The sequence below is a fragment of the Oncorhynchus keta genome, chromosome 34 (genome assembly GCF_023373465.1).
Source record: "Oncorhynchus keta strain PuntledgeMale-10-30-2019 chromosome 34, Oket_V2, whole genome shotgun sequence".
In the NCBI taxonomy this organism is placed as follows: Eukaryota; Metazoa; Chordata; class Actinopteri; order Salmoniformes; family Salmonidae; genus Oncorhynchus; species Oncorhynchus keta.
The window spans coordinates 63325830-63470008 of record NC_068454.1 but is presented as its reverse complement, the minus strand read 5'-3'; the positions used below and the strand labels follow the sequence as shown (position 1 = coordinate 63470008).

General features: G+C 44.1%; 2 protein-coding genes and 1 pseudogene across 6 annotated transcripts; 1 reads left to right on the top strand and 2 right to left on the bottom strand.

The window, feature by feature from the left end:
* Positions 1-61309: 61309 nt before the first annotated feature.
* Positions 61310-73787, top strand: LOC118367518 (probable C-mannosyltransferase DPY19L1). Its single transcript, XM_035751082.2, has 22 exons — positions 61310-61834; positions 62185-62209; positions 62346-62433; positions 62627-62764; positions 62861-62981; positions 64267-64360; positions 64492-64549; positions 64997-65088; positions 66009-66108; positions 66644-66721; positions 67934-68020; positions 68138-68197; positions 68489-68569; positions 68747-68848; positions 69020-69091; positions 69972-70051; positions 70204-70228; positions 70559-70678; positions 71063-71237; positions 71472-71571; positions 71664-71789; positions 72067-73787. Exons 1-22 carry the CDS (start codon positions 61591-61593, stop codon positions 72236-72238), a joined length of 2238 nt encoding a protein of 745 aa, XP_035606975.1. The 5' UTR covers positions 61310-61590; the 3' UTR covers positions 72239-73787.
* Positions 73788-73889: 102 nt separating this feature from the next.
* Positions 73890-77927, bottom strand: LOC118367606 (uncharacterized; annotated as a pseudogene).
* Positions 77928-79927: 2000 nt separating this feature from the next.
* Positions 79928-135624, bottom strand: LOC118367517 (fucolectin-6-like). 5 transcript variants are annotated; one of them, XM_052494396.1, is made up of 7 exons: positions 107326-107397; positions 103158-103344; positions 102515-102591; positions 91419-91713; positions 87472-87626; positions 84184-84466; positions 79928-83646 (listed from the first exon to the last, which is right to left on the bottom strand). In XM_052494396.1, exons 3-7 carry the CDS (start codon positions 102588-102590, stop codon positions 83475-83477), a joined length of 981 nt encoding a protein of 326 aa, XP_052350356.1. In that variant the 5' UTR covers position 102591; positions 103158-103344; positions 107326-107397; the 3' UTR covers positions 79928-83474. The 5 variants fall into 5 exon arrangements, with proteins under 5 accessions (XP_052350356.1, XP_052350359.1, XP_052350357.1 ...); XM_052494399.1 differs by having other exon boundaries at positions 103158-103280; positions 107326-107363; XM_052494397.1 differs by lacking the exons at positions 103158-103344; positions 107326-107397 and adding an exon at positions 135464-135624.
* Positions 135625-144179: the final 8555 nt, after the last annotated feature.

Sequence of the window (144179 nt, the reverse complement as noted above, 5' to 3'; positions counted from 1 at the left end):
AATAACCCTACAAAATAAGTCCATATATGAAGCAAACAATAGAACCCTTTTTGCTTTTATCTAGAACCTTTTTTCTACGAGTGCAGGCTTGGCTTAAGCTTTAAACCTACATTTAACATTGCGCTGAAGCCAAAAACATGTTTTTCTTAAGATAGGCAGGCTAGAACAAAAACATGGAACCCTTCCTCGCCTGCATCCCCTTCTCTGCCCCCCTCCCTGTCGTTGTTGGGATCCTAATTTCGCATATCCATTCTCCCACTTGTCGCACTCACTGACGCATGTCGACTGCGCGCCTATAAATATAGCCTATATTTCTAAAGCGCTGACTCCGGTGTTTTCCGGGGTGGAGGGATCACCTCTCATCCTCAATGTCACTCACTCTCCCGGAGAGCTGGGCCGACGCTTACATGAACACTGAGGTAGGAGATCCACAGGGCACTAAACACATTAAGGCGGCTCCCGGATGCAAATCCGATGCTGCAGATATTTAATAAGGGACCTGTGCTGGCAAATTTGATTACCTTGCAATTGCCAGCAGATAATGTGCTAAAAGCTTTCCCATTTAGCGTAACTCCTTACCGAATATTATTCACACTTTGGGGCGGGTGGACCGGTGGCTGGAGGCGACTCTTAAAGACACAGCAAACCTGAGAGCATATTCAAAAGCTGGTGGTCATTGGTTATTATGGTCATATTGGCTACCAGAAGAAACCAAGATGGACCTGTTGGACCTTTCTCCCATTTTGTAGGTTAGTTTATATGGCCCCCATAAGAATTGGAATATCAACACAATCGATGTGTTTGATTGATGATTGTAGAAGTATGTACTGTAGAGACTATGCATTCGTCCTTTCGACGTTTTGAATGGAAGAGGAATACAAACATAAGTAATATAATGTGTAAAATTCCCCAACAATATATGGAGGTCCGAAGGTGCGCACTTTCCCTCCCGTCCGTACGTCAGCTGTGATCCTCCTGCATGGTGGAAACATCAGCTGTGATCCTCCTGCATGGTGGAAACATCAGCTGTGATCCTCCTGCACCGTGGAAACATAAGCTGTGATCCTCCTGCACCGTGGAAACATCAGCTGTGATCCTCCTGCATGGTGGAAACATCAGCTGTGTTCCTCCTGTACGGTTGAAACATCCGCTGTGATCCTCCTGCACAATGGAAAGGGACATCCATTCGTAATTCAACGTTTAAATATTTATAATTTGCCATGATTGAGTAATATTTTATGCACGTAAAGTTGTCTACTCAGAATTGTGCATCAGTGATCACGAGGGAAGCATCTAACGGCATTTGTGAGGTACCTTTTCCTCATACTGTTTATATACTCAATATGATCAATATTTTCATCTAGCTCATTATTATTTGTGAATGCGTGTTTATCGCTCAACTAAGAAACAGAAACACTTGTGCTGCATTGTGTTAATGACGTTGACATTTCTCTCGCGGCTTCCACAGAGGGCTTCCATATCCGTGCCACTGGGTTTCTTGCATGCAACAGCCCACTGGGCAAAAACTGCTTGAATCAACGTCGTTTCCACGTCATTTCAACAACAAAATATATATGTGATGAAGTTGAATCAACATGGAAAACTGATTGGATTTGAAAAAAAGTAGACAATGGAAGGGATTATTATTATTATTTTAACCAAATTGTTTACCTAATCCAATGACATGTTTTGTTGATTTCCTGTTTGAATTCAGATGAGTTGAAATTTCAACCAAAAGTAAATCAAATGTAGACATTGAACTGACATTTGTGCACAGTGGTAAGGAACCAACTGGGTCGTTCCAGATAGCAATATACCAATGGATGATATCTACAGATACAACCCTGGCACTTAAGGGATATGACAATTACAAGATTTCAACAATTATTTCGGTGGAGAGCTGGGGGCACATGTAAGGGTCAGTGGCCACGGAATCATAGCATATCCCGGAGGAGTGGAATTGAGGAAAATAATCGCCAGTTGATTGAATTGAATCCCTCGATGTGTTAGAGCCACAGTAATGAAATGGGTTGTTGTGGCCAACACCCGAACGGACCCGTTCACCGCGCCCACGATTTTTACCAGATTACAGACCATTGCAACAGGGCGAATATTTGCCTCCAAACGGAATACATTTAAACAGTAGTTTTTTTAATCCACGCGCTTGCATGTCCATGCAAATCCATTTAATCACACACCAGGCCTTCAAATACATCACTACCCAAATATTCACCTACAGAGCTTGTAGGGTAAAAATGAACGCTTATTTATGAATACATTTGAAACAACGTGATAAGGACACAAAGGTAGCCTAATATTTAGCCAGACTGTATTTATTTTGGCCTATGTTCTCACAATGTCAATGACGTGAAAATAACAGCCCAATTATTTTGTGTGTGTTCAGCTTACTCAACTAAATCATAATGTGATTTAGTTGAGTTATTATTGGAATATCTGATGAATTAATGAATGAGCATTTTCATAACACTTTTCCAAATCAGTTTGATTGCTCTCTGTGCATGAGACTGGTGTTAAAAACAGAAACATTTATCCATCCTTAAACCAGAACAGAAACATGTTCGAAATAGTGTCCTCATATCTCGCATCCCAGCAAATCATTTATTTTCATTTGTGCATTTATCATGAAACATTTTGAACCTATCACAAATCGTAAACTGTTTTACAAAAGAAGTGACCAAAAGAATGAAACATAAAAAATGAGTGTCTTTAACACAGTGATTTGTGTCTGCTTGCACAGTGTCTGCTTGCACAGTGATTTGCAGTCTATCTGAGGAATCAATGGTCTCCTTAACAACTGTTTAAGTCCCATGTCAAGAACAGAATAGATGTAATGTCCTCCGTGAATGAAATAAATATAATTTTCCCTGACTGCAGCGAGAAGACTTTGGTTAGCCTCTCCCTCTTGTTTCAGCAGAAAGCTCCCTCCCTCCCTCCCTCCCTCCCTCCCTCCCTCCCTCCCTCCCTCCCTCCCTCCCTCCCTCCCTCCCTCCCTCCCTCCCTCCCTCCCCTCCCTCCCTCTAGGGCTGAGACTAAGGCATGCAGTGGCAGAGCGGTTGCCCCCCTCCCTCCCTCCCTCCCCCCCCTCCCTCCCTCCCTCCCTCCCTCCCTCCCTCCCTCCCTCCCTCCCTCCCTCCCTCCCTCCCTCCCTCTGAGGCTGAGACTGAGGCATGCAGTGGCAGAGCGGTTGCCTCCGTTCATATGACTAATTAGAAAAGCTTCACGCTGCGCTGTTCCTTTTGATGCTGATCCCTGGTGCTAATTGCCACGTCCGTCCCAGGGCATGGCGGGGTTAAGTTCAAATGCAGGGCCTTCTCAAACCCCCTCCCTTGAGTCTTCTCCCCACCCCTGTCTCCCCATTTTACCCCCCCATATAGACTCCTTCACCCCCCCTGCTCTTCCCACTTCTAATCCCAACCATTCCCCGACCCTTCGGGATAACAGGATGGAAGGGTGGATGAAGGGTGTGTCCGGGGAGGGCGTGATGGGGAATTAGAATATAACTGATCAAAAGTTTGATGAGGGGACAAGGTTTCCAAGGGAAGTGTGTCTGAGTAAGGGGGAGGGGTGGGAGAGGGCAAGGGGAGCAGTTGCCATTCAAGCAGAGTGAAGGAGGGGTGATTTAGTGAAAGGAAGCATGGCCTTGAGTGTGACTTTGATTCCTGCTCGTCCTGCATGGCTAGGTGGATGGGTCAGTCTGGAGCGTAGTCACTGTGGACTGGGGCCACAAGAAGCAATGATGGTTGACTGTGATGCAGACGAATGGTGGCCAAGGACAAAGCATGGAGAGGTCTCAATATAATTCCTAATCTCTCAGACTTCAGAGCAGATTTGTCCACATGTTCCTATAGGTGTCGCTCATGGTCACAATCAGCTTGGGAGTTTCTGGTGTTGGACACAGGGAAGTGGCATCATCTCGCTACTGTCAGGACAGTCAAGCTATAGACTGCGTGGTAAGCTTCAAAGCTGTCCTTCTCACTCCTCACTCCTCCCCTTTCTCAGTCTGAGTCTGAATAATTACTCCCTCTTTCTCTTTTCATTCTCTTCCTCATCCGCTCTCTTAGTCTCTCTTTCTTCCCTTCTTGCTTCATTTTTCTCTCTTTCGCCATTTCCCTCTCCATCTCCCTCCTTCTCTTGACTACCACTATGCTAAAGGACAACTCGTCCTCTCTCCCCCTCCCCTCTCTCATCCTTCCCCTCTGTCTGTACATGACTATCGGACAGTCTCCTGATCAAACAAGTGTAGCATCTTGAAATGGGAATGTTTGACTCTGCCATTCCCATGAATAATAAAGGAGCTCGATGTTAAAGAGGTGGATTAATGTGCTCCTACAGGGACTTGTGTGTGTGAGAGAGAGGGTGTGTGTTTTGAAGGAGGCTTGTGACAGACGTCCAGGAGGGACAAGGGCACTAGCGCTGCTACACCCTAATCCTTTTTGCAGCCTCACACACACCCTGTTTTTTTTTGCAGTAGGGTCATGGTGCTAAAAGCTGACAGTGGGGATGGTGTTTGCTTAGCCTGGAACACTAGCCTCTTGTGGATTGGCTGCAGTTTACATCTCTTTAAGGAGAGCTTTAATTGTGTTTTGGTCCTTGGAGCTGGATCGCCCTCCACTCCCCCCGGAGCCGGCCTGCGAGGAGACACATCTCTAAATATGGCCGAGGTGGGATGATTCCGGAACGCATGTTAGACTGTGGTGTTCACCACTGTGTCCTTCCATTGGTTTGACCTCTGCTTCAGAACTCACCACTTCACCTCCACAGATTTTCACTTTGACAAGGAGAGAAGTCTCTGCCTGGGAGAACTGCTGCTGGGCCTGCTCAATGACAAAGCTCATTCAAACACAAACTACAAACTTAAAGAGTTCTGGTCAAGGTCTGGTGTTGTGGCTTGGCTAGTGTTTAGAGTGAATTTGTATGAGAGTAGAAAAGTGTATCAACTTGTATATCTCAGTTCTTGTGCCTTTTTGTCTTTGTCAATGCAGCGAAATGGAATACAAGCACATATTTGGCAGTATGTATTACAGACAATTCGTGCAATTTTCCAAGCATACACATTTCAAGCAGACAACTTACCGGTTTCCAGAATAGTCTTTGAATATCATAGGACTGTTCTATAAAAAAAAATTGAACAACAAGATAACTACGCAAAATAAGCTTCTGACACTTTATCATAACATTTTACAGTCGTCTAACAATTAAAGACTAACAAGTAAGATATATTCCCTTTTACGTACATACGTGGTGCATGTTTGTGTGTGTAAAAGTAAGACACGATACACAGGGGGGTGTAGGTTCCATCAGATGCCGAGGGCTTGAGGTGTGTGTGTGACTGCGTGTGTGTAGGGGTTGTGGTGGGAGTTGAGTGTGTGGAAGTGCAGGCGAGCGGGGAGCCAGGGTGCTAACAGCCGGCCCAGCGAGAGGAGGCAAAGGCGCTGCATGTGCAAAGAGCCCCTATTAGCAGTGCTGACTTTAACCTTTATTCACTTAAAGCCCCCCTCCCTCCCTTACACTCGACCTCCCTTCCCCCTCCACACACCCTCCCCTCCCTTGGGCCTCTCTCCTCTCTCACCCCCAGGCTCTCTCAGCACAAGCCCTGGCTGTGTGTCCAGTGTGTGAAGGAACCGTGTCAGCGTAAAGCCCTGAATGACGAACAGAGCAGTCCAACGCTAGCCTGTTTACCTGGCTCTCCCAGCCACAGGTACAGAGTGAACATACACAGTCACAGAAGGCACTCTCTGTGTGTTATTAGAAGTGACTATTTTTGCTGTAATATCATTACCCAGACTCAGCATAAACCGATCTGGAGAATATTTCAGCACATTTGACTTTCTTAAGAAATGTTTAAAAAAACCTTGAAATTCAGATATTTGCTTCGTCCCCAAAAATGTCTGGTTTCACTGGATTACAAGGAAATGGCAACCATTAGTGTTAATGGTATTGGCATTAATCATATACAGTATATTCACTCAACCATGCACGCACACACACACACACACACACACACACACACACACACACACACACACACACACACACACACACACACACACACACACACACACACACACACACACACACACACACACACACACACACACACACACACACACACACACACATTTAGTTGGTGAGAAGAAGAGAATAGATCTATAAGCCCCGATCGCTCTCCTGGTTTTAGTCTCAAGGACAAATTATCCTCTGGCCAGTGTATTGTATGACTGCTGGTAAAAGTGAGATTAGTAATACCGCTAAAATAACAGTGAGGAAACTGGAACTGAGCCAAATGGCCACAAGAAAAGAGCTATTGTTGCCCTCATGTTGTTATTGCTAGGTCTTAGCTGCAACTGGTTACACCATACGTTTGTGAACACACACACACAAACACAAACACACCCACACACCCGCACACACACACACACAAACACACACGCACACACCCGCACACACACACACACACACAAACACACCCGCACACACACACACACACACACACACACACACACACACACACACACACACACACACACACACACACACACACACACACACACACACACACACACACACACACACACACACACACACACACACACACACACACACACACACACATTTCAAAACCCCTGTTGCTATTTTTGCGCAATTCACTTTCACTGTTAGACTGTGAGACCTTAATCTAGGCACAGAATGAGTTCTGCATTTGCTTCCCCATTATGAACCTGTGGACCCTTGGGATAGTGTGTCACACACTTAGCTCAGTCATCATGTATCCTGTTGTGTTCCCATCAATAATATTGATTCTCTGTGTTTAATCCGCATGTTTAACTACTGCAGGTACATCATTGTAGAGGTGTTATGGGACATTGTGTGTGTCTGCGCGTACGCACACCGAGTGTGTGACTGTGACAGGAATGTCGGAGCACGAAGATGTGTGAAATGCATAAAGCCTTCTTTCTCTCAAGTCCACATGCAGCTGAGGCAATGCTGTGGTCAGGAAATGACCCCTCGTTTCCATATTTACCCCCATTAAATGGCTGCTGCAGGTTAGGGTTCAAATGGGGGATTAAACCCCTCCCTCTCTCTCTGCCCATGACCCCAGCTGAACTGTAAAGGGTGCTCTATTAGTGATTAGTGAATATTGGGAGGAGGTGGTAGTGGGATAACCCTGCGTGTTCACTGCCGGGGGTTGAAGGTGTCGAAATACGGAGAGGAAGTTGTTTTCTATGGAGAAAGTGTGGTATGAAGTAAAATGAGAGATGGTGGTCGGCACAATGTTATAAATCTACGCCAAAGTCAACCTTATGCAGTCATTTTATTGACACATATGTTTGACATATTTGTATAAAGGCAATATACCAGGGCATTGTCATGACAACAATACTGGTAAAACCAAATGGCTGGACCTGTAGTTATAAAATGAGAGAGTGAACGGAGGCAAAGGGGAAGTGTGTGTGAGTGAAGGAGTGAGAGGAGAGAAGGGGGGGGTAGACGAAGGCTTCCTCGTGCCTCCAGCCGAGCAGAAAATCTCTGCAAATTAGTTACCGCGACGACGGCCGTCGGGAGCTTTCATCCAGTGTGGCAGGAGGCCGGCATGGGATCGGCACAGTGCCTCCCCCACACCCCCCCTTCCTCCCATTACCATTTGGCAAGAGGAGGGGAGAGGAGGACCGGGCTGCTTGTTGCAGGCGGCTCCCCTGGCGACCCTAGTGCCGGTCATTTAGCTGTTAAACGCTTCTGCAGCATTAGCACTCTGCCAGAGGTGCCAAATAAGCACCCAACGGGGACACTCCCACTTCTAACATTCACAAGGCTCCAGAGGGACACTCCCACTGCTAAGATCTATCTACGGACAGGACACACTCACATTGCCAAAACTGTCCAGTCTTTTAAGGGATACATACATGCGCACATGCACACACAACTGAGATCTATCAAACACCAGATACACACAGATAATATCCATTAAACACCTGACAGACACACATAAGATATGTTCAAGTTGTGAGCCAATATTCTATCATCTGCTAAATGTCTGCAAATGAAAATCAATGGGATGTACTAGCAGTGGTGTGTATTCATGGATGCCAGGCTTCCCAAAAAATTGACAAAAAAAAGAAAAAGACATAAAATGATTTATCTTTCGTCTCTCTGGGTTTCAGAATTGTTCTTACCTTCTGCCCCTAGTGAATTGATCTCACCGGAGAAAGCATCCGAGCGAGTGAACCAGCGCCTCTTTGTTTCTATATGTGTGGGACATCTATCTGATGCTGTCTGGTCAAAAAGAGTTTGACCGTGTTGCCGCCCGTAGCATTGAATGCAAGGGAAGCCAATGAGCATTTGGTCTCCTTTGATTAAAAAAGTACAAAATAATAGCCAATCAGTGTTGAGCTTAAGCTGAGTGAGCTCAACGGTGGATGGTCCTGGAGCACCCCAGAAAAGTGTCAATGGAAGCCAATTTGGATTTGGCTTCACTCCAATCACATCACATCTAGAGCCAAACGTCATTGACAGAAACAACTTGAATTGTTTCTTTTTGTTGTTGTCTTCCGGTTGCTAGCTAGCTAAAATGGCCCTTTCCAAAATTGGCCATGGATGGAGATAGGGATTGGAACTTGTCGTTTTACTTAATTCTCCATACTTGCCAATGATTATAACGTAGATTCTGGTCAAACCTTCAATTCATACATTGTGCCCCTGGCCCGAGAGGATGGAAGTTCAATATGTAGCTATAGAATGCTAATTTTGTCCCTCCCGTGGGACGGTTGAGCTAATGAAGGCTAATGCGATTAGCATGAGGTTGTAAGTAACAAGAATATTTTCCAGGACATAGACATATCTGATATTGGCAGAAAGCTTAAATTCTTGTTAATCTAACTGCACTGTCCAATTTACAGTAGCTGTTACAGTAAAATAATACCATGCTATTGTTTGAGGAGAGTGCACAGTTATGAAGTTGAAAAGTTATTAATAAACCAATCAGGAACATTAGGGCAGTCTTGCAACAATTTTTTAAAACAGAAAGGCAATGATTCATTGGTTCAGTCTAGAACTTTGCACAAACACTGCTGCCATCTAGTGCCTAACATCTAAATTGCGTCTGGGCTGGAATAATACATTATGGTCTTTCTATTGCATTTCAAAGATGATGGTACTAAATAATACAAAAAAACGCATGTTTTTTCTTTGCATTAACTTTTACCAGATCTAATGTGTTATATTCTCCTACATTCATTTCACATTTCCCCAAACTTCAAAGTGTATCCTTTCAAATTGTATGAATAATATGCATATCCTTGCTTCAGGCCCTGAGCTACAGGCAGTTAGATTTGGGTATGGCATTTTAAGCGAAAATTGAAAAAAAGGGGCGGAACCTTAAGAAGTTTCCAGCTGGCTCATCATTGCCCATGAAAGCAACTTAGGCTAGCGAGCAAGCATTTTAGCCAGGTAGCTTAGGACAACAAAACATATAAGCGTGTACTGTATGACAGGGTCATAGACCGTTTCCTCAACATGGAAAAGAGGAGGAAGGCATTGGCGTTTCTCTACAAGTAGGGTAAGTCAACATGTTTTTTCTACCTGCATGAACAGATCCACACACACACACACACATAAGGAGGTTAGTCAGAGGTTTTTCCCCTGACAAATCAATTGTACATTTCGGTGTTCCTCAAGGTTCCATTTTAGGACCACTTGTTTTCACTATATATTCTACCTCTTGGAGATGTAATTTGGAAACACAATGTCAACTTTCACTGCTATGCGGATGACACACAGCTGTACATTTCGATGAAGCATAGTGAATCCCCAAAATTGCCTACTCTCGAAGCCTGTGCTTCAGACATAAGGAAGTTGATGGCAGCAAATGTTTTACTTTTAAACTCGAACAAAACAGAGATACTCGTTATAGGTCTGAAGAAACAGAGAGACTGCTGTTTGATCTGACAATAAATCTTGATAGTTCGTTGTATAGTCATCTCAAATAAAACTGTGAAAGACCTCGCCGTTATTTTGGACTCTGATCTCTCTTTTGACGAACATATTAAGAACATTTCAAGGGCAGCTTTTTTTCCATGTTCGTAACATTGCAACAATTAGAAACTGTTTGTCCAAAAATGATGCAGAAAAAGCTAATCCATGCTTTGGTCACTTCTAGATTAGACTACTGCAATGCTCTTGTCACGATCGTCATCAGGGTGGAAATGACCGGACCAAGGTGCAGCATGGTGAGCGTACATTACTTTTTATTTATAAATGTCGCCAACAAAACAAAGAATGAGGAAACGACCGTGAAGCTTACTTCGGCTATACAGGCCACTAACAAAGACAACTACCCACAACTAAGGTGGCAAACCAGGCTACCTAAGTGTCATTCCCAATCAGAGACAACGATAGACAGCTGCCTCTTATTGGGAACCACACTCAGCCAAACACACAGAAATATAAAACATAGAATTCTCACCCCACATCACACCCTGACCTAACCAAATAGATAAATAAAATGTCTCTCTAAGGTCAGGGCGTGACAGCTCTACTCTCCGTCTACCTGGCTAAAGCACTAAATGAACTTCAGTTAAAGCTAAATATGGCTGCTAGAATCTTGACTAGAACCCCAAAATGTGATCATATTACTCCAGTGTTAGCATCTCTGCACTGGCTTCCTGTTAAGGCTAGGGCTGATTTCAAGGTTTTACCTATCTCTCCGATTCGGCCCTGCCGTACATACCTACACGTACGCTACGGTCACAAGATGCAGGCCTCGTTATTGAATTTCTAAGCAAACAGCTGGATTCAGGGCTTTCTCCTATAGAGCTCCATTTGTATGGATGAGTCTGCCTATCCATGTCAGAGACGCAGACTCTGTCTCAACCTTTAAGTCTTTACTGATGACTCATCTCTTCAGTAGGTCCTATGATTGAGTGTAGGGGTGTGAAGGTGAACGGCAAGGCACTGGATTTGACGAACCGCCCTTACTGTCTCTGCCTGGCTGGCTCCCCTCTCTCTACTGGGATGCTCTGCCTTTGATCCTATCACTGGATTACTAGTGCTATTCCATGCCGTCCCTAGGCTTTTTTCGCTATACTCTACTTGAGTTGGTTGAGTCACTGACATGATCTTCCTGTCCGTTCTTGCGCCCCCTCGGGCTTGTGTGGTGGAGAAGATTTTCATGGGCTATACTCAGCCTTGTCTTAGGGTAGTAAGTTGGTGGTCTCTCTATCCCTCTAGTGGTGTGGGGGCTGTGCTTTTGCAAAGCGGGTGGGGCTATATCCTGCCTGGTTGGTCCTGCCTGGGGTATCGTCAGACAGGGCCACAGTGTCCCTCAACTCTTCCCCTGTCTCAGCCTCCAGTATCTATGCTGCAATAGTATATGGTGCTAGGGTCAGTCTAACCCGTCTGGTGAAATTATCCTGTCTTATCTGGTGTCCTGTGTGAACTTCAGTATTCTCTCTCTCTCTCTCTCTCTCTCTCTCTCTCTCTCTCTCTCTCTCTCTCTCTCTCTCTCTCTCTCTCTCTCTCTCTCTCTCGGAGGAGGAGGAGGATCTGAGCCCTAGGATCATACCTCAGGACTACCTGGCCTGATGACTCCTGGCTATCCCCAGTGCACCTGGTCATGCTACTGCTCCTGTTTCAACTGTTCTGCCTGCGGCTATGGAACCCTGACCTGTTCACCAGATGTGCTACCTTGTACTGGACCTGTTGTTTTTTCAACCCTCTCTCTCTCTCTCTCTCTCTCTACCGCACCTGCTGTCTCGACCTCTGTGCTCGGCTATGAAAAGCCAACTGACATTTACTCCTGAGGTGCTGACCTGTTGCACCCTCTAACACCACTGTGATTATTATTTGACCCTGCTGGTCATCTATGAACATTTGAACATCTTGAAGAACGATCTGGCATTAATGGCCATGTACTCTTATAATCTCTACCCAGCACAGCCAGAAGAGGACTGGCCACCACTCCGAGCCTGGTTCTTCACTAGGTTTCTTCCTAGGTTCCTACCTTTCTAGGGAGTTTTTCCTAGCCACCGTGCCTCTGCATCTGCATTGCTTGCTGTTTTGGGGTTTTAGGCTGCGTTTCTGTATAAACAGTTTGTGACATCTGCTGATGTAAAAAGGACTTTATAAATAAACATTATTTGACACACACACACACACACACACACACACACACACACACACACACACACACACACACACACACACACACACACACACACACACACACACACACACACACACACACACACACACACACACACACACACACACACTTTTTAACCATAATGCCTGTAAAAAGTATTTTATACATGAGGAAACTGAGAAATACAAGTTGTCTATTGAGAAATAGTAGTACTGTATGTTGATTACCAGATTGTTGCTTTACTGATGATTCCTTCTGTCACTCCTTGGAAAATGGAGGTGTAGAATGATTGAGTGATGATGGATAGATGTGGCGCCTTATGTTTCAATGTGCCCTGTGCACTGTGTACCTCCTTCACAGAGTGCACACACACACACACACACACACACACACACACACACACACACACACACACACACACACACACACACACACACACACACACACACACACACACACACACACACACACACACACACACACACACACACACACACACACACACACACACACACACACACACACACACTTGTGCACACATTTGCACGCACACACACACACACACACACTTTTCTACTGCCCCTGTCTGCTCTAGCGAGGGAGGTCAGGGGTGCAGGATTATCCCCCAGACAGCCAGGCTGACCCCAGGTCTGGTCCTGACATCTCTCCCCCCTGACCCTAGCCTGAGACACACTCCTCTGGCCAGGACTGCAGAGCAGCAGGGAGAGGGGAGAGGGCTTAGAAGACTTATCATGTCTCAAACCAGACCCGTACATGAAGCATTCGGCAAACTAAGTTTAAGATGTACAATTCCAAAGGTCATGTTGTCTGTCAATGTACTTCTTATGTCATATTTCCTAGTGTTATTGGATTCTCTTACTCTGTGCATAAATGCTCCCGTATACAGTTACAAACTGTGTAACACCTTTGTTCATGTAACCTCTTCTACCAGGGCACCACTTATGTCATTCCACACAGTGTAAGGTCTGTGCACCCATGTCACCTAGATCCTATGTCATGTTGAGCCCCTCTGTCAGGCTTCCTCTTTCTGTCAGCTGCCAGACCCAGTCTCTCCATAGACACAGTCTCCCCCAGGCCCAGTCTCTCCATAGACACAGTCTCCCCCCAGGCCCAGTCTCTCCATAGACCCAGTCTCCCCCAGGCCCAGTCTCTCCATAGACCCAGTCTCCCCCCAGGCCCAGTCTCTCCATAGACCCAGTCTCCCCCAGGCCCAGTCTCTCCATAGACCCAGTCTCCCCCAGGCCCAGTCTCTCCCTAGACCCAGTCTCCCCCAGGCCCAGTCTCTCCATAGACCCAATCTCCCCCAGGCCCAGTCTCTCCCTAGACCCAGTCTCCCCAGGCCCAGTCTCTCCAGACCCAGTCTCCCCCAGGCCCAGTCTCTCCATAGACTCAGTTTCCCCCCAGGCCCAGTCTCTCCCTAGACCCAGTCTCCCCTCAGACCCAGTCACTCCATAGACCCAGTCTCCCCCCAGACCCAGTCTCCCCCCCAGGCCCAGTCTCTCCATAGACCCAGTCTCCCCCAGACCCAGTATCCCCACCAGGCCCAGTCTCTCACTACACCCAGACCCAGTTTCTCCCCCAGGCCCAGTCTCCCCCAGACCCAGTCCCCCCCCCAGACCCAGTTTCCCCCCCAGACCCAGTTTCCCCCCCAGGCCCAGTCTCTCCCCAGACCCAGTCTCCCCCAGACCCAGTCTCCCACTAGATCCAGCTGGTTAGGGCTGGGTGGGAGTAGGGGTGAGGGTGCTGCTTTCTGTTTATCTCCTCCATACTCTGAGTGGTATGTAATGTTGTCAGTGATGGGCCAGTGTCTTCTCACCCTTTCCCAGGGAGGGGGGTGAGGCAGAGGGCCATATCAGGATGCCAGGGATGGTGTTGACAATGCCTGGCTCTCCATATTTGTAGACAGTTAGCGTCTCAAGATGCCGCCGGGGCAAGGAGATAAGGATGGAGCTAGGCTACATGGTGAGGGCTCTGGTGGATGTGTGTGTTTGTGTGTTTGTGTGTTTGTGTGTGTGTGTGTGTTTCTTGCGTGTATCTGAAGGATGCTGTAATGGCCTGCTACCCCAGATTAGGGGTAGGAAGTAAGACTCCTGGTCTCTCCTCTCTTGTCAATACCCTCCCTAAATGATGAACTCTTCCCTCCGTATCGCTACGTCTCTTATCCGGACAGGTAATGAAATCAGCCATGACAGCACGCCATGACATTCTACAGCTCTGGCGCGTTATTGGCTAATTAACTCCCTCTTACAAGATGGACCGGAAACACATTACACAATGGGGTTTTATGAAATTGGTCTCCATAAAGTTAGGACTCTGATAGTGGGCTTGTGGGATGACCACACACACACACACACACACACACACACACACACACACACACACACACACACACACACACACACACACACACACACACACACACACACACACACACACACACACACACACACACACACTTATTAGTGGAGAAATACGGGAACCACTGTGTAATGGAGGATATGGCTTGGTTAACTTATTTACCCATCAGCCTCCGCTTCCTAAAGCTCAACTTTTTTTCTCGTTTAATAGCTCTTGAGTGATAAGCATAACGTTCTCCCCATGGGATGGATGCTGTCGTCATGGTTACTCACCGATTCCCAGCTCTGATGATGTCACTTGGAGATGGAGACAGTGAGGGGCCATACAGGAGGGAGTGTCCCCCCTCCCCCTCTGTTATCAGTGTTTTGGGGACGTGGACGGTGGGGTGCTCAGGCCTGGTGGGGAGACGCTGGAGCCAGGGGGGCTGATAAGAGGGTCCGCGGGACTGTGGGTCGGGGAGCCGGGGCTATCTAGCCTTACTGAGTGACTGGATGACACGTTCCACTGTGGCACAGGACAGATAGACCCCCCCCCTCCCTGGCAGGGGTGTGTGTGGGACGGGGTGGGGGGTTGGAGGAAGGAACCATGTGGGGAAACAAACAAATCAGCTGACTTGAGGGGAAATACTGGAAGAATTAGTGCAAAAGTGTCCCATAGAACTAGATAGATAGGAACAGACAGTGTGTGGGGGATGTCTGTAGTCTATTTGATAGGCCAGACTCCTGAACCACACAAAAAACAGAACAAGGTGATAGGCTGACGGAAGGCTTTCTCGCCTCAGTGACGAAGCACAGGAAGATTAGTGGCGGCATGACTCACGTCAGACAGTGTAAGTCTGTGGTAGGTCAGTGTGTGTGAGTGTGTGTGTGTGAGGGGGGGGGGTTCAAATTAAGTATTTAAAATGTGTGTGTGTGTGTGACGGGTTTGTGTGACGGTGTGTTTTCGACTGTGTGGAAAAACAGGTTTACACACTGTAGTGTAGTGTGAAAAGTAATTACATTTAAGCAGTGATTCTTTCTGTGGTTCCTGTTGAACACTAAAGATGATGACTGTATATCTGTAAAGAGGTGGCTGTACTTGGAAATATGTGCGTGTCTGTGTGTTCTCTCAGCACTGAGACATTGAGCAGAGCTGCACAGCTCCATCACACACTGATAGAGAGGAGCGCCAGACCAATCCCACGAGAGTCTGAGAGCCAGGGGGCGGGGCTACAACTTTGAGTCTGACGGAGAGGAGAGAGAGGAAAGAAGAGGAAGACCAACCATGCCAACCTGACTGGGAGGAAGAGAAGGACTGAGAGAAAAACAAGGCATCTAGAGAAAGAAAGGTAGAGAAAGTAGAGAGAGAAGCAAAGGGGAGCCAACGTTTTCAGACAGACTTGAGGAGAGAATGTCTCCAGTAGACTGTGGGAGAGATAGGCGTGAGGGGAGGACTGCAGTGATAACACAGGGAGACAGGCAGGCGACAGAGGCTACAATACACTACACAACCTTCCCTCTCCTCTCCCTGTGTTTGTGAAGCCACACACATTTAGGTTTTTTGTTTTGTAACTTTACACACTCTTGTGTTTAGTAATACTGCATTTAGTACCTGAATCTGTCCATAATGTTTTGCACTGTAGGGTAAGAAATAGTGGGAGAGTAACAAGAGCTCCGGTAAGCACCCCACTCTCCCTTGGCCTCCTCCCCCCCCAGACAGAATACTCTCCCTGGGCCACCTTATCTCCCTCCACCCCCCTCATGTTAGAGCAGGAAAGGGACCTCAAGTGCTCTCTCACTTTCCAAATTTGTCTTCATTATAGATAACTGATGTGTGTACGCTGAGTGTGTGTGTGTGTGTGTGTGTGTGTGTGTGTGTGTGTGTGTGTGTGTGTGTGTGTGTGTGTGTGTGTGTGTGTGTGTGTGTGTGTGTGTGTGTGTGTGAGAGAGATATTGTCATGTCGTCATGTCTGATGATGACATGAAGACAGATGGGATGGTCATCTCTACCAACATAACGACAGACCTCCAGAACAGACCCTCTCTGCTCACTGGGACTTCAAAGGGAAGACGTTAGACCTGAAGATGCACCACAAGCTCTACTTAGGCCTGCCATACGTTTAGCTCTCAGCATTCATATGGCTTGAATTCATATACAGTAACTGATTCACAACCTTAAAAATTGACTGAGTTTTTATGTAAGTTGGCAAATGAGTCCTACTGGTACAGTATACAGTCATACAGGAAGTATACTACTACACACAAACAGCCGGCGGCATTGGGCCTCTGGTTAGAAGAAAAAGAGAGGAGGAACATGACGAGATGACGTGAGAGAAGACGACAGGCCTGAGCCCTCAACAGACTGAGACTGAGAGTCCGAGATGGAGAGAGAGAAGACGACAGGCCTGAGCCCTCAACAGACTGAGACTGAGAGAGACCGAGATGGAGAGAGAGAGGGTGAGAGACTGCGAGAACACGACAGAAAGAGAGGGAGAAGTGGAAACAGGCTGTCTTCTTTCTTCCCAGACTGGTGATTGAGTTATCTGCCATGGGGCAGTCATGCTGGCAGTGGTCCGGCTTACGGGCTCTCCTTGGGTGGAGCCAGCCAATAAAAGATAAGTTCCAGAGAGGAGCCAGCCAATAAAAGATAAGCTCCACAGAGGAGTCAGCCAATAAAAGATAAGGCCCCGGTCCTGTCTGTGGCTTCCTCGCTGATCTTCCTTGTGGAGATAGGATGCTCTGCGTTGATATCCCTGGCGTCTCTCTGGCACTCACAGGGACCTCTCGGCCTGGTCACACACACACACACACATACACACACACAGCAGGTCATCAGGGGTCAATTTTGTTTTCATTAGCTACGACAGTGTAGATATCATCAATTCCGTAGGCTTCTATTGATTTAAAATGTCCTTCTATATCATCCACCCTTTCTCTCTTCCCTCCATCTCTCATATCCTGTCATTCTCATGGTTTACTCTGTCTCTCATTTCTCTGTCAGATCCCTGTAACTGTCACAGAGATGACCGTTGCTGAGGACAGAGTAGTGTCCATCCACTCCTATTCTTCCAGGACAGGTCAACCTCCCTGTTCCATCCTCCCTTCACATTGACAGTAAGGACTCTATCAGATTGTTAGATGGTCACTATTCGGACACAATTCATTTGGACATTGTCACTCTGAGGAAGAATGCATGGGTTCTGTGGTGTCTCTCTCCCTCCCTCTTTCTTGTTCACCTCAATTCATCTTAGATGTAATCCTAAACACACATGCACGCACGCAAGCACGCACGCACGCACACGCACACACACACACACACACAAACACTCAGACACAAACAAATGCACACTCTCACACACTCTCTCACACACAAACAAACACACGGTCCCTCCACCCTTCCCTGCTAACAGCACCCTGAGCTAGCCCCCTGTTCCCCAGCCGCTAATGACGGACAGCTGAAGGCACACTCCGGGTGCGCCAATCAAATTTGCAGCCCTGTAATTGGATTAATGCAGGCAGGGGGAGGGCTTTTATCTCTCCCTCTCTGTCTTTCTCCCTCTGTCTCTCTCTCCTCCCTTGTTTGTGCTCTCATCTGCGATTGAGTGATGGACAAAAGAGCGAGCTGTCAGCGTCAACTTTGGGCCGAGAATATGTGTGTGTGTGAGCCAGCTCTGAGGGCTGCTGAGTGTATTGAGAAGGAAGGGCGTGAGTGTGCGTGGGGGTTGGAGCAGGCAAAGAGTGAAATATCACTTAACTCATTCCCTCATCCCCAGTGCTTTTCACTAGGGTTCAACACCAGGCAGACACAAAGGACTGCATCTCTCTCTGTCACAGACTGACACAAACAGAGAAGCTGCTACAGGGAAGGCTGGTCATCCTTTGAAGGTGCATGGACAGTGTAGAGCTGGGACCATAAACCCAAAGTGATCGTGACGATCCAACAGACCACTTATCGAGGTGATTTTACTGATATTGATTATTATGATGAGGAGTCTATACTGCAGAAATGTGACGTTTGAAATAAGTCACTTATATTGGCAATTGCTAAAGGGACAATTGATAGGTGCAACATTCAAACTAGAAGTGGTAGTTTTAAGGGTGATATAAAAAGTAATTGAGGGTCACATTGATGTTATAAAATGATTGTTCTATTTATCGTGATCGTGATACACTGACTGCACACAATAAAAGTGCACTTAAACAAGGGTGTGCACACACACACGCACACGCTAACACATACATGTACACGCTAACACACACACACACACGCACACGCTAACACACACACAAGCACACGCTAACACACACACACGCACACACTAACACACGCACGCACACACTAACACACATACGCACACGCTAACACACACACAAGCACACGCTAACACACACACGCTAACACACGCACGCACACCCTAACACACACACGCACGCACACACCCTCATTTGAATTTTCACCAGCTAGTTATGGTAGACCAGGAGTATCCAATCAAAACAATGACTTGAGTGACCAGCCTTATAGTGGCTGAACAGACTCTGGAAAGGCCCTGCGGACCTGCAGGACCTGTGTCCTCTCACCACTACGTGTTCTGCTCTGCTCTGCTGTGGAGATGACACTAACTCTGACGTCCACACGACAACACACACACACACACACACACACACACACACACACACACACACACACACACACACACACACACACACACACACACACACACACACACACACACACACACACACACACACACACACTGTAACCTGCACTTCTGCCCTCTGTAATCTCTCTGAGAGGATGTGTGTGTGTGTGTGTGTACGTGCGTGTGTGTGTGTTTGCGTTTGAAAATGATCTGTTTTCACTGTGGCCAAGCTGGATACATTGACCCTCATGAGGACATTTGACATACTGAGGACAAGGTTTATGTCCTGGTAAGTTCTCTTACTGTAATGTAGACGTTGTGGGGGGCGTATATTCATCATTGTTCTGCTGTTTGTTGCTCTGCGTAGGTCCCGTGTTTCTCTCTGAGATCCTCACACAGCCCTGGTTGGGTGACAGCGGGCACACTTGTCACATGCCATGTTGTCAGCATCAGGGACAGCGTTCCCGGACAGACTGGCGTTCCTTGCTTCAGGGCCATCCGTGGGAACGTTCAGGAATAGCTCTCTGTATCGGCCTGTTCACACGGGAGCCTGTCACCTTCCTCAGCTCACACCTCACCACTGACACCAACAGACAGATGAAGTGAGGTACCCAGACTAGAGCGTGTGTTTTGGCGTCAAACATTTCCTGCTGACTCATGTTGCCTCAGTTGGCGGTAAACATTCTTACTAGCTGTTCATAGTAAGCGTACGTGTTGATAAATATTAGGTAACTCAACCTGTGTGTATGCACATGTATGTGTGTGTGTGTGTGTGTGTGTGTGTGTGTGTGTGTGTGTGTGTGTGTGTGTGTGTGTGTGGGTGTGTGTGTGTCTGTGTGTCTGTGTGTGTGCGCGAACAGGGCTGCAGACAGGCCGTCTGGCCGGTGGTGAGAAGTAACAGAACCTTGGAACAGAGTGCCTGTCCCTCAGCCATGCAGGCCATGAGACACACTCAAGACAAGTTAATCCCAGCACATCTTATCTGCATTCACCCAGCTAATTCATTCTTGCTCTCTCACATTTCTGTTTTTCTCTCACTTTCCCTCCATCTTCCTATCCCTGCATCTCCCTCATCCTTCACCCACCTCTACTTTCTCTCCCTCATCCCCTTCCTCACTCTTTCACTAACTCCATTTACAGTTGAAGTCGGAAGTTTACATACACTTAGGTTGGAGTCATTAAAACTTGTTTTTCAACTACTCCACAAATTTCTTGTTAATAGTTTTGGCAAGTCGGTTAGGACATCTACTTTGTGCATGACACAAGATTTTTTTCCAACAATTGTTTACAGACAGATTATTTAATTTATAATTCACTGTATCACCATTACATTGGAACAGAAGTGTACATACACTAATTTGACTGTGCCTTTAAGCAGCTTGGAAAATTCCAGTAAATTATGCCATGGCTTTAGAAGCTTCTGTTAGGCTAATTGACATAATTTGAGTCAATTGAAGGTGTACCTGTGGATGTATTTCAAGACCTACCTTCAAACTCAGTGCCTCATTGCTTGACATCATGGGGAAATCAAAAGAAATCAGCCAAGAAAAAGCCACCCAAAAATTGTAGACCTCCACAAGTCTGGTTCATCCTTGGGAGCAAATTCTAAATGCCTGAACAACAGCAAAGGACCTTGTGAAGATGCTGGAGGAAACAGGTACAAAAGCATCTATATCCACAGTAAAACGAGTCCTATATCGACATAACCTGAAAGGCCGCTCAGCAAGGAAGAAGCCACTGCTCCAAAACCGCCATAAAAAAGCCATACTATGGTCTGCAATTGCACATGGGGACAAAGATCTTGTCACAAATTCCACCGAAGTCAGCTCCTCTCCTTGTTCGGGCAGCTTTCTAGCCATCGCCGCTCCATTTCTCATTTATCCATTTGTTTTGTCTTGTTCCATTACACACCTGGTTTTCATTCCATAATTACTGCATGTATTTAGTCCTCTGTTCCCCACCATGTCTTTGTGTGTAATTGTTTATTGTTATGTGGATTCTGTCAGGCGCTATACTTTTGCTATGTTCCATGTTTTTGGCACGTTATTGTTCTTATGTGCTGTCGTTTTTGGTTAGAGCAATTAAAGTGCGCCTGTTTATTAAACTGCCTTCCTGCACCTGACTTCGCCTCTCGTACACACCCCTGACAGATCTTACTTTTTGGAGAAATGTCCTCTGGTCTGACGAAACAAAAATAGAACTGCTTGGCCATAATAACCATCGTTATGTTTGGAGGAAGAAGGGGGAGGCTTGCAAGCCGAAGAACACATTTACATTTACATTTAAGTCATTTAGCAGACGCTCTTATCCAGAGCGACTTACAAATTGGTGCATACACCTTATGACAACCAGTGGAACAGCCACTTGCATCTAAATCTTGTTGGGGGGTGAGAAGGGGGGTGAGAAGGATTACTTACCCTTACTTACCCTATCCTAGGTATTCCTTGAAGAGGTGGGGTTTCAGGTGTCTCCGGAAGGTGGTGATTGACTCCGCTGTCCTGGCGTCGTGAGGGAGTTTGTTCCACCATTGGGGGCCAGAGCAGCGAACAGTTTTGACTTGAGCGGGAACTGTACTTCCTCAGTGGTAGGGAGGCGTGCAGGCCAGAGGTGGATGAACGCAGTGCCCTTGTTTGGGTGTAGGGCCTGAAGCCTGGAGGTACTGAGGTGCCGTTCCCCTCACAGCTCCGTTGGTCTTGTAGCGGAAGCTTCAACTGTGGAGAGAGCGGAGGAGCGGGGTGACGTGAGAGAACTTGGGAAGGTTGAACACCAGACGGGCTGCGGCGTTCTGGATGAGTTGTAGGGGTTTAATGGCACAGGCAGGGAGCCCAGCCAACAGCGAGTTGCAGTAATCAAGACGGGAGATGACAAGTGCCTGGATTAGGACCTGCGCCGCTTCCTGTGTGAGGCAGGGTCGAAATGAACCTACAGGAACGGGACACCGCCTTGATGTTAGTTGAGAACGTCAGGGTGTTGTCCAGGATCACGCCAAGGTTCTTAGCGCTCTGGGAGGAGGACACAATGGAGTTGTCAACCGTGATGGAGATCATGGAACGGGCAGTCCTTCCCCGGGAGGAAGAGGAGCTCCGTCTTGCTGAGGTTCAGCTTGAGGTGGTGATCCGTCATCCACACTGATATGTCTGCAAGACATGCAGAGATGCGATTCGCCACCTGGTCATCAGAAGGGGGAAAGGAGAAGATTAATTGTGTGTCGTCTGCATAGCAGTGATAGGAGAGACCATGTGAGGTTATGACAGAGCCAAGTGACTTGGTGTATAGCGAGAATAAGAGAGGGCCTAGAACAGAGCCCTGGGGGACACCAGTGGTGAGAGCGCGTGGTGAGGAGACAGATTCTCGCCACGCCACCTGGTAGGAGCGACCGTGAAGCACGGGGATGGCAGCATAATTTTGTGGGGGTGCTTTGCTGCAGGAGGGACTGGTGCACTTCACAAAATAGATGGAATCATGAGGGGGGAAATTATGTGGATATATTGAAGCAACACCACAAGACATCAGTCAGGAAGTTAAAGCTTGGTCGCAAATGGGTCTTCCAAATGGACAATGACCCCAAGCATGCTTCCAAAGTTGTGGCAAAATGGCTTAAGGTCAACAAAGTCAAGGTATTGGAGTGGCCATCACAAAGCCCTGACCTCAATCCCATAGAACATTTGTGAGCAGATCTGAAAAAGTGTGTGCGAGCAAGGAGGCCTACAAACCTGACTCAGTTACACCAGCTCGGTCAGGAGGAATGGGCCAAAATTCACCCAACTTATTGTGGGAAGCTTGTGGAAGGCTACCCGAAACGTTTGACCCAAGTTAAACAATTGAAAGGCAATGCTACCAAATACTAATTGGGTGTATGTAAACTTCTGACCCACTGGAAATGTGATGAAAGAAATAAAAGCTGAAATAAATCATTCTCTCTACTATTATTCTGACATTTCACAATCTTAATATAAAGTTGTGATCCTAACTGACCTGAAACAGGGAAGTTTTACTCTGATTAAATGTCAGGAATTGTGAAAAACTGAGGTTAAATGTATTTGACTAAGGTGTATGTAAACTTCTGACTTCAACTATACCTATCTTTTCCTCACACCCATCTTCACTCGTCCTCACACCCATCTTCACCCATCCTCACACCCATCTTCACCCATCCTCACATCCATCTTCACCCGTCCTCACACCCATCTTCACCCATCCTCACACCCATCCTCACATCCATCTTCACCCGTCCTCACACCCATCTTCACCCGTCCTCACACCCATCTTCACCCATCCTCACACCCATCTTCACCCATCCTCACACCCATCTTCACCCATCCTCACATCCATCTTCACCCGTCCTCACACCCATCTTCACCCATCCTCACACCCATCCTCACATCCATCTTCACCCGTCCTCACACCCATCTTCACCCGTCCTCACACCCATCTTCACCCATCCTCACACCCATCTTCACCCATCCTCACATCCATCTTCACCCGTCCTCACACCCATCTTCACCCGTCCAGACACCAACAAGTGTCTGTCCATTCCTTTCTCTCTCATGTTGAATTCCAAATGGATCCCTAACCACTCCTCTCTAGGCACTGTACATCTGAAGGGATTTGATAGGTTTAAGTATATATAAATATGATACTTCAACATGCATTCTGATAGGTTGGATGGATTTGTTTTGCCCTCACCTATCCAATTACATCAGATCTACAGCCAGGAAGGGATAGGGGCTTCTTCCTCTCTTTCCTTATCATCCTTCCTACACACTCTTTACTTTCTCACGCTTTTTATTAATTTTTTTGTCAGCATACCTGTGACACATACCACAAACACACACACACACACACACACACACACACACACACACACACACACACACACACACACACACACACGCACACACACACACACACACGCACGCACGCACACACACACACACACACACACACACACACACACACACACACACACACACACACACTCAGATTTCAGGTTAAACCCTGAAGTGTTATTTTAAGTGAAGATCAGTCAGATGACCCCAGTGAACTTTCGCGCCTCAACATAGAGGAAGCATCAGTCAGTCAGCCGTGCTGAGCGGGACTAGAGGGAAGGACTGGAGAAGGATGGCTGCATTAGTGGCAGGGCCCTCGTGTTTGTTTCGGCTCCTCCAAAGCGAGGTCATACGGCCCGCTGACCTATCCTATTGCACAGAGTCCTGCCTGTCAGCGCAGCCTGCTATGGATGCTCTTTGTCTCCACCCCCCCAATCCAGACCCTCTCACACGATCCCAGAGCTGGATGCCTGAGGATTAGCGAGCGTGCTGAGTGGCAGATCTGTTCTGTTTCTCTAATGCGCTAAGTACCTGGGAGTAGTGTGAGTGTGTGGCTGTGTCTGTCTGTCTGTCGGTGTGTATAAGTGAGAATTCACACACCTAGAATGTTTGTATGTTCATGAATGTCCATGAAAGTGTGTGTGTGTGTGTAAGTACCTGGGATTTGTGCTGTAGTAATAAATATGCTGAGGCTTTGGGTGGGTGTAAACACGTCTGCAGTACCAGAGGGTGGAACGCACCCCTCCAGACCAGCGTGAGGGAGTTAGGAAGATAGAGTGTGTTCAAAAACGAGTGTGTATCCACCTCTCTGCTTTACAGTCTGTAAGTCCCATGACGTGTGTCCTCCCACAGAAACGCTTCCCACAGGGAAATGTATTCCCTCTATGTTACATTAAATATAAATACATGCTTCTGAGGACCACCAAAGGTTGATTTTTCATATTATACACAACATCAATATGAAGTTGTTGAATTAAATCTCCACTATTAATTAAGGTGTTGTGTATTGCTTATACATGTGTTATTGTGCAACGGACTAGGTATCCCCCTTTCCCTTTCCTATTACTACGGTGTCCATGTTTGTGTTTGCACATCATAAATCGTATGTGTTTATATTCAAACTAGTGAGGATTAGGTTTGGATCTCACAGGCACGTTGTTTGAGTGACAACATTTGTGCTGACACAGGTTTGTACCTGTTGGGTTGAAGTAGTTCTTCAAAAGCCAATTAAAATCCTACTACAGGGTTTAGACGAATCATCATTGGCCTCTGTTTTGGTGAAACTCTTCAGTCTTCAAGTGGAACTTGTAGGCAGGGCCTGTTCCAGGTATAAGCGACATAAGTGGTCGTGTAGGAACTCAGTCGTGGTCTCAACTTACTATTAAGGGTAAGAATAGAAGAATACACCAGGTGCATTTTCGAAATGAGATTGTGAAAGTTTTTTACTATTATGTCACTGTCACTCAATTAGACATGTAAAGCTAAATGTATAAAATAACAGGAAATTACCTTTAAAACTGCAAACAATTCTCTCCACTCCAATGCAAAATAGGTAGAATTGCAGGAAATTAGCTGTGATTGCATTTTTTCCCCGCCCTGCCCCATAGTAAAGTGGAAATGGTCAAAAAGAAACACAAATAGCCTCTTAACAAGAGCAATTTTTCAAGCAAGAAATTTTGCTAGGACTGTTTGGGAGTGGTCTGAGTGAGGAAGGGAAATCTGAAAATGAGCGGTTATTGGCAGAGAGGTTTGTAACTCTTTCTTATTGGACTATTAACCAATTTACCACCTGGTTATGTCACCAGGCAAGCCAAAACTCCATCCCACCAAAACAGGCTGAAATATCAAGGGGTCTTTTCAAATAGCTCTTACGCTAAAAGCGCATTATCATGTTCACAATTTTACAGTATTATTCCAAACTCATAGTCTATATCATTGCACTGGGCCTTTAAAATGCAACATTTTCTCTACGCCCATAATTTTTTGGGTAGAATTGCAGGAAATGTACTTTAAAACGTACATTTCTCTCACCACCATCAAGAGGGGGGGAACCCCTACCAAATCTTGCTTAGGGCCCCCAAAAGGCTAGTGCCGGACCTGCTTGTTGGTCAAAGAGGTCTTGTTTAGACTGGATTCTTGTTTGGTGTTGGGAAAGGTTAGGTTTAGGTTAAGGTTAGGACTAATGCTATGAGGGTTTGAAAGTGTGGGGTACATGTAATTATATGATGCAATTGTAATGTTTCACTTATAGACACTATTTAATGTGGGACTGTAGTGTATTGATACAATCATGAATACTGTGCCCAGCACATTGATACACCCTTGCATTCCAACCAATGTGGAAGAGTATAGTCATGATAAAGATGAACTCATGTTACAGTTATCATTCATTGCTGTTAGTGTAAGAGTCAAACACACCAGTAAGTTCCTGAGGCATTTTCTGAGAACTCTCATGTCAATTACCCAACGGTATATAAACCAAAGCATCAGCTGATTTCAGCATCCCTCCAACTCCACTTTCTTCCTTCCTCATTCTTCCTCATTCTTATCATATTTGAAAAATGGAGCTAGTAAACATTTTAATTTTCTCCTGCTTCCTGAACAAATCTTATAAGCATTTACAGGGTGAACAAGTCAGAAGGTTTTCAAAAGCCTGTTCCACTTAGAGAGGGGTTATAAATCTGTCTGTGTGTGTTTCCTGTGTGTGTTTATGTGCATGTTTGTGTGTGTGTGTGTGTGTGTGTGTGTGTGTGTGTGTGTGTGTGTGTGTGTGTGTGTGTGTGTGTGTGTGTGTGTGTGTGTGTGTGTGTGTGTGTGTGTGTGTGTGTGTGTGTGTGTGTGTGTGTGTGTGTGTGTGTGTGTGTGTGTTTATGGGAATGATTACATGTGATGTATCTTCTGCCATGAAGTGGATGGGTTGTCAAGCAGAATGAGAAGGCAAAGGGATCCGTGGCTTTGTTTTGGAACGCGCCTTGGCTCCTCCTCCCCATCCCATAACTAGCTGACTGAGTTCCCAGTCCCAGCTGACTGGGTTCCCTATGTGCTGCCCGCATAGGTACTCTGCGGACTTGGGAAATAACTAACTGTGACTAACAGTGCTTGGGCCTATACAGATATAGCTTTAGTGTCTGTGTGTACGTGAGTGTGTGTGTGTGTGTGTGTGTGTGTGTGTGTGTGTGTGTGTGTGTGTGTGTGTGTGTGTGTGTGTGTGTGTGTGTGTGTGTGTGTGTGTGTGTGTGTGTGTGTGTGTGTGTGTGTGTGTGTGTGTGTGTGTGTGTGTGTGTGCATGTTGTGTAGTGTTTATGGAGTCTTTTCAGTATCTGCCAGACCATCTCTAAGGATCATCCCTCTGTTACCATGGAAACACGCTGCTCTTAGACATAATTCAATGTCAATTTGTACATAATTTTGCAGACATAAACTCTGTTCAAATGTCTTACAGTCATGTAGAGATGACATTATGTTGATACCAGACAACAGATAAACAAGTAGCAGAGAATTATTCTATGCAATGTAGTGCACAAAGTAAACCATCCTCAACTTGAGAGAGAGAGTGCGTGTGTGTGTGTATGTGTGTGCGCGTGTGTGTGTAAGTTTGCACACCTGTCCATTAGCGTTTTCTCCCTGGGTGTTTTAATCAGATGAAAGAGGTTGATAACCTCTATGCTAATGCTAATTAGCCACAGTGGTCTGTAATGAACAGGGGAAAGCCCCCCGATCCCGTTACACACCTCCCTCTCTCTAAGATGAGCTGATGACTATCGCACAGACAGGGGCTAAAGTTGATTAGATCCTCACGACTAATGCACGCACACATGCACACGCACGCACACACGCAGATGAGGAACACTGGATAGCTGCCCTGTTTCTTGAGTGTAGTGTTTTGTTAGGTTAGGTAAGGGAGTGCTGTATCCTACACCCACAGGTGTTTATATTTGTGTGTGTGTCCTGTTCTTCTGCACAGTTGTTTGTGTGTGTTCTAGTCTTTTAAAATTGTATTTGACATCCAACAAGCTCTCACATTCTCACTGCACTTTTCTCCAAAGGTCAAATTTCGAAGTTACTCCAAAGGTCAAATTTCGAAGTTAAGTTTACGGGTTAAGGTTTTGGATAGGGTTAAAACATTAAGTTTAGGCATTAATTCTGAATGGTTAAGTTAAGGGTTAAAGGTTTGTGATCGGACTTAAAGCGAGTGTCTACCACTGCGATTGAACACGCAACCTTTGGATCAGGAGTCATGGGATTAGACCCATCTTCCACCCCTGTCCACAACACCCTAGTAAACCCCAAGCCTACTTGATGGTAATAGCAGTCACAGTTACCCCTAGTGGCATGTTTTGAAGGAATTTTCTCATGTCCTTAGGACGTGGACAGACGTCCAATTTCAAAGTCAATCTTGATCTATCTTGCTGTAACATCAGTCCTTTCCCTCAGGGCTTACTGACGCCTACCTCTTCATTCAGGCCTCTACTGTTTAAAGGTGCTAAGTGGGTTCCCATTCTCACCCAAATCCCTTCAAATCTCCCCCTCAGTACCCAGCAGGCTTGGAGAGTGCCAGGCCAATCCCCACAGGTGCAGCCTGGAGAATATGACAGGCTCTCTTCAGCCGGGCTTAACTCCTCCTGTGTACCTTTCACTGTGGATGAGCCTCCTCTGTCTCCCCCTGGGGCTAAAACTGTAGTTACACCATCACCTCAGGTACTTACCTCTTTTCCTTCTCTGTTTAATGCCACTGAAACAAAAGCTAAAGTGATGTGTTAATGTCGGCAGTGGCGCCCATATTTGGGCTTCGCACGGCAGAAACACCACTACAGCGACTCCATTCATAACTACCTCATCTGTTAACACCTGGCAGACACGTTCTCTCCATTGATAGGTTGGGCACACCGAGGCATTTTGGGAGCGATCAAAGGTAAGTTGGCAAGTTGTCAGTCTGAGGTTTTCTACAGGTGCGTTCTGACACGAGGGAACTGGGGAGGTATTGATGGTTGGGGAGGTATTGATGGTTGGTGTTGGTGTTGAGTGCAGTGGTGATCTAAACTTGTCTGAGGCACGATGACAGTTGTTCGCCAGACAAGTTGCTTTTTCAAACACTTCAGGAATGGAATAAACTCTATTCCTTAGCCTGAATTCCACCCAGGCTCATAGCTTGCGGCTCATAGCTTGCGGCTTATAGCTTGCGGCTCATAGCTTGCGGCTCATAGCTTGCGGCTCATAGCTTGCGGCTCATAGCTTGCGGCTCATAGCTTGCTGGTGAACCAGTGTAACAGCAGATGGCGGGTTGAAGAAGATGGCTGGTGGACTCCATTAATAGAAGTTATGTCTACATGTACTGTACGTTCATTATGCAAAAGTGACAAGAGGAATGCAGTCGTCTAACAAACAGCATTCTCCTTCCCGTGGCGTAAATGAGTGAAAGTGTGAGAAGTTACGTATGTTGTGGTTAGGGGATTTTAAGAGTAAGCGGTTGTTGTGTTTGCCATTGCTGTTTTCCATAGGAAAGGAAAGTGCTCTGTGTCAATAGCGAGTCGTGAGCTGTTGGCAGTTCCCACTCCGGAGCTTTTGTATTGAAATGATCAGTTTCTCATCCATCTAGACTAGACCTGAAGTCTGAGAAAGTTATCAACAATGCATTCTCTCTACAGACAGGAAGTGTGCGTGATTGACATCCTGCCAGCCTCAGATAATCTAGAATATCTGAAAAGGGACTCAAACTAATAGACAATTGTAAGAGCATACCGCCAACGATTACCCAAGGCCTATAGCTATTTATTATTTTGTGAGCAGTATCACTAGCCGGAATTCAATCATAGTGTCTAAGAATCATGAACCAGAATTTACTCCAACATTACTCAATGTCCGGGACATTTTATTTCATTTGACAATTAAAAATACAGATAGAAGCCACACCAGGCAGCAAATACATGTATCCAAATTGACAAGGATTATATACACAAACAGTTGCAACACTTGTTTCCATTGTTGTCTTCTATAGAGAGCAATATTTATGGTGACTTTTTGTAGTCACTAACTTTGATGATTCGCTGGACAATATCAATAGGAAAATGAATGGAGTTTTTGTAGGGTTTTTGGATAAATGCCAAAAATAAGGTCTGTGGTAAACACACAAACACACACAGGCTTAGGAAGTCTTATATGTTTTGTTCTATGAGATAATCTTCATCAGCTAATGTCACTTTGGTGAATATTTAAGCATAATTCATAAAGGTCTTGTTAACTGACTGGTATTATCTCATAGACATAAATGTATAAGATCTACTAAGCCAGTGTATTTTCGGCATTTATCCCAAAACCCTTTTCTTTCCACACTAATATTTTCCAATAGGAATGGATGAATGAACCAGAGGAAACTACTTTCCTGGTTTTAGTGCTACAAGCTGGGGAGCTCTATTGGTAGGCAAATGGCTGCAGGGCAAAACAAATGACATGGGCACTCTGTGCCATACCTTCAATCATATGCAATGTCCACATATTTACATATCATTTACAATTGAGTCTTACCAGTCTGGGTTTAAATTGACTTTCTCTACAATTCTCCTTCCAAAAATAACATTTAAAGAAGATGTAATAGCATACAAAGTGTTACATTGCTCTTTATTAATACTCTTTCTCTCTCCTTTTCATTTCTCTCTCTCTCTCTTCTTTTCATTTTCTCTCTCACTCCAGTCCTCTGGGAGAGCTGCTGATGACATCATCCGACGGGGTCAGCTGTAATCTGGGGCTGTTCTGTGTGGACGGCACGGTGTCAGACTTGAACCTAGGCCGCCCCACCGTGGAGCTGGATCGTGGCTGTTCGTTCTGGCGCTGCCAGACCAGGGCCCAACTATTTGTGGAGCCAGACTGGAGATTAGACTGACTGCTGCACTTCTCTGGTTTTCCACTTGTTTTTTCTTCTTTCAACTTGTCTGTTGCCCCCCCTCTCTTTTCTCCTCTCCTCCCCTCTCGCAGCTCGCTCTCTGATTTCCAGGCACCCATCCGCCTTTTTTTGGGTTCTCTTATCGAAGAGCTGGAAGCTAAAGTAACGTCATCATCTACAGTGGGGGGGTTGGGGACGTGCACACGTGTGTATGTGTGCGCACGGGACTTGAAAGGGCACACAATCCCAGATATGGCTGTCGCCAGTGTTGTCATTTCTTGGAAACTCCATCACAACACTACTGCAACCTTATCACAACATTACTATAATGTACAGTAATGGTCTAGAAACATATTGCGCCAGCAGAAAAAAAACATTTTTTTAAAGTAGAAGCAACAGTATGTGTGTGTGTGCCTGTGCATATGTGATAAGGAGAGGGGAGGTGATGCCATGTTGATCCTCTACTCAGCAGGATTATGTTCCGATGACGGCCACATGTTTTTTATGAGCCTCTTGTGTAAGTGTGTGTGTATTTGTATGCATTTGTGCATATGGATGGGTGTGAGCGTGTGTAACGGAAGTTGTCGGAAGGATGAGACCAAGGCGCAGCGTTCCTTGAGTTCCACATAATATTTATTGTTGAAGTGAAACTTTAGACAAAACAATAAAGAAAACAACGACCGAACAGCTTCCTTGTGCAAACTAACTGCACACAAACAAAGAACAAGATCCCACACAGAAGGAGGGAAAAAAACTATCTAAGTATGATTCCCAATCAGAGACAACGATAGACAGCTGTCCCTGATTGAGAACCATACCTGGCCAAATACAAAGAAATAGAAAACATAGAAACATGAACATAGAATGCCCACCCAAATCACACCCTGACCAAACCAAAAATAGAGACATAAAAAGCTCTCTAAGGTCAGGGCGTGACAGTACCCCTCCCCCCAAAGGTGCGGACTCCGGCTGCAAAACCTGAACCTATAGGGGAGGGTCTGGGTGGGCATTACTCCGCGGTGGCAACTCTGGTGGGGGACGTGGACCCCGCTCCACCTCTGGGACCCTCACCGCCAACCCTGGACTGAAGGGCGCCTCTGGACTGAAAGGGCTGCACTGCAGGCTCCGGACAGGAGGGCGACTCTGGCAGCTCCGGACAGGAGGTCGACTCTGGCAGCTCCGGACAGGAGGGCGACTCTGGCAGCTCCGGACAGGAGGGCGACTCTGGCAGCTCCGGACAGGAGGGCTACTCTGGCAGCTCCGGACAGGAGGGCTACTCTGGCAGCTCAGGACAGGAGGGCGAACCTGGAGGGAAGAGACGGAGAGACAGCCTGGTGCGTGGGGTTGTCACAGGGCCCACCAGACTGGGGAGACCTACAGGAGGCCTGGTGCGTGGAGGAGGCACCGGATCAACCGGGCTGTGGGGGAGCACTGGAGCTCTGGTGCGCAGCCTTGGCACTACTCCTCCAGGCTGGATGACAACTTTAGCCCAGCCCCTCCAGAGTGCTGGCACAAGTTGAACCGGGCTGTGGGGAGCACTGGAGCTCTGGTGCGCAGCCTTGGCACTACTCCTCCAGGCTGGATGACAACTTTAGCCCAGCCCCTCCAGAGTGCTGGCACAAGTCGAACCGGGCTGTGGGGGAGCACTGGAGATCTGGTGCTTACCAATCGCACCTCTCCCTTAGGCTCAATGCCAATATTCGCCCGGCACTGGTGGAGCGCAGGCATAGGGCGAACTGAACCCTCCCAACGCCCCGGAGACACAGTACGTAGAGCCGGCGCAGGATACCCTGGACCGAAACGGCGCACCGGAGACCAAATGCACTGAGCTGGCACAATACGCCCTGGCTGGATGCCCACTCTCGCATGGCACTTGCGGTGGGCTGGCCTATAGCACTCCGGGCTATGGGCGCATACTGGAGACACCGTGCGCTTTACCGCATAACACGGTGCCTGACGAGTACCCCGCTGCTTCCGGTAAGCACGGGAGTTCGCTCAGGTCTCGCCTGACTCCGCCAATCTCCCGTGTGTCCCCCAATTTCTTTTGGGGGGGATGCCTCTCGTGCCTGCTGCGCTGCCTTGCCTCATCTCGCCGCCTCTCCGCTTTAGCTGCCTCCAGTTCTTCCTTGGGGCGGCGATATTCCCCAGCCTGTCTCCAGGGTCCTTGTCCGTCTAAAATCTCCTCCCATGTCCAGGAGTCCAGGAAACGCTGCTTGGTCTCTTTGTGGTGGGATCTTCTGTAACGGCTGTCATCGGAAGGATGAGACCAAGTTCCTTGAGTTCCACATAATATGTATTCTTGAAGTGAAACTTTAGACAAAACAAAACAATAAAGAAAACAACGACCAAACAGCTTCCTTAGCAATAAGGCACCTTGGAAGTTTGTGGTATATGGCCAATTAAGGGCTGTATCAAGGCACTCTGTTGCGTTGTGCATAAAAACAGCCCTTAGCTGTGGTATATTGGCCATATACCACACCCCCTCGGGCCTTATTGCTTTAGTATATATATGTGTGTGTGTGTGTGTGTGTGTGTGTGTGTGTGTGTGTGTGTGTGTGTGTGTGTGTGTGTGTGTGTGTGTGTGTGTGTGTGTGTGTGTGTGTGTGTGTGTGTGTGTGTGTGCGTGCGTGTGCGTGTGCGTGTGCGTGTGTGTGTGTGTGTGTGTGTGTACGGGTGTATGTTGGTCCCTTGAGAGGGACATCCTGATGTTATTGTTAGTGAAATCTAATCTGTCTGTGTGTGTCCTATTGGGGCAGCATTGTGCTGAGCTCTGGGCTTCAGCAGCCTCTTTCTCCATTAATGCTACATTAGCCAAATTAGAGCCCTAATTGGGGAGGCGAGGAGAGCTCAGCGCTCTTAAAGGGACGCAGGCGCTGGGATCTAAGTGGAGAGGCTGACTTAAAGGGGAGGTTTTGGTGTGGGGGGGTCATTAAAGAGGTGGGCCTTACCTTTAGGGTGATTAATGCATGGGTGGTTCTGATAGTTCGGATGGAGGTGCAATGTTTTGGTTGATGAAACAACTATTCCATTATTGAAAATTGTGAGAAATGTATGTGTGTGTGAGAGGGAGTGAGAGAACATTGAAATTCCCCAGAACTGACCTCTTTGTATGAAGTGTTCGAAAGTAGCTAGCAGAAAGGGAGGGCCCTGGTTGATAAGCTGTAAATGACTGAAAGCTAGCTTAGCCTAATCCCCATTTGTAGGGGCTGCGATCGTTGCTCTAGCAATCTCATAGACTCTGTCCTGAGATCTCTACACCTCTGTACCCGTGGAGGCTGCTGAGGGGAGGACAGCTCATAATAATGGCCGGAGCGGAGGTAATGGAATGGCATAAACACATGGAAACCATGTTTTAGATACCATACCATCTATTCCGCTCCAGCCATTACCACAAGCCAGTCCTCCCCAATTAAGGTGCCAACAACCTCTTGTGCTAGGTACTGTAGTGTCATAATTCACTGTGCCCAATGCCCCTTTAACCCCTCATATTAATAACCATGTGAACCATGGCCTGAAAGGATGTGGTAGAGGTGGTATATGCACACAGACACGCAGATGCACACACACACCCAACCGCACACACGCGCGAACACACACACACACACACCCCTGGTGGCTTCCTGACAGACTAATTTCCGCGGGTCCTTCCTGTGTGGTACAGGACGGCCATGGTGGGGGTGTGGTCTGAGGCATTCTTCTGAAACATTCCCAATACGTCCTCCTCCAGCCAGACGGGCCCAAGTCAGCTAAATATAGACTGTTTAGGACACCCAGTATGGTCCTTCACTACTGAGGCCAAGCCTCCTACTACTAGCCTTTACTGCTGGACTGTTTTCTGTCCAAACAGTGGGGCATCCAGGTATTGTGCAGTGGGACAGCAGCAGGGTGAGTTAGTAGCTATTGGTGGATGCTGTGTTCCTGGAGAGGGCTGCAGAGACAGTCAATCACCATGTGTGGTCATGCTCTCTGGTAGTAACAGGAATGATCCAGTCAGCTGTTTATTTGTTTAGTGGCTGTTGTCCTATTGGTGATTCTAATGAGAAAGAGCAGTCTATTATTTAACAGTCTATGACTATGTGATAGGGTTGCTAAGGTATCTGCATCCGCCCTCACGCTAGTCCTAACATACACTACCGTTCAAAAGTTTGGGGCCACTGAGAAATGTCCTTCAGAACAACAGTTTTCAGCTGTGCTAACATAATTGCAAAAAGGATATCTAATGATCAATTAGCCTTTTAAAATGATAAACTTGGATTAGCTAACACAACGTACCATTGGAACACAGGAGGAATGGTTGCTGATAATGGGCCTCTTTACACCTATTTAGATATTCCATAGAAAATGAGCTGTTTCCAGCTACAATAGTAATTTATAACATAACAATGTCTATACTGTATTTCTGATCAATTTGATGTTATTTTAATGGACAAAAAAATGTACTTTCCTTTCAAAAACAAGGACATTTCTAAGTGACCCAAACTTTTGAACGGTAGTGTATCTCCATACATTATCAGTACATCTGCGCTCTGGTCCTGAGCAAAACCATCATGACAGCCATTGATGAGAGGCTAAAGGGATTATGGGAGCATAAGGCTAGTCATATTAAGATTGACGCCCATCCCCTCCCCACTGGCCTGTAGAATGGGGAGGTGTTAACTCCCAATGTGGTTCAATAGGCACTCCATTAGATCAATCCGCGGTCCCCCTAGCACTGCTGCAAGGCATAATGACAGAACCTATGGGACATTATCTCCAGGCACGTCCCCCTGTTGTGGGACAAGGTTTTGGCTTGTGGCTGATTGATCGATAATTTTGATGAGCATTCTGACTTTATCTGGAGCTCTCTCAGGGAGCTGACACAAAATGATTCATGATCAGACAATATTGATGCAAGAGTGTAAGAGGCTGATCTCTCACAGTGTAAGGTAAGGATGAGAATTTGATGTTCATCATTGATTGGTAATGCCTGACCTGTGTTTGTAAATGCCTCTGTCACGTGAACTGATTGAGATGGTGGGTGGTCTAGAGAATAAAGACACGTTTTCCATTGCTCCTGCATGCTGCCTCTGTCTGGTCTTAACTTTCCAATACTTGACGTTCCATTCACTTTCCGAACAATCATACAGTATCATCATATATCATCGATGTCATATCAATGGATGTTTGAGATCCACCTGTGCTTAAGAATATAGCAACATATTAAGCGACTGTATGAAATGCATCATATAGGGCCAGGAGTTTTCCGAACCATGTGACCTGAGCAGAATTTTTGGGGGGACCCTAGTTAAGCCTATAACCCGAGCCCAGAAATGGTCAGGTCACATGGTCAGGAAAAAAAGCCAGACCCTGGTCATATGACATTTATATCCATAGATACAGTAAAGGGCGTATCTACTGGCCCTACTCGGTTAAGTCTCTCTTAGAGGCCCGATGGTGGCTGGACTGTGGTTTGCCCTTGGCTGAAATGCTGTCCCCTGAAACCCTGTAGATTTACAGAAGAACCATAAAGCCTCACTGCATAAGTGGGTTACAGAGCCTGTAATTTGTAAGCAATAGAAGTTGTCCTGGATAAGGGCACATATATATTGTCCAGTAATGTTTTTAAATGGGGAGGGAGGAGGAATCGAGAGAAGCCTCTCCACTTCAATCCTGGTAAACGAGGACAAACAGGATTATCTCCGAGAGTTAGTGAGCTGGGGAGGGCTCAAGAGTGGTGAGGTGGGGAGGGTCGGTGGGCGAGTTGGGACTTTCAACAGCTCTCTCATCATGGGACTTGATGTTGCCAAAGAACAGAGAAGAAGTGGTTAGACTAGAGTAACCTATTCTCCTAGTAGGTAATATGGTACGTCCCCATTGGTGGATGGGGATAGCAAGATGAACACTGTTGGTGGGTCAAGAGAGTAAAGAGTTGCATGTATTCAGGGGGCACTGCAGCGAGACTAGAGGTTAGAGCAGGGCTGCCCAAACTGGGGCTCGCGGGCCAAACTTGGCCCACTCTTAATTAAAAAATGTTTACTTCGTCAGGGTCAATTTACTGCTGAGAGTTAGAATAGTAGAATACACAAGGTGCAATTTTGAAATGTGTAAGTGCATTAGCAGTTTTCCACTTGTTATTTCAGTCACTGACAGTCACTCGTTTATCCCAGGCAAACAAATCTCGCTTAGGGCCCCAAAAGGAAGGGTCTGTGCCAAAGGAAGTGTCTGTGCCAAAGGAAGTGTCTGTGCCACAACGGTCATTTTTGTTGTTGTTTTAGTTTGGTAATCAGAATGTGTTGCTTGGTGTCAAGTTATGTGACTACAATTTGACTACTGTTTAAAGTGTGATTTTATGATAGGTTACTAAAAAGCTATTGTTTCAAGACCCTAAAAATATATTGTATGTTTCTATTTCTAAATAGATAATGCCTATTTGTTTCCCCCTGTGGCACACCACTCAGATTATATTTTGTCCCAACAAACCCAAAGGTTTGGGCACCCCTGGAGGGTAGAGTAGGCTATATAGGTCTAATGGAGAGAGAGACTAGAGTTGGGTACTGGGTACTATCAATAGTGGAAAACACATCACTGATTATAGACCTATTTCATCAATGAACGTACCAATGAAGACATTGCTTATTTTCAGAAACGCATTGCCATTTAATCCAGATTGTAATATCCATGTGTGCTGTACCAGTTACTACGTGCTAATAATTACACTAACAATTCAAAGAAAAACATCTCCTGCACACTGAACATGCGAGCTATCACTTGTTTCTTTTTTTGCAAACGTCTCTGCCTCACAGTCTTCATCAGACCTAGCGTGCTCCATTGGACATGATTTCCCTGATATCACCGTCTTCCTCTGCCATGTTTTCTGCCTCCTCTTCCCGCACACACACTCATCCCCTGACATTCCTGGTGTTCTCGCTCAATTCCGAAAGGTTGCGAAAATGGCTTAGCTCTTCATGTCCAGCAGCGGTAAAGGTAGAGCTACATTTCACTCACGGGGCTTGTAATCGAATAACTCAATCCCTATAAAAGCAATTGTACGGTTATTATCTTCTCAGGGCCCCATTTGTGCCGAGTGGCACTTAGGAGAGGGGAGTCGGGAGACTAATCTCATATTTGGAGGTCTTAGTCATCAGATTGGCCCTCATGCTGCTCATGGCCAATGTCATTGTACTACTCTGCCATTGCTGGTTTTACCCAGTGTGATGATGATGATGGGGGTCGCATTGACCTCTCCCACACTGGTGTTTGTGTGCGTGTTTGAGAAAGGAAGTGCAGCTCATCAATGAGGTCACTATTGAGTTTGTGGCGGTGCTGCTGGTGTGTCAAATCAAATCAGATGTTATTTGTCACATACACATGGTTAGCAGATGTTAATGCGAGTGTAGCCAAATGCTTGTGCTTCTAGTTCTGACAGTGCAGTAATATCTAACAAGTAATCTAACAATTCAACAATTCCCCAACAACGACCTAATACACAAGAATCTAAAGGGGTGAATGAGAATATGTACATATAAGTATACGGATGAGCGATGGCCGAGCGGCATAGGCAAGGTGAAATATATGTTATAAAATACAGTATATACATGTGATATAAGTAATATAAGATATGTAAACATTAATAAACTAGCAATATTTAGAGTGGCATTGTATAAAGTGACTCGTGATCCATTTATTAAAGTGGCCAGTGATTGGGTCTCCATGTAGGCAGCAGCCTCTCTGAGTTAGGGATTGCTGTTTAGCAGTCTGATGGCCTTGAGATATAAGCTGTTTTTCAGTCTCTCGGTCCCAGCTTTGATGCACCTGTACTGACCTCATCTTCTGGATGGTAACGGTGAGAAGAGGCAGTGGCTCGGGTGGTTGACGTCCTTGATGATCTTTTTGGCCTTCCTGTGACATCGGTGCTGTAGGTGTCATTGAGATCGGGTAGTTTGCCCCCGACGATGCGTTGTGCAGACCGCACTACCCTCTGTAGAACCTTGCGGTTGAGGGTGATGCAGTTGCCGTACCAGGCTGTGATACAGCCCGACAGGATGCTCTTGATTGCGCATCTGTAAAAGTTTGTCAGGGTTTTGAGTAACAAGCCAAATTTCTTCAGCCTCCTGAGGTTGAAGAGGCGCTGCTGCGCTTCCTTCACCACACTAGTTTGTCTGTGATATGTACGCCGAGGAACTTAAAACATTCTACCTTCTCCACTGCTGTCCTGTCGATGTGGATAGGGGGGTGCTCTCTCTGCTGTTTCCTGAAATCCATGATCATATCCTTTGTTTTGTTGACGTTGAGTGAGAGGTTTTTTTCCTGACACCACTCTCAGTTCCCTCACCTCCTCCCTGTAAGCTGTCTCATCGTTGTTGGTAATCAAGCCCACTACTGTTGTGTCGTCTGCAAACTTGATGATTGAGTTGGTGGCATGCATGGCCATGGAGTCGTGGGTGAACAGGGAATACAGTAGGGGGCTGAGCATGCACCCTTGTGGGGCCCCTGCGTTGAGGGCCAGCGAAGTGGAGATGTTGTTTCCTACCTTCACCACCTGGGGGCGGCCCGTCAGAAAGTCCAGGACCAAATGACAAATTAGACCCAGGACCTCCAGCTTGATGATGAGCTTGGAGGGTACTATGGTGTTGAATGCTGAACTGTAGTCAATGAACAGCATTCTTACATAGGTATTCCTTATGTCCAGATGGGATAGGGCAGTGTGATGGTGATTGCGTCGTCTGTAGACCTGTTGGGGCTGTATACAAACTGAAGTGGGTCTAGGCTGGCCAGTAAAGTGGAGGTGATATGATCCTTGACTAGTCTCTCAAAGCACTTCATGATGACAGAAGTGAGTGCTACAGGGCGGTAGTAATATCGTTCAATTATTTTTGCCTTCTTGGGTACAGGAACAATGGTAGCCATCTTGAAACATGTGGGGACAACAGACTGGGATAGGGAGTGATTGAATATGTCTGTAAATACACCAGCCAGCTGGTCTGTGCATGCTCTGAGGACACGGCCAGGGATGCCGTCTAGGACAGCTGCCTTGCGAGGGTTAACACGTTTAAATGTTTTACTCACTGGTGCACTGTATTATTCTCAAAGCGGGCAAAGAAGGTTTGTAGTTTGTCTGGAAGCAAGACGTCGGTGTCCATGACGTGGATATTTTTTTTGTAGTCTTTGATTTCCTGTAGACCCTGCCACCTATGTCTCGTGTCTGAGCTGTTGAATTGCGACTCCACCTTGTCCCTGTACCAGCATTTCGCTTGTTTGATTGCCTTGCAGAGGGAATAACTCCATTGTTTATATTCAGTCATATTCCCAGACCTCTTTCCATGGTTAAATGCGGTGGATCGCGCTCTTAATTTTGCGCGAATGCCGCCATCCATCTACGGTTTCTGGTAAGGTAGATTTTAATAGTCACAGTGGGTACGACATCTCCAATGCACTTCTTCATAAATGCACTCACCGAGTCAGCGTATAGGTCTATGTTGTTCTCTGAGGCTGACCAGAACATATTCCATTCCGCATGATCAAAACAATCTTGAAGCGTGGCTTCCAATTGGTCGGACCTGTGTTGAATGGTTCTTGTCACTGGTTTGAGTGACAAGAGCCATTCAACACAATTGAACACAGTTGAGTTTCTGCCTATAAGACGGTAGGAGAAAAATTGCATTGTGGTCAGATTTGCCAAAGGGAGGGCGGGGGAGGGCTTTGTATGCATCGCGGAAGTTAGAGTAGCAGTGGTCGAGGTATTGCCCATGCGCGTAACGCAATCAATATGCTGGTGGAATTTAGGAAGCCTTGTTCTTAAATTTTCTTTGTTAAAATGTCCAGCTACAATAAATGCAGACTCAGGATATATGGTTTCCAGTTTGCATAGAGTCCAGTGAAGATCCTTGATGGCGGCCGTCTTGGTGTCTGCTTGAGGGTGAATGTACACAGCTGTGAATATAACTGACGAGAATTCACTTGGTAGGTAAAATGGCCGGCATGTGATTGTACGGAATTCTAGGTCGGGTGAGCAGAAAGACTTGTGCTTCTGGATGATATTATAATTACAACCATGAGTCGTTAATCATGAAGCATACACCCCCACCCTTCCTCTTCCCAGAGAGGTGATCATCATGGAGAAGCCCGGTGGCTGAACCGATTTCAACAACATGTCCCGAGAGTGCCATTTTTCCATGAAACAGAGAATGTTACCATCTCTGATGTCTCTCTGGAAGGCAGCCCTTGCTCAAATTTAGTCTACCTTGTGGTCAAGAGACTGGACATTGGCTAGTGGAATACTAGGGAGCGGTGGGCGATGTGCACATCTACGGAGCCTGACCAAGTGGCCGCTTCGTCTGCCCCTTCTTCAGCGCCGTTGTTTTGGGTCGGCTACTGGAATTAGATCCATTGTCCTGGGTGGTGGTCCAAACAGAGGATCTGCTTCGGGAAAGTTGTAATCCTGGTCGTTGGTAAGTTAATGTTGCTCTTATATCCAATAGTTCTTCCCTGCTGTATGTAATAAGGTTTAAGATTTCTTGGGGTAACAATGCAATAAAAAAACAAAATACTGCATAGTTTCCTAAGAACTCGAATCGAGGTGACCATCTTGCTGTGAGGTAATTTAGCAGTTTTTGGAGCAATGTACCGTGTGCAGCAGATAGGGAGAAGGGAATATACATGAGTCTGTTCAATCAAGCCAAATCCATCAAACTGGTTTAGTAACCACATTAATAATATCTCCTGTAAGTCCTTTATTTAACGTCAGTCATTAATCATCCAATAAACAAATTACGCAAAAGTAAAAGGGTAAAATAAACTACCCAGGAAATAATTTGTTGGATCCTAAAAATCCTGCAAAAATGTTTTCTGCAAATGGCTTCAAATGTTCTCAGCACATAATTGCTCATACCTGTCAAGGTTGTGCTCTACTGGTGAAGTCAGGAGAGCGGAGAGTTGTGAACAGGAGCACACGTTATCTAGGCAGAGGCAATAAAACAGACAGACGCCACTGCGTCAAAACATCCAGCCAAAGAATAAAAGGGAAAGGCGTGAAACAGTCACAAAAATAAGCAAATGTTTAACAATTAAACATCCTTCATGAAATACCATGGAATACAGGGGAAAAACCAACATGAAACATGAAACACGTAACGAAAACAATTCCACACAGACATGGGGGAAATAAATACATGCAGTGTGATTAGGGAATGTAAACCAGGTGTGCAGGGAACAAGACAAAACAAATGGAACAATGGAAAAATGGAGCGGCGATGCCTAGAAAGCCGGTGACGTCGACCACCGAACTCCGCCCGAACAAGGAGAGGAGCCGACTTCGGCAGAAGTCGTGACAATACCATCATATTGAGTCATATTTTTTGTGCAACGCTACCAACGTTTTGGGAAACATTCTTGCCTGCTTTAATCCATTCTTAATAAAAATAGTTCTGCAACATTTACTACAAAATAATCTAAGGAGAACCTCAAGAGAACATTGCCCAATGTTCCTCAAACATGCTTACTTGATTGGGACGCCTGAGTTCCATTGAGTCTTTAGTTTCTGCTTCCTGCTGTAAACAGGGCAGTGTGGGGTTGGTTTGGTGGCAGTAGTTCCAGGAGCTTCTGCTCTGCTCTTCCCAAGATCAGGCTGTCAGAAGGCTGCTCAGACGATGGATGTCAATAGTGTCAGACTAAATAAACGTGGGGCAGCCAGGCTTGTTTGTGTGGTGTTAACAGGCCAGCAAAACCCCAAAGATCCCTCGCAAGGGCCAGGCCCGCCACCCAACATGCAGGTAAAAACCCAGGGATGGCCAATTCCCACACTGAAGAATTTGCTGGAAAAATATACACTCTGGACAAACACACATATATACACAACCACGAGCCTGCATGTGCACGCACACGCACGCACGCACGCGCACGCACACACACACACACACACACACACACACACACACACACACACACACACACACACACACACACACACACACACACACACACACACACACACACACACACACACACACACACACACACAAAAAGAGCCACTGGAAAAAGCTCATGAGTGGTCCAGCCAGTATTGATCTTTGAACATAGGATTATACAGTCTGGCTCTATAGGCTTACCCGCTTTTAATTCCCTCACAGAATAGATAGACTGACTTTGGCTCTATACATATCTGGATCAATGCAAATCTACTTATGCTCAAGCAGTTCAATTTTAAACGAATTCCATTAGCCATAAGTAAAAGTTTTCTTGGGTAATGTGATTAGTGGCTCCTCACCGATGGAGCTACTCTGCAAGCGGTGAAACGTCCCTTCTCCCTCTCTTTCTCTTTTACAGCATCCCTTCTGCCATCTCCTCTTGCAAGTGATCTGCGATGGACAAGGAAGTGACGATAACGGCGAGAGAGAGAGAGTAACAGCCACACACACCCGCACACACACACTTTTATATACTCCCCTTCTCAAACCACACGCTGTATTTTATCACATGTCAACTCTGTCGTTGCTCTGGCATTATAGAAGCTCATCACAGACACCAATGGTTTATGTATGAAACCCTCGTCAATAAATGACCTGTTTCTGTTTTGTTTTGCATATTTGTTACATCCTAGTACACCATGCTATGGGAGTATCCTGTTGTATAAACTGTCCTGATGTAGCACAGAGGTCAGATAATGCCAGTTCTCCCAGTGGTCTCTGTTTCAGATGGTTCTTTAAGTTCAGATTTCCAGTTAACATTTCATCTCACTTTGTGCTGCAGTGTGTCCTGTAAAGGTAATGAGATTGTCTTTGTGCTTTGCTTTACAGTAATTTGGTTGACTGGATCAGTGTGTTATTGTCATGCACTGAGGCTGGGTGATGTTTTGGGGTGTTAGCGATCTCATCTGTAGCACCAGCTGGCTAACTGGACTCCTCTCTATGCTCGGCTCTTTGTTGTACTGACAGTCAGACAAGGCGGGTCACTTATTTCAGCAGTGCCACTTTTTTTGTGGAGCCCTTTCAGTATGTCAATTATAAGGGAATTTGAATTTGATCAGCTTTGTGTGCAGATTATTGTTATTTTTCAGTCTCATCACAAAACAGGCTGTCAGCTCACGAGACACCATATGAACATATGGGCCTATTGAATTATTGTTCTTAGAATTTACAACTGCACATCAGTATATCTATGTGTAGTTACACTGAACAAAAATATAAATGCAACATGTAAAGTGTTGGTCCCAGTGTTGGTCCCAAAACAGAAATACCTTATTTATAGAAGTTTTCAGACCCTTTGATATGAGACTCGAAATTGAGCTTATGTGCACCCTGTTTCAATTGAGCATCCTTGGGATGTTTCTACAACTTGATTGGAGACCACCTGTGGTAAATGCAATTGATTGGACATGATTTGGAAAGGCACACACCTGTCTATATAAGGTCCCACAGTTGACAGTGCATGTCAGAGCAAAACCAATCTGCAGCATTGAAGGTCCCCAAGAACACAGTGGCCTCCATCATTCTTAAATGGAAGAAGTTTAGAACCACCGATACTCTTCCTAGAGCTGGCCATCTGGCCAAACTGAGCAATCTGGGGAGAATGGCCTTGGTCAGGGAGGTGACCAAGAACCCGATGGTCTCTCTGATAGAGCTCTAGAGTTCCTCTGTGGAGATGGGAAGAACCTTCTAGAAGGACAACCATCTTTGCAGCCCTCCACCAATCAGGCCTTTACGGTAGAGTTGCCAGGCGGAAGCCACTCCTATGTAAAAGGCACATGACAGCCCACTTAGAGTTAGCCAAAAGGCACCTAAAGGATTCTCAGACCATGAGACAAATTTGTTTACATACCTTCCTGTTAGTGAGCATTTATCTTTTTCCAAGATAATCTATCCACCTGACAGGTGTGGCATATCAAGAAGCTGATTAAACAGCATGATCATTACACAGGTGCACCTTGTAAAGAGGACAATAAAAAAAACACTTTAAAATGTGCCGTTTAGTCACACAACACCATGCACCAAGTTTTGAGGGAGCGTGCAATTGACATGCTGACTGCAAGTGTCACGACCCAGAGGGCTCTCTATGGTCAGGGCGTGACAACAAGAATGTTAATTTCTCTACCATAAGCCACCTCCAATGCCGCTTTAGAGAATTTGGCAGTATGTCTAACCGGCCTAACAACCACAGACCACGTGTAACCATGCCAGCCCAGGATCTCCACATCCGGCTTCTTCAACTGTGGGATCGAAGGGGGGTGAGAGGTGCTGAGGAGTATTTCTGTCTGTAATAAAGCCCTTTTGTGGGGGGAAAACTCAATCTGATTGGGTGGGCCTAGCTGCCAAGTGGGTGGGCCTATGCCCTCCAAGGCCCACCCATGGCTGCACCCCTGCACAGTCATGTAAAATCCATAGATTAGGGCCTTATGATTTTATTTAAATTGACTGATTTCCTTATATGAACAGTAAGTCAGTCAAATCTTTGACATTGTTGCATGTTGCGTCTATATTTTTCTTCAGTATAAATAAAATATAGGGTGTCTGTCATGACAAACGGTGGCACACACACACGTTGGTTTTACTATCCAATAGGATTTCAATGTATTACCATTCAAATCCTATTTTCCCTAACCTCTAGCTAACCATAAAACTAACACCTAACCCTAATTGTAACTCTAAACTTAACCCCTGAGCCTAAAATAGCCTTTTGGGAACTTTCTAGGCCGGATGCAATCAAATGAGCACTATGGGGCTCGCCCTCAGGCACTGCCATGACATGGACAAACTAGAGATGCCAAGGGATTACAATCAACCAGTGAGCGTTGTCCCCGACAACAGGTCGAATGAAAACAAACATGGACTGGCCTTCGGAAACAGCCAAACAGCCATCCAGCCACACCAGCCTGGAGAGGGAGAAAGAGGGGGAGAGAGAGAGGGAAAGAGAGATTGTTGTGGTGGTCATGACAGCTGATGTCAATCCACTATACAACTATCGTTACACACAGCATCATTTACAGTAGAGAGCTGGTTGGCTACGGTTATACACCTATCTATTCTAAGTAGAGATTTGTGTAATGACAATTTAAAGTGTCTTAATCTGACACTATCTGTCACCTTCAGCGCCTTGGGTGTGAAAAATGCACTTTACAAATTAAATATATTATTATTATTATTAATACATATTATGACATTACAATGATAGTGTATAGCAGGCCTTAAGACAAAGGGTTCATGTACAGTATAACTGTTTTACAGTAAAACTGCTGGTTGTCAGTTCTCCACAGGGCCTCTCTCTCACTGTGTACTGGGCTGACGGGAGCTCATAGCAGAGCTCTGAAATACCGCAGTAAAACTTTAACAAGCTGCTGACAGGCCGCTGAATCAGAGGCAGAATCAAGAAAAATGTGGAGATGGATTTAAGTATGCCTCTCGTCATTATCCTCAACATAATCAAATCATTTTACTCATTCAGAACTTCTCAGGCTGCTGCGATGATGATGACGAACGCTGTGGAGAATGGTTGACTTTGGCTCTCTCCGTGGCAGGAGAGCAGGCTATTGTATTTAAGAATAATGTGGGCATAGTTGCCAGAGATGTTCACTTAAATAGCTCTTAATTGAAGTTATCTGCTGTTAAAAACTCACTAATATGTCGGCAGATACTTGGAAAATCCTAAGGTTTAATGTCTCTAAATTCAATTTCAATACATGTCACTCAAATAATTGAAACAGTGTAAAGATACAGATACATTAGTAGTCATTAAAGAAGCACTAACAACAACATGTGAGTGTTTCTTATATATCTGGTAATTGTCACGTATAGCCCTAAGCCACACTGAGGTAACTATGTGCTAAAGTGATAGTTCATTCCAATATCAATGACTCTTAGACATTTTCAGACCTCTAAAGTGATCTACTGTCAAGACACATTCATCTCCATTGCCATCGATAGCATGGGACATCCACTCATCTTGACATAAGACCTCTTTAGAAATATGTTCAGACCTTTTGATCTGTACATAACAAGAGGTTTTTCTTCCTCTTACAACCTTTGAGTTTTCCCTGCCATCCTACTCTGCGTATCCTATGGTCGCCCCCTAGAGTTCAAAGTCCAAAGTTGCAACTGCTGTACAGAGGTAGACAATAATATGTGCTGCTGTGTTGCACATACGCTGTGAAACAGTATAAATGTCTGTGCAACAATGCCTATAGGTTTGGATAACCAGAGGGGAATGTAGACGTTGTGAAAGGAGAGACAGAGATGTGTGTGTGAGAGAGAGTATGACTGTACATATGCTAGAGAGAAGTTTGTGTGTGGACAGTAGGTGTACTATACAGTGTTAACTGTCCATGTTTTGTGTGTGTGTGTGTACGTGAGAGAGTGAGAGAGTGAGTAGGGTTGAGTCTCTGGTCCAGCTGCGTGTGTTTGTTTGTCTTTGGTCTGAGGGCTCAAGGACCGGCCCAGCCCAGTGACAGACATGTGCAGTCCTTGCTCTCTCCCGCCTTGGTCTCTGAGAGAAATATGGTTCCGTGGAACTACCAGTTCCCATGAATCCAAGCTGTGTGTCCCAGGCTGGCAAGGGAAGCACACCCCAGCCCAGCGCATCAATTCATCAACGCCACCGCCCTCCCAATCACATGTGGCTATCTCCTTGCAGTGTGTGTGTGAAAGCTGAAAACACAGCCCCTTTGTCTGTCTGTGTCATTATTACAGTGGTGAAAGTGACGGCCGAGTGTTTAGGTGTTGTCTGTTTATTTCTATTTTTCTACAGTGCTTTTACAGGGTTGCAGAGACAGTGACAGTTTCATGGGGTTATTTTTTACTGCTCGTGGAATTGGTGGATGGTGTTGTGTGCTACATTGCTACACACTGATAGTGCCAATATAAATGTAATGACGGTTTTCTCATTGCATTTTATTGCAATCCCACTGTCAGTGATGGAGTCAATTGATGTGACACCACACCTTGTGGTTTATTTATTTGAGGCTGGGAGAGAAGGTGTGTTCACTATGGCAGGTATGAAACGAACTGTATAGTGTTTTGTACTCCAGACTCCATGTTATGTTTATGCTGTTGTACAGACCCTTGTGTGATGGATATGACTCAAATAAAATAAAGATTGTGTAAGATGAGGCGACGGAATAGCTGCGGTTTGAGGTAGCCTATTGTGATTTTAGTAGTGTAGGGGACAGGCATAGAAATCCTATTAAATTACTATAATAATACATAATACAGTATTCTAATTCCTAATTCTATGGGGACAGGTGATGAAGTTAGGAACAGCTGCACTGAAAAGGTTGCATCTACACAGTAGTAGCTTCCTTTAAAGGGCCCCTACTAAGTTAATTTCTTGTAATTATATTTTGCACTTTAGATGTCCATTTTCCAACTACCCAATATATTTTGTAAACGGTCAACTCTGCACTATTTCGATTTGAAACACTTTCCAGATTAAACTCGGAACTATAGGGAAAGAGTTGATTGGTTTTCCTTTTGATAAATGTAGGCCCTGCTCCTTTAGTAATGTTTGTATTGACTGTTTTTCTCCTCAGTTTAAGTCCTCATAATTTGTACTAATTAACTCTGAATTAATTGTCAGCATCACCGCTAACCACATAAATTACATTTGTGTTAGATGGAAGCAGAAATCCCATTTATTCTCTTTATGGTGTAGGGACATTTTTATTTATTGGACTGTGTTGGGCACTTGTAGGCCTTGCATTTTTGGTAGGCTAACAATTATTTGTACCAATAACAACAAACCAAATGATTCATAAATTTAAAAAAAAATGAATTTATTTTTTATCTATGACATTTAAATAAATAATTTATTTTACTTTTTTTCTTCTTTATTTTAGAACAACAAACTAAGATTTTATGGCATTAATGATTGATCTATCTTAATTTACAAGTACAGTAAAACTACCTCCACAAAGCCTGTCTAAAATACGTTTTTCAGTCGCTTTCTCTGTCTGCTTACACTCAAAACAATCATCAGTATGATAAATATGCGCGGTGAATAGCTATCGTAAAATTGCCTAGGTTCCGGGAATGGCAAGCAAACATAATCCGTTCCGCTTCATCATCCGTCCAAAATGACAACGCTAACCACCAGGCGAGGGTCGAACAGGGGAAAGTCTCATTTGGCGGGCTGAATGCGGCTCGTGCACCCTGGCTGCTTGGGGCTCGCGCCTTGCCGTGGGACTGCTGGCCGGCTTCAGACAGCGAAACTAAATAAAGATGTTTACTGACAGGCTAATGAACGGATGGGCCCTCTTGATTTAACCTTGATGAATGGTTGGCCCAGGTGTTTTCAATAACGACAATAAGCACTGCAAGCCACAGACCCACTGATACTAGTATAATGCATTATTAGACCATTAGAGGCAGGGGAAGGGAGACCACTTATGCACTAGCCTATCAATAATGCTGTGTCCCAGTCTGCATTTAGGCCTGGGGAATTAGTCATACTGATATTCTATTTAATAAAAAATCACAAGAAGAGGCATAAAGAATCTCATTACATTTTAACAGGGTTACAGTAACCCAGGAGGACCGCAAGTTTAATTTTCATAAGAGCATCCATTCCTCAATTATGTCAAGCAGAGAAAATGTAAATGGTAAATGGAATGCTAACAATATCTCTACCAGCGCATTGGCAGAGAGGCGAGCCGGGGTCTGGAGAGCCACACAGGGAGGGGAGTAAAAGTGTGAGTGTGTGTTTGTGCGTATGTGCGTGTGTGAGTGAATGAGCGTATATGTGTGTGAGAGAAAGACTGATTTAGCCAATACTGTCTTCCCTCTCTCCCACTCTGACACAGACCGTCAGAGACAGTGATATCTCTGGTTATTTCTACTCTACTGTATGTAGCCCTCTAATCAGAGAACATCCCAAACACCTGCAGCCTGACAGTATCTCCATGTGCTAGTTATAGAACAGATTGTAACACCAAATACAAGTGTTGAAGTAAGCAAGAGCACCGAAATGAATACCATTACTAGTTCACCATCCTTTCAACTTTAAAGATAGGATAGTTTTACTCTTTAGAGACTCAATATGACACTACATGCTACGTGCCCCACTCCACTGTGTGACACACTGGTACCTCTATCAGGAACACAGACTGATGTACTAACAGTGTAGGAACTGTACTGCATAGAAACATGTTTACCTAAATACCTCCACCTCTGATATGAGTGAAAGGTGTCACTCTTCACTTTTGCCCAGCACACACACACTCACGCACCCATGCAGGAACACACACACACACACACACACACACACACACACACACACACACACACACACACACACACACACACACACACACACACACACACACACACACACACACACACACACACACACACACACACACACACACACACACACACACACACACTCCAAAGTGTCAGTAGCAGTATTGGCATGTGGCTATCAGCGTCTTGTGCTGGGGCCTCTGTAATAATAAACTGCTAATTGAACGGCTGCTCTGAGCGGCCTGTTAGCAGGGAGCCTGGCTGCCGCTGAAAGATTACTGCAGCACACAGCCGGCCCGCCAACGTGCTGAAAGAGGCTATTAGACCTCGCCTCTGTACCTGGGAGGAGTGTTAATAGAAACTCTCTCTCTTTCACACTCATACACATACACTGGTTCTCAGAGAATACATGGGTAAACAGGCCTACTGTGAGTCACAGCACACATGCATAGAATAACCTGTAGGATAGACACTTGCTTGACAAAACACACTCCATAGTAGGCCTATCTTGTAAACAAACTTGAGTGTAATGCACGGAAAGTACATTTTGCATTAAAAAAATATAGCAGAAATTAACACAACTTTGACTGAAAAACTCTTTCAGATCCAAGTCTGCATGAAAATGTCTGGCATGCATCACCTGTGGAATAAACAGTAAAAATCTCTCTCCCCTAGCCTGCGCCCTAGATCTTACATCAAACCCCCTCTGGAGGAAAGGGGGCCCCTGGAGAACAGGCCCTTATGCGGCGGCATGAAGCCATGCAGAAAGCTCATAATCTTTTTATATGTGCACAGGCAAGAAAGATTAAAACGTTAGGGTGTTGACAAGTGACAGAGAAACCTCCTCGAGTGTGTAAGCTGCTCTGAAGAAGTCACACTCCATGGGGTCTCAGCGATCAGCCAGGACTCTTCACCTTAATTAAACTAATTGGCTTTCCAGATTGCTTTCCCAATAGTCGATCAGGTACGTCTTTATGAGTAAGAGGCTTAGTGGAAATATTTTTGGTAATGAGAGGGAGAGGGCACAGCCCGGGCGGAAGAGGGTAGGGTTGGGTCAGGTGTTTGAGAGAGACAGAGGGAGACAGAGACAGTGTAGTGTGTGCGAGTGTGTATGCACGGGTTAAATCTTTGACTTGTCCTGGAATCTATACCTTTTCGACACCACAATGTTGCTATATAAAATTGATGAACATGTTGATGTATGCTTCGTTATCCAGCACCTGCTAGAGCCATTGAATGTGCATATGTTTAACCCTCTCACATACTATAGCTACCGCAAAGCCAGGCTCTCTTTTGACACTGTCTCTATTTGACAGACAGATAGACCCAGAGTGCTGGCTGATTGTGTCTCCATTAGCTAGCAGAGCCCAGCTGGGTCAGTGGGGAGAGAGGGGGGAATGCAGAGGGGAGGCATGGCCCCCTTGGTATTGTGTAGAGTCTAAAAGAGAGGTCAATGTATTGTGCTAATTATATTACAGCCCCTACTCAATACTAGTTAAGTCTGTGCGCATGTGTGTGTGTACCTACATAGTATAAATGATACATGTGTAACTACTAGCTCCTATCTCAATGGATGGATTCTATAGGTCTACAATTGCATCAAACAGAAGCGTCATCATCTGTTTATAACAGAGCTATGCTAGCACTGGGGGGCTTAGGGCCAGTGTTAATATGTAGAACATAAGTTATGTGCTTTTTCTCCGGGGCTCTCAAAAGCTAATCCTGTAGGCTGCCCTGCTCTGCTCCGCTTCATTCCTCTCCACGCCCTGCCCAGGCCCAGCCCAGTGGTGTAAGCCTATCATATGACTGCATGCTCTGCACATCGGCCTAATCATATGGAAGAGATGATCACAGGGCAGGAAATCGCAGTGCAGGGCCAAAGGAAACAATCTTTCTGCACAGGCTTTAGCCAATCATGTTCTTTCTCTCAACTTGAAGCTGTTGGCCTTCTCTTACCCTTTCTCTTTCTTTCTCTCCTTCTCGCTCCAGGATTCAATCTATGTGATTCTTGGTCTTCCCTATACTTTTTGTTCTTCCCCATTTGAATTAGCTCTCTGTCTGTTTGTTGATCATGTAGACCTGGGGCTTCAAACTTTTCTTTCCCAGGGAGCCCCTCCTACGCAAACCGGCGACCCAGGAACATGTTAGCAAAAAACATGTTTTTTTTCAAGTCTTGTCTTATGTCTTAAGTGCTCTCATGATAATGGCAAGGAGAATAAATCAACATTTTAAAATGATTTGGTTGATCGTTTTTCATTAAATCCACACATTATAATTGGAAGAGGAAGTGTAAACGCAAACCCAGCCTATTAGCTTGAAAGGTAACTCCAAAAACATTTTCACTAAGAGCAACTGTTTTGCTGGTTAAACAAATGTTAGCCATGTGTTGGCAACAATTCATGTCTAAGTCAAGAAAGCCAGCCAGGTGGTTTTTCAAAGTGTATGTCTGATACTCTTGTGTAATTGTCTCCGATGAGTATAATCTGCTCAATATTAGGAGTTGAGAAATAAAGTTGACATCATTAGAAAGAAGATATTCTCCTCTTTTCTACTGCAGGTATGTAAATTCTAAATGTGTCTATTCTGTTGTTGCGAATGATATTCATGATTATTTAAAAATAAATGAATATATACATATATCTTCGCTGACCACTGCAGTACCTCTATGGACCCAAGGGGGCCGCGGACCCCCGGTTGAATACCCCTGGTCTAGACAAATATGGTTTATCGTATCTATACTGTATATGCGCCACTGTAAAATAATTACCGACCAAAAATGTACATGTCTCCCATGTCCTTTCCGTGATACCAGGAACAAGGCAAACAGGAAAGAAACCTCACATTTAATCCTCTCAGTTTAACAGCCCTGTTTTGTAGACCTTCACATATAGTAACATAGACCTTCACAATGACATAGGACTTCACAATGACTGTCCTATAGACCTTCCATGTGGCCTCAGGTGCTCATGAGAGCACAATGACCTTAATGTTCCTCAGGGCTAAAGGCTGATACCGCTCCTTTTAGGCTGATATACAGTATGTCCTTTATTATCTCTCTGTTATCTCTCCATCAGCAACCATGCAGGTGAGGCAGGCTTGCGCTTTGTCCCAGGAAGAGAGGAATACGAAACATGGAGGTTGACGCTTGCCGGTAATCTGCCAGTGGTATTACCAGGATTAAGACGAGGGCAAGGGACCCGTAGTTAACCTGAACAGGTGTGCCTGTTACCATGCCACAAGCTGACATGACAACCACAGGACCTGCTGAGCTCTTGTAACCGACTGGCATCAAACCTGGATTGTCAGCTTTACTCTAAAGTCGGGTTTTGTTCACATGCAGTAAGAGACAGAGTTCAGGACTGGAAAGTTGTGAAGACTGGAGTGGACTGCAGTGATTGAAGCTGTCAAAAGTGGTCAACAAAGTGGGCAACATCACAAAAGCCGAGCAATAACAAAACACTTTTCTTCAGGGTAACATAGACCTACATACCGTCCCTCTGTCCTTAAGACCACTCTTCACCCTAAACCCCCACACTTTCTCCCTCCCCTTGGGTGAGTGACAGAGTTCTGTGACGATAAACCCCCATGACACCCCCACCTCTACACACACGCACACACACACACCCTTGCACTGATTTGACAGCCGCTCTCCCTCTCATTCAGATTGATGCTGTGTTGTGGCCCCAGGCCCCTGGAGAGGCCTAATTGAATTGGTTTCCAGAGAATACTAATGAGGCGTAATGTTGAGATAACTGATACCCAAAGAATAAGTGATCATTGACAGCATGTGTTTCTTGTCAGTAATAAACATGTCACAGAAATAGGGAGCCAGTTGGTGCATAATGAATTTCCCCTGGCACTCCCCCTTTGTCTCACGCACACGCACAGCATGCAATAAATTGTATGGTTTAGTACTGTAACTAGTGACTAAGTAAACGGGTTGCGAACTTGCACTGCTGAAATTACATTAGTTGGGCCAGTAACCGAAAGGTTGCTGGATCAAATCCTCAAGCTGACACGATAGAAATCTGTCGTTCTGCCCCTGAACAAGGCAGTAGGCCGTTATTGTAAATAAGAATTTGTTCTTAACTGACTTGCCTATTTAAAAAAAAATGTATATTCATTTAATAATTTGACTATGAAAGTGTCATTATAAAAATCTCTAAAAGCAATAATTTTTTTTGAGATGCCACAGACAGACGCACACACTGCTTGTGATCACAGATCTCTTCCCACTGTCCCGTGGTTACTTTGGCACCCATGGGCTGCCCTGGCCCAGATGCCTCCCTCAGTTCTCTGGCTGCTCCATATGGGAGATGTTTGTGTAGTGGAGACTTGGGAGAGCTTCAGTTCTCTGAAAGCTCAGTACATAAACACTGGTCCCTGATTCACACTTCAGACTGCCGACTGTGTGCTTACCTACTGGACCAACCAAAACCAGCCCTGCTATCATTTAATCCAGGGAGACGGACTGTTGTGGAGAAGGGAAATAGCAAAAAATATGACATGGTAGCATGGAACTCTAAAATTACGTATGAGAATCTCATGATGGACTCCAATAGGACAATTATTTGTAAAACCAAGATGGCCAACAATTATGTGCCCCTTTCATATGAGACAGACAAAATCTCAAGGGTTGGAGTGTGCAGGACTGCGCAACTTCCAAGAAACGAAGACCCAAACGCCCTTCCTCTTCCCAGAATGCTATTTAGCTTCAGCATGGGGCGGCTGGGCCGGGGCGGCTGGCTTCAATTACCCCGGGGCAGTTAACAGGAGGTGTCATCAGCCACACTACAGTGCGTCGAGCAGTCCTGCCCGCACCGCTAAAACGCCTGCTCCCTGTCCGCCTCTACCCACGCTTGCCCTCCTTCCAGCCAATCCAGGCAAGCGGGCGCTGCTGCAGCGCTCTGTTTGGTGAAAAAACAAATTCCAGTGTGGCCGCAAGCTGAGCTAACAGCAGAGCAGTTTTCAATGGCTCGTCCCCTCACCCCAGTCCCCCCACCCCCAACCCACGCCCCTGTTTCTGACAGTCCTGACGGGCACTCTGTTGCGTTATTGTATTTAGGCTCAGTCTGGCACCCATGAATCAGTCAGGGCCCCAAGAAATGCCACCCTGAGCTTGGCATTGGGATAGGGGATGGGGAGACGGGATTAGGGTGCAATGTTGAAAGCTTGGCATGTAGAGGCCTTAGTTAGGGTATCATGTGATATATACATGTGTCTGTGAAGGCGTGGCTTTGGCCAGGCAAGGGAGAGAACTGGGGTGGACTGGTTGTGTAAGAAACTGAGGTGCTCCAAAGAAAATGGTCCAGGGTGGAGTATCAAGAAGCATCCTGTCACATGTATGTGGAGGTCAGTGACAGGGTGTTGGAATGGGGTCTAAATATATCTATTAGCCTATGTGTATTCAATGTTATTGTGGTGATATTGTTATCCAGAGCTTATTCAGTTGTTCCATGGGTCAATAAGGCAAAACCCTAAAAGGTACATTTTATGCCATTGAGGTCCACATAGTCCATGTACTCTTGTTTAATCTTTCTAAATTCAAATCAAATCAAATTTTATTTGTCACATATACATGGTTAGCAGATGTTAATGTGAGTGTAGCAAAATGCTTGTGCTTCTAGTTCCCGACAATGCAGTAATATCCAATGAGTAATCTAACCTAACAATTTCACAACAACTACCTTTATACAAACAAGTGTAAAGGAATGAATAAGAATATGTACATACAAAAATATATATATATGAATGAGTGATGGTATAGAACGGCACAGGTAGGATGCACCAGATGGTATAAACTACAGTATATACATATGAGATGAGTAATGTAGGGTATGTAAGCATATAAAAGTGCATTGTTTAAAGTGGCTCGAGATACATTACATCAAGACGGCAAGATGCAGTAGATGGTATAGAGTACAATATATACAGTGGGGCAAAAAAGTATTTAGTCAGCCACCAGTTGTGCAAGTTCTCCGACTTAAAAAGATGAGAGAGGCCTGTAATTTTCATCATAGGTACACTTCAACTATGACAGACAAAATGAAAAGAAAAATCCAGAAAATCACATTGTAGGATTTTTAATGAATTTATTTGCAAATTATGGTGGAAAATAAGTATTTGGTCAATAACAAAAGTTTATCTCAATACATTGTTATATACCCTTTGTTGGCAATGACAGAGGTCAAACGTTTTCTGTAAGTCTTCACAAGGTTTTCACACACTGTTGCTGGTATTTTGGCCCATTCCTCCATGCAGATCTCCTCTAGAGCAGTTATGTTTTGGGGCTGTTGCTGGGCAACACGGACTTTCATCTCCCTCCAAAGATTTTCTATGGGGTTGAGATCTGGAGACTGGCTAAGCCACTCCAGGACCTTGAAATGCTTCTTACGAAGCCACTCCTTCATTGCCCGGGCGGTGTGTTTGGGATCATTGTCATGCTGAAAGACCCAGCCACGTTTCATCTTCAATGCCCTTGCTGATGGAAGGAGGTTTTCACTCAAAATCTCACGATACATGGCCCCATTCATTCTTTCCTTTACACGAAGCAGTCGTCCTGGTCCCTTTGCAGAAAAACAGCCCCAAAGCATGATGTTTCCACCCCCATGCTTCACAGTAGGTATGGTGTTCTTTGGATGCAACTCAGCATTCTTTGTCCTCCAAACACAACGAGTTGAGTTTTTACCAAAAGGTTCTATTTTGGTTTCATCTGACCATATGACATTCTCCCAATCTTCTTCTGGATCATCCAAATGCTCTCTAGCAAACTTCAGACGGGCCTGGACATGTACTGGCTTAAGCAGGGGGACATGTCTGGCACTGCAGGATTTGAGTCCCTGGCGGCGTAGTGTGTTACTGATGGTAGGTTTTGTTACTTTGGTACCAGCTCTCTGCAGGTCATTCACTAGGTCCCCCCGTGTGGTTCTGGGATTTTTGCTCACAGTTCTTGTGATCATTTTGACCCCACGGGGTGAGATCTTGCGTGGAGCCCCAGATCGAGGGAGATTATCAAGTGGTCTTGTATGTCTTCCATTTCCTAATAATTGCTCCCACAATTGATTTCTTCAAACCAAGCTGCTTACCTATTGCAGATTCAGTCTTCCCAGCCTGGTGCAGGTCTACAATTTTGTTTCTGGTGTCCTTTGACAGCTCTTTGGTCTTGGCCATAGTGGAGTTTGGAGTGTGACTGTTTGAGTTTGTGGACAGGTGTCTTTTATACTGATAACAAGTTCAAACAGGTGCCATTAATACAGGTAACGAGTTGAGGACAGAGGAGCCTCTTAAAAAATAAGTTACAGGTCTGTGAGAGCCAGAAATCTTGCTTGTTTGTAGGTGACCAAATACTTATTTTTCACCATAATTTGCAAATAAATTCATTAAAAATCCTACAATGTGATTTTCTGGATTTTTTTTTCTAATTTTGTCTGTCATAGTTGAAGTGCACCTTCAACTATGATACATTACATCTAGATGCAGTAGATGGTATAGCCTACATTATATACATGTAGGGTATGTAAACGTATAAAAGTGCATTGTTTAAAGTGGCGAGAGATACATTTATTACGTAAATTTTTCCATTATTAAAGTGGCTGGAGTTGAGTCAGTATGTTGGCAGCAGCCACTCAATGTTAGTGATGCCTGTTTAACAGTCTGTTGGCCTTGAGAAAGAAGCTGTTTTTCAGTCTCTCGGTCCCTGCCTTGATGCACCTGTACTGATCTCACCTTCTGGATGATAGTGGGGTGAACAGGCAGTGGCTCGGGTGGTTGTCCTTGATGATCTTTTTGGCCTTCCTGTGACATCTTGGAATCCGATTGGTCGGACCAGCGTTGAACTGACCTGAGCGCGGGAGCTTCCTGTTTTAGTTTCTGTGTCACGCCCTGACCTTGGAGATCCTTTTTATGTCTCTATTTTGGTTTGGTCAGGGCGTGAGTTGGGGTGGGCATTTCTATGTGTTGTGTTTCTATGATTTTCTATCTCTATGTTTTGGCCGGGTATGGTTCTCAATCAGGGACAGATGTCTATCGTTGTCTTAGGTGCCTTTTTCCCCACCTGTCCTGGTGGGAAGTTTACTTTCTTTATGGCACTTTGCCTTTGAGCTTCACGGTTTGTTTTTATATTGTTTATTGTTTTGTTGGCGTCATTTTGATCATTAAAAGATAGTGTGCGCTCACCACGCTGCACCTTGGTCCTCTCTTTCAAACAGCCATGACATTCTGTCTATAGGCTGGAAGCAACAAAATGTAGTCCTGGTCAGCTTTTCCAAGAGGAGGGCCTTATATGCGTCGCAAAGTTAGAATAACAATGATCTAGGGTTTTTCCAGCCCTGGTTGCACAATCGATATGCTGATAGAATTTAGGGAGCCTTGGGAGCCTTGTTTTCATAAATGCAGCCTCAGGATATGTGGTTTCCAGTTTACAAAGAGTCAAATTAAGTTTCGTTCGATGTGTCTACTTGGGGGGGATATATGCTGCTGTGATTATAATCGAAGAGAATTCTCTAGGTAGATAATGCAGTCGGCATTTGATTGTGAGGAATTCTAAGTCAGGTGAACCGAAGGACTTGAGTTCCTGTATGTTGTTATGATCACACCACGTCTCGTTAATCATAAGGCGTACACCCCCGCGCCCTTCTTCTTACCAGAAAGATGCTTGTTTCTGTCGGCACGATGCGTGAAGAAACCAGCTGGCTGCACTGACTCCGATAGCGTGTCGCGAGTGAGCCATGTTTCCATGAAACCAAGAACGTTACAGTCTCTGATGTCTCTCTGGAAGGCTACCCTTGCACGGATTCCGTCTACCTTGTTGTCAAGAGACTGGACATTGGCGAGTAGTATGCCCGGGAGTGGTGTGCGATGTGCCCGTCTACGGAGCCTGACCAGAAGACCGCCCCGTCTGCACCTTCTATGGCGTCGTTGTTTTGGGTCGCCGGCTGGAATCTGATCCATTGTCCTGGGTGGTGGGCAAAACAGAGGATCCGCTTCGGGAAAGTCGTATTCCTGGTCGTAATGTTGGTGAGTTGACGTTGCTCTTATATCCAATAGTTCCTCCCGACTGTATGTAATAAAACCTAAGATTACCTAGGGTAACAATGTAAGAAATAACACATAAAAAAAAATACTGCATAGTTTCCTAGGAACGCGAAGCGAGGCAGCCATCTCTGTCAGCGCCGGAACTACAGATTCATCATTTGCTCTCTTGAGAGTTCTAAGAACCCTTTTTGAACCCTTTGTTCTAAGAATGGAGGACAACATTCTGAGGGTTGCTTCCATTGAAGGACATTAGAGCACCCTGATAGCCTGTCAGCATCAGAACATTCCCTTATTCTGCACCCGTACCAGGCAGGCCTCCGTTGGGTCCCTCGCTCCTCCTCAGCCGTGTTTCCCAGAGAAAGCAGGAGGCTCCCGGGTCACAGGGACAACACGATGGAGAACACCAGGGAAAATAAACAGAGCGCTTCCCTCCTGCCCCTCATCCTCTTGTCCCACTCACCCCCCACCAAGAAAAAGCACACCAAGCCGATATGTTTGTTTGTGGAGATGGTGAGAAGCTGTCATGATGTCATCACTAGAAGGCAGCTTTTCCCTCTAGTGCTCTCTGTCCCTTTCCAAGCCAAACCGATGAGATCAGATCATCTTTCCTGATGTTCCTGTCTGTGTGACCAGCCACCAATATTCCCCTCCGATGCAGCTTTGGCAACCATGTCTCTGTCCTCGAGGGTTGCCGCGGCCGCAGAGTGGCTCTAAAGATACACAGTTAATCTGGTCACCTGGCATAAAGGTAGTATCTCTGGTATGACAGCAAATATAGTTCTGCACATTATTGGTCAGTTATTTTCTCTGATAACCTTCAACCAAGAACATTTTGTATCTAGAGGAAGACATCTTGATCAGTCCAAGATTAATCTGAAGACTTATAATGAAATACATTTAATAACCATAATTGAACCATTGTGACCACTACAGCAGATTTATTCAAATGAAAAAGCTAGAAAGAGCGATAACCTAAAGTAGCACAAATGATTTAATACTACATGTGTCCAATAAACTCTAATAAAGTGTAGTAGTGTTTATAGTTTTGTAGTCTTTTGTGAGATACAGAGGCCATTAGGAATAAATTATCAGGTCAGACAGTACATGTGTAGTAAATGAAATGCCATTTTGCCTGGTTTAGTAGCAAACTTGAATGTTCTTGATTCATACCCGAAACTGTAGTGACATCTAGTGGTTAAAACCAAGATAAGCGTAAACCAGCAAGCATTGTCTGCTGGTCAAGGGATACCATTACTGAAGTTTGTTAATTTCTGAAAAATGTAGTGGCATTCGTAATATGCAAATGTAAACCTGTGCTTAGCATTCATAATTCACAGGGATATATCCTTGGGCTCTTTTCACAAACACAAATAGACCCCACAGAGCCCCAGGATAGCAACACAATTAGACAAAAAAAAATAATGAGAAAACAAAAAGATAATTACTTGACACATTGGAAAGAATTACCATAAAAACAGAGCAAACTAGAATGATATTTGGCCAAAAACAGAGTACACAGTGGCAGAATACCTGACCCTGTGACTGATCCAAAGGAATCCAAAGGAAAGCTTGAATATGTACAGACTCTGTGAGCATAGATTTGCTATTGAGTAAGGCCACCGTAGGCTGACCTGGCTCTCAAGAGAAGAGATGCTATGTGCACACTTCCCACAAAATAAGGTGGAAACTGAGCTGCACTTCCTAACCTCCTGCCAAATGTATGACTATTAGAGACACATATTTCCTTCAGATTAGACAGATCCACAAATAATTATAAAACAAACCCAACTTTGATAAACTCCGATATCTACTGGGTGAAATACCACAATGTGTCATCACAGCAGCAAGATTTGTGACCTGTTGCCACAGAAAAGGGCAACCAGTGAAGAACAAACACCATTGTAAATACAACCCATATTTATGTTTATTAATTTTCCCTTTTGTACTTTAACTATTTTGCACATCGTTACAACACTGTATATAGACATAATATGACATTTGAAATGTCTTTATTCTTTTGGAACTTCTGTGAGTGTATTGTTTACTTTTCATTTTTATTATTTATTTAACTTTTGTTAATTATCTACTTCACTTACCTTGGCAATGTTAACATATGTTTCCCATGACAATAAACCCCTTAAATTGAATTGAAAGCCTTTCAATTGAATTGAAATTGACAGAGCGAGAGACCGAGGGATGGGGGATGCTACTGACATGTGCCACTGTCGTATTAGTTTTATATTTACGTTAGAAAAACAACATTTTGAACTGAAGCGTTCTAGCTACCAACTGACATATCTGTGTTACCATGGCTACTAACGCATGCAGTCTGTATTAACTCCAGTTGGGGGCGAACATTTCAAAGATTTGTGCAGTGAACACATCATCACTCAGGTAGCTAGCAAAAGGTGGAGACCCTGAGCGGTGGATAGAAGGTACCCTTCTCAGTTACTTCTACAAAACGTATTTCACAGCCGAAGATTTACGATTATGAAAACATGGTCGTAAAAACTAGAAAACAAAACGTGAAGGATCAACAGCCGCAGCCCAATGTCGACGACAGAGACAGGAGTCCGTTTGTGTCGCCAGGCACCGGGAAAAGTAGACGAGCAGGCAAAGGCACCCCTTTCAACAGCTTGCTTCACAATAGGAATGGACTATTTCCTGGGTTTTCATTCATCAGAAGTAAGCTTGGCCTTACCCCGTCTGCTTTTGTGAAACTCGGAATCACTCTGGTTCTTGGTAAGTGTCACACAACACATATACAGTACTTAGCTAGCTACCAGTACTGTAACTATGTTGCTAACGTACCTAGTTAACTTACGTTAGCTTGCCAACGCTAGCTCAAACAGCACAACCTCTACGACAGCTAACGTTACTGAGGTTTCTATCCCAGGCTGTGCCTCGGTCATTGGTGGCTAGCAACTTTAACATTACTGTAACTACAGTAGTTAGCTAACGGAAGATATATTATTAAAACTAACGCTAGCTAGCTAACGTTAGCTAACTAATAATAGAACAATGATTAAACCCCACAACTTTCCCAATATATCATTAACTAGTTATATTTATGTTTCTCTGTATTTTCTTAGCTGCTCTGGCTGGGTATTTACATTGGTAAGTTAAGTAGCCAACCTCTAACATTTCAGGTCATTGACATGCACTTCAATGTCTTGCACGTTTCCTGTGTACATTGATTGTAGATAACTATGGTTAGCTGGATATCCCTAAAGCCTATTTGTTGTTTCTGTAGGTACCATCTCTCACGCCTCTTTGAAAATGACAGACACTTCTCACATCTGTCAGGACTAGAAAAGGAAATGGCATTTCGGACAGAAATGGTATGTCTTGTGGTGTTGAAAGATGACAGAAGAAGAAACAAATGAAATCACGATGACCTATTCTATATTATTGTGTGTGATACTGTGTCTTGCAAAATCTTAGAGCTGTGTTTCTGTAGCAGGCCATGAGCCAATACCTGAGAAGGGCTTTTCTGTGGGAATTTAATCCATTTGTTATATGATCCTGTTCTAGGGTTTATACTACTCTTATTTCAAGACCATCATTGAGGCCCCAACCTTTATCAACGGCCTGTATCTGGTCATGAACGATCGGCTTACAGAGTACCCACTGGTTATAAACACACTGAAGAGGTTCAATCTCTATCCAGAGGTAACATTTGTGGAAATGGACATCCTTGGAATTTGATTGGACAACAGACTTTGTTGAGGATCTTCATGCTGAAATCCTTCCTCCACTGCTCTTTAGGTGGTCCTGGCCAGCTGGTACAGAATCTACACAGATATAATGGAATTCTTTGGACTCCCCACCAAGATGTGTTGGTCCATCAATAGAGGAGAGGGTATGGCTCCGGTGGATGGCTGTGAAGGTACCAATGCAGTCTTGTTTGACCTGAACAGACACACACAACTCTCTAGGCCAGATGCAATCAAACCAGAAGTATGGGAAATAATAAAGAAAATTAGTGTTATTCCTGTGCCATCCCGCTGCAGTGGTTCATCTGAAATATTAGTTGTAAAAAAATATATATATATTTTTTAAATCGTTATTGCTGCATATGAAATTGAAAGTTGGCATAACGCCAGTGTTCCACTCCGTAAGGAGAATGATGACACAAAGCCAAACTGTTTGTATTTTAATTTCAACATATATATATATACATATAGTCCACTGCACTAGATCAATGTTCTTTTTCTGAATTGTGGATTTCCAAATGTGCAAGTTTGACTGAATATCAGTTAATTTCAGGAAAATAGAGATCTGTGTTTCCCACAGGAAGGCCATGCAGTTGCTTAGCTTATGAATAATTGCAATCCATGAGGCTATTTCTTGCTTTCGTTGCATTTTTATTGAGCTGCTGCACAAAGGAAAAGCTTTTTTATTTCACTTAACACATTTCACATGTATCTGTGCCGACTTCAATGAAATCTATGAATAAGGGGTAGGTGTTTTGTGAGGGGTGGTTGTTCCCCTTTTCTACTTGTTGAACTGTTCTCTTGACTTGTCATTAGCACTCCATAGCATGTTATATGCGTGGTACTTCAGTGTTATGTAGTCATATAGTTAAGACTGGCGCAAGTTACACTTCTTTCTAATAAAGGTGTGAATTATGTGAAAGCACACACAATGTAGTTTGAAGGTGCTGCTGTACATGACAGTGCCGCCTGCCTTTTGTTCCTGTTTCCACTAGCTGAGTGCACAGCAAATTAGAGCAGACTCAAAATGGCCCTTTATCCTCATCAATTCTATGGTATTGAAATGAGAGAGCCTCCCACTTCAGGAAAGCATTAAGACGCCGACTGAAGGCTTCAATGTTTCCTTTAGGCCTATGTCTTTCACTATGAGAGAGTCAGGTGTCAATCAATCATTATTCCGTCATGCTTTCAATCATCTTGTTTTGAGCCATTCCATCAGTCGACTTAGCATTTTCTAAAAAGAAGGTAATTTGTTTGGTACAGTAATACAACAAGCAAACAATATTCTCACTCATTTTTGTCCAGGGCTTCAGGTCATGGCCATAGAATAACATATAGTAATTTTAATAGAATCTCTGGTCATGAGAATCAGTGCTTTGAAGTTATGGCCTTTGGCTATTTGAGGTCCTTGCCATTGCCAGTCTCAATCCTAATAGCCTCTCTGCTTGTGTGTGTCAGGTATGGGTGACCCCGCATACTTCTACGTGACCTTTGTGTTCCTCCTCAATGGTCTGATGATGAGTCTGTTCTTCATCTACGGGACCTACCTCAGGTAACTTAACCATTACCCTCCTTTGATTTTGTACCGGTTGGGCTCAGATTTTAAAGTAATTTAGTGACTCATGTTCTAACAAAGACTGCTAAAATAAGAAAAGTTTCATCTCCCTCCCTTCCTCTCTCTAGTGGCAGTCGGCTCGGGGGTATGGTCACGGTGCTGTGTTTCTTCTTTAACCATGGAGAGGTGAGTGTGTAGCGTACAGGACCGTGAAGGTGGCGATGGGGGATGAATACAATGCAGGCAGCCATCAAAAGGATCTCTGTCTCAGACAGGCTGAGTGGTTGCTCTATTGTATTCTTCACACCAATCGATACTGACATTTCAATCATACTCTCAGCTCTCCTGTCTCCTCTCCTGAGTTGCTACCCACTTGTCTCCTTGACCTTCTCTGTCTGTGCTGGTTTCAACGCAGAAGTGTGAATGTATCCGCATCATTATTATAGGAGCATTGGTGCAGTGTGGGTTGTAGAATGATGACTCAATGTACTGGATGAGATTACTGGATGCGTCTTTATGTACAAATAGCTCTTCGCAGTTGTCATTGATTGATTGTGTAGCGGTACAGAAAATCCCCTCCTACGCAGCAATGTGTTGCAAAATAAAGTAGGATTGTGTTTGTTTCTGTGTCAGAGCACCCGGGTCATGTGGACTCCGCCCCTGAGGGAGAGCTTCTCCTATCCCTTCCTGGTTCTGCAGATGTTACTCCTCACCCACATCCTCCGGTAACTCACCATATGTCCTTCCTTTCTCTCCTTCTCTTTTCAATACCCTCTGGCTGCCTCTTCATGTGCTAGTCATATGTAATGTAGAGCAGCGATTCTCAACTGGTGGGTCGCAACCAAGGTTTTGGATGGTTCACGGGTTTCTGAGAAAAATTGTATTTATATTTTTATAAAATAATACTCCAGTCTAAACTTAAACCAGATAGAAAGTGTGAATAAATGATAATGTACTTACGTGTTTTTATAATTTAATCCCTGAACACTTTTTCTTAAATCAAAGTAGTTTCAATATACAGCTATTAACAGCACTATTTTGGTTGATTTTTGTGTTCTCAAGCCAGTGAGGTGACTTTATTAACATTCTTCATCAAGAATATGGGCAAAATGTAATTATTGACAATGAAAGAGTTGGCTGGGAATATAATTGCTACATTAGCTATCAATATAACATTCTGTATTCTTTTTTTTTTTTTTTCAAGATTGGATTTTGGCGATTCTTTTTCACGGTGCGGATGTCGGGACTGAGACAACCTAGTTCAATTTGGATCCCGAGGCAAAACCAGTTGAGAACACTGATGTAGAATATAGATTATATTGAGAGCTCTGCAATTGTTATGATCTCAATTCATTGTGGTCCAGATATCTGGTTTGTTAAGCTTGGTGTTTGCAATACCAAGGTTGTTGGTTCCATTCCCGCATTGTTCACATTTTGTATTAACTCTAATTCACTTGGAGTCAAAGTGTCTGCTATTCGACCATGTTAACTTGTTCTCTAAAGCTGTCAGTGTGAGTGGAGGGCTTGGTGGCTGATATATTCTGTCTAGAGGCAGCCTGAATGGGAGCATTAGAGTGTGTTCCTGTGTTAATGGGTTTCCTTAACTCTCGCCTCCCTGCTCTTTTCCACATCTATCTCCGCAAAGGACACGCAATTCCAGCAGAAAGACCATGTGGGCGCTGGGCATTTCCAATTTGTGCTTCATGCTGCCCTGGCAGTTTGCCCAGTTTGTGCTGCTTACCCAGGTAAGAGAAAAAAAGAGACATAAAGAAGGGTGGAGGGAAAGGTAGAGGCTGTGAGAGGGGTGAGGAAGAGATGGGGATAGAGAGAAGGGAGACTGAGAGCGATTGAGAGAGGGAGATGAGTAAACTGGTAAAGGGACATTGTAAAAGATGGAGACAAGGATAACAAAAAAGAGGACAGACAGTGAAAAAGGAGGGAGGGTGTGAGACGGATGGAGAATAAGACTGGAGGAGGAGCGGAGGCAGACAAAAGTGTCGAAGGTTAGTCTTTCACACAGATCTGCTGGCATCTTTGATAGCAAAGCTGTTGCTAAGCAGTCTGGCTAGATTATAATAGCAAATGTCCCTCAGCTAGCTACAGTTCCCTATCCTAATCAGATCCTTATATATGGGGATTTTACAACATACTGTAATCTAAGTACTTATAACATCAATGTGTTGTGCTCAAAATAAGCATGTACCCTTTATTGCAATCATTTCACAGTTGTTGTATACACTACTTATTGCTTGTGTTTACACATTTCATTACTTGTTTCAGGTGGCCTCTCTCTTTGCCTCGTACATCCTGGGATACATCAGCCCCACCAAAATTCAGTCCCTCCTAGTGACACACATGGTAAATGTATTTTATGGTTCCTATCTAACCTGCACTTGTGGACGTGCATCGTAAAACAGGGCTGTACGTTTTGCTAAGGAGTATGTTTGTGTGTGAGATTCGGTCTGTAGCTACATTACTCCTCTCCACCTCAGTTCCAGCTCTCCTAATCCTCTCAGCAACACAGGCTGTTAGTGTGGCTAGCGTAGCGGGCTGGGGCCAGTGTGCTGGAGAGATAAGAGAAGAGGCCCTTTGTATTAAGATGATGCTGGAGATTTGTGTCGACGGAGGAGGAGAGAAGAGAGGACATATGGCTATGAATAATTCATTCGCCTGGCAAGAAGTGGCAGTGTCAAGAAAACGGGACACTCACAGGCTTGTGTCCTTGACGACCTACAGCATTGTTAAGCCCACTTTGGCTGTAACAAGTTTGGTGTGCGTGTCTGTGTGCCATGACAACAGTAAAATAGTCCCAGTCGGTATTAGATTGAATGTCGTGGCCCTGCCCACCTGTGGGGGAAAACAACCTATGGTTGCCTAGGTTACCCCATTGGCAAACAGCTGAAACGTAAATGCTATTTCCTTGTTGTTTACCTGTTTTAGTCAATCACAACAACAATAAAAAAGTATGTCTAAAGATTACCTTTCAAAATTGCCTGCTCCAAAGTGTTCTCACTACTTAGAAAAACATCATATTGTAGAGCTTCCCTCATGCCCGTTGTCATGACGGTGCTAGTAGCCACGTGAGTGAGTGCTATACAGCTACTAGTAGTGAGTGGAGTTACAAACGGACTATACAGCTACTAGTAGTGAGTGGAGTTACAACCGGACTATACTAAACAAGTTAAATGTCTTACCTGTGATGAAATGTTTTCCACACATACTGTAGCTACGTATAGTGTACTTGGACACTGGGTCTCCATATTTCCCACTTTCCCACACCGAATAGCCTGAAGTCATAGGGCTCATCTCGCAGGCTCTATTTCCCTACATGCAAGTATTGCGAACCGTAGGTTGGGATTTTTGACCTGGTTACATGTACGTTGAACAACAGAGCAGCCTTTTCCTTTTCTGTATACCATCAAATCTATGATGATGTTGTTTACACTGGGGGACAATGGGAACAAATGTTTGTTTTCCCCAATTTGTGGGTGTGGTCAAGGGGAATTCTTTATTATTAGGTGAATATCGACTCGGACTATGTCACCAACCTTCTTTCCACTCCATCTCCAGATCACACTTGCCGTGTGCTTTGTTCTGATGTTTGGAAACTCCATGCTGCTGACATCATTCTACGCATCCTCGCTGGTCTCCATTTGGGTGAGCTGGACTAACACTCTCCTCATGCTTTCAATGTGTAGAGGATGTCTTTTATGTTAAGCATGGTGTGATGTTAAAAACGGTATGGTGTTGAAATCAGTTCCTTCCTGGTTACAGGGAATAATTGCCCTGCGGGACAAATTTGCAGAAGCCTTCAAACCTGGCCTCATCACATGGGTAAGAGGACATAAGCGTGTGGACATGTTTAACTATACATTTGTGGACATGATACTTGTGTGGGCAATCAAAAACTGTGGACATTTTGCTGGTCCCCACAAGGAAAAAGTCTATTTCTCGGGGGAGGGGGGGGGGTGAAGAATTAGTGTTTTGGGGTTGGGTTAGGGGAAATAGGATTTTGAATGGGAATCAATTGTGTGTGTCCACAATGTTAGTAAAACAAGATTGCGTGAGTGTGTGCGCGGGCACGTCTGTGTGTGTGTCTTCTGGTTGACCTGTGTCTGCTCTCAGGTCATGCAGGGCCTGGTATGGGTTGTCTCCACTGTCATTCTCAAGTTCATGCTGTCAGCCATCTTTGGAGCCTCTGATGATGTAAGTCTTTGAAAATAGTCCTGAGCATTTGAAACAAGCTAGCTATATTGCCTTACATGTTGGTTCCTTTTCTGGAAGAATCACTGCATTTTGGAACAAGCCATCACTCAATAGTATGATAGTAATAAAAGTGAACAGGAATTGCAGCTGTTTTTATTACAACTTTCTCTCTCCCAGGCTCACATCAGTAGCTTAATAAAGTCCAAGTTTACCAGCTACAAGGACTTTGACACCATGATGTATACCTGTGCTGCTGAGTTTGACTTCATGGAAATTGAGGTATGAAAGACACTTGGCCCTATTTGGCATAGCAACACAGCACTAGTGTTAGAAGGGGATCCTTTCGTAGTATTTGGCTGTTCATTTTGTAAAGGTAATGTGTGGTGTGTCAGAAATCAATATTTTTCCCCAGTCGATCTGACGTGTGTAACATTGCACTTCTCTTCTCAGACCCCACTGCGCTACATCAAGACACTGCTGCTTCCCATCAACATGCTGGTGGTTGCTGTCATAGCAGGACGGGTAAAACTTCATTTGTGTTCCATACACCAGGCACTCCACACAATCAATCCACTGTTAGTGAACAAGGCAGGCATCCTTTAAATGTAATTTCTCCCATTCTGCTCTGGACTTGCCTGTTGAGCTCAATTTGTCATATTTGAGGCAGGCTTGAAGAAACGGCAAGAGAATTACATTCCAAAATTATTCAAGAATCTCCTCGAGCATGTCCAAATGTGTCAGTTTGATCTAATTGTGTGTCAAATGCAGAATCAATAAGACACGTCCGGGTCTACCGAGTGGCGCAGCGGTCTAAGGCACTGAAGTGCTTGAGGCATCACTACAGATCCGGGTTCGATCCAGGTCTGTCGCAGCCGGCCGCAACTGGGAGGCGCGTGAAGCGACGCACAATTGGCCCAGCGTCGTCCGGCCTGGATGTCCTTGTCCCATCGTGCTCTAGTGACTCCTATGGTGGGCCAGAAGCCTGCACACTGACACGGTCTCCAGTTTTACCACGTTTCCTCTGACACATTGGTGCGGCTGGCTTCCGGGTTAAGCAAAGCAGCGCGGCTTGGCAGGGTTGTGTTTCGGAGGACGCATGGCTCTCAACCTTCGCCTCTCCCTAGACTGTATGGGAGTTGCGGTGATGGGACAAGACTCACTACCAATTGGATATCACGAAATTGGGGAGAAAAGGGGGCATTCTGTTTGATCGCTTTGCTAATAAAGAAATGTAGGGCTTCTTAATAGTGACACTGGTGAAAATGGTTAATTATTTAATATTTGCTGTGAGTATGCTCACTGTTAACATATAATAGAAGGTGGAGTCATCCTGGTCAACGTTATATCCCTTCTGAGGTTGGTATTTTTATTTGTGACACTGTTTCTCTTCTACTCTGTACAGACCATCCAGGATGTTGTGAGGTTCCTGAGGGAAGGAGAGAAGTATTCTGTCAAACCTGAAGACGATGACGACGATGAAGAGTGAGTATATTTCCCTCTGTCCTCTCTGTAAAACTCACCCTCTTAACAGCACAAGTCAAAGGTAAACTGCTGTGTATTTTGCCCATTCATTCTTATAAAGACCACGCAACTTGACATTTTGACATCTCATAACTTTTTCAAATCTTTCACAGGCCAGAAATGTTGGCAAAAGGAGAGGTAAGCAAGCATCCTGATTTCCCTGAATGTTACTCCTGATTTCCCTGAATGTTACTGCTGTACACACCAGAGTCTCCTCGCGTTATATGATTCAAGCCTTCTGTTTTCTTAAATGCGGTAATGTTTATCTGCTTCAGCTACAATAATGATCATCATTGCCTGCATACAGAGGCAATCTTAACCTGCCAGATAAATTGCTAGCTTTATTATCAGTTCTAACCATTTCTTTCTCTTGCTTCCTCCATCCATCCCTCCCTGAATCTTGTTCTCTCCCTGTGCCCTTCAACCCTCATTCTCTACCTGGGCTCTCCCTCTCTGTCATGGTGTCAGCTGGTGTACCATAGCCTACAGTTGATAGCGTTTGCAGTGCTGGCGATGCTCATCATGCGTCTCAAGCTCTTCCTCACACCCCACATGTGCATCATGGCCTCCTTGATCTGCTCCAAACAGGTCAGTCCCTGACACGACGCAACGAGATTAACACACCACAACACAATTAGCACTGACACCACACATATACCGCAGAGTTTTTCAAAATTTGACCTTTTAACTAGGCAAGTCAGTTAAGAACAAATTCTTATTTTCAATGACTGCCTAGGAACAGTGGGTTAACTGACTTGTTCAGGGGCAGAATGACAGATTTTTACCTTTTCAGCTCGGGGATTCGATCTTCTAACCTTTTGGTTACTAGTCCAACGCGCTAAACACTAGGCTACCTACCGCCACTGCATAACGTTACCAAAGATGGATCACAACCCCACCAAAGACCTTCATCACAGACACACTACAGACCTGTGTTCTCTGTGATGCTCATGTGTTGTCTGTCTGTGTCAGTTGTTTGGCTGGATAGGGGAGAAGTTCAAGCTCCACATGATGGTGTTTGGCATCCTGTCCATCATGGCCATGCAGGGCGCGGCCAACTTGCAGGCCCAGTGGGGCATCATGGGAGAATTCAGCAACCTACCCCAGGAGCAGCTGCTGGACTGGATCAAAGACAACACCCGGCCCAGTGAGTGATGTCTTCATCCTACGTCTGAAACCAACCCCCTTGGCACTCGAGACACACTTGTTTTTTAAAATCATGCTAAATGGCATCCTTCGTTATGGAATTGACTAATCTGACTGGGTTGGATTGGTGAAAGCAATTGGCTGGTAACCTCACTTTCAGGTATCCAGTCCCTCTCAGATCACCCATGCCTTTGTGGACTCTTCCCTTAGATGTGCTGTTTTGTGTGTGGTGCAGATGCTGTGTTTGCTGGAGCCATGCCCACCATGGCCAGTGTGAAGCTGTCAGCCGGCCGGCCCATCGTCAATCACCCACACTACGAGGATGCTGGACTGAGGTGTGAACAGAACATTGATACTACTGTACTAGCTATGTGCTAGGCTAACACCAATTCAGCGTTGTCTAAACGTTATGGTCTGTTCCACTCAGGGAGAGGACCAAGCTGGTCTACGCCATGTACAGCCGCAAGTCTGCCGAGGTGGTGAAGAGGAACCTGATGCAGATGGAGGTGGACTACTTTGTCCTGGAGGACTCGTGGTGCACCCGCCGCTCCAGGTAACCCTGGGTGGCCTTCCCGCCAGTAATCCACTGCTGTTTACACTGTCATATGTTCTTGTGACATTGACATTCCAGTCAGTACAGGGTACTTTTCCAACTCACTCTGAAATGACACTGAATTGAACTCAACCCAATTCTGCTGCCAAGTGACCTTTTGAACAATCTGTTTCGCGGTCAGTTAATCACAATGTTTTTGTTTAGTTTGTTTCTTTGCTGAAATATTTTCTCTTTCTCTGCCCCTCTCTTTCCCCCCACTTCTTGGATTTCTCCCCAGGCCTGGCTGCAGTATGCCTGAGATCTGGGATGTGGAGGACCCTCAGAACGCTGGGAAAGTCCCCCTCTGTACGCTCATGTCCAGGGACTCCAGGCCCCACTTTGCCACTGTCTTTCACAACAACGTTTACAAAGTTCTAAAAGTTCCCAAAGCAGCTAAAGAGCTCAGATAACAGCAGGGTCGGCCTGTTTTTGGTGCTACCTTCTAGTATTTCCACCGACCTGGTGCGTGTTTTTATATAGTTCCTTTTCCTGTTGGTCTGTCTCCTTTGGAGGTACCACTGCCACAGCTGCGTTTTACGTCTCCCTTTTTTGAGGCTCTGTTAGAGCAGTGGACTGACGTGATGGGCTAGATAAGAGTCTCCACTCGTTGTATAAGCATTTTATTTTATGCGAGCTTATACTAAAGTTGTTCTTAATGACTGAATTAGTTTTATTTTAGTGTGTATTAGTACATTTTGGATGTCAGGCATATTTAGTTTTTGTACTTTTGTGCCCTTTTTTTGCGTATTAAGAATTGTCATTATTTAGACGGTGTTATTTTTTGATTCACTGGTGTTTAATAATTTTGTTATTTGCCAAAGCAAAGTGTAGTTAGTATAACTACTAGTGTTACAGCTGCAAGTGTCAGGTTAATGTAGCACACCTGAAAAGTCATTTTTAAGAGAAGCAGAATATGATAATCTGCAAAAAGATTTTTCCCAACAACCCATTGCAACTTGTAGCAGTGCATTATTTTAAGCATTAGTGTAATGACCTACCACCAAATATCAGTGGTTTAGGACCCTGTATTGACACACAGAAAACACTTAGGCATCTTTTGGAGTTGTTAGTCATGCCAATTTAGCGTCATTGCTTTGTACTCCACCACACAGGAAGTTACGTCATGAATTTGTAGCATTTTTTTGCACCTCAAAAAGTGGCCTTTGCACATGTCACGAGAGCAACATATTAGAATTCAACAATGTATTATCACCCAACATTTTCATTTTTTTTGCTTGCGGTTACTTCCCCATTTAATTTTAGGGACATAGCTGTGAAAGACTACACCACTCTGTGGACTCCACTTTACACTCGATAGCACTAGTGTGCTCCTCCCACTTAAAACCACTGTCCCCTTTTGTTCATGCAGCTGTGAAAGTCCCTTTGCCACTCTGAGGTCAAGGGTCAAACAGGAGAGTGCTCCACATAACCGGAGTGTCCTTCTCATTATCCCTGTCACTCACTCTGCCTTTTACCAGTGTGGCATTGAAGTTACTTAAAACAACCCCAGTGTAATCATTCCAGTGTAAAAGCTACAGTATTGTTGGGTACAAATTATCTCACCAATACAGGTGAGGCTTTTTAGCAATAAGCATAGTTAGTTACTCATAAAGACTGTTTTAAGGTTTATACATTTTATACAACATTCATCAATTGTAATAGTATCAAGCGGCGGTTTCAATTAAATGCAAGGTGGAAGCTAGAAGTTTATTTCAATGTATTCTACTATTTCTCTGACCGTTCATGAATAGCACAGCAGGTGCTTATGGTGTTTTATGCTAAGTTTATTTTTGGTTATGTCCAAGATGTACTGAAGTGATCTTGTAAGCAAAGTGCCCATTTTTAGTGGTGGGGCGGTGACCACCCAACCTGAAATATCTCAAATTTGAGTGTCAGACCTAGCTTTGTCTAATGCTTGTCTATTTAATCTGTATTTTGAAAATAAAATGTTCGTCAGCATCTTTCTCTTATTTTTAACAGTGAAACTAATGAGTTAAAGTTGGTGCTGGTTGATCATTTGAGAGAATTGGATATTTCATTCATTAAATGGTTTCTGGATTCACAGTAATAAGCCTTTATTACTAGAATACACAATTGAATACAAATGTGACTTAGAGGTGGCCGTCGAACTATAAAAACAAAGAAAAACATTTGAGGTTCCACTGGGTATGACAAGAAATAGTGAGTGACTTTCAGAAATATCTCAACATAAGTGTTGAAACCCCTGAGTCAATATTCTGTAGAAGCACCTTTGGCAGCGATTACAACAGTCAGTCTTTCTCGGTAAGTCTTTAAGACATTTACATTTAAGTCATTTAGCAGACGCTCTTATCCAGAGCGACTTACAAATTGGACAGAGATCATCAATTATATTCACCTGCGGGATGATTTTTACTTGAGTGGATGTTCAGGGACATAATTACAAATCATTTGTAAACTGCAAATTGACTGCAAGAAGTACAAACAGATATATTTTATTAAAACCATGCTTTCATTTGTATATGGTCACAAATATCTCTGGATGTGAGAATATTTTGGAACAGATTTCCAAAACTAAAATCACTTGGAGCTGATTTGCTGGTGTTTTTACAGTATTTTATGTCAGCAATTTAAAAAAAATATATATATATATACAGCACCAATTAAAAATTTGGACACACCTACTCATTCAAGGATTTTTCTTAATTTTTTTTTACTATTTTCTACATTGTAGAATAATAGTGAAGACATCAACACTATGAAATAACACGTATGAAGTCATGTAGTTACCAACAAAGTGTTTAACAAATCAAAATATATTTTATATTTGTGATTCTTCAGCCACCCTTTGCCTTGATGACAGCTCTGCACACCCGTGGCATTCTCTCAACCAGCTTCATGAGGTAAATGACCTAGAATGCATTTCAATTAACAGGTGTGCCTTGTTAAAAGTTAATTTGCGGAATTTCTTTCCTTCTTAATGCGTTTGAGCCAATCAGTTGGGGTGTTATACAGAAGGTGGCCCTATTTGGTAAAAGACCAAGTCCATATTATGGCAAGAACAGCTCAAATAAGCAAAGAGAAATGACAGTCCATCATTACTTTAAGACATGAAGGTCAGTCAATGTGGAACATTCAAGTGCAGTCGCAAATACCATCAAGCACTATGATGAAACTGGCTCTCATGAGGACCGCCACAGGAAAGGAAGACCCAGAGTTACCTCTGCTGCAGAGGATAAGTTCATTACAGTTAACTGCACCTCAGATTGCATCCCAAATAAGTGCTTCACAGAGTTCAAGTAACAGACACATCTCAACAACTGTTCAGGTGAGACTGCATGAATCAGGCCTTCATGGTCGATTTGCTGCAAAGAAACCACTACTAAAGTACACCAATAAGAAGAAGAGACTTGCTTGGGCCAAGAAACATGAGCAATGTACATTAGACTGGTGGAAATCTTGTCATTTGGTCTGATGAGTTAAAATTTGATATTTTTGGAACCAACTGCTGTGTCTTTGTGAGACCCAGAGTAGGTGAGCGGATGATCTCTGCATGCTTGGTTCACACCGTGAACCATAGAGGAGGTGTGATGGTGAGGGTGCTTTGCTGGTGACGCTGATGGTGATTTATTTAGAATTCAGTTTCATCATGGTTTTTTGTGACTGAACTTGAAGAAACTTTCAAAGTTCTTGACATTTTCCGGATTGACTGACCTTTGTTTCTCTTTGCTTATTTGAGTTGTTCTTGCCATAATATGGATTTAGTCTTTTTTAATAATATAACCCTCGGGTCAAATTTAGGGAATATCATCTGCGGGAATATCATCTGCGGGCCACCCTGCTCTAAATTTGGCCATTATTCTTTTCAAAATTCTTCAAGCTCTTTCAAATTGGTTGTTGATCATAGCTAGACAACCATTTTCAATTCTTGACATATTATTTGTCTCGTAGATTTAATTCAAAAACTTTAGCCGGGCCACTCAGGAACATTTACTGTCTTCTTGGTAAGCGACTCCAGTGTATATTTGTCCTTGTGTTTTAGGTTGTTGTCCTGCTGAAAGGAGAATTTATCTCCCGGTGTCTGGTGGAAAGCAGAATTAACCAGGTTTTCTTTTAGAATTAGGTCCATTCCATTCATTTTTTATTCACTCCCCAGCCCTTAACCATTACAAGCACACCCATAACATATTGCAGCCACAACTATGCTTGAAAATATGGACAGTGGTACTCAGTAATGCATTGGATTTCCCCCAAACATAACATTTTGTATGCAGACTATGTGGGTAACTTACCATGCACTGTATCAACTGGATATTGTGTCTCAAATGATATTTTCTCATGGTCAAATGTCTCTTTGTCTGTACTGTTTTGATTATAGGTCTCTTCGTCAGTGGAGAAATAGAAGACGAGAAGTGAGGGAAATCAATTCAAAAGCAGGGTTGAAACTACCACATGTCAACTCATTTCAGGCTTAATCCTAATGCATGAAACTTGAGGTAAATACATCGATTTGAAGTTAGGATTTGGCGTTCCGTGAATCAACTGTGTTGAAATGTAATTGACCCATTGAGTTGGTTAGAGGGAGCATGTGTCCCAAAACCTGTTTCAGCATGTGCATTGAGGATTTTCACCATTTTGAAGTAGTCAAATGGGTAGGACTTGCAATGGGTTAAGGAAGGATCACAGTAGGTCAGTAGGAGGGTTCAGCCAATGAATTACCTGTATACACCTGAGGAAACATTCCATAATCGCAGGTGGCAGTAAATCTATCTGTTCAAACTATACACACTCCAGCAAAGTAGGTAGCGGTATGCACCTTTTCAGTTTATTTTGGTACTGCCATTACACTCATAGAAGTAGAAGAAGAAGAAATGGACAACTTTAAAATGGGGACAGCCCTCAATGGTGCTGCCCATGCTCTCACAGAAGTGGCCATTGCAAAGATAGGGGATGAGCTCTCTAGTACATCTCTATGAATTTACCCCAATTCTAATCCATCATATACCCACCAAGCACGGGTTGAAGCAGCCCAGGCGGATGATGTCCCTCCATCCCGTGGCACTGGAAGGTGACAGAGTCCCCAGCCACTATGGATGAGATCACAGCACACCTGCCAGGTAGATTAGGAGTCATTCATACAATAGCCTACAGGATTTATGTATCCTTTATTTAGGTGATCCCATTGGTTCTGAAATAGTACTGCTACAGTAACTACACAGTAGCAGTGTGGCAATTATAGTAGTACTTTAGTACTGTGTTAGTAGTACTCTTTGGTTGCATTGTGCTTTTCATGTACTAGTACTTTAGTAGAACTGAGTTGTGAGTAGTTTATTGTAAACATGTTTGCTCAGCCTACTCACAGAGGGTTACTGTTGCCGTTGTTTTTCAGGGAGCTTCCGATGAGAATCTCTGCCGCGTCCTGCCTCCAGGGGCAGCAGTCCTCTCTGTTAGTGACGGTAATGGAGGTGACTTTGTGAACAGCCAGCAGGTCCACCCTCCACCAGGGGTCGCTCTGAAGCTGGGTGTGGGCACAGGAGCCAGAGAGGCACTCTGCATCCAGGTTTGCTCAGAAAAATTACAAGCCTCTGGTTAAGAATTTCTGATTTCTGGTCCCAATTTTAGCCTGGAGGGTACTGTATCATTGGATGTAGGAGTAGCTGATCTTTCCGAATGGCAAGTTTTCTGAGGGATCTCAGAAGATCCCACAGCCAGGCCAGGTTTAGGTTTGGAGCTGTAACAGCTGTCTCAGTGACAGTTGAAGGCAGGGCTGGAAAAAGGAGGAGAGGCACAGGGAGAAAGGGAGTGGAGTAAACATTTTTTTTATCCGTAAACAAGAATAAAAAAAGGCATCTGCTGGAGAAGGTGTACATTCTGAATGTTAGAACCCATACCTGCCTGAAAGGTGCTTGCGTGCAGTTCCACCTCACACAAAGTCAGGCACTTCTCTTTTCCTGGGAGGAGAATGTTGACATCACGCCCCGATATCCCACTGCACGGAAATGTCCTGGTTTGCTCAGTAGGTATGTATGGAATCCCGGCACACCTACAGGTATAGGAATCTTGAGCATTGTTATATTTTATAAGAAGATTGCGGGACAAACAGTATTTGATGAAAATAAGGGATCAGGGAGGAATTTCCTGAAAGCTTAAAAGGCTGTAGTGGCTAAATCCATTTTGGGATGTATAAATGAATGATGGATTCTTGAAGAATTTACTGTAAGAAATGCCTTATGAGCTTAGTTCAACTGTCGTAGCCCATCAGAACATGTATGTAAATGTTCTTAAACAAAGTAAATGTAAATAAACTATATAGCCTCAAAACATGGCTTCTCAAAATGAAGTTACCATATACATTTGTGTACCATGTACATTTGTGTACATACTGTGTATGTAATGTGTTTGCATGCTCTGCATTAGAGGGGTTTCTTTAAGCCCTCAGAGACTGGCAAAAATGGATTGAACATAGGAAGGGTCCACTGACCTCTGAGTCACTATGTTCGCAATGTACAAAGATCTGTTTACCTTTCGAAAGTGGCCAACAAGACTGTGCTATGGAGCATGACAGATACAGAGCCCTGACACAGCCAAGTCACATTTAGTCATCTTATTCCGATCTCTATACTTTTTGTGTGAACTGCACTTTTTGTATTCCTTGTACAGTATGTTCATAAGACATGATGAAGCTTCACAGACACACTAAGACGGCCTTGAGTGTCGGGAAGACTCAGTGGAACAACCTGGTGACATCAACCTGGCCATTGCCCTATAATCATGCTATAGCATACAGTACACATGACCACCTTTAAGTCAGTCCTAAATGGTAATTTAAAACGAATTGTATGTTTTGCTAACCATTTTACCAGGCTGAATAAATATAGCAGCACTGCAGAATCACGGTTTGCTGTGTCCAAGTGGAAGAAATGTTTCCAATACAACAGCACCGTCATATGGTTCAAAAGAGGAGCTTCAATTCATCTCAAATATTGGAAGTAAAACAAACCAAATATCAAAAATACAGTATGATTTAATCACTGTGTGTGTGTGTGTGTGTGTGTGTGTGTGTGTGTTTTGTGGGTGGGGGGGGTTACTATCCTCATGGGGACCAGAAATCTTAGGATAGTAAAATGAGGAAAATACAGAGAAGTGGGGTTCCCACAAGGAAAAACCCTATTTTAGGTTTAATGGTTAGGTTCAGGGACACAGTTAGGATTAGAATTAGGGTTATGGATTAGATTTAGGAGTTAGGTTTAGGGAAAGTAGGAGTTTGAATGGGAATACATTGTTTGGTCCCCACAAGGATAGTAAAACAAACGTGTGTGTGTGCGCCCATGTTTGTGCATGCACACGTGTGTAGATGACCAGGATTGGGGCTCTGCTTGGCATGTCCACCGCCTACATTGTCCCACTGAAGAACTACTCATCTGAGCTGGACAGGGAGGAGAACACAGACATCCTTCTGCTCAGTGCAGTGGACCACATCCTGCAATACGTGGACCTGTACTTCCAGGAGAGTGCAGCAACAGAGCCTAAAATGGTTTCTTTAAAACAAAGCTGTAAAATGCAGTATAACATAAATATGCATTATATATGCTTATCATGTTTTATTCATTGTTTTAACTATTGTTACCTTGTTAGCCATTGACAGCAGTCTTGCATTGAGAAAAACTAATATGTAGGAGATATTTCAGGCCTGTGTATATGCTGTCGAATAAGGTTTAACCTGTTTTGTCTACTAGAAGTACTCTCACGGTGTTATGGGTCACTGGCCACATGTACACTGAGTGGACAAACTAGGAACACCCTCCCAATAATGAGTTTCACCCCCTTTCCCCCTCAAAACAGCCTCAATTCGTTGGGGCATGGACTCTCCAATAATTTCATATGTTTATGGTTCTTCAAACCTTGTTCGCAATGTGCCATGATATGAGGCCGGTAAGCAAAAAAGTTGCAATAAAATAATCTTCAGTAATCCCGACCATAACTTCGGGCCCTAATTAGAAGATAGGGTTACAACTTCAGAGGGAACAGACTGTGGCAAAGGGAGGATTGTTGTTCAAAGGATGAAGGCATAATGCCCGATTATTGACCTATTTTACATACCAGAAACACAAACAACCAAATACACAATGGAAACATTCCAGATTTATTAATTAAGTTTATTCATGAATTTGGTCCCACTTTAAATGACGTGCAGCTTATAAAGGCTTCCGAAAACCTTCATAAACACTACAGAAATGTGTTACACATCATCTATAACCGTATGCCATGCTTTATAAAGGGTTCATAACTGTTCGCCATAACCACCAATGTCTAAGGGGACAAAACCCACTATGTCGAAAATGATACAAACCTGTGCTTTATAAAGGGTGGCATGAGCACCGCTCAATAAAGAGCTTATAAATCATATTCAATTGTGGCTTCACAAAGCATTTATAACCCTGTCATACATCTTGGTAGAGCATTGCAACGGCAGGATATTGGGTTCGATTCAACACCCTATAATACGTAAAAATGTATTCACGTATGACTGTAAGTCGCTTTGGATAAAAGTGTCTGCAAAATGTTATATATTATATTTCACTAAAACATTTCTAGATTGGCCCATCCTCTTTCCCTCTTGGGTGCATAGTCAATATTGGACTTGACTTCAGCTTCCCCCAACATGCTGTGCTGCAGGAGAACACAGACTCTAAAGTGCAGTCATGCAAAGCAAAAAACCTTGGTAGGGCCTTTTACAATCGTTAGTCTGTTTGTTGTAGTTGCCTACTTCTTTTCCCCCACCAAATTCCTTTTTCTTGGTTTTGTTTTTCCGGGTTTCAGATTTTCCCCATTCTTTCTGGTTTTCCCCCAGTGTTTTCACACTTTCTAATAGAAAAACAACATTTAATTTTCTGTGTTCACAACAATTCTTAAACCACATCAGACTTTTGAGGTCTGTGAAAAATCTAAGAAACGTATATTTGTAAGTGTAGTTGCTCTTTAATTCAGTGAGCATGCTCTGCACTGTTGTTTTGTTAGCAGGTTTTCTGTAGTGCAGTAAGCACACATGATGTGATCTGGCCGCCAATGGAATGGGTGGAGTAAAAGGCCGGCCACATTCCGTATTATTTTGAGCCCCATGAAATGACACCATATATACAGTTTTCTGATGTATCAAATACTTATGTCATGCAATAAGATGCAAATTAATTAACTTAAAAATCATACAATGTGATTTTCTGGATTTTTATTTTAGATTCCATCTCTCACAGTTGAAGTGTACCTACAGACCTCTACATGCTTTGTAAGTAGGAAAACCTGCAAAATCGGGAGTGTATCAAATACTTGTTTTCCCCACTGTACATTCATTCTCCTGACCCTATTGAGTATTCCCTGCAATACTTGTACTGCTGCACCCAGAATAGTTATTGCTCTAAGCCAATATCTATTCTATATATGGTGATTTGCATTGGGAGCATTTATTTGACCTTGGAACATGTTTTAAAACCCAAATGTAATGCATATGTCACTTAAAAATCTATGTTTAATGTTTAGACAATTATTTTTCATATATCATGAATGTTTTTTTAAGACTTTTCTGCTATTACGTGGGGGACTTTATTTGGAACATTTCCAAAATTCACGGAAGTACTTTTTTAGTGTTACTGATGAGACGCAGGTGATGTGATGAGTTCTCAAATCCAAAAACAAGTAAGTTAACCTTTATTTATTGTGATTTAAATGTGTTGGTAGTAGTTAAGTGTTGAGTTAGATTACATACTGTAGCTACCTCAATCATTCTTTCAAATAATTTCGGTGACTTCACAGCGATTACTAGCTAGACAAAATTTAGTTAGCTAGCAGGCTCAGCTAAATACAGATATATCCCCTACATACATACATGTTTCATAGCTGTATTGTAACAATACGAATTTAATGGAGTTTCCCATCTTCCCGTTTAGAGTTTCTTGTGCAGCACAGAAATGCCCTTATCTAGATGGTGTGACAAACGACCTTTCCTAACAGACCTGCTAACTTTGTTGTTCATTTAGGTTGGAACCAACACCCAGTACCTCCAGCAAGAAGGGAGGCAAGAACCGTTCTCCTGTCAGCTCAGGGACAAGCTGGACTATTCACAGCCCTGTGTAATGTTCAATGTAATGGCATTGCTGGACTTTTTGAAATGTCATGTATTTGTATTGTTGTACGAATGTAATAAATGTACTGTACGGTTTAAACATTTCTTTAATGTTTTCTTGTTTTATCATTTAATGCCAATTCCCTAAGTGTTAATACAGTTGTGTTAACATCATTAAGCCATTATGCATGTGTTAGGAATGACCAAAGGTGTCTGACCTTATATTAAGTACAGCGTCATATGATATAAGGCATTTATTTATGCATGTGTCATAAATGACCAAAGTAGACAGACTTTAAATGAAGTACAGCGTCATGCGAAGGTGGTCTCATTTCAAACAAAGTATTACTGGACACTACGTGAAGTGTTAATAAGTAGGTGATTAACGTTCCGCTGATTTATTACGTTTCTCTCATGATCCACAGGTTACAGTAGGGTGTGAGAGGTACTAAATGGGTTGATGGACCTGCAAAGCTTGCGTTTATGTGTCAGAACCAAGATGATTTGGAGTAGTCCAACCTGAGACTACCGCACCAGATCATCCTCTTCTGTTCCCATGCTGGGGACCAGGGCTTGATTACAACATGTTACAACGGTGGCCACATTTTGTGGCTGATCTTTCAGCGGGGAAATGGGTGAATGTGTCAAAGACTTGACAGGGCCCAGCACTGTGTGGTATGGCTCGTTTTTGTTGTTTTCATGTTTGTGTACTGAGGAACATGTCACTTGGTTCCAGAAGAAAGACACTTTCGATGTCTTTAGATTGGGGACTTTCATCAAGGTAAGGGTTTCTTGGTGTAATGTTGTTCTCAGGCTATTGCTCACACAGCACATTGAAGCCTGGGATATCAACCATTCAAAATTGGGCATAGTGGGAGTGACTATAGAATTCTATAGCAGTGACCTTACTCAGTAAAGTATTTGTCATCGTCACTACTTGACAACAAAAAAAGTCAAAAAGTACTCATTTTGGCTAAACCCTGCCCATTTCCACACTTTATCTTGTGACTAAGATGACATCCCTTTAGAGCTTTTTCCATCCTTCAGCACGTCACCCTTTATAAAGCACATGTTTATATCATATTTGACTTAGTGGGTTATATCACATTTGATATAGATGATTATGTCACACAGTTATGCTGCATTTATGAACCCTTTATAAAGCATGACATATGGTTATAGATGATTTGTAAACATTTATGTACTGCTTATGAAGGCATTATTAAGGCTTTATGAAGCCTTTATAATCTGAACGTCATTTAAAGCGGGACCATTCATTCTAACATAATAGCATTACTTTACAGCATTACATGCATTTCATGGTATGAATGATAACTGTCTAACCAATAATTAGGCTACATAATAATTCATGAAAGTTGTTCTTAAAAAGTGTTACAAAAAGTGTTTGTCAATTTATACCCAAACATCCAAAAACAGTGTGCAAGACGAACTTACAGAATAGTGATAGTATACTAAAAAGTTGAATTGTTTTCGTAAGACAATACATTCCCCAAACATTTCAGGGTGCTGTTAAGAGTTAACGATCTGATTTAGTTACATGTAGGCCCAGTCCCATCCAGGGGTGATCCGTACACCTCCACCTCACACAAGGTCAGGTACTCCTTCCTCCCTGGAATGACCACGATGACATATCGACCCTCCATGCCCGGACACTGGAAGGTGCTTGAATTGCCAGCTGGGATAGAGGAGATCACAGCACACCTGCAGGATAAAACAGAAACAGACTACTATAGCAACTTCTGATCAATTTCAAGTCGATATCTAGCCACTATCTCTAACCGCCCGTCTGCAGTTCAAACAATAAAAAAGCAGCCACCCCGCCATTGTTTTGGTAAAAAGCTGAGGGATGAGGCTGCGTTCATGTGACCTCTTTCAAATTCCTATGGATGCAAGGACTGACCAACCATGACATCAAAAGGATAGTTTTAACAATGTTTTGAGACAACACAGTATTTATTTCAATCTACATTGTTTACAAATATTGGAGTAAAACAAGTTTATATTTTGGGTACTAATGAATGTTGAACTAAGTTCATGAGGTATTTATGAGCTACATACTTCAAGAATCAATTGGTATAAAATCGTTAATTTAAAAGTCCAAAAATGGATGTACCAAATGCAGATTACCCCTTTAAGGTACCCAGTAAGTAAAGTAGGCAGGATAAATGTACTAATATGGTCATAGCTCCACCTAGCCTTCTGATAGGATAGGACCTCAACTCTCCTACAGTAATTCACCTAGGATTATTGATGCCGTTGTCTTTCAGGGAATCTCCAATGCGAATCTCAGCTCCATTGAGTCTGCTGGGATCACCGTCGACTGTGTTGGTGATGATGATGGAGAACACTTTGTAGGTCTTCAGAAGGTCCACCCTCCACCAGGCGTTGATGTCCTGTAGAGTGTGGGTGCAGGACCCTCCTATCAAAATAGCGTTGCGATTCCCGTCAATAGCATTGCCTGGAATGCCAAACTCATACAAAGATGACTGGGTGGCCTTTCCATATAGAGCCACATTCTCTCCTGGACAAAATAGAGCATAATGCACATTAACTATCATCTTATCAAACAATTGTTGGAACTTGTGTAAGCATATTCATGCACTGTAATCGTAGAGATTAATGTTTAGACTACCATTACAGAGAATATAACAAAAGTTGTACTTATAACACACTGTTCATAATCTATATATACATATATATATATATACAAACTACTAGTCAAAAGTTTGGACACACCTACTCATTCAAGGGTTTTTCTTTATTTTTTACTATTTTCTACATTGTAGAATAATAGTGAAGACATCAAACTATGAAATAACACATATGGAATCATGTAGTAACCAAATAAGTGTTAAATAAATCAAAATATATTTTAGATTTTAGATTCTTCAAAGTAGCCACCTTTTGCCTTGATGACAGCTTTGCATTCTCTCAACCAGCTACATGACGTAGTCACCTGGAATTATTTTCCACCCGTCTTGAAGGAGTTCCCACATATGCTGAGCACTTGATATCTGCTTTTCCTTCACTCTGTGGTCCAACTCATCTCAAACCATCTCAATTGGGTCTAGGTCGGGTGATTGTGGAGGCCAGATCATCTCATGCAGCACTCCGTTACTCTCCTTCTTGGTCAAATAGCCCTCACACAGCCTGGAGGTGTGTTTTTGGGTCATTGTCCTGTTGAAAAACAAATGATAGTCCCACAAGAGCAAACCAGATGTGATGGCGTATCACTGCAGAATGCTGTGGTAGACATGCTGGTTAAGTGTGCCTTGAATTCTAAATAAATCACAGACAGTGTCACCAGAAAAGCACCCCCACACCATCACAGCTCCTCCTCCATGCTTCACGGTGAGAACTACACATGCAGAGATCATCCGTTCACCTACTATGCGTCTCACAAAGACACAGCGGTTGGAACCAAAAATCTCACATTTGGACTCATCAGACCAAAGGACAGAATTCCACCGGTCTAATGTCCATTGCTCGTATTTCTTGGCCAAGCAAGTCTCTTCTTCTTATTGGTGTCCTTTAGTAGTGGTTTCTTTGCAGCAATTCGACCATGAAGGGCTGATTCACTCAGTCTCCTCTGAACAGTTGATGTTGAGATGTGTCTGTTACTTGAACTCTGTTAAGCATTTAATTAGGCTGCAATTTCTGAGGTAACTCTAATGAACTTATCCTCTGCAACAGAGTTATCTCTGGGTCTTCCTTTCCTGTAGCGGTCCTCATGAGAGCCAGTTTCATCATAGCGCTTGATGGTTTTTGTGACTCCCCTTGAAAAAACATTTTCTTAAAAGTAATGATGGATTGTCGTTTCTCTTTACTTATTTGAGCTGTTATTGCCATAATATGGACTTGGTATTTAACCAAATAGGGCTATCTTCTGTATACCACCCCTACATTGTCACAACACAACTGATCGGTTCAAACGCATTAAGAAGGAAAGAAATTCCACAAAATAACTTTTAGCAAGGCACACCTGGTGACTACCTCATGAAGCTGGTTGAGAGAATGCCAAGAGTGTGCAAAGCTGTCATCAAGGCAAACGGTTGCTACTTTGAAGAATACCAAATATAAAATCTGTTTTTGTTTAACACCTTTTGGTTACTACATGATTCCATATGTTGTTTCATAGTTTTGATGTCTTCTCTATTATTCTACAATGTAGAAAATAGTACAAATAAAGAAAAACCCTGGAATGAGTAGGTGTGTCATGAGCTGGCGAACACCCAGATAAATTATTGTATGTAGAGGTGCTGACTAACGGCGAATAAACTATAAGCTCTAAAAAATAATAAAGAGAGTCACACACTCTGTTTGTAGCATATTGAATATATTAGGCAATTGTTATCATACGTGTTGAGCCATTGAGGTATCAGGCAGCAGCGGTGAGAGAGGCACTGATTTAGTTGAGGGATCTAACCAAAGACCCTATGATAAAGATTGAGGCCCAGTCCTTGTCAGAGCTGGGATCATACCGCTTCAGCATCTGTACAGTGGTGTGGTATGACATCTTGAGACAGATCCAACATGTGAGCAAGCGGATCCCAGTATGCATGTGGATGTTGCAGTCATTCTTCTCAGAAAGACAGAGGTCTCAGCAACTGCAGGGCAACAGGCTTTATGACTGCACAAACGTCAGCCAAGGATATTTGCGAGGGTATTAATGGATATTTGCGAGGGTATTAATGGATATTTGCGAGGGTATTAATGGATATTTGCAAGGGTATTAATGGATATTTGCGAGGGTATTAATGGATATTTGCGAGGGTATTAATGGATATTTGCGAGGGTATTAATGGATATTTGCGAGGGTATTAATGGATATTTGTGAGGGTATGGCTGTTCTACAACAAAAAAGGCTGAGGTCCACAAAGCGGCACTTTTTATACGAATCATTTGATGAGCCTTTGAGTGATGCCCTGAAGAAGCTGGAGGTGACATTTTTCAATGTCGTTGTTGATGCTGCAACCTCAGGAAAGGACTGAGAAAATGTGGGAGAGAAGTTTGGAGTGCTGTCATCCTTCCAAAGTCTCTCAAATGAGGAGTTGACATAGCAATGTGAGGCCCTTAGTATGACACTGCACTATAACGAACACTCAGACTTGGTTGGCAGAGAGCTTGGACAGGAACTGAAGAACTTGCCTGACTTCCCATCGAAGACCATGACCCTGTTTGAGCTGCTGATATTTATACACGAAAGGGAGCTCTCAGAAATGTATCCACATTTTTGGACTGCTCTCATATTTTGTCTTACTCTTCCAGTGACCGTAGCTGAAGCAGAGAGGATATTTTCAAAGCAGAAGCTCATCAACTCCTACCTGAGGTCCACCATGCCACAGGAACACCTTAGTGGCCTTCATGTCATCATTATTAACCATGCAATTGTTGGGCAGATTTCTTATGAGGATGTAATTAATGACTTTGCATCAAGGAAGGCAAGAAAGGTCAGGGTTTAGATGACAAGCTAGAACCACCACTGTTGGTACAGTATATATAAAATATATGAATATAAGTTCTGACCAGTTGGGGCAAGGTATCCGTAAACCTCCACTTCACAGAGTGTCAGAAGTCTATTCTGGCCTGGTAGAACCACAATCACATAACGTCCTTCGAAACTTGGGTCAAAAGCAAGGGTGAGAGAACTGCCAGCTGGAACAGAGGGAATTGTTTTAACCCTGGAGAGAGAAATGGGTTTTACTGACCACTGTCAAGATACTGCATCATATGCTATCTAACTTTATTTAAACTAAATTAACAAGACACAGGAGATGATATGCTGATATCTATAACTGTGCCTGTGGTCTGGTGGTAACCTGTGAGTAGGGTTGAAACTTTTCACCAGCATTGCTTGTTTCTATCTGTCCTGCCTGCATGGGTTTTTATGTACAGTATGTCCACTATGTATATTCTGGTCACTCTAATTGAGTTCTTCATGGACATAAACAGTAACAACACATTGTAAATAGCTGTCTTTGTAGCTGTCTTTGTTTCCAAGATAATTGTGTAGTTTAGTGTGTGTAGCCTTGGAGTGATTATCTTAATTCACTGAGGTTCGCTAGCCAGCTATTGTCGTTCTTTTAACTCAACGTAACGTAAACAACACTGCTAGCTAGCCAGCTAGCCCCCGAATAGCAGCACTGTAGAAATTATTACACTCAACGGAACGACTTGATTAGTGTAGTGTCAACAACGCAGCTACTGCCAGCTAGCCTACTTTAGCAGTACTGTATCATTTTAATCATTTTAGTCAATAAGATTCTTGCTACGTAAGCCTAACTTTCTGAACATTCGAGACGTGTAGTCCGCTTGTCATTCCAATTTCCTTGCATTAGCGTAGCCTTTTCTGTAGCCTGTCAACTATGTGTCTGTCTATCCCTGTTCTCTCCTCTCTGCACAGACCATACAAACGCTCCACACCGCGTGGCCGCGACCACCTAACCTGGTGGTCCCAGCGCGTACGACCCACGTGGAGTTCCAGGTCTCCGGTAGCCTCTGGAACTGCCAATCTGCGGCCAACAAGGCAGAGTTCATCTCAGCCTATGCCTCCCTCCAGTCCCTTGACTTCTTGGCACTGACGGAAACATGGATCACCACAGATAACACTGCTACTCCTACTGCTCTCTCCTCGTCCGCCCACGTGTTCTCGCACACCCCGAGAGCTTCTGGTCAGCGGGGTGGTGGCACCGGGATCCTCATCTCTCCCAAGTGGTCTTTCTCTCTTTCTCCCTTACCCATCTGTCTATTGCCTCCTTTGAATTCCATGCTGTCACAGTTACCAGCCCTTTCAAGCTTAACATCCTTATCATTTATCGCCCTCCAGGTTCCCTTGGAGAGTTCATCAATGAGCTTGATGCCTTGATAAGCTCCTTTCCTGAGGACGGCTCACCTCTCACAGTTCTGGGCGACTTTAACCTCCCCACGTCTACCTTTGACTCATTCCTCTCTGCCTCCTTCTTTCCACTCCTCTCCTCTTTTGACCTCACCCTCTCACCTTCCCCCCTACTCACAAGGCAGGCAATACGCTTGACCTCATCTTTACTAGATGCTGTTCTTCCACTAACCTCATTGCAACTCCCCTCCAAGTCTCCGACCACTACCTTGTATCCTTTTCCCTCTCGCTCTCATCCAACACTTCCCACACTGCCCCTACTCGGATGGTATCGCGCCGTCCCAACCTTCGCTCTCTCTCCCCCCGCTACTCTCTCCTCTTCCATCCTATCTTCTCTTCCCTCTGCTCAAACTTTCTCCAACCTATCTCCTGATTCTGCCTCCTCAACCCTCCTCTCCTCCCTTACTGCATCCTTTGACTCCCTATGTCCCCTATCCTCCAGGCCGGCTCGGTCCTCCCCTCCCGCTCCGTGGCTCGACGACTCATTGCGAGCTCACAGAACAGGGCTCCGGGCAGCCGAGCGGAAATGGAGGAAAACTCGCCTCCCTGCGGACCTGGCATCCTTTCACTCCCTCCTCTCTACATTTTCCTCCTCTGTCTCTGCTGCTAAAGCCACTTTCTACCATTCTAAGTTCCAAGCATCTGCCTCTAACCCTAGGAAGCTCTTTGCCACCTTCTCCTCCCTCCTGAATCCTCCCCCTCCCTCCTCCCTCTCTGCAGATGACTTCGTCAACCATTTTGAAAAGAAGGTCGATGACATCCGATCCTCGTTTGCTAAGTCAAACGACACCGCTGGTTCTGCTCACACTGCCCTACCCTATGCTCTGACCTCTTTCTCCCCTCTCTCTCCAGATGAAATCTCGCGTCTTGTGACGGCCGGCCGCCCAACAACCTGCCCGCTTGACCCTATCCCCTCCTCTCTTCTCCAGACCATTTCCGGAGACCTTCTCCCTTACCTCACCTCGCTCATCAACTCATCCCTGACCGCTGGCTACGTCCCTCCCGTCTTCAAGAGAGCGAGAGTTGCACCCCTTCTGAAAAAACCTACACTCGATCCCTCCGATGTCAACAACTACAGACCAGTATCCCTTCTCTCTTTTCTCTCCAAAACTCTTGAGCGTGCCGTCCTTGGCCAGCTCTACCGCTATCTCTCTCAGAATGACCTTCTTGATCCAAACCAGTCAGGTTTCAAGACTAGTCATTCAACTGAGACTGCTCTTCTCTGTATCACGGAGGCGCTCCGCACTGCTAAAGCTAACTCTCTCTCCTCTGCTCTCATCCTTCTAGACCTATCGGCTGCCTTCGATACTGTGAACCATCAGATCCTCCTCTCCACCCTCTCCGAGTTGGGCATCTCCGGCGCGGCCCACGCTTGGATTGCGTCCTACCTGACAGGTCGCTCCTACCAGGTGGCGTGGCGAGAATCTGTCTCCTCACCACGCGCTCTCACCACTGGTGTCCCCCAGGGCTCTGTTCTAGGCCCTCTCTTATTCTCGCTATACACCAAGTCACTTGGCTCTGTCATAACCTCACATGGTCTCTCCTATCATTGCTATGCAGACGACACACAATTAATCTTCTCCTTTCCCCCTTCTGATGACCAGGTGGCGAATCGCATCTCTGCATGTCTGGCAGACATATCAGTGTGGATGACGGATCACCACCTCAAGCTGAACCTCAGCAAGACGGAGCTCCTCTTCCTCCCGGGGAAGGACTGCCCGTTCCATGATCTCGCCATCACGGTTGACAACTCCATTGTGTCCTCCTCCCAGAGCGCTAAGAACCTTGGCGTGATCCTGGACAACACCCTGACGTTCTCAACTAACATCAAGGCGGTGTCCCGTTCCTGTAGGTTCATGCTCTACAACATCCGCAGAGTACGACCCTGCCTCACACAGGAAGCGGCGCAGGTCCTAATCCAGGCACTTGTCATCTCCCGTCTTGATTACTGCAACTCGCTGTTGGCTGGGCTCCCTGCCTGTGCCATTAAACCCCTACAACTCATCCAGAACGCCGCAGCCCGTCTGGTGTTCAACCTTCCCAAGTTCTCTCACGTCACCCCGCTCCTCCGCTCTCTCCACTGGCTTCCAGTTGAAGCTCGCATCCGCTACAAGACCATGGTGCTCGCCTACGGAGCTGTGAGGGGAACGGCACCTCAGTACCTCCAGGCTCTGATCAGGCCCTACACCCAAACAAGGGCACTGCGTTCATCCACCTCTGGCCTGCTCGCCTCCCTACCACTGAGGAAGTACAGTTCCCGCTCAGCCCAGTCAAAACTGTTCGCTGCTCTGGCCCCCAATGGTGGAACAAACTCCCTCACGACGCCAGGACAGCGGAGTCAATCACCACCTTCCGGAGACACCTGAAACCCCACCTCTTCAAGGAATACCTAGGATAGGGTAAGTAAGGGTAGGTAATCCTTCTCCCCCCCCAACAAGATTTAGATGCAAGTGGCTGTTCCACTGGTTGTCATAAGGTGTATGCACCAATTTGTAAGTCGCTCTGGATAAGAGCGTCTGCTAAATGACTTAAATGTAAATGTAAATACAATTTCAAAAACCACAGTATCTTGACTCACAGAGGGTTATGAATGCCATTGTCCACTAAAGAATTTCCTATTCGTATCTCAGCCCCGTTAAGCCTCTCAGGAACAGCATCCCCTCTGTTGGTGACGGTGATGGAGGTGACTATGTAGGTATCAAGCAGGTCCACTCTCCACCAGGGGTTAGTGGATTCGTCAGTGGCAGTGCAGGACCCATGATGGAAATGTGAATCGCGGTTCCCATCAATGGCATTGGAGGCATGACTGTAACCGTGCCATGGGTTCTCGATGAGGTCTGACTGTGTAGCTTTTCCACGCAAGGCAAGATTTCCTGCAGGGGAACACATCATTGAGTGAGTATAGAGGAACAATTTAAAGATGCTGTCAAAACAGAATAAACATGTGTTCTAATCTGCTGATAGTCCTCTTTAGCAAAAAAAACAAATGTTTGTATATACTGTTAATTTAGTAACCATATTGTTAGCTAACTAGCTAATGAGGTTACATGACTGAACAAGGTGTAAACAAATGCCCGACAGTATGCTCGGTAATATGAGTCATATATTTTTTTATCTGTTTGTGCTAGAAACAATCCGTTTTCACTGTAGAAATGGTTCAACCATGACAGTAATGAATTTGTGCTCACTTATTTCTCAGGTCACTTGAAAACATCGGAACATTGAAGCCTAGTAATTACAGTTTTTTTCTGGGTGATTATTTTCCTATGAGCAGAATGCAAAATAAAATGGCAGGTCACAAAGCAAAATATTTAGGAGCATATGTGACCAAAATGGCAGCATCCACATGAATGTAGAAGTGTTTAGAAATGTATTCTATTCTTATTTGCATTAAAAGAGACTCCAAAATGACACAATGGATTTACCAATTAATTTTTATTGGCCACAAAATAATCTGAAACACAACCAAAACAAACTGCAAATGCATCCAACAAGTTTGCATTGTTACACAATGTAGTCATTGTGTGCTCGGGAATGTAGGGCCAAATTCTAAACTTTATTTCTAAGAATCTTTAGGGTTGTCAATAATTTTGACCCCTACTTTTGAAAGAAAGAAACATATTTTTTTCTCTGAGCAATTGTAGTAGTATAAAATGATATAATTTGTGCTTATCCAAAACCAGAAGGTCTGGACATGTATCTAGGAATTGAATCCCCATGCTTGTGTTGCACAGCTGGTTACTTGTTTTTTGAATGTTTGCTGAGGTGATGAACTTTGCTTGTGTTGAAGATTTTTGAACAGGTCCTGCCCTGTTCCTTTTTTACCAGCTAATTGTTCTGTTCATGGGCTTGGTCAACTGGCATGCATTAGATCTTTTTATGGTGTTTTTGGCAGGACCCAGAAGTCAGAGATTTTTTTCTGATGTTAGCTGGTAGCTTTAATGTCTCAGATGTGAATAGGAATCCACCTAGCGTAGTTTATTCTGTCCAGTGCAAAGAACCAGGGTGCCAAGGCATCTTATGTTTCAACATAAAGACCAAAAAGTCTAGTTCTGTGTGCACAGTCTTTCAAATTCAATAACAATGTTCCAGAACTGGAAGGTTGGATACCTACCTTCTGCGTATTAAAAGAAGAGCATGTGGACTAGAACAACCAAGCATCTTTCAGGAGTTTTGACATTGAAAGCAGAGTAACTTGATGACTGTGCCAGATTTTGGTCAAGCGTGCTGCCTTCAAGAATGAGTCTGCTGTTTCTGAAGTTGGCAACCCCAGCATGGGCAGCATGAGCATACTGTACCCACTGTACCCAGCACCCTGTTGGTCCCTGTTGGTCCCTTACCATTTTTCCCCAGGACATCTTTTTTTTATCTGAATAACTAGATATAATTAATATTGAATGTAGGCTGTTGTACAAAGCCGCGGGAAGTAGGGGTCCTGAGGGTGCTTCAGCAGCCCCTAAAACATCTGAATAAAAATATATAAAGATGTATTTTTTCACAAAGTAGTGCACTGGGCCTTTACAACTCTTGAATTCAATATTGCAGCAACACAAAACTAAAATTGTCCCAGTAATCAAAATAACATAAAATACATATTTTCCAGACATTGTTAGGTTCAATTTAGGTTTTGAATGAAAGGTGGAAATATGTATTTTCCGGACAATGAAATCAGGTTCATTTTTAGTTCTAAATGAATGTCGAAAATATGTAGTTTATAGACTATGTTTGGACCAAGTCAAGGCTGGTCCAGACTGGACAAAATCTGAACCAAACAGTAATCTATGATTGGTTTAGATTTAGTCCGGACCAGACCAAAAATCTATGTCCATGGACGTTGAAATCAATGCTGGCCTGTACCAAAAAAAAGGCTGCCGTCCTGTATTTAGGAAATGTTGTTTGTTGTGGCGTACAAGCAGGTCAGCCACAAAGGGGAGAATTGTCGAGAACTGGTGACAACTCCCTCTGCTGGACGTGCCAGGTCTCGACTGGCTCACCAGCCAGGACAAATTGGTGCTGATTGTGCTTTGTGAGTAATCAAGGGGCTGATTGCTCACCAGCTGGACGAGTCCCATAAAGTTGCCAGAAGAGAAGCACATAGGGAAGGGGACTGGGGGAAGAGAGGTTACTCCCGTATAGTCGTGAGCAGTACTAGAGGTAATGGAGGGAGCTCAGTTTTGTTCCCCCCAGGATACAGCAAGACCCCAGCGCCCAGAAAATCAAATCAAACTTTATTTGTTATACAAGTGTAGACCTTATCATGAAATTCTTACTTACAACCCCTTAACAAACAGTGCAGTTCAAGAAGAGTTAAGAAAAAATTTACCAAATAAACTAAAGTTAAAAATAATAAAAGTAACACAATAATATAACAATAACAAGGCTTTATGCAGGTGGTACCGCTACCGAGTCAGTGTGCAGGGGTACAGGTTAGAGGTCTTCTACATCTGCATTGCTTGCTGTTTGTGGTATTAAGGCTGGGTTTCTGTATAGCACTTTGTGACATTGGCTGATGTAAAAACTTCCGGCGCCGACAGAGATGGCCGCCTCGCTTCGCGTTCCTAGGAAACTATGCAGTTTTTTTTTTTTTTTTACGTGTTATTTCTTACATTAGTACCTCAGGTCATCTTAGGTTTCATTACATACAGTCGAGAAGAACTACTGAACATAAGAGCAGCGTCAACTCACCATCAGTACGACCAAGAATATGACTTTCGAGAAGCGGATCCTGTGTACTGCCTTTCACCCAGGACAACGGAATGGATCCCAGCCGGCGACCCAAAAAACGACTTTGTAAAAGGGGGAAATGGAGCGGTCTTCTGGTCAGACTCCGGAGACGGGCACATTGTGCACCACTCCCTAGCATTCTTCTCGCCAATGTCCAGTCTATTGACAACAAGGTTGATGAAATCCGAGCAAGGGTAGCATTCCAGAGGGACATCAGAGACTGTAACTTTCTTTGCTTCACGGAAACATGGCTCACTGGAGAGACGCTATCGGAATCGGTGCAGCCAGCGGGTTTCTCCACGCATCGCGACGACAGAAACAAACACCTTTCTTGTAAGAAGAGGGGCGGGGGCGTATGCTTCATGGTTAACGTGACGTGGTGTGATCATAACAACATACAGGTACTCAAGTCCTTCTGTTCACCTGATTTAGAATTCCTCACAATCAAATGTCGACCGCATTATCTACCAAGGGAATTCTCTTCGATTATAATCACAGCCGTATATATTCCCCCCCCAAGCAGACACATCGATGGCTCTGAACGAACTTTATTTGACTCTTTGCAAACTGGAATCCATTTATCCGGAGGCTGCATTCATTGTAGCTGGGGATTTTAACAAGGCTAATCTGAAAACAAGACTCCCTAAATTTTATCAGCATATCGATTGCGCAACCAGGGCTGGAAAAACCTTGACGCATGTAAGGCCCTGCCCCGCCCTCCTTTTGGAAAAGCTGACCACGACTCCATTTTGTTGATCCCTGCCTACAGACAGAAACTAAAACAAGAAGCTGGTCTGTTCAACGCTGGTCCGACCAATCTGATTCCACACTCCAAGACTGCTTCCATCACGTGGACTGGGATATGTTTCGTATTGCGTCAGACAACAACATTGACGAATACGCTGATTCAGTGAGCGAGTTCATTAGAACGTGCATTGAAGATGTCGTTCTCATAGCAACGATTAAAACATTCCCAAACCAGAAACCGTGGATTGATGGCAGCATTCGCGTGAAACTGAAAGTGCGAACCACTGCTTTTAATCAGGGCAAGGTGACCGGAAACATGACTGAATACAAACAGTGTAACTATTCCCTCCGCAAGGCAATCAAACAAGCTAAGCGTCAGTATAGAGACAAAGTAGAATCTCAATTCAACGGCTCAGACACAAGAGGTATGTGGCAGGGTCTACAGTCAATCACGGATTACAAAAAGAAAACCAGCACCGTCACGGACCAGGATGTCTTGCTCCCAGGCAGACTAAATAACTTTTTTGCCCGTTTTGAGGACAATACAGTGCCACTGACATGGCCCGCAACTAAAACATGCGGACTCTCCTTCACTGCAGCCGACGTGAGGAAAACATTTAAACGTGTCAACCCTCGCAAGACTGCAGGCCCACTTCCGTCATCATGATGTGCTTTGAGAGACTAGTCAAGGACCATATCACCTCCACCCTACCTGACACCCTAGACCCACTCCAATTTGCTTACCACCCAAATAGGTCCACAGACGATGCAATCTCAACCACACTGCACACTGCCCTAACCCATCTGGACAAGAGGAATACCTATGTGAGAATGCTGTTCATCGACTACAGCTCGACATTTAACACCATAGTGCCCTCCAAGCTCGTCATCAAGCTCGAGACCCTGGGTCTCGACCCCGCCCTGTGCAACTGGGTAATGGACTTCCTGACGGGCCGCCCCCAGGTGGTGAGGGTAGGCAACAACATTTCCACCCCGCTGATCCTCAACACTGGGGCCCCACAAGGGTGCTTTCTGAGCCCTCTCCTGTACTCCCTGTTCACCCACGACTGCGTGGCCACGCACGCCTCCAACTCAGTAGGCTTGATTACCAACAACGACGAGACGGCCTACTGGGAGGAAGTGAGGGCCCTCGGAGTGTGGTGTCAGGAAAATAACCTCACACTCCACGTCAACAAAACTAAGGAGTTGATTGTGGACTTCAGGAAACAGCAGAGGGAACACCCCCCTATCCGCATTGATGGGACAGTAGTGGAGAGGGTAGTAAGTTTTAAGTTCCTCGGCGTACACATCACAGACAAACTGAATTGGTCCAACAACGACGAGACGGCCTACTGGGAGGAAGTGGGTTCTGGATGATAGCGGGGTGAACAGGCAGTGGCTCGGGTGGTTGTTGTCCTTGATGATCTTTATGGCCTTCCTGTGACATTCTTCCTGCAGCAGCGCCTCTTCAACCTCAGGAGGCTGAAGAAATTCGGCTTGTCACCAAAAGCACTCACAAGCTTCTACAGATGCACAATCGAGAGCATCCTGTCGGGCTGTATCACCGCCTGGTACGGCAACTGCTCCGCCCACAACCATAAGGCTCTCCAGATGGTAGGGAGGTCTGCACAACGCATCACCGGGGGCAAACTACCTGCCCTCCAGGACAACTACACCACCCAATGTCACAGGAAGGCCATAAAGATCATCAAGGACAACAACCACCCGAGCCACTGCCTGTTCACCCCGCTATCATCCAGAAGGCGAGGTCAGTACAGGTGCATCAAAGCTGGGACCGAGAGACTGAAAAACAGCTTCTATCTCAAGGCCATCAGACTGTTAAACAGCCACCACTAACATTGAGTGGCTGCTGCCAACGCACTGACTCAACTCCAGCCACTTTAATAATGGGAATTGATGGGAAATTATGTAAAATATATCACTAGCCACTTTAAACAATGCTACCTAATATAATGTTTACATACCCTACATTATTCATCTCATATGTATATGTATATACTGTACTCTATATCATCTACTGCATCTTTATGTAATACATGTATCACTAGCCACTTTAACTATGCCACTTTGTTTACATACTCATCTCATATGTATATACTGCACTCAATACCATCTACTGTATCTTGCCTATGCCGCTCTGTACCATCACTCACTCATATATCTTTATGTACATATTCTTATCCCCTTACACTTGTGTCTATAAGGTAGTAGTTTTGGAATTGTTAGCTAGATTACTTGTTGGTTATTACTGCATTGTCGGAACTAGAAGCACAAGCATTTCGCTACACTCGCATTAACATCTGCTAACCATGTGTATGTGACAAATAAAATTTGATTTGATTTGATTTGAAAGGGCTGTATGATACATTTCATACATTTCATTGAGGTCACATGATTGAGGTCTTTTGAACATGTCAGTAGGGGTGAAGTAACTGTTCACAGATAATAAACAGTGAGTAGCAGCAGTGTAGGCCATTTAATTAGTTGTTCAGCAGTCTTATGGCTTGAGGGTAGAAGCTGTTAACGACCCGCTTCACTACAGCCCCGTTAATGATAATGGGGGCCTGTTCGGCCCACCTTTTCCTGTAGTCCATGATCAGCTCCTTTGTCTTGCTCACATTGAGGGAGAGGTTGCTGTCCTGGCACCACACAGCCAGTTCTCGGACCTCCTCCCTGTTGGCTGTCACATCGTTGTCGGTGGTCAGGCCCACCACTGTTGTGTTGTTAGCAAACTTAATGATGGTGTTGGAGTTGTTTTTGGCCACGCAGTCGTGGGTGAACAGAGATTACAGGATGGGACTAAGTACACACCCCTGAGGGGCCCCAGTGTTGAGGATCAGTGTGGCAGATGTGTTGTTGCCTACACTTACTACCTGGGGTTGGCCTGTCAGGGAGTCCAGGATCCAGTTGCAGAGGGAGGTGTTTAGTCCCAGGGTCCTTAGCTTAGTGATAAGCTTTGTGGGCACTATGGTGTTGAACGCTGAGCTCTAGTCAATGAACAGCATTCTCACATAGGTGTTACTTTTGTCCAGGTGGGAAAGTGCATTGAGGAGTGCGATTGAGATTGCATCATCTGTGGATCTGTTGGTGCGGTATGCGGGTGGAGTGGGTCTAGAGTATCTGAGGATGCTGTAGATGTGAGCCATGACAAGCCTTTCAAAGCACTTAATGGCTACCGACGTGAGTGCTACGGGGCGGTAAGGGACTATGGTGGTCGGCTTGAAACATGTAGGTATTACAGACTCAGTCAGGGAGAGATTGAAAATGTCAGTGAATACACTTGCCAGTTGGTCCGCGCATGCTTTGAGTACACGTCCTGGTAATCCATCTGGCCCCGAGGCTTTGTGAATGTTGACCTGTTTAAAGGTCTTGCTCACATCGGCTACCGAGAGCGTTATCACACAGTCATCCAGAACAGCTGGTGCTTCAGTGTTGCATGCCTCGAAGCGAGCGTAAAAGGCATTTCGCTCGTCTGGTAGGCTCGCATCACTGGGCAGCTCTCGTCTGGGTTTCCCTTTGTAGTCACTCACAAGCCCTGTCACATCCGACGAGTGTCAGAGCCGGTGTAGTAGGATTCAATCTTAATCCAGTATTGATGCTTTGCTTGTTTGATGGTTCGTCTAAGGCCATAGCGGGATTTAGGTGTCCCGCTCCTTGAAAGCAGCAGCTCTAGACTTTTGCCCAATGCGGATGTTGATGTAATCGACGGCTTCTGGTTGGGATATGTACGCACGGTCACTGTGTGGATGACGTCGTCGATGCACTTATTGATGAAGCCGATGACTGAGGTGGTATACTCCTCAATGCCATTGGATGAATCCCGGAACATATTCCAGTCTGTGCTAGCAAAACAGTCCTGTAGTGTAGCATTCGTGTCATCTGACCACTTCCGTATTGAGCGAGTCTATGGTGCTTCCTGCTTTAGTTTTTGCTTGTAAGCAGGAATCAGGAGGATAGAATTATGGTCAGATTTGCCAAATGGAGCGTGGGGGAGAGCTTTGTATGCATCTAAGTGTGGAGTAAAGGTGGTCTAGAGTTTTTTTTCCCTCTGGTTGCACATGTGACATGCTGGTAAAAAATGTGGTAAAAGTGATTTAAGTTTGCCTGCATTAAAGTCCCCGGCCACTAAGAGCACCGCTTCTGGATGAGCATTTTCTTGTTTGCTTAAGGCCTTATAGAGTTGGTTGAGTACGGTCTTAGTGCCAGCATCGGTCCGTGGTGGTAAAAAGGCGGATAAGAAAAACATAGTTGAGAACTCTCTTGGTAGATAGTGGGGTCTACAGCTTATCATAAGGTACTCTACCTCAGGTGAGCAATACCTCAAGACTTCTTTAATATTAGACATCACTCACCAGCTGTTATTGACAAAATGACGCACACCCCCACCCCTCGTCTTACCAGACGTAGCTTCTCTGTTCTGCCGGTATATTGAAAATGACAGCCACATATATTATCTGTGTCGTCGTTCAGCCACGACTCGGTGAAACATAAGATATTACAGATTTAATGTTCCGTTGGTAGGATAATCGTAATCGGAGATCATCAATTTTATTTTCCAATGATTACATGTTAGCAAGTAGAATTGATGGCAGTGGGAGTTCACTCGCTGGCCTACGGATTCTCAAAAGGCAGCCCAATCTGGGGCATCTCTTCCAAGGCTGCTGGCCCAGACGGCATCCCTGGCCGCGTCCTCAGAGCATGCGCAGACCAGCTGAGGGTGTGTTTACGGACATATTCAATCGCTCCCTTTCCCAGTCTGCTGTCCCCACATGCTTCAAGATTGCTACCATTGTTCCTGTACCAAAGAAGGCAAAGATAAGTGAACAAAATGATTACCGCCCTGTAGCACTCACTTCTGTCATCATGAAGTGCTTTGAAAGACTAGTCAAGGATCATATCACCTCCACCTTAGCGGCCACCCTAGACATAATTCAGTTTGCATACCGCCCTAACAGGTCCACAGACGATGCAATCGCCAGCACACTTCACACTGCCCTATCCCATCTGGACAAGAGGTTATACCTATGTAAGAATGCTGTTCATTGACTACAGCTCAGCATTCAACACCATAGTACCCTCCAAGCTCCTCATTAAGCTGAAGGCCCTGGGCCTCAACCCCGCCCTATGCAATTTGGTCCGGGACTTTCTGACGGGGCACCACTAGGTGGTGAAGGTAGAAAACAACATCTCCACCTCGCTGACCATCAACACTGGAGCCCCACAAGAGTGTGTGCTCAGCCGCCTCATGTACTCCCTGTTCACCCACGACTGTGTGGCCATGCACGCCTCCAACTCAATCATCAAGTTTGCAGATCACACAACAGGAGTGGGCTTGATTACCAACAACGACGAGACAACCTACAGGGAGGAGGTGAGGGCACTCGGAGTGTGGTGTCAGGAAAACAACCTCTTCCTCATTGTCAACAAAACAAAGGAGATGAACAACATCTCCACCTCGCTGACCATCAACACTGGAGCCCCACAAGAGTGTGTGCTCAGCCGCCTCATGTACTCCCTGTTCTTCGTGGCCATGCATCAATCATCAAGTTTGCAGAACACAACAGGAGATGATCATGGGGCACTTGGTGTCAGGAAACAACCTCTTCCTCATTGTCAGGAGATGATCATGGACTTCAGGAAACAGCAGAGGGAGCCCCCCCCCTATCCACATCGAAGGGGCAGCAGTGGAGAAAGTGGAATGTTTTAAGTTCCTCAGTGTATACATCAACAACAAACTGAAATGGTCCACCCACACAGACAGTGTGGGGATGTTTTTCAGAGGCAGGGACTGGAAGACCACTCAGGATTGAGGAAAAGATGAACGGAGCGAAGTACAGAGAGATCATTGATGAAAACCTGCTCCAGAGCGCTCAGGCCCTCAGACTGGGGTGAAGGTTCACTTCAGGACAAGGGCCCTAAGCACACAGCCAAGACAATACAGGAGTTGCTTCGGTGTGCAGCGACGCTGTGCAGCGACGCACCCCATCCAACCTGACAGAGCTTGAGAGGATCTGCAGAGAAGAATGGGAGAAACTCCCCAAATATAGGTGTGCCAAACTTGTATTGTACAAGTGCCAAATGTGCTTCAACAAAGTACAGAGTAAACGGTCTGAATACTTATGTAATTGTAATATTTCAGTTACTTAAGTTTAAAACATTTGCACAAATGTCTAAAACCCTGTTTTTGCTTTGTCATTATGGGGTAGTGTGTGTAGATGAATTGAATCCATTTTAGAACGAGGCTGTAATGTAACAAATGTGGAAAACGTCAAGGGGTCTGAATACTTTCCGCAGGCACTGTAAATGTGCCTATTGGTGTCATAAATACATTGAGATATAATATAGCCTCACTTTTCATAATAAGAGATCTAGCCCTGTTAATCTAAAGGGCATAATATATCAACATAATCTCAGAGCATTTCGTATTATTCTGTATGTAAATTCGTGACAATTAGTTTTGTATGATATGTTACGTTTCGTATGGTATGTATTAATTCGTGGATGTCCATCACCCATTTCATATGATATGTTACAATTCGTACAATTCGTACAATTCGGATTTGCAAAACGTACAATACGTTACAAATTTGCAAAACGTATTATATGTTACAAATTTGATAAATGTATGTAATATGTTACGAATTTGCAAAATTTATGATATGTTACGAATTTGAAAAACATATATTACGTTTTCAAATTCTAGCTAGGTGGCTAACATTAGCTAGCTCGCTGACATTAGCTAGACTAGGGGTTAGGGTTAAGGGTAAAGTTTAGGAGTTAGGTTAAAGGGTTAAGGTTAGGGTTACGGGATGGTTTAGCTAAAAGGTTAGGGTTTGGAGAAGGGTTAGCTAATGTGCCAAGTATTTGCAATGTTGCTAAAAAGTAGTATGTTGAAATGTTGCTAATTAGCTAAAATGCTAGAGTTGTCCATTAAGAGATTTGAACGCGCAAGCTTTGGCTTGTTAGACGTTCATGTTATACACCCATCCATCCACCACAACCAACCACCCTACTTTCGTTTTTTACGATACATAACTGTGTCTTATGCAACCATACCAAACATAACATATCATACTAAATGGAGTGTCTCAGATTTATGTACAGAATAATACGAAATGCTCTGAGACCAGCTCTGTATCTATCTAGTTAACAAGAGGAAAGGGAATTAAAAAATGTGATTACTTGGGACTGTAGGGCCAATAGAGCATGCCAGTCCCAGGAGAGTCAACAAGAGGAACATCGTGGTCGATCTCATCATCCTGGAGGAAGAGCCCAGAGCAAGTCAACAGGTCTGATAGGAACCAGTCCACAGAAACATTGGCACAAACACTGAAACAATCTGTTAGGCTGCAATTCAATCACAATTTATATTTTTTATCAATTCAGCTCACATGAACAAAGAAAAACATTTCAAATATTGTTTTACTCACTTTGTAAGAAGAACAATAAACACGAAGAGGGTACATTTTGGGTAGTGTCATTTAAAAAATGTTTTACTGTTCTTTTAAACTAATTTTAACTTCAAAATGTATATAATATTTTTACATTTTTAGCCTGTCATCTATGTGTAACAGGGCTGATGTGTTTTGCTCAACCCTCTCAGTTTTCCGCCATGTTTTTATTAATAAAAAAGTTATCACCATATTAAAACGAAATGGCGCCGGAGCAGAAGGCAGATGTTTTACATGCCCCCAACTGATTGTTTTTTGTTTGTTTATCTGCGTTGTTTGTAACTTATTGTTTTACTATTTTTGTACATAATGTAGCCGCTCCCCTCTCTTTTGACCGAAAATAACTTCTAGATATCAGGACTGCTATTACTCACCACGGACTAGCAGGATCCTTTTTTTTCTTTCATGATATACGGCTCCCTCGGGAACAGGCCCCGACCCCAGTGATCTGCGTGAAGAGGAGGCGGAGAAAGAGAGGCCGGAGGGCGGGCTGCCTTCTGAGGAGTAGGAGGCGATCGCATAAACCCCCACTCCCCTCAATTCTGCTTGCAAACATGCAATCTTTGGACAATAAAATGGGTGAGTTATTGGGAAGATTAAACTACCAACGGGGACATTAAAACCTGTAACATCTTATGCTTCACGGAGTCGTGGCTGAATGACTACAATACCGACGTACAGCTGGCTGGTTACGCGATGTACCGGCAGGAAAGAACAGCGTCGTCTGGTAAGACAAGGGGTGGCGGTCTATGTATTTTTGTAAATAACAGCTGGTACATGATATCTAAGGAAGTCTTGTGCCTTTGATCACCTGAGGTAGGGTTTATCATGATAAGCTGCAGACTACATTACCTACCGAGAGACTTCTCATCTATATTCTTTGTAGCTGTTTACATACAACCTCAGTCAGAAGCTGGCACCAAGATAGCATTGAATGAGTTGTATTCTGCCATAAGCAAACAAGAAAATGTTCACCCAGAGACGGCGCCGGGGACTTTAATGCAGGGAAACGTAAATCTTTTTTTACATTTTTTAAATTTTTTTTACTTCCTTTTTCTCCCCAATTTCATAGTATCCAATTGTCAGTAATTAACTGTCTTGTCTCATCGCTACAACTCCCGTACGGGCTCGGGAGAGACGAAGGTCGAGAGCTATACGTCCTCCGAAACACAACCCAACCAAGCCGCACTGTGGTCAGATGAAGCAGATGCTAAGCTACAAGACTGTTTTGCAAGCACAGCCTCGAGTATGTTCCGGGATTCCTCCAATAGCATCTGTCATTGGCTTCATCAATAAGTGCATCCATGATGATGTCGTCCCCACATGTACGTACATACCCAAACCAGAAACCATGGATTACAGCCAGCATCCGCACTGAGCTAAAGGCTAGAGCTGCCGCTTTCAAGGAGCGGGACTCTAACCCGGAAGCTTATAAGAAATCCCGCTATGCCCACCGACGAATCATCAAACAGGCAAAGGGTCAATACAGGACTAAGATCGAGTTGTGCTACACCGGCTCTGACGCTCGTCAGATGTGGCAGGGCCTGCAAACCAGTGACACAAGCCTACCGGACAAGCTAAACTACTTCTATGCTCGCTCCGAGGCAAATAACACTGAAACATGCATGAGAGCACCAGCTGTACCGGAAGACTGTGTGATCACGCTCTCCGCAGCGATTGTGAGTAAGACCTTTAGACAGGTCAACATTCAGGCCGCAGAGCCAGACGGATTACCAGGACATGTACTGCGAGCATGTGCTGACCAACTGGTTGGCCAGCAGCATACCACCCTGCATCCCACTGCTGGCTTGCTTCTGTAGCTAAGCAGGGTTGGACCTGGTCAGTCCCTGGATAGGATACCAGATGCTGCTGGAAGTGGTGTTGGAGGGCCAGTAGGAGGTACTCTTTCCTCTGGTCTAAGAAAATTATAATCCCAATGCCCCAGGGTGGTGATTGGGGACACTGCCCTGTGTAGGGTGCCGTCTTTTGTATGGGACGTTAAACGGGTGTCCTGACTCTCTGAGGTCATTAAAGATCCCATGGCACTTATCGTAAGAGTAGGGGTGTTAACCCCGGTGTCCTGGCTAAATTCCCAAGCTGTCCCTCATACCATCATGGTCACCTAATCATTCCCAGCTTACAATTGGCTCATTCATCCCCTTCCTCTCGCCTATAACTATTCCCCAGGTCGTTGCTGTAAATGAGAATGTGTTCTCAGTCAACTTACCTGGTAAAATAACGGTAAAATAAAAATAAACTAAAAACTAGCAAGTGTCTTCACTGATATGTTCAACCTCTCCCTGTCCGAGTCTGTAATACCAACATGTTTTAAGCAGACCACCATAGTGCCTGTGCCCAAGAACACTAAGATAACCTGCCTAAATGACCACCAACCCGTAGCACTCACATCTGTAGCCATGAAGTGCTTTGAAAGGCTGGTCATGGCTCACATCAACACCATCATCCCAGAAACCCTAGTTCCACTCCAATTTGCGTACCGCCCCAACAGATCCACAGATGATGCAGTCTCTATTGCACTCCACACTGCCCTTTCCCACCTGGACAAAAGGAACACCTATATGAGAATGCTATTAATTGACTACAGCTCAGCGTTCAACAACATAGTGCCCTCAAAGCTCATCAATAAGCTAAGGACCCTGGGACTAAACACCTCTCTCTGCAACTGGATCCTGGACTTCCTGAAGGGCTGCCCCCAGTTGGTAAGGGTAGGTAACAACACATCCGCCACGCTGATCCTTAACACTGGAGCCCCCCAGGGGTGCGTGCTCAGCCCCCTCCTGTACTCCCTGTTCACTCATGACTGCACAGCCAGGCACGACTCCAACAACATCATTAAATTTGCTGATGACACAACAGTGGTAGGCCTGATCACCGACAACAATGAGACAGCCCATAGGGAGGTCAGAGACCTGGCCTTGTGGTGCCAGGACAAGAACCTCTCCCTCAACATGATCAAGACAAAGGAGTTGATTGTGGACTTCAGGAATAAGAGTACAGAGCACGCCGCCATTCTCATCGACAGGGCTGCAGTGGAGCAGGTTGAGATCTTGGAGAGCATGGAGTTCCTTGGTGTCCACATCACCAACAAACTAATATGGTCCAAGCACACCATGACAGTCGTGAAGCGGGCACGACAGAGCCTATTCCACCTCAGGAGTCTGAACAGATTTGACATGGCTCCTCAGATCCTCAAAAGGTTCTACAGCTGCACCACTGAGAGCTGGTTGCCTGGTATGGCAACTGCTCGGCCTCCGACCACAAGGCACTACAGAGGGTAGTGCGAATGGCCCAGTACATCACTGGGGCCAAGCTTCCTGCCATCCAGGACCTCTATACCAGGCGGTGTCAGAAGAAGGCCCTGAAAATTGTCAAAGACTCCAGCAACCCTAGCCATAGACTATTCTCTCTGCTACCACACGGCAAGCGGTACCGTAGCGCCAAGTCTAGGTCCAAGAGGCATCAATTCAGCTTCTACCCCCAAGCCATAAGACTCCTGAACATCTAGTCAAATGTCTACCCAGACTATCCACATTGCCACCCCCCCTACACACCACTGCCATTCTCTTTTGTCATCTATTCATAGTCACTTTAATTAACTCTACCTACATGTACATAATACCTCAACTAACCAGTATCCCCGTACATTGACTCTGTACCGCCACCCCCCTGTCAATATTATGTTTTACTGCTCCTCTTTAATTACTTGTTACTTTTATCTCTTATTCTTATCCGGATTTTTTTAAACTGCTCTGTCGGTTAGGGGCTCGTAAGTGAGCGTTTCACTGTAAGGTCTATTACACCTGTTGTATTCGGCGCATGTGACTAATACAATTTGATTTGATTTGATTTATAAGTTCAGTTCCCTTAACAGGGTTGACCTTGAAAATGAGAGTGAAACGTAAATGAATCATTATTCTCGTGAAATTAATAATAGTCTTCGGAAATTATATTGTCAAAGCAACAAAGTAACAAGGGCTTTACAATGATAGTGAAAACTGGAACATTTTCAGGTTAAAATCTTCCTCAGAAAAGGGACATGTCAAAATGCTGATTTTAGACTGCTTAGAAATAATTTATTCATATATTGAATTTTCCATGCAATCTTTAAAGGGCACTTATTTTATTATAACAGTCTTTTACATTTCTGCACAATTTCTACTTAATAAGGAACGTAATTCAAGAGAGTATAGTATTAGCGGAGAGAACAATGAGAGGTGCTGCGTAACTCTTAGCATTATCCTTTCGTGACCTTGCTACTTATTAAAAATAGAATACAAGTCTTTCAGTATAAAATACAGTCCAGCTTGCTGTCTCTTTGCAATCACAGCCTCCTTACAAACACAGTAGCATACATTTTAGTAAAGGATTGGATTATGGGAACATCACGCCCATCTGAATTATTATTATTATTATGAAATAACTGTTATGTAAATCAACAGTTAATGTGTGGTTGTGTAAGGCAGAACATATAACGTAATAGAAGACAATTCCAAATAGTATTAGATTGTAATATCCTCTTACCTTAAAAAAAACAAGGTCACTGTTGATGTTGATGTAGGTAAAAGCTCTGTAGACAACCGAATCTGACTGATTCATTTATACACCAGTCACAAAGTCAAACACGCCCCCACCCCTCGTCTCCAAGGACATCCTCCTAACAATTTACCATACCATGATAACTAGTCACCTGCACTACTGTGCCATAGTTTGACTTCCAGCCCCACGTCGGTGCGATAAGACAGATCTCAACCATCTCCAGTTAATCATCAACAGGGCTGCTTGTATCATGACCGGGCATTCGTGGAGGGAACAGAAGAGATACTTCTGTAAAATGCTGGAATCTAACCACTGACGGACAGGATCCTTTTCAACATCCTAGTGACGTTTCTTTGGGACCATTATAGACATCCTGATACACTGAATGTCCTGAGAACGTCCTAAAAACTAATCTAGTCCTCATTGACGTCCCAGGACCATAGAGGGAACTAGACAAAAGCAGACTACAAGAACTAGAAGACTACAAGAATGGCTCTGGCTGCACAAGGACACCATGTGGGAGAGCTTCTGGCAGGTATTGGAGGACTTTATGCTCAAGGGGACTTTGTTGTTTGCTATGAGTGGGTTTATTTATTTTTGTGTGAAACATTTGCTTTTGGTGGATCCTTGCTGCAACCTGCCTGCTGGCCTACGGTGACGACTGTAAACCATGACGTATTAATATACATGTTAAAAATATACTTTTTCCCTCTGCTTCACTCTGCCTGCTCAACTCACTTTTCCACCCTGTGACATAATCATTGAGATAAATAACTAAAACATGATTCCAACTTATGGCGAAATATAGACAGTATAACAAAATAATCAGGATATCGTGATATGGAAGGGAATAACAGGAAACATCAAAACATGTTTAACTTGTTACAGAGTAGTTGTATACTTTGCTACTTATAGAATCTTAAGAGCATGTACAAAAGCAGGCAACATATTGCTTGTATACTTACTCCACATCAGATATTTTACTGCAATTGATGACTACATTCAATTAGATAAAAGTAAACTTAAAGTGTCTTATTATAAATGTACTTCAATGTTTACTTATGGCCCTGGTACAATTACAATCCACACTCTTATACATGACCAAATGAATGTGTATACAGTATGTGTGTGTGTGTGTGTGTGTGTGTGTGTGTGTGTGTGTGTGTGTGTGTGTGTGTGTGTGTGTGTGTGTGTGTGTGTGTGTGTGTGTGTGTGTGTGTGTGTGTGTGTGTGTGTGTGTGTGTGTGTGTGTGTGTGTGTGTGTGTGCTTGTGTTTCGTGCACAGGTGACTTAGCTAAATGTCTTGGTTTTGAGAATTTAAAAACATAGGGTTAGGCCATAATATTCCAATCCAAATATCTTTGATAACTGCATTCTAGGTGAAACCATGAAATGCTTCCGAAACTTTGGTGCTGTGTTACACTTTATCTTCTCCAAATACATGAACATACAATACAGTACAATGATAGGAGACATTACAGTAAGTACGGTTTCAATAAAACAGATCTAAATTAATTTACTCAATATAACAACATTTACAGTGTGACATTAGAATGCTAAAATGTTAATGAATTTTAACATGGATTTATCCTACACATACACTCTTAGAAGAAAAGGAGCTATCTAGAACCTTAAAGGGTTCTTCGGCTGTCCCCGTAGGAGAACACATTGAAGAAACCTTTTTGTTTCCAGGTAGAACCCTTTTGGGTTCAATGTGAACCCTTTTAGGTTCCATGTAGAACCCTGTTCCACATGGAACCCAAATGGGTTCTACCAAGAACTTAAAAGGGTTCTCCTATGGGTACAGCTGAAGAACTCTTTTGGAACCCTTTTTTTCTAAGAGTGTGGAGAATGTTACCTACAATATAATTTAGGGTGGCAGGTAGCCTAGTGGTCAGAGCGTTGTGCCAGTAACCAAAGGGTTGCTGAACCGAATCTCTGAGCTGACAAGCTAGAAATCTGTCATTCTACCCCTGAACAAGGCAGTTAACCCACTGTTCCCCGGTAGGCCGTCATTGTAAATATGAATTTGTTCTTAACTCACTTGCCTAGTTAAATCATTAAAAATATATGAGTTGCAGTCTACTGCAGAGATAGCCTGCAAAGTAATGTCATACTTTCCAGGTCCGTACCCAAACAGTTCGAACTACTAATTTTAAAAATTACTCTCTCCAAAAATACAGTGGTGCAAAAAAGTATTTAGTCAGCCACCAATTGTGCAAGTTCTCCCACTTAAAAAGATGAAAGAGGCCTGTAATTTTCATCATAGGTACACTTCAACTATGACAGACAAAATGGAGAAAAAAAATCCAGAAAGTCACATTGTAGGATTGTTTATGAATTTATTTGCAAATTATGGTGGAAAATAAGTATTTGGTCAATAACAAAAGTTTATCTCAATACTTTGTTATATACCCTTTGTTGGCAATGACAGAGGTCAAACATTTTCTGTAAGTCTTCACAAGGTTTTCACACACAGTTGCTGGTATTTTGGCCCATTCCTCCATGCAGATCTCCTCTAGAGCAGTGATCTTTTGGGGCTGTTGCTGGGCAACACAGACTTTCAACTCCATCCAAAGATTTTCTATTGGGTAGAGATCTGGAAACTGGCTAGGCCACTCCAGGACCTTGAAATGCTTCTTACAAAGCCACTCTTTCGTTGCCTGGGCGGTGTGTTTGTGATCATTGGCATGCTGAAAGACCCAGCCATGTTTCATCTTCAATGCCCTTGCTGATGGAAAGAGGTTTTCACTCAAAATCTCACGATACATGGCCCCATTCATTCTTTCCTTTACACGGATCAGTCGTCCTGGTCCCTTTGCAGAAAAACAGCCCCAAAGCATGATGTTTCCACCCCCATGCTTCACAGTAGGTATGGTGTTCTTTGGATGCAAATCACCATTCTTTGTCCTCCAAACACGACGAGTTGAGGTTTTACTAAAAAGTTATATTTTGGTTTAATCTGACCATATGACATTCTCCCAATCTTCTTCTGGATCATCCAAATGCTCTCTAGCAAACTTCAGACGGGCCTGGACATGTACTGGCTTAAGTAGGGGGACACGTCTGGCACTGCAGGATTTTAGTCCCTGGCGGCGTAGTGTGTTACTGATGGTAGGCTTCAATCTCACACAAATCATCAAGGAACCCACCAGGTACAACCTTAAATCTGTAAACAAGGGCACCCTCATAGACGTTATCCTGACCAACTGGCCCTCCAAATACACCTCCGCTGTCTTCAACCAGGATCTCAGCGATCACTGCCTCATTGCCTATATCCGCTACGGGTCCGCAGTCAAACGACCAACCCTCATCACTGTCAAACGCTCCCTAAAACACTTCTGCGAGCAGGCCTTTCTAATCGACCTGGTCCGGGTATCCTGGAAGGATATTGACCTCATCCCGTCAGTTGAGGATGCCTGGTCATTCTTTAAAAGTAACTTCCTCACCATCTTAGATAAGCATGCTTCGTTCAAAAAATGCAGAACTAAGAACAGATATAGCCCATGGTTTACTCCAGACCTGACTGCCCTCGACCAGCACAAAAACATCCTGTGGTGGACTGCAATAGCATCGAATAGTCCCCGCGATATGCAACTGTTCAGGGAAGTCAGGAACCAATACACGCAGTCAGTCAGGAAAGCAAAGGTCAGCTTTTTCAAGCAGAAATTTGCATCCTGTAGCTCTAACTCCAAAAAGTTCTGGGACACTGTAAAGTCCATGGAGAACAAGAGCACCTCCTCCCAGCTGCCCACTGCACTGGTGGTAACACGGTCACCACCGATAAATCCATGATAATCGAAAACTTCAACAAGCATTTCTCAACGGCTGGCCATGCCTTCCTCCTGCCTCCTCTACTCCAACCTGGCTACTCCAGCTTACCTCCCGGCCAAAGAGCTGCAAAACCTGCCAGAAGGATTGGAAAGCCCCCATCCCCTCTTCAAATGGGGAGACAGCTACAGACCTCCATCCTGCCCTGCCTATCTAAGGTCCTCCCAACAGCACTGACCATCTCGATCCTTTCTCCACTGTGCAATCTGGTTTCCGAGCCGGTCATGGGTGCCAGATAGCTAGATGCTCTAACAGACAGTACTGTGCAGCTGCAAAAATCACCATATTCTTATCGGCAGACTCAGTAGCCTCGGTTTTTCGAATGACTGCCTTGCCTGGTTCACCAACTACTTTGGAGACAGAGTTCAATGTGTCAAATCGGAGGGCATGTTGTCCAGTCCTCTGGCAGTCTCTATGGGGGTACCCCAATTCTCTTTTTCAAATGATGTTGCTCTTGCTGTGGGCGATTCCCTGAACCAACCCTGGACCCAAACTGTTACAGAACTGCTCTTATATCCATCCTGCCCTGCCTATCTGGAAGGTCTCTATAAGTACCTAGGTGTCTGGCTAAAGACCAAGTCAACAAACAGATCACTGACCATCTCGAATCCCACTCTACTCAGCAAACTGGATGCAGTTTATCCAGTTCTCCACTGTGCAATCTGGTTTCCGCCAGACCAACTGGCTCAGGTGGGTGCACCAGATTACATTTTGGTAATAAGTGCTCTGGATCTATCAGTGCAGTGGTGACCCATAGACCTCCACCTCACAGGGTTCAATTCCTCCAATATCAATGATGTTGCTTCAATGCCCCTGAACCAACTCCGCAGATGAACCATTCTGTATACCTTGGCCCTTCCTTGATGCTATTCTAACCTCCAAACGAAACGCTAGTAAAACAGGGTCAGGTGTTCACTTCTTCCTGGAATGACCACGTTGATGTATCAACCCTCCATCCCTTTACATTGGAAGGTGCTGGAATAGCCAACTGGAAGAAGAGATCACAGCACACCTGCAGGAGGAAATCGAAACTGCTTCAAAACAGTAACTATGAAACAAGCAGCTCCATGTTAACTCATCAGACTCATATAGTGAACCACTCAATAATGTTGACAATTCAACACAATTCCTGGTGTTGTAAGTCAGGCTGTACCATAGAGATAGATAGAGGACTCAAGTGACTAAAAGCCTGTTTTAGCATATGGAGTGCCATTGAGGACTTTCACCATTTTGAAGTACTCAACTGGGTGGGACTTTCTATGAGTTAAGGAAGGATCACATAATTCCAGGAGGGATCAGCTAATGAATTATACACGTGAGCAAATATTCTGTAACTACAGGTGGCAGTAAATATTCAACCTTGGCTTTATACCCTTTCAGTTTGTTTACCAACTCATAGAAGTAGTAGAAAATAAAATGTACTACTTCAAAATAGAGACGGCCTCAATGGCACTGCTCATGCTATCAGAGACCCCATAATGGGAGAGATAGGATGTTGTGTCCTCTAACTATCTCTACAGCCTGTACACAGTTATGCTAACCAACTTTTTGTCAAATACACTTTATGAGTCCACAGAAGGTCCAACTGCCATCAAGGGTTAACTTTAACTTTGGTGTTGGTAGGAGGAGGAACCATCTTCCCAAATATTGTTGTGATTCCCATCAATGGCATTGTAAGCAAAACCAAACCCACACAATGATGACTGGGTGGGTTTTCCCTGTAAAGCTGCATTATTTCCTGGACAAGACAATTGTTAGCACTTGCATTAGTATGCTGATATCCATGTAATCCCCCTTGTAATTGAAGGAGTATATATTTTTAGTTATTTATTCATTTATTTCAACTTTATTTAACCAGGTAGGCCAGTTGAGAACGGGTTCTCATTTACAACTGCGACCTAGCCAAGATAAAGCAAGCAGTGCGACACAAACAACAACACAGAGTTACACATAAACAAACGTACAGTCACTAACACAATAGAAAAGTCTATATACAGTGTGTGCAAATGAGGTAAGATTAGGGAGGTAAGGCAATAAATAGGCCGTAGTGGCGAACTAATTACAATTTAGCAATTAAACACTGGAGTGATAGATGTGCAGAAGATGAATGTGCAAGTAGAGATACTGGGAAGGAGCAAAACAAAAAATAACAGTATGGGGATGAGGTAGTTATAGGGGCTATTTACAGATGGGGTATGTACAGGTGCAATGATATGTAAGCTGCTCTGACAGCTGATGCTTAAAGTTAGTGAGGGAGACATGAGTCGCCAGCTTCAGTGATTTTTGCAATTCGTTCCAGTCATTGGCAGCAGAGAACTGGAAGGAAAGGCGGCCAAAGGAGGAATTGGCTTTCGGGGATGACCAGTGAAATATACATGCTGGAGCAGAAAAAAGCTAGTCATTATGCCATTAACTGGTAAAAAAAACATGAATAGTTGTCAAAGCATATTATTTTCATGGTATGTTGATGGAAGAGGAACAATGGTGGACTTGGGCCCTGGCTTGTTCTTTTGAGTAAAAACTAGCCTCTGGGTAGGTGCTGCTATGGTGACCAGTGAGCTGAGATAAGGTGGGGCTTTACCTAGCAAAGACTTTGTTTGGCAACGAATTTGAAGCGAGGACCAGCCAATGAGAGCATACAGGTTAGGGTGGTGGGTAATATATGGGGCTTTGGTGACAAAATGGATAGCACTGTGATAGACTGCATCCAATTTGCTGAGTAGAGTATTGGAGGCTATCTACAGCTTCACATTTTACGGATTCGGCAGCCGGCTTTAAACCAATGTGTAACTACTGTTGAGGCAACGATACATGGTTTATAATGTATCGTATCATACAGTATGTATATCCAAGACATCACTTGAATATTTGTCTGCATAAAATGAGTCAGTAGAAGACATGATTGCTCTGAGTTACTTACTTCACTTTTTTTTACTAGGCAAGTCGGTTAAGAACAAATTCTTATTTTCAATGACAGCCTAGGAACAGTGGGTTAACTGCCTGTTCAGGGGCAGAATGACAGATATGTACCTGTCAGCTCGGGTGTTTGAACTTGCAACCTTCTGGTTACTAGTCCACCGCTCTAACCACTAGGCTACCCTGCCGCCACTTCAATAATATTCACATGGAATTAAATGTGATGGGGCTTATCCTTACCAGTTGGGGAGAGGTACCCATAAACCTCCACCTCACAGAACTGTGAAGAAGACTGTTCTGACCTGGAAGGACCACAGTCACATAACTTCCTCAGAGTGAGAGATCATATGACGAAGTGAAAACACATTTTTAGAAATATTTGCAAATGTATTGAAAATTAAATACATAAATATCGAATTTACATAAGTATTCACATCCCTGAGTCAATACTTCGTAGAAGCACCTTTTGCAGCGATTACAGTCTTTCTGGGTAAATCTCTAAGAGCTTTCCACACCTGGATTGAGCAACATTTGCCCATTATTCTTTTCAATGTTGTTCAAGGTCTGTCAACTTGGTTGTTGATCATTACTAGACAACCAGGTATTGCCTTTGATTTTTAAGTAGGTTTAATGCAAAACTGTAACTCGGACACTCAGGAACATTCACTGTCTTCTTGGTAAACAACTCCAGTGTAGATTTTGCCTTATGTTTTACGCTATTCTCCTGATGAAAGGTGAATTAATCTCATAGTATCTGGTGGAAAACAGACTGAATCAGGTTTTCCTCTAGGATTTTGCCTGTGCTTAGCTGCCTTCCGTTTCCTATTTATCCTGAAAACCTCCCCAGACCTTAACAATTACACGAATACCCATAACATTATGCAGCAACCACAGTGTTTGAAAATATGGAGAGTGGTTCTCAGTGATGTGTTGTATTGGATTTGCCCTAAACATAACACTTTGTATTCAGGACAAACAGTTTACTTTACTTTAGCACCTTGTGGCTAACTGCATGCATGTTTTGAACTCGTTTTATTCTGTACAGGCTTCATTATTTTCACTCTGTCAATTAGGTTACTATTGTGGCGTAATTACAATGTTGTTGATCCATCCTCAGTTTTCTCCTGTCACAGCCATTAAACTCTGTAATTGGAGGCCTGTAATCATTGTAAAGAGTGGGTGTATTGATACACCATCCAAAGTGTAATTAATAACTTCACCATGCTTGAAGGGATATTCAATGCATGCTTTTTTATTTTTTACCCATCTACCAATAAGTGCCTTTCTTTGTAAGGCAATGGAAAAACTCCCTGGTCTTTGCAGTTGAATCTCTGTTTGAAATTCACTGCTCGACTGGGGGACCTTACAGATAGTTGTATGAGTGATGTACAGAGCTGAGGTAGCCATTAAATTGTTTTGTTAAACACTATTATTGTACACAGTGAGTCCATGCAACTTATGTGACATTTTTACTACTGGACTTATTTGGGCTTGCCAAGCTTAATTTTGTATTTATTTTACTTATCCTTTATTAAACTAGGCAAGTCAGTTAAGAACAAATTATTATTTACAATGATGTCCTACCCCGGCCAAACCCTAAACCTGACGACGCTGGGCAAATTGTGCGCCGCCCTATGGGACTCCCAATTAATAACACATTATTGACTCAAGCCACTGACATTTTGGGGTTTATACAAGCCAGTGACAAAAACATATACATTTCTATACATTTTCAATTCAGGCTGTAACACAACAAAATGTGGAAAACGTACTTTCAAAGGCGCTGTATTCCTTCTCATGGCCACTGTTAATAACCCCATGGTGTTGCCTATGGTAGTATTACTTTCAAGGTAGTTTGGTAGTATTCACTTCAAGCCTACTTTCAAGTGCTGATTTTTCATCTTTGACATCTTGTTTTATTAAGTACAATTAAAATTACCATTACGTAAACAAATTAGCATGACTAGTATTATGTCCAAATAAGGTCAAAGGCATTCAATGGACTAGTGGTGGATTGTGTCATATTCTCTAACCTAATGTCCAGTGGAGTTTAAACGTATGTTGATGTATGCTTGATTTGGTCTGGTCCTCGTCTGGTCATCCGAGTAGCATTCAGCCGTATATTAATGCAGCTGGTAAATATTTGCTTATGTTTATGGTCCTTCAAACTTTGTTCACCGTGTCTTATGATATGAGGGCAGCAAGCAATAAACTAATCTGCAGTAATTCCGACCACAATTTAATCATTTAGAGTAGAAGATAGGGATACAACTTTAGAGGGAATGGCAAAGAGTGGATTATTGTACAGAGGCCAAAATGGACCTATTTACAGACTACAAGCACAAACAACCAAATACATAATGGAAACATTCCAGATCCAAGATTTCACCTTTAATTCATTTTAGCATAATAGCAATAGTATTACATCATTATATGTATTTCTAAGTATGAATGAGAACCATCTAACCAATAATTAGGCAACAAAAAAATTTATGAATATTTTTGTGTTACACAAAATGTTGGCTAATTTATACCTAAACTTCCAAAAACTGTGTGCAAGAAGAACTTCCAGAACAGGGGACCAAATTTGTTTTTGTTTACTGAAATTAAATATACATTTTTGATAATTAACATATTTTTTATTTTACCTTTATTTAACTAGGTAAGTCAGTTAAGAACAAATTCTTATTTTCAATGACGGCCTAAGAACAGTGGGTTAACTGCCTGTTCAGAGGCAGAACGACAGATTTGTACCTTGTCAGCTCAGAGATTTGAACTTGCAACCTTTCAGTTACTAGTCCAACAGCTCTAACCACTAGGATACCCTGCCACCCCTGGAAATATAGTAAAAACATTCATTGTTTTTCGTAAGACAATACATTCCCCAAACATTGCAGGGTGCTGTTAAGAGTTAACGATCTGATTTAGTTACATGTAGGCCCAGTCCCATCCAGGGGTGATCCGTACACCTCCACCTCACACAAGGTCAGGTACTCCTTCCTCCCTGGAATGACCACGATGACATATCGACCCTCCATGCCTGGACACTGGAAGGTGCTAGAAGTGCCAGCTGGGATAGAGGAGATCACAGCACACCTGCAGGATAAAACAGAAACAGACCTACTGATAGTACCTACTGATAGCCACTTCTGTTCAATTCCAAATGGATATTAAGCCCCTATCTCACGGTACTTAAAGTAGTTAAATAGAGGTTAAATAAGGTTAAACAATCGTTTTGGTCAAAAACTGAGGATGCAAGGACTGACCATTCATAATATCAAAATTAGAGTTTTAACAATGTTTTGAGGCTATAAAGTGTTTGTTTAAATCTAAATTGTTTACAAATATTGGAGAAAAACAATTTTATATTTTGGGATCTTATGGGGTATGACAGTTGAACTAAGCTTAAGAGGTATTTATGAGTTATATACTTTAAAAAATCAGCATTACTTTGGGTATGAATCGTTAATTTAAAAGTATAAAAATGTATGTCCCAATCACAGATTGCCCCTTTAACATAACCATTCTACACCTGCATTGCTTGCTGTTTGGGGTTTTAGGCTGGGTTTCTGTACAGCACTTTGAGATATCAGCTGATGTACGAAGGGCTATATAAATAAATTTGATTTGAAGTAAATTAGGCAGGATATAGTGCCTTTGGAAAGTATTCAGACCCCTTGACTTTTCCATATGTTGGTAGGTTACAGCCTTATTTTAAAATGGATTCAATAGTTTTTTCCTCATCAATCTACACACTCAATACCCCATAATGACAAAGCAATGTATACAAATTAAACTGAAATATCACATTTACATAAGTATTCCAACCCTTTACTTTGTTGAAGCACCTTTGGCAATGATTACAGCCTTGAATCTTCTTGGGTATGATGCTACAAGCTTGGCACACTTGTATTTTGTGATTTTCTCCCACAACTCTCTGCAGATCCTCTCAATCAGGTTGGATGAGCAGTGTTGCTGCACAGCTATTTTCAGGTCTCTCCAGAGATGTTCGGTCGGCTTCACGTCCGGGCTCTGGCTGGGCCACACAAGGACATTCAGAGACTTGTCCCGAAGGCACTCCTGTTTTGTCTTGGTTGTGTGTTTAGGGTTGTTGTCCTGTTGGAAGGTGAACATTCACCCCAGTCTGAGGCCCCGAGCACTCTGGAGCAGGTTTTAATCAAGGATCTCTGTACTTTGCTCCGTTCATCTTTACCTCGATCCTGACTACTCTTCCAGTTCCTTCCACTGAAAAACATCCCCACAGCACAGCTGCTGCCACCACCATGCTCCACCCTAGAGACGGTGCCAGGTTTCCTCCAGAAGTGATGCTTGACATTCAGGCCAAAGAGAGACCAGAGAGTCTTGTTTCCCATGGTCTGAGAGTCTTTAGTTGCCTTTTGGCAAGCTCCAAGTGGGCTGTCATGTGCCTTTTACTGAGGAGTGGCTTCCGTCTAGCCACTCTACCATAAATGCCTGATTGGTGGAGTGCTGCAGAGATGGTTGTCCTTCTGGAAGGTTCTCATATCTCCACTCTGTTAGAGTGACCATCAGGTTCTTGGTCACCTCCCTGACCAATGCCCTTCTCCCCTGATTGCCAGGTTTGGCCAGGTGGCCAGCTCTAGGAAGAGTCTTGGTGGTTCCAAACTTCTTCCATTTAAGAATGATGGAGGCCATTTTTTGGTACCCTACCCCAGATCTGTGCCTCGTAAAATCCTGTCTCGGAGCTCTACAGACAACTCTTTCGACTTCATGTAAATAAGGTATTTCTGTTTTTATTTGTATTAAATTAGCAAACATTTCTAAAAAACAGTTTTTGAGGATGTTTTTTTATTTAATACATTTTAGAATAAGGCGGGGAAAAATGTGGAAAAAGTCAAGGTGTCTGAATACATTCCGATGGCACTGTATTTATTTATATGGTTATAGCTCCACCTTGCTTGCTGATAGGCTTGGTTGGTTTTCCAAGCCTCATTGCTTCAACTAATCTTTAAAACGTATATGACGCCAGATTCAAAACGTATAATTTTTCTATTAAAATTATTATACAAGTTATTGCAACCAAAATAATGTTATATACAGTATATGGGGGATACAACTGTCATGACATGGCCCTCTTTGGGTATAGTGAGTGCCTTCCCCTCTCTCCTCTCCTACACCCAGGTTCTGTTATCTCAGGTCATAAATTCCTGGACGAGACTCTCTCCTCCTGGCCATGCAGAAAGAGACACATAACGAGAACAAAGTAACTTCTTCTACATCACAGAATTTGAGAACTGAACAATATCCATGTTTTGGAGAATGTGTAAACGGTCAGTGGAGAAGCCAGCTACGACCCGGTCCGTTTTGTTTCATGTTTGTGACCTCATTACCACAACTATATTTATACAGGTGCCTTCGTTATGAGGTGTGCGTCTAATTATTGTATAAAATTAATGAGTAAAGATGAAACTATTTGTGAAATGATGTAAGGTATTGTTGAACCGTTGATGTGAGAGAATTGTATTCCCTTTAAAGTTGAACTAAGTCATTGGCCTGCCCCCACGAGCACAGACATGATCTGGCTCATGGGACAGCCCTTTTCTACTGTTATGAATAAAAACCCCACCTGAAGAAATCCTCTTCAGACCACGCGTACCTCGGTCAGCTGAGGGAGCGAAGGTTAAGTAGAGACCACAAAAACCTCAGTATAAGCTAAGGTTGTAATGGTTGTTGAATTCCTAACCATACCACGTGGAGCATTGGCTACAAGGGTGGAAATGGTTAAACTCTGAAACGATCGATCCCGAAAGAATAAGAGCAACTCTTCGATACTAATTACTAGTCTGTAGCTTGAAATTATGTCAACCTGACATGCGAAGACCGACAACCGCCAAAACATCTATTCTATAAGAACATTTCTGATTGGTACTCTGAAGTATCCATTCTAACCACGAAAGACTTCAGGGAAGCAGAGAGAGAGACGCTCGGATGAACTTTCCAACAGAAAGACAGACGATTCCAACAGAGATCACAACGACACACTGAGCGTAAATATATATTGATTACAATTATTCCCGACTGAGTGAGAAAAGGATTAGAATTTCAATTAATATAATTATCAACTTTGTTGCGACAGCCTTTTCGATTTTCCCGCCCTTCTCAGTCCACACCCACTTCCCTTTGTCCACCAAGCCGTCATATCGGCGTAGCTCACTAGGGAACCTCCCTTATTTCCTTGTAACCATAACTGCTGTTTGTTTATACATTTCTGTGATTATTTAGAAAGTTAGTAAATAAATGAATAACACAATTGATGTATGGAAGATTCATAGTAAAGGCTGGGTTCGTGCAGATAACCAACAATTTACGACGTTTTGAATAAGACTAACGTGAGGTAAAGAATAATTAATTAATTAGAAGACTAATTGATGAGATATTAAAATATCTGGAGTTATATTACGAAAAGTATAACTTTGTAATCTGAAGATTTTCCTTGGTGCCCCGACTTCCTAGTTATTTACATTTACATGATTAGTTTAACCACGTAATAATAATTACAGAGAATTGATTTGATAAAATAACAGTCTTCACTTTAATGATGCCAAAGACACGACACAACCATAGCAGCAATGCATATTTTGCTGCGAAGAGACAGAATCGTTAGAGTTTTGGGACACTGTAAAGTCCATGGAGAATAAGAGCACCTCCTCCCAGCAGCCCTACGATAATCAATCATTTCAATAAACATTTTGCTACGGCTGGCCATGCTTTCCATCTGGCTAGCCCTACACCGGCCAACAGCTCAGCACCCCGACCAACAGCTCAGCAACCCTACCCCAGTATCTCTACTTGCACATCATCATCTACACATCTATAACTCCAGTGTTAATGCTAAATTGTAATTATTTTGCCTCAATGGCCTATTTATTGCCTTACCTCTGTACTCATCTACTTTTGCGCACACTGTACATAGATTTTTCTATTGTGTTATTGACTGTACGTTTGTTTGTGTGTAACTCTGTGTTGTTTTTGTCACACTGCTTTACTTTATCTTGACCAGGTTGCAATTGAAAATGAGAACATGTTCTCAACTGGTCTACCTGGTTAAATAAAGGTGAAATTACAATTTTAAAAAGACAGCTTTTTTTTTAGCTTTTTTTTGGTAGCAGGTCTAGAAATGGCTGAAGAATTGCTACATTTACCTGGAACTAACTCTGCAGATAGCACTACAGGGTGATTTGAAAAGTCATAGTCAATCGATCAATAATATAAAAACCTTTGGCACTGTATATATATATATATATATATATATATATATATATATATATATATATATATATATATATATATATATATGAACTCAGCAAAATAAGAAACGTTCCGTTTTCAGGACCCTGTCTTTCAAAGATAATTCATAAAAATCCAAATAAGTTCACAGATCTTCATTGTAAAGCTTTAAACACTGTTTCCCATGATTGTTCATAGATCCATAAACAATTAATGAACATGCACCTGTGGAACGGTCGTTAAGACACTAACAGCTTACAGACGGTAGGCAATTAAGGTCACAGTTATGAAAACTTAGGACACTAAAGAGGCCTTTCTACTGACTCTGAAAAACATCAAAAGAAAGATGCCCAGGGTTCCTGCTCATCTGCGTGAACGTGCCTTAGACATGTTGCAAGGAGGCATGAGGACTGCAGATGTGGCCAGGGCAATAAATTGCAATGTCCATACTGTGAGATGCCTAAGACAGCGCTACAGGGACACAGGATGGACAGCTGATCGTCCTCGCAGTGGCAGACTACGTGTAACGACACCTGCACAGGATTGGTACATCCGAACATCACACCTGCGTGACAGGAACAGGAGGGCAACAACAAATGCCCGAGTTACACCAGGAACACACAATCCTTCCATCAGTGCTCAGACTGTCCGCAAAAGGCTGAGAAAGACTGGACTGGGGGCTTGTAGGCCTGTTGTAAAGCAGGTCCTCACCAGACATCACCGGCAACAACATCGCCTTTTGTCCCAAACCCACCATCGCTGGACCAGACAGGACTGGCAAAAAGTGCTCTGACAAGTCACGGTTTTGTTTCACCAGCGGTGATGGTCAGATTCGCGTTTATCGTTGAAGGAATGAGCATTACACCGAGGCCTGTACTCTGGAGCGGGATCGATTTGGAGGTGGAGGGTCCGTCATGGTCTGGGGCGGTGTGTCACAGCATCATCGGACTGAGCTTGTTGTTATTGCAGGCCATCTCCATGCTGTGCGTTACAGGGAAGACATCCTCCTCCCTCATGTGGTACCCTTCCTGCAGGTTCATCCTGACATGACCCTCCAGCATGACAATGCCACCAGTCAAACTGCTCATTCTGTGTGTGATTTCCTTGCAGACAAGAATGTCAGTGTTCTGCCATGGCCAGCGAAGAGACCGGATCTCAATCTCATTGAGCACAGAGGGTGAGGGCTAGGGCCATTCTCCCCAGAAATGTCCGAGAACTTGCAGATGCCTTGGTGGAAGAGTGGGGTAGCATCTCACAGCAAGAACTGGCAAATCTGATGCAGTCCATGAGGAGGAGATGCAGTGCAGTACTTAATGCAGTTGGTGGCCACACCAGATACTGAATGTTACTTTTGATTTTGACCCCCTCCCCCCTTTGTTCAGGGACACATTATTCCATTTCTGTTTGTCACGTCTGTGGAACTTGTTCAGTTTATGTCTCAGTTGTTGAATCTTGTTATGTTCATACAAATACCCTTGAATGAGTAGGTGCGTCAAGACTTTTGACATTAATCTTTAAAACTTAAAGTTAAATGGACCTCAACTCTCCTACAGTAATTCACCTAGGATTGTCGATGCCGTTGTTTTCCAGGGAGTCTCCAATGCGTATCTCAGCTCCATTGAGTCTGCTGGGAACACTGTCGACTGTGTTGGTGATGATGATGGAGAACACTTTGTAGGTCTTCAGAAGGTCCACCCTCCACCAGGCGTTGATGTCCTGTAGAGTGTGGGTGCAGGACCCTCCTATCCAAATTGCGTTGCGATTCCCGTCAATAGCATTGCCTGGAATGCCAAACTCATACAAAGACGACTGGGTGGCCTTTCCATATAGAGCCACATTCTCTCCTGGACAAAATAGAGCATAACGCACAATAACTATCATCTTATCAAACAATTGTTGGAACTTGTGTAAGCATATTCATGCACTGTAATCGTAGATATTAATGTTGAGACTACCATTACAGAGAATATAACAAAAGTTGTACTTATAACACACTGTTCATTATATATATATATGAATATAAGTTCTGACCAGTTGGGGCAAGGTAGCCATAAACCTCCACTTCACAGAGTGTCAGAAGTCTTTTCTGCCCTGGTAGAACCACAGTCACATAGCGTCCTTTGAAGCCTGGGTCAAAGGCAAGGGTGAGAGAACTGCTGACTGGAACGGAGGGAATTGTTTTAACCCTGGAGAGAGAAATGGGTTTTACTGACCTCGTTACTGGAAAATACTGCCTCATGAACTATATAACTTGATTTAAACTAAATTAACAAGGCACAGGAGATGATATGCTGATATCTATAACTGTGCCTGTGGTCTGGTGGTAACCTGTGAGTAGGGTTGAAACTTTTCACCAGCATTGCTTGTTTCTATCTGTCCTGCCTGCATGGGTTTTTATGTACAGTATGTCCACTATGTATATTCTGGTCACTCTAATTGAGTTCTTCATGGACATAAACAGTAACAACACATTGTAAATACAATTTCAAAAACCACAGTATCTTGACTCACAGAGGGTTATGAATGCCATTGTCCACTAAAGAATTTCCTATTCGTATCTCAGCCCCGTTAAGCCTCTCAGGAACAGCATCCCCTCTGTTGGTGACGGTGATGGAGGTGACTATGTAGGTATCAAGCAGGTCCACTCTCCACCAGGGGTTAGTGGATTCGTCAGTGGCAGTGCAGGACCCATGATGGAAATGTGAATCGCGGTTCCCATCAATGGCATTGGAGGCATGACTGTAACCGTGCCATGGGTTCTCGATGAGGTCTGACTGTGTAGCTTTTCCACGCAAGGCAAGATTTCCTGCAGGTGAACACATCATTGAGTGAGTATAGAGGAACAATTTAAAGATGCTGTCAAAACAGAATAAACTTGTGTTCTAATCTGCTGATAGTCCTCTTTAGCAAAAAAAACAAATGTTTGTATATACTGTTAATTTAGTAACCATATTGTTAGCTAACTAGCTAATGAGGTTACATGACTGAACAAGGTGTAAACAAATGCCCGACAGTATGCTCGGTAATATGAGTCATATATTTTTTTATCTGTTTGTGCTAGAAACAATCCGTTTTCACTGTAGAAATGGTTCAACCATGACAGTAATGAATTTGTGCTCACTTATTTCTCAGGTCACTTGAAAACATCGGAACATTGAAGCCTAGTAATTACAGTTTTTTTCTGGGTGATTATTTTCCTATGAGCAGAATGCAAAATAAAATGGCAGGTCACAAAGCAAAATATTTAGGAGCATATGTGACCAAAATGGCAGCATCCACATGAATGTAGAAGTGTTTAGAAATGTATTCTATTCTTATTTGCATTAAAAGAGACTCCAAAATGACACAATGGATTTACCAATTAATTTTTATTGGCCACAAAATAATCTGAAACACAACCAAAACAAACTGCAAATGCATCCAACAAGTTTGCATTGTTACACAATGTAGTCATTGTGTGCTCGGGAATGTAGGGCCAAATTCTAAACTTTATTTCTAAGAATCTTTACGGTTGTCAATAATTTTGACCCCTACTTTTGAAAGAAAAAAACATAATTTTTTCTCTGAGCAATTGTAGTAGTATAAAATGATATAATTTGTGCTTATCCAAAACCAGAAGGTCTGGACATGTATCTAGGAATTGAATCCCCATGCTTGTGTTGCACAGCTGGTTACTTGTTTTTTGAATGTTTGCTGAGGTGATGAACTTTGCTTGTGTTGAAGATTTTTTGAACAGGTCCTGCCCTGTTCCTTTTTTACCAGCTAATTGTTCTGTTCATGGGCTTGGTCAACTGGCATGCATTAGATCTTTTTATGGTGTTTTTGGCAGGACCCAGAAGTCAGAGAATTTTTTTCTGATGTTAGCTGGTAGCTTTAATGTCTCAGATGTGAATAGGAATCCACCTAGCGTAGTTTATTCTGTCCAGTGCAAAGAACCAGGGTGCCAAGGCATCTTATGTTTCAACATAAAGACCAAAAAGTCTAGTTCTGTGTGCACAGTCTTTCAAATTCAATAACAATGTTCCAGAACTGGAAGGTTGGATACCTACCTTCTGCGTATTAAAAGAAGAGCATGTGGACTAGAACAACCAAGCATCTTTCAGGAGTTTTGACATTGAAAGCAGAGTAACTTGATGACTGTGCCAGGTTTTGGTCAAGCGTGCTGCCTTCAAGAATGAGTCTGCTGTTTCTGAAGTTGGCAACCCCAGCATGGGCAGCATGAGCATACTGTACCCACTGTACCCAGCACCCTGTTGGTCCCTGTTGGTCCCTTACCATTTTCCCCCAGGACATCTTTTTTTTATCTGAATAACTAGATATAATTAATATTGAATGTAGGCTGTTGTACAAAGCCACGGGAAGTAGGGGTCCTGAGGGTGCTTCAGCAGCCCCTAAAACATCTGAATAAAAAATATATAAAGATGTATTTTTTTCACAAAGTAGTGCACTGGGCCTTTACAACTCTTGAATTCAATATTGCAGCAACACAAAACTAAAATTGTCCCAGTAATCAAAATAACATAAAATACATATTTTCCAGACATTGTTAGGTTCAATTTAGGTTTTGAATGAAAGGTGGAAATATGTATTTTCCGGACAATGAAATCAGGTTCATTTTTAGTTCTAAATGAATGTCGAAAATATGTAGTTTATAGACTATGTTTGGACCAAGTCAAGGCTGGTCCAGACTGGACAAAATCTGAACCAAACAGTAATCTATGATTGGTTTAGATTTAGTCCGGACCAGACCAAAAATCTATGTCCATGGACGTTGAAATCAATGCTGGCCTGTACCAAAAAAAGGCCGCCGTCCTGTATTTAGGAAATGTTGTTTGTTGTGGCGTACAAACAGGTCAGCCACAAAGGGGAGAATTGTCGAGAACTGGTGACAACTCCCTCTGCTGGACGTGCCAGGTCTCGACGGGCTCACCAGCCAGGACAAATTGGTGCTGATTGTGCTTTGTGAGTAATCAAGGGGCTGATTGCTCACCAGCTGGACGAGTCCCATAAAGTTGCCAGAAGAGAAGCACATAGGGAAGGGGACTGGGGAAGAGAGGTTACTCCCGTATAGTCGTGAGCAGTACTAGAGGTAATGGAGGGAGCTCAGTTTTGTTCCCCCAGGATACAGCAAGACCCCAGCGCCCAGAAAATCAAATCAAACTTTATTTGTTATACAAGTGTAGACCTTATCATGAAATTCTTACTTACAACCCCTTAACAAACAGTGCAGTTCAAGAAGAGTTAAGAAAAATTTACCAAATAAACTAAAGTTAAAAATAATAAAAGTAACACAATAATATAACAATAACAAGGCTTTATGCAGGTGGTACCGCTACCGAGTCAGTGTGCAGGAGTACAGGTTAGAGGTCTTCTACATCTGCATTGCTTGCTGTTTGTGGTATTAAGGCTGGGTTTCTGTATAGCACTTTGTGACATTGGCTGATGTAAAAACTTCCGGCGCCGACAGAGATGGCCGCCTCGCTTCGCGTTCCTAGGAAACTATGCAGTTTTTTTTTTTTTTTACGTGTTATTTCTTACATTAGTACCTCAGGTCATCTTAGGTTTCATTACATACAGTCGAGAAGAACTACTGAACATAAGAGCAGCGTCAACTCACCATCAGTACGACCAAGAATATGACTTTCGAGAAGCGGATCCTGTGTACTGCCTTTCACCCAGGACAACGGAATGGATCCCAGCCGGCGACCCAAAAAACGACTTCGTAAAAGGGGGAAATGGAGCGGTCTTCTGGTCAGACTCCGGAGACGGGCACATTGTGCACCACTCCCTAGCATTCTTCTCGCCAATGTCCAGTCTATTGACAACAAGGTTGATGAAATCCGAGCAAGGGTAGCATTCCAGAGGGACTTCAGAGACTGTAACTTTCTTTGCTTCACGGAAACATGGCTCACTGGAGAGACGCTATCGAAGACGGTGCAGCCAGCTGGTTTCTCCACGCATCGCGACGACAGAAACAAACACCTTTCTTGTAAGAAGAGGGGCGGGGGCGTATGCTTCATGGTTAACGTGACGTGGTGTGATCATAACAACATACAGGTACTCAAGTCCTTCTGTTCACCTGATTTAGAATTCCTCACAATCAAATGTCGACCGCATTATCTACCAAGGGAATTCTCTTCGATTATAATCACAGCCGTATATATTCCCCCCCCAAGCAGACACATCGATGGCTCTGAACGAACTTTATTTGACTCTTTGCAAACTGGAATCCATTTATCCGGAGGCTGCATTCATTGTAGCTGGGGATTTTAACAAGGCTAATCTGAAAACAAGACTCCCTAAATTTTATCAGCATATCGATTGCGCAACCAGGGCTGGAAAAACCTTGACGCATGTAAGGCCCTGCCCCGCCCTCCTTTTGGAAAAGCTGACCACGACTCCATTTTGTTGATCCCTGCCTACAGACAGAAACTAAAACAAGAAGCTGGTCTGTTCAACGCTGGTCCGACCAATCTGATTCCACACTCCAAGACTGCTTCCATCACGTGGACTGGGATATGTTTCGTATTGCGTCAGACAACAACATTGACGAATACGCTGATTCGGTGAGCGAGTTCATTAGAACGTGCATTGAAGATGTCGTTCTCATAGCAACGATTAAAACATTCCCAAACCAGAAACCGTGGATTGATGGCAGCATTCGCGTGAAACTGAAAGCGCGAACCACTGCTTTTAATCAGGGCAAGGTGACCGGAAACGAATACAAACAGTGTAACTATTCCCTCCGCAAGGCAATCAAACAAGCTAAGCGTCAGTATAGAGACAAAGTAGAATCTCAATTCAACGGCTCAGACACAAGAGGTATGTGGCAGGGTCTACAGTCAATCACGGATTACAAAAAGAAAACCAGCACCGTCACGGACCAGGATGTCTTGCTCCCAGGCAGACTAAATAACTTTTTAGCCCGTTTTGAGGACAATACAGTGCCACTGACATGGCCCGCAACTAAAACATGCGGACTCTCCTTCACTGCAGCCGACGTGAGGAAAACATTTAAACGTGTAAACCCTCGCAAGGCTGCAGGCCCAGATGGCATCCCCAGCCGTGCCCTCAGAGCATGCGCAGACCAGCTGGCGGGTGTGTTTACGGACATATTCAATCAATCCCTATCCCAGTCTGTTGTTCCCACATGCTTCAAGAGGGCCACCATTGTTTCTGTTCCCAAGAAAGCTAAGGTAACTGAGCTAAACGACTACCGCCCCGTAGCACTCACTTCCGTTATCATGATGTGCTTTGAGAGACTAGTCAAGGACCATATCACCTCCACCCTACCTGACACCCTAGACCCACTCCAATTTGCTTACCGCCCAAATAGGTCCACAGACGATGCAATTTCAACCACACTGCACACTGCCCTAACCCATCTGGACAAGAGGAATACCTATGTGAGAATGCTGTTCATCGACTACAGCTCGACATTTAACACCATAGTGCCCTCCAAGCTCGTCATCAAGCTCGAGACCCTGGGTCTCGACCCCGCCCTGTGCAACTGGGTAATAGACTTCCTGACGGGCTGCCCCCAGGTGGTGAGGGTAGGCAACAACATTTCCACCCCGCTGATCCTCAACACTGGGGCCCCACAAGGGTGCGTTCTGAGCCCTCTCCTGTACTCCCTGTTCACCCACGACTGCGTGGCCACGCACGCCTCCAACTCAGTAGGCTTGATTACCAACAACGACGACACGGCCTCCTGGGAGGAAGTGAGGGCCCTCGGAGTGTGGTGTCAGGAAAATAACCTCACACTCAACGTCAACAAAACTAAGGAGTTGATTGTGGACTTCAGGAAACAGCAGAGGGAACACCCCCCTATCCGCATTGATGGGACAGTAGTGGAGAGGGTAGTAAGTTTTAAGTTCCTCGGCGTACACATCACAGACAAACTGAATTGGTCCACCCACACAGACAGCATCGTGAAGAAGGCGCAGCAGCGCCTCTTCAACCTCAGGAGGCTGAAGAAATTCGGCTTGTCACCAAAAGCACTCACAAACTTCTACAGATGCACAATCGAGAGCATCCTGTCGGGCTGTATCACCGCCTGGTACGGCAACTGCTCCGCCCACAACCATAAGGCTCTCCAGATGGTAGGGAGGTCTGCACAACGCATCACCGGGGGCAAACTACCTGCCCTCCAGGACAACTACACCACCCGATGTCACAGGAAGGCCATAAAGATCATCAAGGACAACAACCACCCGAGCCACTGCCTGTTCACCCCGCTATCATCCAGAAGGCGAGGTCAGTACAGGTGCATCAAAGCTGGGACCGAGAGACTGAAAAACAGCTTCTATCTCAAGGCCATCAGACTGTTAAACAGCCACCACTAACATTGAGTGGCTGCTGCCAACGCACTGACTCAACTCCAGCCACTTTAATAATGGGAATTGATGGGAAATTATGTAAAATATATCACTAGCCACTTTAAACAATGCTACCTAATATAATGTTTACATACCCTACATTATTCATCTCATATGTATATGTATATACTGTACTCTATATCATCTACTGCATCTTTATGTAATACATGTATCACTAGCCACTTTAACTATGCCACTTTGTTTACATACTCATCTCATATGTATATACTGCACTCAATACCATCTACTGTATCTTGCCTATGCCGCTCTGTACCATCACTCACTCATATATCTTTATGTACATATTCTTATCCCCTTACACTTGTGTCTATAAGGTAGTAGTTTTGGAATTGTTAGCTAGATTACTTGTTGGTTATTACTGCATTGTCGGAACTAGAAGCACAAGCATTTCGCTACACTCGCATTAACATCTGCTAACCATGTGTATGTGACAAATAAAATTTGATTTGATTTGATTTGATTTGAAAGGGCTGTATGATACATTTCATACATTTCATTGAGGTCACATGATTGAGGTCTTTTGAACATGTCAGTAGGGGTGAAGTAACTGTTCACAGATAATAAACAGTGAGTAGCAGCAGTGTAGGCCATTTAATTAGTTGTTCAGCAGTCTTATGGCTTGAGGGTAGAAGCTGTTAACGACCCGCTTCACTACAGCCCCGTTAATGATAATGGGGGCCTGTTCGGCCCACCTTTTCCTGTAGTCCATGATCAGCTCCTTTGTCTTGCTCACATTGAGGGAGAGGTTGCTGTCCTGGCACCACACAGCCAGTTCTCGGACCTCCTCCCTGTAGGCTGTCACATCGTTGTCGGTGGTCAGGCCCACCACTGTTGTGTTGTTAGCAAACTTAATGATGGTGTTGGAGTTGTTTTTGGCCACGCAGTCGTGGGTGAACAGAGATTACAGGATGGGACCACACCCCTGAGGGGCCCCAGTGTTGAGGATCAGTGTGGCAGATGTGTTGTTGCCTACACTTACTACCTGGGGTTGGCCTGTCAGGGAGTCCAGGATCCAGTTGCAGAGGGAGGTGTTTAGTCCCAGGGTCCTTAGCTTAGTGATAAGCTTTGTGGGCACTATGGTGTTGAACGCTGAGCTCTAGTCAATGAACAGCATTCTCACATAGGTGTTACTTTTGTCCAGGTGGGAAAGTGCATTGAGGAGTGCGATTGAGATTGCATCATCTGTGGATCTGTTGGTGCGGTATGCGAATTGGAGTGGGTCTAGAGTATCTGAGGATGCTGTAGATGTGAGCCATGACAAGCCTTTCAAAGCACTTAATGGCTACCGACGTGAGTGCTACGGGGCGGTAAGGGACTATGGTGGTCGGCTTGAAACATGTAGGTATTACAGACTCAGTCAGGGAGAGATTGAAAATGTCAGTGAATACACTTGCCAGTTGGTCCGCGCATGCTTTGAGTACACGTCCTGGTAATCCATCTGGCCCCGAGGCTTTGTGAATGTTGACCTGTTTAAAGGTCTTGCTCACATCGGCTACCGAGAGCGTTATCACACAGTCATCCAGAACAGCTGGTGCTTCAGTGTTGCATGCCTCGAAGCGAGCGTAAAAGGCATTTCGCTCGTCTGGTAGGCTCGCATCACTGGGCAGCTCTCGTCTGGGTTTCCCTTTGTAGTCACTCACATCCGACGAGTGTCAGAGCCGGTGTAGTAGGATTCAATCTTAATCCAGTATTGATGCTTTGCTTGTTTGATGGTTCGTCTAAGGCCATAGCGGGATTTAGGTGTCCCGCTCCTTGAAAGCAGCAGCTCTAGACTTTTGCCCAATGCGGATGTTGATGTAATCGACGGCTTCTGGTTGGGATATGTACGCACGGTCACTGTGTGGATGACGTCGTCGATGCACTTATTGATGAAGCCGATGACTGAGGTGGTATACTCCTCAATGCCATTGGATGAATCCCGGAACATATTCCAGTCTGTGCTAGCAAAACAGTCCTGTAGTGTAGCATTCGTGTCATCTGACCACTTCCGTATTGAGCGAGTCTATGGTGCTTCCTGCTTTAGTTTTTGCTTGTAAGCAGGAATCAGGAGGATAGAATTATGGTCAGATTTGCCAAATGGAGCGTGGGGGAGAGCTTTGTATGCATCTAAGTGTGGAGTAAAGGTGGTCTAGAGTTTTTTTTCCCTCTGGTTGCACATGTGACATGCTGGTAAAAAAATGTGGTAAAAGTGATTTAAGTTTGCCTGCATTAAAGTCCCCGGCCACTAAGAGCACCGCTTCTGGATGAGCATTTTCTTTACTTATAGAGTTGGTTGAGTACGGTCTTAGTGCCAGCATCGGTCCGTGGTGGTAAAAAGGCGGATAAGAAAAACATAGTTGAGAACTCTCTTGGTAGATAGTGGGGTCTACAGCTTATCATAAGGTACTCTACCTCAGGCGAGCAATACCTCAAGACTTCTTTAATATTAGACATCACTCACCAGCTGTTATTGACAAAATGACGCACACCCCCACCCCTCGTCTTACCAGACGTAGCTTCTCTGTTCTGCCGGTATATTGAAAATGACAGCCACATATATTATCTGTGTCGTCGTTCAGCCACGACTCGGTGAAACATAAGATATTACAGATTTAATGTTCCGTTGGTAGGATAATCGTAATCGGAGATCATCAATTTTATTTTCCAATGATTACATGTTAGCAAGTAGAATTGATGGCAGTGGGAGTTCACTCGCTGGCCTACGGATTCTCAAAAGGCAGCCCAATCTGGGGCATCTCTTCCAAGGCTGCTGGCCCAGACGGCATCCCTGGCCGCGTCCTCAGAGCATGCGCAGACCAGCTGAGGGTGTGTTTACGGACATATTCAATCGCTCCCTTTCCCAGTCTGCTGTCCCCACATGCTTCAAGATTGCTACCATTGTTCCTGTACCAAAGAAGGCAAAGATAAGTGAACAAAATGATTACCGCCCTGTAGCACTCACTTCTGTCATCATGAAGTGCTTTGAAAGACTAGTCAAGGATCATATCACCTCCACCTTAGCGGCCACCCTAGACCTAATTCAGTTTGCATACCGCCCTAACAGGTCCACAGACGATGCAATCGCCAGCACACTTCACACTGCCCTATCCCATCTGGACAAGAGGTTATACCTATGTAAGAATGCTGTTCATTGACTACAGCTCAGCATTCAACACCATAGTACCCTCCAAGCTCCTCATCAAGCTGAAGGCCCTGGGCCTCAACCCCGCCCTATGCAATTTGGTCCGGGACTTTCTGACGGGGCACCACTAGGTGGTGAAGGTAGAAAACAACATCTCCACCTCGCTGACCATCAACACTGGAGCCCCACAAGAGTGTGTGCTCAGCCGCCTCATGTACTCCCTGTTCACCCACGACTGCGTGGCCATGCACGCCTCCAACTCAATCATCAAGTTTGCAGATCACACAACAGGAGTGGGCTTGATTACCAACAACGACGAGACAACCTACAGGGAGGAGGTGAGGGCACTCGGAGTGTGGTGTCAGGAAAACAACCTCTTCCTCATTGTCAACAAAACAAAGGAGATGATCATGGACTTCAGGAAACAGCAGAGGGAGCGCCCCCCTATCCACATCGAAGGGGCAGCAGTGGAGAAAGTGGAATGTTTTAAGTTCCTCAGTGTATACATCAACAACAAACTGAAATGGTCCACCCACACAGACAGTGTGGGGATGTTTTTCAGAGGCAGGGACTGGAAGACCACTCAGGATTGAGGAAAAGATGAACGGAGCGAAGTACAGAGAGATCATTGATGAAAACCTGCTCCAGAGCGCTCAGGCCCTCAGACTGGGGTGAAGGTTCACTTCAGGACAAGGGCCCTAAGCACACAGCCAAGACAATACAGGAGTTGCTTCGGTGTGCAGCGACGCTGTGCAGCGACGCACCCCATCCAACCTGACAGAGCTTGAGAGGATCTGCAGAGAAGAATGGGAGAAACTCCCCAAATATAGGTGTGCCAAACTTGTATTGTACAAGTGCCAAATGTGCTTCAACAAAGTACAGAGTAAACGGTCTGAATACTTATGTAATTGTAATATTTCAGTTACTTAAGTTTAAAACATTTGCACAAATGTCTAAAACCCTGTTTTTGCTTTGTCATTACGGGGTAGTGTGTGTAGATGAATTGAATCCATTTTAGAACGAGGCTGTAATGTAACAAATGTGGAAAACGTCAAGGGGTCTGAATACTTTCCGCAGGCACTGTAAATGTGCCTATTGGTGTCATAAATACATTGAGATATAATATAGCCTCACTTTTCATAATAAGAGATCTAGCCCTGTTAATCTAAAGGGCATAATATATCAACATAATCTCAGAGCATTTCGTATTATTCTGTATGTAAATTCGTGACAATTAGTTTTGTATGATATGTTACGTTTCGTATGGTATGTATTAATTCGTGGATGTCCATCACCCATTTCATATGATATGTTACAATTCGTATTATATGTTACGGATTTGCAAAACGTACAATACGTTACAAATTTGCAAAACGTATTATATGTTACAAATTTGATAAATGTATGTAATATGTTACGGATTTGCAAAATGTATGATATGTTACATATATTACGTTTTCAAATTCTAGCTAGGTGGCTAACATTAGCTAGCTCGCTGACATTAGCTAGACTAGGGGTTAGGGTTAAGGGTAAAGTTTAGGAGTTAGGTTAAAGGGTTAAGGTTAGGGTTACGGGATGGTTTAGCTAAAAGGTTAGGGTTTGGAGAAGGGTTAGCTAATGTGCCAAGTATTTGCAATGTTGCTAAAAAGTAGTATGTTGAAATGTTGCTAATTAGCTAAAATGCTAGAGTTGTCCATTAAGAGATTTGAACGCGCAAGCTTTGGCTTGTTAGACGTTCATGTTATACACCCATCCATCCACCACAACCAACCACCCTACTTTCGTTTTTTACGATACATAACTGTGTCTTATGCAACCATACCAAACATAACATATCATACTAAATGGAGTGTCTCAGATTTATGTACAGAATAATACGAAATGCTCTGAGACCAGCTCTGTATCTATCTAGTTAACAAGAGGAAAGGGAATTAAAAATGTGATTACTTGGGACTGTAGGGCCAATAGAGCATGCCAGTCCCAGGAGAGTCAACAAGAGGAACATCGTGGTCGATCTCATCATCCTGGAGGAAGAGCCCAGAGCAAGTCAACAGGTCTGATAGGAACCAGTCCACAGAAACATTGGCACAAACACTGAAACAATCTGTTAGGCTGCAATTCAATCACAATTTATATTTTTTATCAATTCAGCTCACATGAACAAAGAAAAACATTTCAAATATTGTTTTACTCACTTTGTAAGAAGAACAATAAACACGAAGAGGGTACATTTTGGGTAGTGTCATTTAAAAAATGTTTTACTGTTCTTTTAAACTAATTTTAACTTCAAAATGTATATAATATTTTTACATTTTTAGCCTGTCATCTATGTGTAACAGGGCTGATGTGTTTTGCTCAACCCTCTCAGTTTTCCGCCATGTTTTTATTAATAAAAAAGTTATCACCATATTAAAACGAAATGGCGCCGGAGCAGAAGGCAGATGTTTTACATGCCCCCAACTGATTGTTTTTTGTTTGTTTATCTGCGTTGTTTGTAACTTATTGTTTTACTATTTTTGTACATAATGTAGCCGCTCCCCTCTCTTTTGACCGAAAATAACTTCTAGATATCAGGACTGCTATTACTCACCACGGACTAGCAGGATCCTTTTTTTTCTTTCATGATATACGGCTCCCTCGGGAACAGGCCCCGACCCCAGTGATCTGCGTGAAGAGGAGGCGGAGAAAGAGAGGCCGGAGGGCGGGCTGCCTTCTGAGGAGTAGGAGGCGATCGCATAAACCCCCACTCCCCTCAATTCTGCTTGCAAACATGCAATCTTTGGACAATAAAATGGGTGAGTTATTGGGAAGATTAAACTACCAACGGGGACATTAAAACCTGTAACATCTTATGCTTCACGGAGTCGTGGCTGAATGACTACAATACCGACGTACAGCTGGCTGGTTACGCGATGTACCGGCAGGAAAGAACAGCGTCGTCTGGTAAGACAAGGGGTGGCGGTCTATGTATTTTTTGTAAATAACAGCTGGTACATGATATCTAAGGAAGTCTTGTGCCTTTGATCACCTGAGGTAGGGTTTATCATGATAAGCTGCAGACTACATTACCTACCGAGAGACTTCTCATCTATATTCTTTGTAGCTGTTTACATACAACCTCAGTCAGAAGCTGGCACCAAGATAGCATTGAATGAGTTGTATTCTGCCATAAGCAAACAAGAAAATGTTCACCCAGAGACGGCGCCGGGGACTTTAATGCAGGGAAACGTAAATCTTTTTTTACATTTTTTAAATTTTTTTTACTTCCTTTTTCTCCCCAATTTCATAGTATCCAATTGTCAGTAATTAACTGTCTTGTCTCATCGCTACAACTCCCGTACGGGCTCGGGAGAGACGAAGGTCGAGAGCTATACGTCCTCCGAAACACAACCCAACCAAGCCGCACTGTGGTCAGATGAAGCAGATGCTAAGCTACAAGACTGTTTTGCAAGCACAGCCTCGAGTATGTTCCGGGATTCCTCCAATAGCATCTGTCATTGGCTTCATCAATAAGTGCATCCATGATGATGTCGTCCCCACATGTACGTACATACCCAAACCAGAAACCATGGATTACAGCCAGCATCCGCACTGAGCTAAAGGCTAGAGCTGCCGCTTTCAAGGAGCGGGACTCTAACCCGGAAGCTTATAAGAAATCCCGCTATGCCCACCGACGAATCATCAAACAGGCAAAGGGTCAATACAGGACTAAGATCGAGTTGTGCTACACCGGCTCTGACGCTCGTCAGATGTGGCAGGGCCTGCAAACCAGTGACACAAGCCTACCGGACAAGCTAAACTACTTCTATGCTCGCTCCGAGGCAAATAACACTGAAACATGCATGAGAGCACCAGCTGTACCGGAAGACTGTGTGATCACGCTCTCCGCAGCGATTGTGAGTAAGACCTTTAGACAGGTCAACATTCAGGCCGCAGAGCCAGACGGATTACCAGGACATGTACTGCGAGCATGTGCTGACCAACTGGTTGGCCAGCAGCATACCACCCTGCATCCCACTGCTGGCTTGCTTCTGTAGCTAAGCAGGGTTGGACCTGGTCAGTCCCTGGATAGGATACCAGATGCTGCTGGAAGTGGTGTTGGAGGGCCAGTAGGAGGTACTCTTTCCTCTGGTCTAAGAAAATTATAATCCCAATGCCCCAGGGTGGTGATTGGGGACACTGCCCTGTGTAGGGTGCCGTCTTTTGTATGGGACGTTAAACGGGTGTCCTGACTCTCTGAGGTCATTAAAGATCCCATGGCACTTATCGTAAGAGTAGGGGTGTTAACCCCGGTGTCCTGGCTAAATTCCCAAGCTGTCCCTCATACCATCATGGTCACCTAATCATTCCCAGCTTACAATTGGCTCATTCATCCCCTTCCTCTCGCCTATAACTATTCCCCAGGTCGTTGCTGTAAATGAGAATGTGTTCTCAGTCAACTTACCTGGTAAAATAACGGTAAAATAAAAATAAACTAAAAACTAGCAAGTGTCTTCACTGATATGTTCAACCTCTCCCTGTCCGAGTCTGTAATACCAACATGTTTTAAGCAGACCACCATAGTGCCTGTGCCCAAGAACACTAAGATAACCTGCCTAAATGACCACCAACCCGTAGCACTCACATCTGTAGCCATGAAGTGCTTTGAAAGGCTGGTCATGGCTCACATCAACACCATCATCCCAGAAACCCTAGTTCCACTCCAATTTGCGTACCGCCCCAACAGATCCACAGATGATGCAGTCTCTATTGCACTCCACACTGCCCTTTCCCACCTGGACAAAAGGAACACCTATATGAGAATGCTATTAATTGACTACAGCTCAGCGTTCAACAACATAGTGCCCTCAAAGCTCATCAATAAGCTAAGGACCCTGGGACTAAACACCTCTCTCTGCAACTGGATCCTGGACTTCCTGAAGGGCTGCCCCCAGTTGGTAAGGGTAGGTAACAACACATCCGCCACGCTGATCCTTAACACTGGAGCCCCCCAGGGGTGCGTGCTCAGCCCCCTCCTGTACTCCCTGTTCACTCATGACTGCACAGCCAGGCACGACTCCAACAACATCATTAAATTTGCTGATGACACAACAGTGGTAGGCCTGATCACCGACAACAATGAGACAGCCCATAGGGAGGTCAGAGACCTGGCCTTGTGGTGCCAGGACAAGAACCTCTCCCTCAACATGATCAAGACAAAGGAGTTGATTGTGGACTTCAGGAATAAGAGTACAGAGCACGCCGCCATTCTCATCGACAGGGCTGCAGTGGAGCAGGTTGAGATCTTGGAGAGCATGGAGTTCCTTGGTGTCCACATCACCAACAAACTAATATGGTCCAAGCACACCATGACAGTCGTGAAGCGGGCACGACAGAGCCTATTCCACCTCAGGAGTCTGAACAGATTTGACATGGCTCCTCAGATCCTCAAAAGGTTCTACAGCTGCACCACTGAGAGCTGGTTGCCTGGTATGGCAACTGCTCGGCCTCCGACCACAAGGCACTACAGAGGGTAGTGCGAATGGCCCAGTACATCACTGGGGCCAAGCTTCCTGCCATCCAGGACCTCTATACCAGGCGGTGTCAGAAGAAGGCCCTGAAAATTGTCAAAGACTCCAGCAACCCTAGCCATAGACTATTCTCTCTGCTACCACACGGCAAGCGGTACCGTAGCGCCAAGTCTAGGTCCAAGAGGCATCAATTCAGCTTCTACCCCCAAGCCATAAGACTCCTGAACATCTAGTCAAATGTCTACCCAGACTATCCACATTGCCACCCCCCCCCCTACACACCACTGCCATTCTCTTTTGTCATCTATTCATAGTCACTTTAATTAACTCTACCTACATGTACATAATACCTCAACTAACCGGTATCCCCGTACATTGACTCTGTACCGCCACCCCCCTGTCAATATTATGTTTTACTGCTCCTCTTTAATTACTTGTTACTTTTATCTCTTATTCTTATCCGGATTTTTTTAAACTGCTCTGTCGGTTAGGGGCTCGTAAGTGAGCGTTTCACTGTAAGGTCTATTACACCTGTTGTATTCGGCGCATGTGACTAATACAATTTGATTTGATTTGATTTATAAGTTCAGTTCCCTTAACAGGGTTGACCTTGAAAATGAGAGTGAAACGTAAATGAATCATTATTCTCGTGAAATTAATAATAGTCTTCGGAAATTATATTGTCAAAGCAACAAAGTAACAAGGGCTTTACAATGATAGTGAAAACTGGAACATTTTCAGGTTAAAATCTTCCTCAGAAAAGGGACATGTCAAAATGCTGATTTTAGACTGCTTAGAAATAATTTATTCATATATTGAATTTTCCATGCAATCTTTAAAGGGCACTTATTTTATTATAACAGTCTTTTACATTTCTGCACAATTTCTACTTAATAAGGAACGTAATTCAAGAGAGTATAGTATTAGCGGAGAGAACAATGAGAGGTGCTGCGTAACTCTTAGCATTATCCTTTCGTGACCTTGCTACTTATTAAAAATAGAATACAAGTCTTTCAGTATAAAATACAGTCCAGCTTGCTGTCTCTTTGCAATCACAGCCTCCTTACAAACACAGTAGCATACATTTTAGTAAAGGATTGGATTATGGGAACATCACGCCCATCTGAATTATTATTATTATTATGAAATAACTGTTATGTAAATCAACAGTTAATGTGTGGTTGTGTAAGGCAGAACATATAACGTAATAGAAGACAATTCCAAATAGTATTAGATTGTAATATCCTCTTACCTTAAAAAAACAAGGTCACTGTTGATGTTGATGTAGGTAAAGCTCTGTAGACAACCGAATCTGACTGATTCATTTATACACCAGTCACAAAGTCAAACACGCCCCCACCCCTCGTCTCCAAGGACATCCTCCTAACAATTTACCATACCATGATAACTAGTCACCTGCACTACTGTGCCATAGTTTGACTTCCAGCCCCACGTCGGTGCGATAAGACAGATCTCAACCATCTCCAGTTAATCATCAACAGGGCTGCTTGTATCATGACCGGGCATTCGTGGAGGGAACAGAAGAGATACTTCTGTAAAATGCTGGAATCTAACCACTGACGGACAGGATCCTTTTCAACATCCTAGTGACGTTTCTTTGGGACCATTATAGACATCCTGATACACTGAATGTCCTGAGAACGTCCTAAAAACTAATCTAGTCCTCATTGACGTCCCAGGACCATAGAGGGAACTAGACAAAAGCAGACTACAAGAACTAGAAGACTACAAGAATGGCTCTGGCTGCACAAGGACACCATGTGGGAGAGCTTCTGGCAGGTATTGGAGGACTTTATGCTCAAGGGGACTTTGTTGTTTGCTATGAGTGGGTTTATTTATTTTTGTGTGAAACATTTGCTTTTGGTGGATCCTTGCTGCAACCTGCCTGCTGGCCTACGGTGACGACTGTAAACCATGACGTATTAATATACATGTTAAAAATATACTTTTTCCCTCTGCTTCACTCTGCCTGCTCAACTCACTTTTCCACCCTGTGACATAATCATTGAGATAAATAACTAAAACATGATTCCAACTTATGGCGAAATATAGACAGTATAACAAAATAATCAGGATATCGTGATATGGAAGGGAATAACAGGAAACATCAAAACATGTTTAACTTGTTACAGAGTAGTTGTATACTTTGCTACTTATAGAATCTTAAGAGCATGTACAAAAGCAGGCAACATATTGCTTGTATACTTACTCCACATCAGATATTTTACTGCAATTGATGACTACATTCAATTAGATAAAAGTAAACTTAAAGTGTCTTATTATAAATGTACTTCAATGTTTACTTATGGCCCTGGTACAATTACAATCCACACTCTTATACATGACCAAATGAATGTGTATACAGTATGTGTGTGTGTGTGTGTGTGTGTGTGTGTGTGTGTGTGTGTGTGTGTGTGTGTGTGTGTGTGTGTGTGTGTGTGTGTGTGTGTGTGTGTGTGTGTGTGTGTGTGTGTGTGTGTGTGTGTGTGTGTGTGTGTGTGTGTGTGTGTGTGTGTGCTTGTGTTTCGTGCACAGGTGACTTAGCTAAATGTCTTGGTTTTGAGAATTTAAAAACATAGGGTTAGGCCATAATATTCCAATCCAAATATCTTTGATAACTGCATTCTAGGTGAAACCATGAAATGCTTCGAAACTTTGGTGCTGTGTTACACTTTATCTTCTCCAAATACATGAACATACAATACAGTACAATGATAGGAGACATTACAGTAAGTACGGTTTCAATAAAACAGATCTAAATTAATTTACTCAATATAACAACATTTACAGTGTGACATTAGAATGCTAAAATGTTAATGAATTTTAACATGGATTTATCCTACACATACACTCTTAGAAGAAAAGGAGCTATCTAGAACCTTAAAGGGTTCTTCGGCTGTCCCCGTAGGAGAACACATTGAAGAAACCTTTTTGTTTCCAGGTAGAACCCTTTTGGGTTCAATGTGAACCCTTTTAGGTTCCATGTAGAACCCTGTTCCACATGGAACCCAAATGGGTTCTACCAAGAACTTAAAAGGGTTCTCCTATGGGTACAGCTGAAGAACTCTTTTGGAACCCTTTTTTTTTCTAAGAGTGTGGAGAATGTTACCTACAATATAATTTAGGGTGGCAGGTAGCCTAGTGGTCAGAGCGTTGTGCCAGTAACCAAAGGGTTGCTGAACCGAATCTCTGAGCTGACAAGCTAGAAATCTGTCATTCTACCCCTGAACAAGGCAGTTAACCCACTGTTCCCGGTAGGCCGTCATTGTAAATATGAATTTGTTCTTAACTCACTTGCCTAGTTAAATCATAAAAATATATGAGTTGCAGTCTACTGCAGAGATAGCCTGCAAAGTAATGTCATACTTTCCAGGTCCGTACCCAAACAGTTCGAACTACTAATTTTAAAAATTACTCTCTCCAAAAATACAGTGGTGCAAAAAAGTATTTAGTCAGCCACCAATTGTGCAAGTTCTCCCACTTAAAAAGATGAAAGAGGCCTGTAATTTTCATCATAGGTACACTTCAACTATGACAGACAAAATGGAGAAAAAAAATCCAGAAAGTCACATTGTAGGATTGTTTATGAATTTATTTGCAAATTATGGTGGAAAATAAGTATTTGGTCAATAACAAAAGTTTATCTCAATACTTTGTTATATACCCTTTGTTGGCAATGACAGAGGTCAAACATTTTCTGTAAGTCTTCACAAGGTTTTCACACACAGTTGCTGGTATTTTGGCCCATTCCTCCATGCAGATCTCCTCTAGAGCAGTGATCTTTTGGGGCTGTTGCTGGGCAACACAGACTTTCAACTCCATCCAAAGATTTTCTATTGGGTAGAGATCTGGAAACTGGCTAGGCCACTCCAGGACCTTGAAATGCTTCTTACAAAGCCACTCTTTCGTTGCCTGGGCGGTGTGTTTGTGATCATTGGCATGCTGAAAGACCCAGCCATGTTTCATCTTCAATGCCCTTGCTGATGGAAAGAGGTTTTCACTCAAAATCTCACGATACATGGCCCCATTCATTCTTTCCTTTACACGGATCAGTCGTCCTGGTCCCTTTGCAGAAAAACAGCCCCAAAGCATGATGTTTCCACCCCCATGCTTCACAGTAGGTATGGTGTTCTTTGGATGCAAATCACCATTCTTTGTCCTCCAAACACGACGAGTTGAGGTTTTACTAAAAAGTTATATTTTGGTTTAATCTGACCATATGACATTCTCCCAATCTTCTTCTGGATCATCCAAATGCTCTCTAGCAAACTTCAGACGGGCCTGGACATGTACTGGCTTAAGTAGGGGGACACGTCTGGCACTGCAGGATTTTAGTCCCTGGCGGCGTAGTGTGTTACTGATGGTAGGCTTCAATCTCACACAAATCATCAAGGAACCCACCAGGTACAACCTTAAATCTGTAAACAAGGGCACCCTCATAGACGTTATCCTGACCAACTGGCCCTCCAAATACACCTCCGCTGTCTTCAACCAGGATCTCAGCGATCACTGCCTCATTGCCTATATCCGCTACGGGTCCGCAGTCAAACGACCAACCCTCATCACTGTCAAATGCTCCCTAAAACACTTCTGCGAGCAGGCCTTTCTAATCGACCTGGTCCGGGTATCCTGGAAGGATATTGACCTCATCCCGTCAGTTGAGGATGCCTGGTCATTCTTTAAAAGTAACTTCCTCACCATTTTAGATAAGCATGCTCCGTTCAAAAATGCAGAACTAAGAACAGATATAGCCCTTGGTTCACTCCAGACCTGACTGCCCTCGACCAGCACAAAAACATCCTGTGGTGGACTGCAATAGCATCGAATAGTCCCCGCGATATGCAACTGTTCAGGGAAGTCAGGAACCAATACACGCAGTCAGTCAGGAAAGCAAAGGTCAGCTTTTTCAAGCAGAAATTTGCATCCTGTAGCTCTAACTCCAAAAAGTTCTGGGACACTGTAAAGTCCATGGAGAACAAGAGCACCTCCTCCCAGCTGCCCACTGCACTGGTGGTAACACGGTCACCACCGATAAATCCATGATAATCGAAAACTTCAACAAGCATTTCTCAACGGCTGGCCATGCCTTCCTCCTGCCTTCCTCCTGGCTACTCCAACCTCGGCCAACAGCCAACCCCCCCGCAGCTACTCGCCCAAGCCTCCCCAGCTTATCCTTTACCCGAATCCAGATAGCAGATGCTCTGAAAGAGCTGCAAAACCTGAGATCCAGAAGGATTGGAAAGCTGCCGCAGTCATCCCCCTCTTCAAATGGGGAGACACCCTGGACCCAAACTGTTACAGACCTATATCCATCCTGCCCTGCCTATCTAAGGTCTTCGAAAGCCAAGTCAACAAACAGATCACTGACCATCTCGAATCCCACCGTACCTTCTCCACTGTGCAATCTGGTTTCCGAGCCGGTCATGGGTGCACCAGATTACATTTTGGTAATAAGTGCTCTGGATCTATCAGTGCAGTGGTGACCCATAGACCTCCACCTCACACAGGGTCAGGTGTTCACTTCTACCTGGAATGACCACGTTGATGTATCAACCCTCCATCCCTTTACATTGGAAGGTGCTGGAATAGCCAACTGGAAGAAGAGATCACAGCACACCTGCAGGAGGAAATCGAAACTGCTTCAAAACAGTAACTATGAAACAAGCAGCTCCATGTTAACTCATCAGACTCATATAGTGAACCACTCAATAATGTTGACAATTCAACACAATTCCTGGTGTTGTAAGTCAGGCTGTACCATAGAGATAGATAGAG

Excerpts from the sequence above, each read along its gene's own strand:
- LOC118367518 (XM_035751082.2), top strand. The coding sequence starts at position 61,591 with ATGGTCGTAAAAACTAGAAAACAAAACGTGAAGGATCAACAGCCGCAG. Across the intron at positions 64,361-64,491 it reads ATCTACGGGACCTACCTCAG|TGGCAGTCGGCTCGGGGGTA; the intron begins GTAACTTAACCA and ends TCCTCTCTCTAG. Across the intron at positions 68,570-68,746 it reads TCTTTGGAGCCTCTGATGAT|GCTCACATCAGTAGCTTAAT; the intron begins GTAAGTCTTTGA and ends TCTCTCTCCCAG.
- LOC118367517 (XM_052494397.1), bottom strand. The coding sequence starts at position 102,590 with ATGATGAGATCGACCACGATGTTCCTCTTGTTGACTCTCCTGGGACTG. Across the intron at positions 91,714-102,514 it reads TATTGGCCCTACAGTCCCAA|GAAATCTTGCCTTGCGTGGA; the intron begins GTAATCACATTT and ends GTTCCCCTGCAG. Across the intron at positions 87,627-91,418 it reads AATGGCATTCATAACCCTCT|GGTTAAAACAATTCCCTCTG; the intron begins GTGAGTCAAGAT and ends TTCTCTCTCCAG.